Source organism: Anguilla rostrata, chromosome 2 (assembly GCF_018555375.3).
Source record: "Anguilla rostrata isolate EN2019 chromosome 2, ASM1855537v3, whole genome shotgun sequence".
Lineage (NCBI taxonomy): Eukaryota > Metazoa > Chordata > Actinopteri > Anguilliformes > Anguillidae > Anguilla > Anguilla rostrata.
In genome coordinates, this window is record NC_057934.1 from 43,393,455 (window position 1) to 43,537,633 (window position 144,179).

Sequence of the window (144,179 nt, forward strand, 5' to 3'; positions counted from 1 at the left end):
TTGCTGATAGCCATCAATGTTAACAGAAAATATTTTGGAATCCCAGAACTGGTGGTAACTGAGCTGAAGATACACGAATGCACCAATTTGAAGCACCTTATAGAATACTGAAAAAATGTAATTAGTGAATATATGTTGTAAGCTATGTTTTCTTATTTGTTCTGATGGCTTCCAGGATAGAATCACACCAAAACGTCTATATTTGTTTGTTTCATGTTTTCTCCAAACTCATGAGGGATAGTTCATAAAATTAGAAAAGCGTCTTGGCACTCAATCTTATTGTCATTCTAGTACCTTTCTGGTAACAGAATGACACGTTTTAATTGCTCATTTATTAAGAAACAAAATGAGTAACAAAACTGCTACCACATTGTCAGTGAACCTAAAAATGCCTGTTATTATGAGTGTTAATTATGGTATGGTAGTGGAATTTTTAGTCATTTAAAAAGTGGATTTGAGACCAAACAGTTTTTATATGAATTGAGAATTTACAGAGAAAGGTGCAGCATACATGTTCAACCATCCTTAAGTTCCTTTGCTGGAATATTCTCCACAGACCCATTCATGTTTTTGGACAAAATCCATAGGCCATACTTCAACCCTGTATATAAATATATAAGTACAAAAGTGTTCAAAAAAGGCATGAATTACTTTAAATTCTAAGAATACACGTTTCTGTTTCACACCAATTTAATTCAAAACCATGATTATACAAATTTGGTCATCGCATGGAATTGCCGTAATGCTGGAAAATGTGGTATTACTCCATTAGTGACAATAATTTGAACTATATGGATTCATTCTACAAAAAGGAATATAGGTTATTTGTGTTTACCGATATGGAATCAATTCCAAACAAGCTCTTATCCCCAAAAGTATTTGGCAGCTTGTTATCATGTTCAGATAATTAAGAGCGTATCAAGAAACGCAACCTAACCTAACCTTATCAAATGCATTCATTTTTCCCCAGCATGCTTATATTTGGAGCCCTTGGCTCTTCTTATGTATCTATGTAGGAAAGTTCAGTAAGATTCACTGCAAATAGATTATACTATAATGCATCCTTGATTTTTTTTTTTTCACATTTTCTGACATATTTCTGTAAATTTAAGGCACAGTTACTTTTTGTTGAATTCAACAAAGTTCAAAATAAAACAACAAACAAATGTTTGGGCACCTGTCAGTCAGTATTTAGTATCAACTCTGTAGTCAGAAATCACAGCTTCCAAACATTTACAGTACTGTAGCCAGTTAACAGTCTTTCTGTTCTTGCTTTAGGAATTTTCCTAGGAATCCTTTGCTGAACCCTTCTGGTTCATAAATATTCTTCTGTCTTCCTTGCAAAATATGTTTGAGATCTCCCCACAGATTTTCTGTAATATTCAAGTCTGGGGACCGTGAAGGCCATTCCACATTCATCTTTTATTCTTTTAAGTAGTTTATGGTTGATTATGAGGTATGTTTTGGATCATTGTCTGGTTGATATACTGTATTCACCCTCTTTTAAGCTTCTCTCTTATCAATTTCGCTTTTCAATTTTTTTCCTACTGACTCTGAGACATTAGCTTCTAGGATTTGTTGATAATTTGTTGATTTATTTATTTTTTTCTATTTGTTTTTCTCTACCCGCACAATATTTTCTCTGCCACTGGCTGCTGTACAACCCCAAAGAATAATAGATCCACCCCAATGCTTAACAGTTGACAAGGTGTTCTATCGTTCCCCTATTTTTCTCCAAATGTATCTTTGCTGCTTGCGGCTAAAGAGTTCAATTTTTGTTTCATCAGTCCATAGAACTTTGTCCAAAATGTCTTTGGCTTATCTAAGTAGTGTGTTTCAAACTTCAGATGTTGAATTTGTGATGAGATCACAGGAAAGGTTTTATTCTGACAGCTCTTCCCTGAATGTCATTTTTGGAAGCAATGCTAGAGTGTACCAGTGCAGCACTACTCTGGTGTTAACTAAACCTTTCTGCAGGTCCGTTACTGTGATACGTGGGTGTTGCTTTGTATACCTGACCAGTCTACAATCAGTTCTATCAGAGATTTTTCTCAGTCTTCCGAATCTTGCCTCAACTTCAACAGCTCCCCTTAACTTATTTTTCCGAAATTCATGTTTCTGTCACTGACTGAAGTGTTTATACATCTTCGTGTAACCTTCACTTGCATAATATCAGAGAATTATTTTTATTTTCAAGTCCTTGTTCAGCTGCTTAGAGGATCCAGTGGTGTTGAGATGATGCACAACATTCTGAGAGGTTAGAAGGGTCAGAATATTTAAGCTCTGGAATTGTCTTTAATTGACTTGATTTAATACCTAATAAGTCAATCAAGTTTTGAAAACTTAAAAGTATTAATGGATCAACTGGAAGAGTGTCTAAATGTTTGCACATGCCACATTGTATTAGTTTTCATTCATAATGAAATTCAGAATGAAACTGTTAAATTCAGCAATAAATAGCTTTTGTGCATTACAATTTGCAGAAATGTGTCATGTGTACATTTGCACACGGCAGCACTTCTATACAATATACAATTTTACCAAAGGTGCTCCAATGTTTGCATACCACTGTGTACAGAGGTTACTCAATTAATATGCACATTATTAGTGAGAATTAGCTGTTTTTTCAAGCCTAGCAATTGAGTATCATCTTGAAGACCATAAGACACCCGTGTGTTTTAAAGAGCGGAACAAAAAAATAATCATAATTAGATTTTTTTTTCACATACCCTGTAATTGGCAAATGTCTTGGTTTGCTGTTGATGGTTTAATGTTGCCAATAGAATCAACAGAAATGCATGTGCACGTAATAATTAACAAGCAATACTTGTAATAAGAATGCTCTCTGGTACATTTGAGGTACAGGATGGATGGGATACTATAATGGAAGGGAACACCTATTTGACTGATTTAATTCAAGAATGATTTCCCTCATTTTCCCAAAGGACATAAGTCAAACCTTTGGAATATTATTAATTTTGAAAATAATAAGGAATGTCACCTGTGGCAATAAACGTCACTTATAAAACACTTTCATTAAATGAGCATTTTTCAAGGCTAGCAAAAGTGATCTGACAAAAGGTTCCATTTATTCCAGTAGACACACTAGTTACTAAAATATGCATGTGATGTCATTTCCACTTGTGTGAATCGGTAGCACAGTGAACCACAAGACTGTTTCAAAATGGTAGAGTTATTCCAAATACAAGCATGTTTTAATGAATATAATAAAATACATCACTGGTGTATGATGTAAATAATATATACTGTAAATTAGGTTATCAACTGTGGGTTGTATATTATGCACAGCAAGACTCTGTGCCCTCCATCCTGTTTATATGTAGCAGGTATTGCAACTGTAACTTACTGTACTTAATGTTTTATTCAGATAAAACATGGTGATTAAAATCTGTACTTAACCCTTGTATGTCACTGAACTTCCTAGAGGTTCTTCTGTGGCTCTGCAATTTGGTCATAATCTATTGGCTGTTTGAAATGCAGTATGCACTTGGCATTTTGGTAATGTTTTGAACATTGTGTGTTAGTGAAATAGGTACATTTTTTCTTTCATTCCTTTTCATTTCTTTTTAGGTGGTACTGGGATCAGCTTAATCAAAATCAAATGTTTCTTTACAATTCATTAACTGTCTACTAACTCCAAACCTATAAATAAGGATACCAAAAATAAACTGGGAAAAGGCAAAGAAAATCAGGTTCTCATCATGTTACATACAAATGGTCTGTAAGATTCAAGTAATTAAAAAAAAATTGTGCTCAAGCAAATGATCACTAAATGCATGAGGAGATTCAATGGAACCAGATTTGTGTGATTTTCTTTTGGCCTTGGTCTTAAGGAATAACATCTGTATTTTGGCTCCAATGTGTTAGAGTTGTGCTAAAATATACACAATAGAATGCTCTTGCAAGTCAGGCACAACAAAGCCTGTGTGTAGCTCAGTCCGGTTAGGCCAGTCCCCTGGAAAGCATTCAGAGTTTTGATCTCGCTCGACAATGGCATACAGAGAATCTGGCTTTCCTTCATGAAAGCCCTTGCAACAGATCCTCAGCTTTGCAAAGTGTGTGTTATACTCCATGTAAAAAAAAACAACAAAAAAAAAACTGTATTTCAGCCATTAGAAAAGCTTCTGTGGGGAAGTTTGAGCCCTTCTTTACCACGGCTTTGTATTGTCCATCACATTAACCCCCGATGAGCCATTACAACTGCCAGAGGAGATACTAGTCGCATTCTCCATGACTGTAGCGAACCTCCCTACTGCGTGCCTGCTGTTTTATCAACTGCTTATTTCCCATCACCACAGCACAGCTTGTCTTGTGTGGAAGATCAGTGTGGCTTAATTACATGAACAGTGCAGACTCCCTCCCTGTCTTGGGTGAATGATCCTTGCATTTCAAAAACGCAGAATACTAATAGGCTTTTTTTTTTTTTTTTAAATACGGCTAAACTCTAATGTTATTTGGTTAATCAGAACCAAAGCAATGTAATGCTGTGTGAAGTCTAATGCTGTTCTGAAATATCTACGAACATAAGTCATAAACAGTGTTGGAGGATTATTGAAAGCTGACTCAAGTCTCCAATTGCTTGTCTGATTCTCTTGATTGACAAGGGTAATCAACAAAATGAATTCAGAAAGTTGAGGAGATCAGATTGTTCTCATTCTGGGCACTACTAAATAAAAGTATGTATGATGATGATGGCCAAGGGGAAATCTTGGGACATAATAAAATGATATGGTCAGCTACATGACACCAAACTAAAAACCTGCCAAGGCAGGTCCAGTCTACAAAATGGAAATTGAATTGTATGTAATTTAACTTTTTTTTAGCAGTTGTATGGCAATATTTTCTCTGACTAGCTCAGCAATTCAGATGCTTGGGACCACAATTTATATTTATGGTTATTTGAAATTGCCTTTGACATTCATACCCTGTTTTAATTTTGAATGCCTCAAAATGTAACATATTTCCATATTTGTATACAAGCTCATTAAATGCTTCTTGACAACCATATCAAATGCTTCTTTTCAATTCATTAACTTTCTACCACCTCCATACAATTAGAAAATATTTTTTATTTAAGCAAGCACTAATGCATTGATACATAAAAGGGGTAAGTTGTTAATCAAAGCTGAAACAGGCAATATGTTCTGCTGCAAATGAATATGTGTCAAGTGCCAAGCTTATAATTGCCTCAGAACACTATATTTTAGCCTCAACAAACAACTGAATATTGATATTTTAATTCTCTCGGATGTTTCGGGTCAATTTTTCTATTTTAATCCGAAAAATTGATTTACCAGAAATCATTATTCCATTTACAAGACTGAATGATTTGTGAGGAATCACATACATTTGATCACAAACTGCGGGTGAAAATGAGATCTAAAACATGCAGCCACAGTAAGCAGGTGTAGCACAGGTGTGAAATGGAGATCATATATGGGGGGGTGAAATAAACACCACCTGAACACGTGTATTTATAATTCTGCTTTAAGTGGTATTGCGATATATGTGGCATTGGTTAGGATATCTTATCATGACATACATGTCCTTTTAATTGCAAAACATTTAATGGGTTCGGTTTTTAATGTAGTGTAGTCCACGACCTGAACAAGAAATCCAAGAGCAGTTGGAAAAATAAGTTCATATTATTAAAGGATGCAAATAAAATGTTGTTTTGTGTATGTAATAAATATTTCTGAAGCCCTATAAGTGACTTAAAATAATTGTCTAATGTCCAGTGTTATATGTTTGGTTTTACATACCTGACAATTTGTTTTGAAATATACAATGCATAGCCTAATTAACCCACGTTTGAATATGGAGAAGTGTGATGTTGTTTAATAATAAATTAGCATTAGTACAATCACCAATGAAAGAGAGTAATATTTTTTTTATTTTTTAATAAATAAGAAATACAAAATAATGTTAATTATAATAAATAACAATGGTTAATACTATTCAACTCATCTGAGTACATTTTTTGGATCACAGAATTTCAAAAACAAAGGAGCTTACAAGGTCAAAGCTCATCCACTGTCTATCAATATTAATTACATTTTTGTGTGGAATTATATTTCAGTTATTGTTTCCGAAAGGACCACCAGAGCGCAGGAGAGAGCTTTAGCTGGTCAATGTCAGCAGTAGCCGTATTTCAGAAGAATCACAGCTGCATTGTTTCGGCTATTATACCTGGGACTAATAATAATAATAATAACAACAACAACAATAATAATAATGGCATAGGAGGAGGAGGGAAATGAAGATGCGGCACCGCTGTAAATGATGTTAGTACAATGACGTGCCATTCAGATGTTGTACAATTATTCACATCAAGCACGCTGTCAGAAAATACAGTTTGCGTTTGATTCAGAAATTCTGTGAAATGCTGTAATTACATTTCATTTAAACACGAATACACCCAAGTAATTATGTTTTCTAAATCGTGTCGTTTAAATATTTTTAATAGGCATATAAATGTAGTTATATATAGGCTACCAAAGTAAATGTTCTAATTGTATTTGGGTTACCATTCTGGTTTGAGGGAATGGACCACGCTTCTTTTTCTTCATCGAAACTGCTATGGAATGGAGGCTTATCCGGGGTTTATCCATTTTTTCTTCTTAAATTCTCGAACGGATTGAAGTCCTGCTGTAGTAGACCGTGGGTGCGCTCGGTGTTTTAGTTGATGTGCCGCGAGTGTTCTGATGAGCTCACATTGCTGATGCACACATCGTGTCTACCAATCAACAAAAGGCGTTAGGACAGCAGGCAAGCCTCCCAACTAGTCGAGAGAGTCAATGAATATTAATACAGAGGCAGCTCACTTTCATCCACACAAACTTAGCACATTATCAAAGGAAAGACTGCTGTCAACAGAGCAAGGTCCATGAAAATTTCAACAACATTATTTGGATGTACACTCATCGGATTCGTAATTGTTCATTTTTAAATCGGCGTTTCGCACGGCAGTGGTGGTGAGGAAGGCACAAAAAAGCCGCGAGGGACGTGTAGCAGATGAAGACGTGCCTCGCACACTACTTCCAAGACTTTGGCAATTGCTAGATTTTTTTTCTTTAAAATGTCAAGACTTCCTCCATCACGGTCTGTCCAATGCAAGCAGAGCCGCTCATTTGGAAGGATGCTGGATCGCAGCCTTTCTAATCCAAAGGTCCGGTCCTATAAATTGTGACAAAGGCTGTCACCGTTGAAATAAGTAATCGATATTCCAGAATGCGTGGCGATATTCTTTTAGAATCTTAACGATCATTGCCCCCACTCTTCCTCACTGTGCGTCTAGGGCTTTCTTTTAAGGTGAGTGGTCCAGTATACTTGCAGTTTCAGCAGGAACATTGCTGATAGTGACAGATTATTATTGTTGAGGGTCCATGAGAGACTTTGGGTGAAAACATGTCTAGCCACTTCTCTGTGAGGATCACTGCTATCAGAGATGGCATTTTGGTCCAGCACTTCAGTTTTTACCTCTAAAGTGCCACGGAAGATCCTATTCATGTTTACTCTCTCCATCTCTGTCACCTACCTGTTCTATAGCTTGATGAGCTGCTACAACTCGTTACAGTTCCCCTTGCAAGAGAACTACGTGTATCAAGCGAGACTTGTGACAGAGGAGACAACTTTCGTTGCTTTCAGAGAGAAACTTTATTCCGCCACATCCCAGGGTTATTTTGGCGAGGACCTGGTCGAAAGGACCGTCACCGAGCAGACGGTCGCGGGATATGCCGTCTCTACCCTCGGCCAGCCAGATAATGTGGCTAGCGAACAGAGGGCAACGGAATGGGTCAGAACACAGCTTGCTCCGACTGAAATGATCGCAGGTGCTCAGAATGCAGTTTTTGAGAGAGAGCACCAGGAATCCAGCACCACGGACGACGAGCTCAGCAGAAGGGGGAATAGCACCCCGGATTATGGGGAGAAAAAATTGCCCCAGGCCATCATAATTGGGGTGAAGAAAGGGGGCACCAGGGCTCTTTTGGAGGCTTTAAGGGTTCACCCCGACGTCAGAGCAGTTGGGGTTGAGCCCCATTTTTTTGACAGGAACTACGAGAAAGGACTCGATTGGTACAGGTGCGCTCTCTTTTCCATTTACTTTCAGTCTGCTTCATATGAGTTATAAAATGACATGAATGTGCTATTATTAACAGACATTCGATTTGGAACATGCCACTATGCATGCATTTGATGTAGCCTGTGTTGCGGGATTTTGAGACGGTTAAAACGAACAAGAATAGTCGATAATATACAAGTTAAAAACTAAAAGTTTTTATTGAATTTTAATGGCTGGATGTGCTGCTCAAACTGCTCTTGGGGTCCGTAGAAAATAACATCTCCCAGTGAAAGTTAACGGTGCATGACGCGTTTATTGATTCATTTTATCGTTTTATTTTATTATTTTAATTTACGATGTTCTCATACTGAGATGTAGAAACTGCGTTCTGTGTGTATCAATTGGTTGTAATTAACCTGCAAAATTACAGTTCAAACAGTAAATTATACGATCGTAATTATTGCATATTTTGCTGAAGACACACATGATCATACTGTTGCTTCTAGATATCTTTTTGCGAGTGGTTGTAGGCAACGCGTATCAATTCTGACACGTTATTCACGCATATGAAAAAAGAGGTAAGACACCGAATCAGTCGCACTGGCTCAGGAAAAGGCGGCTATGTTTATGTCTATTTATTGACAGTAGAACATATGAAGATCTGTCTCAACAATGTTATGAATCTTTGGGTTTATATGTGAGTTGTACGTCCTCGGACTAGAAATTATAGGGTACATGTTCGGTATATGGTAAGCAAAGAGCTGCGACGTGCAAGCTTTCAGTCAATGTTTGTGTGACCAAAGACACTGGGAAATAATTGCCCTGATATGCTGTATGGACTCCTCTTTTCTTGAGATGCACCTGTGGATGTTCTCTGACTATTTTAAATGTTGCATGTTTTATGCTGAGAGCGAATACGATGGAAATCGCACCAAACCATCATTAGGTAAAGAAATATGTTCTGCCAGAATTCATTCCGTACATAGTTAGGTGTTCAATTTGTTTAGAAAAAATATTTTCACACCCAGAACATTATATTTAATCAGCGTAGATATTAACAAGTTGTGTAGTTACAGATTAGATGTTCTCTCTGTGTACACTTCATAGTTATAATATACATTAAATAATTCCAAGCCTATTCACCCTTTTTATATAGGCTACTTTTAGTGCGTTCCCATTACTTTATGTCAACTATAAATTGACATTTTATGATATGGCTATTAAAATAAAGGTACAACACTACGCCTAATCTTATTTAACATTCAGTTTGAAGTGATTCTTTGACTATTCTTTTGAAGGTCTTTGGCAATTTTAGGTTGTATACAGACAACATAAAAACCATCATTCATGTTTTAAAATATTTTTAAAATACATAGATTTCAAATAAACAATAAGTCTCCTCATGTCACACCACCAAACCGAGAAGCTAAATTTTGCTATTCACTGTTTTCTCAGGAATGTGGTGTCTGAGTAGGCTATGTGGTAGTATTTAGACATCGATAATAAGAATTTGGTGTATACATCTTGTAGGCCTATTGCAGTCCCTAATCAGCAGTAGACTACTTCTTTAAAAAAAAAAAAAAAAATAATAATGTTTACCTTTATTGAAGGTTTATTTATTGAAATCATATGTTGGTCAATGTTTTGGCTAATGTAGATGTTGATATCTTGACCAATATTGTTAAAATAAAGCAACTGTGGACTGCAACTGTGCACATGAAAATACACTCTCAGAGGAAAGGGTTCCAAAAGGCTCCTCTGTGTCTCGAGAGAGGAGCAGTATAGCCTATAGTTAAAGGGTTCTTTGTTGGACAAAATGGTTAAATGTGGGAGCTTTCACACATTTCATACCTACCATAGCGGGTTCTATAAAGAAATAAACAAGCCAAAGAACCCTTTTTTCTAAGAGATAGATCTTCTCAGTTTTGATGTCTACACACTGAGCTTCATGTATTACAAAAATGTTGGCGTCTGTTATGCTATTCTGTGTACAGCTTGTTATACCTGCTTCCATGAGGAAAAAAACAAAAAACAGAACAAAACATACAGTACCACGATCTTAGTCAGAAAGCCAAAGATACATTTAGTTTTCTCAAGAAACTAAGATACAGAGCACATTGATGCCATGTGTTTGAGAGAGACAAAAATATGAATGTATCTTTTGGAATCGAGTCTTGTAGAGCAGAATGGTGAAGCAGTGCACAAGGTTTAGTTGTTTGTAATGCTATTTAACCACAGATAAGTTTTATTAGCTCCTTTTGTGCAGCTTCCATGGCAAAAAAAGGAATATTTAAAGTTCTGTGTAAAATTGAAAGTGTATTCAACATGAAGACATGTGGAAGACAACATTCTTGCCTAGAGTGGCCTTTTTCATTTAAAGTAACCTCAACACTGGCTAGCTAGTACAATTTTCCACCAATGCAAGACTAGATTTCCTGATATGAATTAAATCTAGTATCAGGACTAGATTTCCTAATACTTCCTGATATGAATTAAATAATGGATTGGAACTAGGAAGTGCTTACAACTTTTTATTCATCATTCTGCTTTTCCAAGTACCATGAGGCCGTTAAAACCAAATTTTGAAGGGAAGTAATGAACAAGCAACCTCATTTGCACTTAAATAGTTATTTTAATTTTAAACTGGTTTGATGTCAAATTTACAGCATTGGCTGTTGTAGCTGTTGATTTGCTATTGTCTGACATTAAAAAGTATTTGGGCTTGGAGCATGCTCCTGAATTTGAATGGAGTCTAGATAGGTGTTTAAGTATATTCTGACACATGCGTCTTTTAAGAAAATGACATTTAACTTTGGTGGTTAGTTTTAGACAGGAAGGATGGGAGGATGTCTTACTTGTTTTGCAAGCTATGCTCTGTGAAGTCTCTGAAATAATCTGAGTCATATTATAAGCAGTCTGGAATGATTTTTTTCAGGGTGGAATAGTACACATCATAAGTTGCCAGATTGCTTTTAACCTTTAAAGATAAATGTAATATTTTAGCATGTGAGCAATCATTCGTCAAACTGATGGTTCAACAGTGAGAGATGCTAAAACAGCTTGTGCCATGGGGCTGGATTCATACCGCCAAATCATTGTCAATAGTACCACTTCCCCCCACTGACTTATAGCTTCTTTCACATCAGCAGAAACTTTATTGCTAAGAAGGCTAAAGAGCCTCACGCGGGACATCCTTCAGCCTAGGGTGAGTTGCATGCATTTTATTCTTTTGAATGAATTTTTGCTTAGAGTTGTTTTTCATTTCAGAGGTGAAGGGTAGAGACTAGTGGTGTGCCAAGTTCTTCGTGGGGGGGAGGTAAAACTGGAAAAAAACTCCTGGAGCATGAGAAGTAAACAAAACTGAAGGTTTGGCATTGAAGTGTAAATTTTAATAAGATATCACCAAGCTCACTTGCCGATCTAGGGTTACAGTTACATTTTTACATTGAAAAGTAAGACTGAACAGCAGAGATGGCACAAAGCAACCAAGAACAGATCATTCCCAGCTATATCAAAGCAATATCTTTTTTGGATAAATATTGATGTTGTGATAATTTAATGACACTACAAAAGGGAATACTTTTTTTTCCTACCTCTATGAATCACAATTTAATTTTAATAAAATTTATGAAAATCAATCATTTGAAGGATGAATGCACAAGTACAACTATATCTATAATGATTTAACCTCTTATCCTCTCAATTATACTGTTTTCACAATAAACTTGCTAACGAGCTAAAATGAATGCTGACACATGCTGTGTCATTATCAAAACAGGTCAGGAGCACTGAGCATTGCTCTCATGTCACCCATCTTTACAAATCTATTTCTGCGATCTTCCATGAAACAAAACATGCTTATAGATTTCTATGTAATCAGTCACTGTCCGTAATACATTTAAGTGACTCACACATCAACTTATTTTAACTTATATCTGTTTTTGTGTTCACAGACATCTTCCAAATTGAAAAATAAACTAATCTAATAATTGAAGATAATGATGTGGGTTTGGTGTTATATAGAACAAATTAATTCTGTTAATTGAATTTTCTGCTTCTCATAAAATACCAGATTTATAGTAATTCATTTTAACAGTGCTGTGTTATTTATGTGTGTAGTGTTTTCTTCATCAATGTAGACTGTTCTTCATTGACTGAGCCCTAATTTTCCCTTGAGTCAGGTATTATATGAGAGGGAGATGTTTAAATGAATAGATCACTTTTTTGATATTTCAGTTTAACTTTTTTTTAACTTTTTTTTTTTTACTACATATACACACATCAATAGTATCACAATTATGAACATTGGATATCCAATTTTATATCATGCAGGTAATTCAGCGATGATTTAGTGATGATTATTACAGCAGTACTAGCAATGTACCTCTGATGTTGATTATCATAATTAAAACCAATATCCAGCAATTTGGACATACCTGTTAATGGCTATGTTTGAAGGTGGACCAATTGACAACAGCTCACAAGAATCTGCTTGCAGCTTGTTTGACCACACCAATCAATATTTTTTCCTACATATATTTTATTATAGTTCAGAATATACTGCATCTTATATAAATGCAATCCAACTTATTATGAAGAAGTCAGTTGTACCATTCTAATTTGCCAATGATGTTTTCAGCCAACACATTCTTGGTAGAAGGCCTTTTACAGCTGATGCACTGCTGAGTAATTTATACCTTATCAAACAGAAATGATGAAAAATTAAGTGTTATAGCTCCTGCACAACCCTATCAGAAATACATTGGTAGAAAATATAGGGATTTTATTACTTTATATTGATTTTAGTATAAAAAGTCAGCCCCGGTGAAAATGATGTGTTACTAAGGAAATGAATACTTCTACTGAATAAAAGGTATTTAAAGTTTCAGGTTCTCCAAAGGGTAGCGAGCAGACAAGCAGCAGTTTAGTGTTTTTTATTTATTTATTGGAGCCCTCCTACTCATGTGACAGGCTCAGTTGAGAAGGGAAATGAACATGTTAAAGTGCTTATCCAACTGGATCCGTCTAACCACAGATGAGCCGCACTGTCTAAAACTCCCCCAAGGGCAGTGGATGAGCAAATACTGTCTTGGTGGGGAGGCATGGATAGCTGTGTTGGTAAACTACCAATTTAAAACATGTCAAAACATATCAGCATTTATCGTCATGCCTGCTATTCTTGTCTGCACTTTCATATGCATATGAGAAGGCATAATCCCTTCCTTTTCACTTGTTTAAATGCTATACCATTAGATATTGAGCTCATCCAGTAAGCCTAGATCTGATCCAGCTCCATTTCGGATTATGCAGAATCAGTTATTTTTAAATATGTACATGCAGATTTATTACACTGCAGGTTTTAAGAGCTATCATATAGAAATCTGAAATCCCAGTATTTGTTTTAAGATTTGTGGATTTACTCAAGTTAAGTAAAGCAATCAAATGCATTTTCTGTTCATAGCCCAGGGTGATCACTGCGGTTACCTCTATGGGAAGGGAAGATGTCCCCAGGGGCCTATTCAGAATGCATAGAGCTGCATCCAGTTTTGACACAGCGTTCCTTGAAGCTGTCAAGGGTGGACTGTGGAGACATGCAAGACCCTGGTCTGAGACAACGATTCAAGGAGAGTTTGAGAGACACAAAGAAAGAAAGAAAAGTCAGAGAAACTATAGACACCACTTCCATCATCAAAGGTGGTACCTAGGGAGATTCTCCTGCCCTCTTGAACAGGTCATCTACCTCTATCAACTGGGGGAACATTGTGTACAGTTATACTGTACTTACCAGGCATTGTTGAAACAGCCTTAGTAGGGTCATTGACTTTGAATGTGAGTGACATTTTTAAATGGAAAAAAAGGGTCATATATTGTCATTCTCAAAATGCTGTAAAATATGCAATTATTAATTCTGAAACATACAAATATCACATGTTTCTGTTATTATTATTTACAGTCAATGACACCTTATTTGTGTGTATCAAGTACTAGAAGATAACCTGCATGCAGGTATGTGCTCTGTTTGTATTCATCAGTCTTGGAAGCTGGTCTAAATTAAACGTTTTTATGATGGTTCCATTAGCCTTCGATTAGGCTGCCAAGATTCACTTTTTTATTATCAGCTGATGGCTTTGCTTTTGAGTGCTTGTGGAGTAAGGTTAAGGTGTCCTTTTTCACAAATTTAATCCATCTTGCTGGCTAATTAAAGGGATTCTTGACAGCTCTTAAAACTTTAAGCATGAACAGTTTTTAGCTGGAAATTAAAAATCGCACAGATCACTGCGCACTGATTATGAGTCAGACAAAATACCAACTGAAATGGAAATTGAAGTTTGCCACCTCAGATTTGACACTAGACAGGTCTCTGCGTGTCCTTTCTTTGTGGAATTTGTCCATTTCTCTAAGACTCTCTGTACCTCTATCCTTGGCCACAGTGCTTGGGGAATTGGGTTATAGCCAAAGAGAACAAGAACCCTTTCCCCAGCCCCATCTTTTCTTTGGTGCTCACCCAGAAAAGCATAGATCCAGGAAGATGGCTGGCAGACTGGGAGTATTGTATTGCAAATGAAATCACTGAAGAAGCGGCAGTCAGGCAAATGTGTGCAGGCTGTTCCAAGAGCCTGGTCCTGCTGTAATATAATCTGGCTGTTTAACTAGGACTGGGGCTTCGGGTTAGGGCAGCACCTGCTACAGCATCTCTCAGTCTAGAGGCATCTGCCCTCTCCATTGGTCATTTTACTCGGTGCTAAAGTAAGCTGCCAGAGGATGCTTTTGATGTGAGGTTCATTATTAAGCAGGGGGATGGCTTAAGTAAATAGCACCAAAGAGTATTTGTGTCTTTTAATGCTGTGGAATGAAATAAATCCCCTAAGAGCAATTTTAGTTATTTAAATAATCACACATTAAATTACGTTAACTTCAACATGACGTACAGCTTGCATAAATAATCATATGGATTAGTGTATGTACATATGGGGGCAGTGTAAAATCCTGTAAATCCCACTTTATCAACAGACGGGAAGTTCATGATAATGCTGCGGGAAATGAACGGCAGAATTAGAAGCTTTGCACCTGGTGTTCTTGACTGGTGAATAGCCAGCGTGGCATCAGCATTATAATGCCTCAGTCAGTAAAAATACACCCTTGATCTTTTGCCTGTGTAAAAAACATAGAAACTGCTCTGCAAATAAGGGACACGCTACTTTGAACAAACATATTTAAAGGAGAATTTTACCCATATGCAATATAAAAATATGTTGTTCTTTGTTAGTACTGCAAGCAAAAATACATATTATATAATAATAATAATAATTATAATAATAATAATAATAGTTGATGAGTTACACGAGAACAGTTACATGTGGTGTTAGAGATAACAGCAACAGTCTCCACCTACTGTTACAGACTGCACAACCTTTAACGAAATATACAAGTTATTACTTAGTTATACTGTATGCATAATAGTTAAATACAAATAATACATCAATATATTCTCCTCATATCCAGCTAAGATGAAAATGCACGTACTAAACAACTAAAATGCCCCATGATGTCCTCCTCTGGTTCACAAGATCATTTGCCTGAGGAGGCTTTTTTGAAATGCATGTGTTGATGACTTTGCATCTCCAGACAAGTATATAAAACATGATAAAACTGCCAGTTTCCTATGGCTGTGTGCAGAAAGCATTGAAGGGAAAGGATGTCGCCAATGTGACTGGCTATAATAAAACCAAATCCTCACTAGACTAGGTAATTTATTCCGGTCAAACCAACCTCTTTTATAACTGCGCTGCAGGTGAACTACAGTCTCTAGTCACAAAATGACCAAGATTGAGTTGGACATGCCTGAATTTGCCGACGCTCCTGAGTTCAGACTGCTAGAGTCTGCCGATTGCACCTTGACTGTGAAAATAAGGCCCCTTTCAAAAGAATTTATTGCACAGCACTGTCATGATTTTAGTCAGAAACAGTATTTGTAAGTCTGTAGAAAGCCTCCATGCAAATCTTTTCTGTAGGCAGCATGGTTTGAAGAGTTTTGAGAATGATTTTTTAGAATAAATTTCACAATTGCTCAGAAATCCCGTCACCTGGAATAATAAACAGCAGTCTCTCTGGCATATATTAGATCACTGTTGGCATTTCTTTTTAATTGTGAAACCTCTGACATAATGCTTGTTAAGTATTTCTGTTTCACATGGCACCAACCTTGTAATACCACTATTTAAAATTATTTTTAAAATGATCATGGTCCAAACATGGGGAGGCACAGTGGTGCAGTGGGTAGCGCTGTCACCTCACAGCAAGAAGGTCCTAGGTTTGAATCCGAAAACTATCCACATTCAATGGATTACTATGGCTAGCCATAGACTTTACACAGTATTAAAATCAAAGTGGATTATTACTGCTACCACCCACCAATATGTCCCTCAACACTGATAAGAAAACTGGCTTATACTGTAGTTAATGAATAGGAACGTTAACATAGACATGCCACTTGCAGTTTAACAGTGTTTTTTTTTTTTTTTTTAATTCAAACTGGAATGTGGCTGAAGACTTTGATGAGGGTACATTAAGGTTACAAGTTAAGCCAAATATTATTTTCTAAAGCATCACTGTCAGCCTTTTAAAAATGTGCATAACTTAGCTAGCTAACAAAGTTAGACAACTTAGCAGTTGTCGCTACAGCGGCATCCATTACATCGTGCACATTGGCCAATCAGAGAAAAAGAAAAAGCTTTGGACTGTGGAAAAAGAGTATTGAGTAGAGAGTATCCTTTCTATTTCTCATCGAGTTCTGTGAATTAGGCCTCTCTTATTATAATGATGTGATCTTATGATGTAAAAAGGAGAGAATGAAAACAGAATGAACACATTCCATTAATAAAACACTTGAAATAATATCAATTAGTCAAAGGAATGTGTGTCACCATTATTATTTGAGTACAATGTGAGAAAATGAAGTGATATGAAAAGGGTGAAAATTTCAAGCAGTAAGCAAGAGGCCAGTTAGCAAGACAGTTGGTCATTGAAAAAGATATGTATCCTTTCAAATACTGACAGACAAAAATGCATTAATGTAATCACAATATCACAATTACCATTGCTAAATTATTGCTTATTACCACAAGCCAAAGGCTATGACTATAAAATAAGGGTAATGGGTAATGGATACAGTAATGTAAGTCTATGGTGTTAATAAAGGATTCAGATTCTGTTCAGTTATTTCAACAATAAGTTCTGAACAACCCCTATTCCCACTTTGTTCATATATCAGTGGTTGCTAATATAAAATGTCATCTGGAGATCTTGTCTGCTTATCTCATTGTTTTGTGTATCTGGCCTTAGGAAGAATATACTTTGCAACTCAGAGACCCGTGTCTGAAGGGATTCTTGGGCTATGTGAAAATTTATTCTTTGTTTGAGCAGTAAATGCCACTTCCATGTCAAGTTACAGCTTCTTGCTTTAAGCATTATTGCTTCCTAGATCTGTAGTCTTGATAGCAACAAGAACAGCTCCAGGTGACATATCAGGCTTTAGAATGTGGATGTTTAGCCTAAAACACAGGTACACGCATGTTTTGTTATCCACTCTCTACTGATGCTTTACAGACAGTGTCAGTTAACCCAGCAGTACATGTGGAAGTGTACTGCATTCTAGACTTCAATTAATACTGGATAAAAATCCAAACATATTAATTGACTATTTTTTTCTTTGATAGGCTTTTACATACTGTTGATATATTGCATTTATGTGTCTCAGAATGGCATACTTTCACTGTTTAATTTTAGAAAAACATTTTCAAACCTGATAAGATTTCCATAATACATATTATTGAAATATTTGAAGTTTGCAGCATTATATGAATTAGAAAAACCAGTATTTTGCAGTTGGGTTAGGGTTAGGGTTAGGGTTAGGGGATTAAGGATTAAGCTGTCAGTATTTAGCATTAGGATACAGTTTTGAATCACACTTTTAAAAAAGTAAAAGTAGCTACCACACTGTAAATTCCTGCCACCAGAGAAAGAGAACACGGGCACTCCAGTGTACCACCCTTACCTAAGTATCTCAGACAAGAAACTGATGGTGAGTACAAGAGAGTAGTGTTACACCATTGTTACAGTTACTGAGCCAATCCTGTTCTGAAGTACTCAGGTTGAGGATTGGAGAACCAATGTTGTTTTCCCATTCTGATGCCACAGTTGTTGCATTTGAAAAATGAGTGGTGTTTAATTTTGTTTGCAACAGGAAATGGGAACATTCCATTATAAATACGCTAATATTACTTGACTTGGATGTATTTGTAGTTGTTTCAAGTGGAGGAGGACACAGGGCATTGGGTGTTAAGCATGGAGTAGCCTGAATGCCCTTATGGTTAGGTTCTGAGATGAGGGGAAAACATATACAGTACTCCTGTTTTAAATTACCAGTTTAAAACCAAGGGCTAAAGTTGCTGATAAGTGGATGTGGTAGTAAATTAGGACAAGGAATATTTGTGTGTCTAAATAAAGATGGTGCACAGCTGAACAAAATGAAATTTTATAATTTCAGAAAACACAATGAAGACAATATACTATAACAGTCTTGAAAACAGTTTTGAAAACATGTCTACACAGTGAAAGGTCCAGTATTAATTCAACTCTAATTAATTTAACCCACTGGGACCAAATGGTGTCAATTCACTGTTAGAGTTGAATTAACACTGGACATTATACTGTGCATTTGTCTTTACTCGTACTGTAGATATTGAACTTTTGAAAAGTGAATTGCCAAATTTACAAGCCCTTTTATTTAAAACCTCACAGGTAACTGGAACATTCCTTTGGCAAACAGCAGAGAACCACAAAAAAAGTCTTTATCCAAATCTTTGGCAGACTCTACTTCCTTTGATTAGAAACAAAGTTAAGGCTTTCTATCTTTCACACATAAAATCTGGTTCACAAGTTTTGGTATTAGATGCAAAATTGGATATTTATTTAATTATTTTCTGCTGGTGTTAGGTGTGTGCATGTGAGTTCCCACTTTTCCTTATTGTTTTTTTTTCTTCCTTTTTGTCATATAAAGGTGTTTAAAAAAACATGCATTTGTATGCATTTGATCTTGTCAGAGAACTGGAGGATGGTGGACTGGGAGGGTGACGCAGAAATTAGTTTTTTGCAAAAACACCAAAAAATACAAAAGCTCTATATATTTCTCCCTGTTGTGCTTTTAAAAAAAGCATTGGTCTCGGCACTGCTTCTTGGTTTGTATCAGCTAATTCTTTTAAACAGTACTAGGTCTTTGAATCGGCCAAAGAAAAATGGTATGGATGCATCTCTACAAGGGAGAATCAAAGAGTCAAACTAAGTTGTGCTGAGGCTCATTTGCATGACACAGCAATAGTCCTCTGCCTCACACCTGTGTGGACAGGCTTGAGGCCCGCGCTGCTCTCCAAATGGAGGACGGGAACTGACCAGATTAGCCCGGAATAAACCAGATCTCGTGAGGGGAGCTTGAGCCCTTTGCAGCTCTGTCACGTTTCTGCCTCTCCCAGTCAGGAGGAATCTGCTTTTGCCAGATAAGACCATGCTTCATGGCGTGCGTGAAGGCACCTCAGGGTACTCTGATGCCAACGCGGCAAGTCGTGGAATTTAGTTTTTAATTAGCACTGAGGCTGCTACTCGCAGCGCTGTGCCGTCTCTCTCTAGGTGCCCGTCAAGAGCATGGCTGGCTGCAGCCAGCATCACTCTACCCCACCTTTCCACTTCATTAAATTCCCAAACACTGAAGAGTAATGAAAAGATTCTCAGTTTCCTAAGAGGCAGCTTAATGTATTCTCCTATTATTTTTTTTTTCCCACTTGCTTGACCGCATGTCACTATGGCTTGCCAGTAAATCAGGCTTGGTAATTGAAAAAGCACCTTGGATAGCTCTTGGATATTGTTCTGTAAGAGATGTAGAAAATGAAAAAGGAAGTTGTCATGATAAATAATCAGCATGTTCTACTGTCTTAATGCCTTCATTATTTCAGTCACTTTACGTGGCCATTCTTTGGGTTTTGAATACGAGCACATGAGCATATGAATTTACCATTTGCAAAGACAGTTAACTTAATGGTAAGAATATTTTGAAAGGTGGAATTTTATTGTGTTTTACAGAACGAAACGTAATCAGGGGTGTACTTGACATTTAAACTCGTTTACAACCTTTTCAGCCTTTTCTCTGACTGTGAAGAGGTTTTCTTTGGTTGAGTCATAAGAACAAAAAAGGGATTGTCTGTGAAGCACTTTGAGTTAAAGGTTTTTGATCTCTAAGGACAGTGACAAGGTAGCTCTACATTTTTAGATTTAAAAATGTAGAGAAGGTAGAAACTTGGATTCTTCTGGAAATGAAAATTTCTTTCCATCTAGCAATGACTTTGAGGAGAGAATGCACAGCAGTTCATCTTTGCACAAGGCAATTTTGCTCCACACTGCTTTCATGAAGAATAAGTGGATCAAAATTATACTTCAAAGTACCTTTTCATATGAGAATAAATAATTGCAAAGGACTGCACAATGTGCAGAGCTGTTACCTCCCAACTGACATGCTGTATGCTGTGTGTGTGTGTGTGTGTGTGTGCAGGTACAGTCAGTGGTGCAAGTGTAAATTCTTGTACGTGGAACTCTTTAGAGCCTTCAACTATTATGGTATCATGTTAGCTAATGGTAGCAACTGAACACTACAAAATACAGAGGTAAAAATAAATCCTTTGAATCCTTTTTTGGAATTCTTAAATTTTTGAAGCCCCATTTTAACGCAGACTATTCTCATTCTGTAGCTACATATTTTAACACACACACACAAACACATGCGCACACATGACACACACACACATATATACTGTATAAGTGCACTTCTTTTTCCAATGTCTTTAAAAGGAATGGAATGAACTGACGTAAGTGTTCCATGCTCATTTTAGATTCCATGCCATAGATGTGTTGCCTGAATCTTATTTTTGTCAACTGAATTATTTATTTTAAACTGAAATAAAGTAGAAGCAGAGAAATCATTTCAGGCTTTAAAGTATTCATATTTTGCAAGGGTTATTTAGCAGCTGTACAATTTTCATGATGTGATTCCAGTCAAGGGGAAGAGTGATTCTATTTCGCACAGTTCTGACTTACATGCATCTCTAAATCTCCTGGAATAAGATTTTGCCTGGGCAAATAAGCATGTCAATCATATTTGTCAGGATTCCAATTTTCCCTGATGTCTCCTTTGACACTTTCTCCTTCAGCTGGTTATCTTTCAAGAACACGGAATGGTACAGTTGTTTGTTTCCAAACAAAACCAAATAAACAAATGCAATAATTCAATCAGAACTGACAGTGGCGGAGGTTGCTAAGGGGAACGAGGGCTCCTGCGCTTCTGAGAATGTTTCAAATTTGCTGTCGGGGGAAAACAGACCTGATGATAGTCACTTGAGTGAGATCCCCTGCTTTGAGCTTGGAATAAGAAATTATTCCTCCACACTTGATTTGTATCAATAATAAAAAAAATATATATATGCTGTATGTACTCAGCAAAAAAGAGGTTCTGTGTGGGAAATTACTTAGGCTTGCAAGCATGCTACCAAGAGGGGAAAGTAGCAATAAATGGTTGGTCATGTTGTGGTGAATCTGAGAAAATAAGTCTTCTCAGATGAGCACACTGAAAAATTATTTTAAAAAGTGAGGTTCCTCTGTCAGTCCAGTTTGTCACATTTAGTTTACCTATAACATTAATATTATACGTAAACTGTACTTATAGCTTGTTGCGTAGGGTGTGAGTTAACACTAGGAATGGTGATTTTCAATTATTTCACAGATCAAGTGAAATCGATTCCTAGCATGGGGAAGAATATATTTTTCGAATGCATCTTGGCTGAGGGGCACCACTCATTGTATAGAAAATGCATGCACACACAACAACGCACATCAGTAAGTTTTTCCATCATTAGAAAGTCTTAATGCTTAGCCTATTGTGTCAGTAAACACAGCCAGTGTGAAATTTTACATGCCCACAAAACCAATATACAGCGGTTTGGCTGAATACTCAATTCTGATTGGCTGGGATGTGTGCTTTTTTCATATACGCCCGGCTATGAAATAACTACTGCACAAGTTCAGTCATCATTCTAAATGAATGCACATCGGTCTAACTCAATGAATAAAGTAAAGAATTTGCGAGAGAAACCAAGCCAACAGTTACAATATCAGACTTGCAACAATGTCAGCTAGATGTCCATGAATGATTGTATAGAGAATAACTAGTCTAGTTATTGCTTGAATACATTTATAGTTTAGCAGCTGTTTTGAATATAATTGGAGCATAATCATGATCCGTGACCATTTTGACTTAAAACTAAACTGAATTTTAATATTAGGTAATCCAGTTGACTTAGGCCTACTAGAAAGACTTGTTTGTTGTTAACTGGTATCAGGTATGGGTTACTTGCTGGAATATTTAAGTAAAGTTCCCATTGCAATGAAATTGCATAAGTTGAAGGAGCACATTTAAACTGCTTAATGCTTAGTCCCTCTGACATTATCCTGCTTATACAATGGCTTACCAACAAAAAGCATAATTGCAATCAAAATATGTTTCAAAATATATATTGTCTTTAATAGCCCCTATTTCAATGCAAGTCTTCTTTTGTTACATACTGTATGATAACTTAATAAATGGAGCCAAGTTCCAACTCACAGTTATGCATGTATAGCCTTTAGGAGAAAATAAAAAAGATTGAGTAGGCATGTATCCAACGAGTGATCGATCAATCCATTAGTTGTACCCATGCCTAGTTAATGCTCTGGTTTTCTTTACGGAGTCACCCTTTTACACACGAAAAACACACATTTGTTTACTTCAAACTGCTTGTTTATCGCGATTATGTCATTGCTTTTGTTGCTACACCTCACTTCATGTTGTTTTGTTTCCTTTAAAAGTCACAACGGGTTATTCTGCTTCAAGGGCATTCCTTATGTCATGGAGCATACAAATGGTTTTAGCACATTGTGAAACTATGTAGGAGCTGGATATTATGTTCTGCACTCAACATGCTTCTACCATAGACATCAAAGAGATGTACTTTACAGCCTTTAGAGTAAGAATCAGGGACATGCTGGGAATAGTCCTCCAGGATTTTCTATGCAATTTAAGAGACAATGGCCCATGGTATACATAATATGTTGGAGCTTTAAGATTTCATCCCTCACTTAGCAGCATATTAATTAGACCACTACAAGAACAGGCTTGCTCTTTGTAATGGTGGAAATTATTTTTATGTTACTGAAACTGCAGAGCATTTGCCATGGTCCTTTGAGACCAGGGCTAAGCCAATGTGATAGGTAGGAAGGCTGTTAGGAGTTATGTTTATTGGTATAGCTGGAGGTGATCATTTTTGCAGGACACTTTGGATTACTGCCATTAATGATGGATTAGGATATGGCTGATGTGCTTTGCCTCTTTGATATTTACAAATCTCAATGAAAAACATACGTTATCCTCTCAGCCCACACCATACTCAAAACTCATGTTCTCTAAATTTAATTTTGGCACATTTGAGCGGGGATATTCCCTATCCTCACAGTACAAGCTCAAGATAACACAGGTGATTGTGCCACAAAAGGGACTGCAGAAAGAAAAAGCACTGTGGCATTGTGAAATCATGCCAAGATGGATGTGAAAATATTTAGCATGTGAGTGCATTTGACGTTTTGTCACACTTGAGGCATCTTTGCTTGCTTATTCAAGCCTTTTTGGTCACTCTTTCAATTGATTTTAAGAATTTGTTTGAAAATTATATCCACTTCCATTGTCATCAGCTTGTTTCTTGTCTAAAAAACAAGTTAAGAAAATCATGAGAATGACTAGATTTCTGAATAAATGTATATATATTTAGAACTTGCAAGACATATTTGCTTTCATGCAGCATGTAAACATTGGTTTCTGTCATGCTGCAAGCAAGCAAAGCATTTTAATTGATCTTTCTGGCAAATAAATGAAGGCAAGAATTGGTGCCGTTGACTGAAGGTCACATTGCAGCCACTGTTCCTATTCAGAGTTGTTCTTTGGGTTGTTTAAAGGGGCCAGTAAACCATGAAGGCGCATCTCAGGAAAGGTGAGAAGGTATAAGTGCTGTGACTAATGGGTTTATTTAATTTCATTTACCGCACCAAGGCTAGATCACAGCAGGCAGGCATGTTTCTGGCCAAAGTAAGATTGAGGCCGCTCTGTGAAATAAAATAATACCAACCCCTTCTCTTGAAACTTCTCTCGACTCTCCTGTCAACCTGGATTTCTCTCATGATATACAGGGGCATATAAATCTGCAGAACTAAATAAATACACCCTTGTGCTGAGTTTTGACTCTCCAGCTTTTTATTTTTTTCCACTGGTGACATAACGTAATGCTGTGGTGTTGCTTACTGAATTGAAAAAAGCTCCTAAATGAAGGTCAAGTAAATCTGGTGGAGGAAACAAAAATAAAAATCCAGGTCTTGACTCGAAAGTGTTTCCTAAAGGGCAAAACTTTTTCCTAAGGTAACAAACATACTTTTATGTCATCACTGCATATGGAAGCATCATGTGGGGGTGATAAAAACAACAGTCTGGCAGTATTATCTGCATGTTTAACATGTCTCTAAGTTGATATAGATTGCATGCTGCATACTTTTTATTCCCTCTTCCACGATGTGTTCATAGCAAAAAATTGAATTTCTGATGCCATCGGTGGAATGCAAATCTAGTATTCCCTGTAGTCCCTAGTGCTGCATTCACAGCTCCACCCAAAGTCTTCTCTTAGGTCTGGTTCACAATAAATGTGCTCTTATAGTCCTAAATGTGTGCTTTTTCTTGGGAGAAAGTTCCATACATGCATTAAGCTGTGCTCAATGCAGAAGTATGAAGGTATGAGAACATGAAAATGTCAATATTTGATAAAGCTGGGAGGACATGCTGCTTCATGCAGTCACATTTATTGCCAGCTGCTCGATCAAATGCCAGCCTTTCCATTCCTGTTACAGGTGGAAAACATACAGTAATTCTCTTGACGAGCAAATTTGTACTGTAAACACTCTGACTCATGTAAACTTAGCAAACACAGACGCAAACCAGTAGCACAAATAATATACCCCATTCAGACAAAAGCAAATATAAGGGGTGTCATCTGAAATGTGAGTTTATTCAGCACAGGTCTTAAGCTGTCACAGACTAAGTGCCACTAGTCAACCAAAATTAGTGATTTGGGTGTTTGCACAACCATTTTGACGAAACCTGAATTGATTTGACTGCAAGATTAAAGGTTTTTAGGCGTCCTGAAAATGTCATTTGTAATTTAAAAAAAAAAAAAATTTTTTGGTTATGGTTTCACTGCAGTCAGTTTGAATCTTGTTCAGTTGGCTGCAGTGTAAAGGAAGTGTTACTTTATCAATATACATAATATTTGGTCTAGCTTGTGAACCCTAGGATTTGCAAATCACGTTTGTTTAGGAGTTTCCTAACTATTAATAGAAAATTGTTCTTTTTTGGCATGCAGTTGCTATGAATTCATATATAAAGGCAAAAAGGAATTGTGGTATAAGCAATAGCCTACATTACTTCCAAGATATATAATTGATTCATAAATATAACCTGAGTAATAAAATTGATTCCCCATAAGGATGTTTTACTACTAAAATTGCATTTAGATTAAGCCTTTCTTTGTTTTGTTTATTTACGTTTTTCTGTCTCAACCTTCCAGTCCAGTTGTAATGTCTGGGAGTCAAAATGTGGGACACACTGTATTTCTGTTGTCAATCGCCACTCTGAAAAGCTCAAAGTGTTTTGTATTGTCTTATTTCACCTTATATTAAATGATTGTTCAAGAACTAAAAACGTTGAGAACGTTGTGTAGCGTTTGGTCCGCCGGAGAAGCGGATTGATCTCGGTCACACAGGCTGGTGGAGAGAGCACACGCACTTGGGTTCCGTTAACTAATCAGCCCAGGTGCTTAAACGTGTGCCACAGTTCGGGGCCGAGACCGGGAGCACGCACCAACTCTGTTTTGAATTTTGTCTGTCCAAGCACGCAAGATGAAGGAAGTTAGATGCAGCTAACTGGAACAAATTATCAAAGCATTGACACAAGCATAAACAATCAAGACTAGCAGTTTCAGCTATATCAGCCAGTCTTAAATCTTTGGCTCTCTCTTGCCAGTACAGGTTTTAGTGTTGGGGAGTTAGGAGAAATAAGTTAGCTAGCTGATGACTTTCAAGATGATAAAGCCAGCTACACAGCCTTATTAGCTACCTTCATGCTAATAAAGCTACATATGAGGCCACTAAATTACCTAACATACCAGTAGCTTGTACATGCGCATGCGCAAAACAATGTACTGATGTACCCAGTCATGTGATAGTGTTATATCCAATAAGGGGTTGATATGTCCAAATGACACCTGTTCTGAAACTGGACCAGAATCGGAAGGATGCAGCGAGTGCAGGCAATGGCGCGTGTGTGTAATGCAAGCGTGAATATGGTCAAATTAAAAGTTGTTCTTAATTGTGGGCTTGTTTCCTGTTGCTATGAACACACTTTCAAGGGTGGCTGCACTTTCGTTTTTAGATGCCACTGTTTTTTTCATTTTGTTCTAACCATTATTCCATTAATTCATGTGGGCTAAATGCTATTATACTGATTTTGTTTAGAATGAAACAAAATAAAAAATATTGTTGTCTAATCCTTGTTAATAAGAATGGATCAGAGAGAAGTAAATCTTCAATCAGATTAGCACTAATCCTGAAAATAAAAACATCCCAGCCTTCAATGTGTAGTTACTCTATGCACAGTGTATGACTAGGGAGAGCATTTGTACAGCATGTCTTACGTTCACAAGTTCCTCAAGATAGATGTGGAAAGGCAAAGGAATGATCAGGAATGTGTCCACAGTGAATAATGCAGTGCCTGTGCCTTCAGAAAATTACATGAACTGGAAGGTCAGCAGGAAGCAGAACTAGCACTCTCATCTCTCCAAGGTTTTTGTAGTGTAGCTTGAAAAGTTATTTGATGCATCATCCCAGCCTAATGATAACAATTAGTGGTGGTCTAAAATTGCTCCATGCCGACTTCTGCGTCATTAAGTATCTCTTTTATGTCTTGTTTCTTGATAATTCTCTGATGATGCAACATAACTGAACCAGCACATCTTTACATTGAAAGTTACAAAGTGTGGAATGATTAATCATCATTTGGTGTAAGCAGGAGGCTTGGCCACTCTCCCAAGTGTATGGAAAGGTGGGTGGTAACAAAGAGAATAATGGATGCTTGGGAACAATGTTGGTGCAAAAGGGCTCACCGGAGAGCTCAGTGCTGACATCAGTGTGCCTCATTCTCTCGCTGTAATAAGACTATGCGGAGCAATATGAGCAAGGGGCTTCCCACTGTGAAACAGTGCACATGATGCAAAATGAATCCATTTGCATTTTTACATGAAGCGGAAACATGAGCACTGACACATTCGTGGTAGCCAACCTCTTAATACTGTCATTATCATCAGACCCCTCACTAAACCTCTTCGTGACCCCCCACTCACGCTCCTTTCAGTGCAACTGCATTTTAGCTGATATTTTTTGAACACTGCGATCCAGCATAGTTTCAAACTGCTGCTCAGATTTATTTATTTTTTTCATTCATGAGTTACCTCACTCATTTACCATTTATTCATGCTGGATTACCACAACAACTTTATTCAGCTTTTCCAACAGTTCTTCAAAACTAGCACGCTGTGCAGTGATTTAGGGTTTCATTTTACACTGGGGTAGAGGTTCTGCCAGCTAGAGGGAAATTCTTGCGGGGCTCTGACAGTAGGGGGCAACATATTTTTTCTCATAAGGGATCATTCTATCATTCTACATTGCACTTGACGTTATGCCGCGTTGCATTTCGGGGTGATTTGCTATCCTTAGATGAATGCTTAGCTCTGTGATTTGGAGGTAACATTTGTAATTGGGAAAAATAAAGCCTCGGCTACTATTGGGCTGGTATCAGAGTAGCTGCCGTTCAAATATTTTTTTAAATGGATCTGGTAACTCTCGTCACATTATAACAGTTTGCAGTGTAAAACCCGAGTAAGACCCTAATAGGGAGGTAAAACCAGTTTTGGCGATTTTTCAGAAAACATATTTTGACAGTTTATTTTTCATAATGCCATAAATGCTACTGTTTCGTCAAATGACAACATATAAATAGCTAACTTCCAAAAATAATGGCTGTTTTCTTTAATACCGTTAAACAAATTAGCCGCTTCCCTCTTTCTGTGTAATCGCTGCTGTTGCAGAGGGAGGTAGCACGTACTGCCCACAATGTAATAACGGGCGTTCCAGCACGAACATAAAACAACATTGGCATCTGGGCTCATTTTAACAGGTAATGTAACACGGAAATTAGAGTCGAGAAAGCTATTGTATGATTTCAAAAGTGTACTGACAGTTCAACAATGTTACTTTTTTACTTTAGAAGTCAGAAATGAATATGCTAATCTGACTTTGTTTACAAGTATTTGTTCCTGCACTTGTTTTACATGTTATTCAATTATTATGTAGTCATACTTCTGTTTATTTAGGTGTCCTGTTAAACTGCCAGGGTCCTGAGGGCAATTTCAGAAGCAAAATGGCACCAACAAAAAATAAATTAATAAAATGGCCCATCCCATTGCCTAACAATACAAGTAAATGTGCACGTATGTTAGTTTTAAGGTACAAATAACACTAAATATTGGTTCATGTTGATTTAGGAAAAAAGATAACCCCACTGTTATCTTTTCACACAAACGATGACGCCTTTCCCTCAATGATTACATGCTGAGGGAACCGCCTAATTTTGAATATCATATTAAAGCAACCAACTGTTATTTTCAGAAAAGTCAGCAATGTATATATTGTTATTTGATTATACTGTAGCAGTTGCAAGGACCTGCCATAGTACTTGCTGAACATCTTAGCAGAGTTTCCTGGCTTCCACTCCTGCATGAGGAAGCCCAGACAATTCTGGGCTGAGCGCATTTAAAGACACTTTTGTTTTTATACCCATGCAAATGTTTTACTGCACTTTTTGGTAATGGCTTTGTCTGTACACCTAAACATAAAATAAACTGACACATATCTAATTTTCCATTCATCTTGTTGAATTTTCAATCCCAGAATTTTAACAAGTTATTCTTTTTTTTTTTTTTAATTAGCCTACATAATGAGCACTACACTAGCCTACATACCCAATTGTCTATATCTCTTCAAGTAATAGATGGCCTAATGTAAGCCTAACACTCTTCATCAATTTCTTTGACAGATTGTCAGATTTATGCCTCCAATTACTCATTTGTGAAACAAAGGGAATCTGCGTCATTTAACATTTGAAAGGCTATGTTTTCCTTACTTCCTGGTGCCATCCAACATTAGGCTACCGCATAGATTTCTGCTCCCACTGCAACCTAATTTCATAAATAATATGAAACCATGTGTGGCAAAACTGTTTTCTTGAAGTATAGTATTGAATCACAATTGAATCAATTCAAACAAAAAGAAGAAATTTGATACTTCCTGTGAAAAATTAATTCACCTGGAAACATAGGGCAAGATAACTTTGAGTCTCAGCACATTGTTGTATAACACTATAGCCCAAAGGTAATTAACCCTGTGATATAAATATACCTCTGGGCCTTGGTCGCATCCTTAAATGACCACTTATTCTGTTGGCGCTGTCTGCAGAGTGTCTGTTCTCTGTAGTGCCTTGATATATAGGTCCAGACCAGAATGAAGTTCCCTCAGAGGTCAGGTATTATGTAGGAAGCAGTATAACACATTTCCTCCTTTACCGGCCTGTTAATAACAGCAAATAAATCTGGCATAAACTAAATTTCTGCTCTGGTATATTAGAGTCAGTCAGGTGTGAAAAGCAGGCGGTTTTATAATAAAAGATAAATGTGGCTTTCATGGAAGTGAGTTAGAAATATGAGTTCTAAGCATGTGGTACCTCTAATAAAAGGCCAATGGAAACTACAATAATGTACAAGCATACAGCACACGATATGTGCATGTCTTTTACTGTTTATTTTTACTGTTTGCTTATTAAATCTCATTAAATTGAGTAATAAAGGGATAAATAATGGGCTGTCCCTATTCTATTTCATTTTGTAAATATTATCATATCTTTTGTAAAATATCAAAGGCAGATTTTCATACCTATTTAACCATTGCATAAATAATTAACGTGTATACAGAATATCATGCCTCAAAGAGAAGGAGGCTGGAAGAGAATCTGTCACCCACAATTTATTTTAAATGCATGTTACAATGATCACACCCACCTCATTTATTTTGGTTCAGGCTTTGGCAGCATCATGAATGCTGTTAAATGCAATGCGGGCTTGGAATACAGTTTATTCTTCAGTTTGTCTCTCAGTCATCTGGTTTTGCCCTGACTATGCCATATGCTGTCAAAGCCAGATCACACCTCTGAGTGAAAATTGTTAAAATATTATCAGCTGCAGTTGCATTAATAGTAATTCTCCTATAGTGTGATTTAACAAGATCAGCAGCTTAAACACAACTGAGAAGGAAATGTCAGTGTGTGCTGTAAATAGTGGCAACAGTCTTGAACTGTTAAGAGTTTGTATTGATTTGTAATCATCCTTGGAATCTGGAAAGACACTATATTAATGATAAATGTCATGGCATTAATTTAACTTTATAATTCATAGCATATAGTTTATTTTTGTGAGTAAGATGTAAACAATTTCTAAGAAACTCCACAGTTTTCCATTCTTTTTGCTAAATGTCTCTATTATTATGATGATAAGTTCTTGTTGTTGTCAATAATAATAATAATAATAATAATAATAATAATAATAATAAAAGCCAGACTCTCTATTCGTCCTGGCTCCTCCCATTTCTGACCCTCAGCTCCTGCTCACATGTACTGTCTGTGCTGGCCCCTCTGTGATTGAATGGATGTCCCATGGTGGTCAGAACAGCAGAAATTGGCCATCTTCCAATACAGACTCAAGTCCGTCCTCTTCAGACTGCAGATTAACTCCTCCACCCTGACCCTAGCACTTTTAACTGGCCCTAACACTAGATTCCATGTGACTTCATTCTTTTTTTCGGAACCGACGGTACTTTGCTCTTCTTGTATAACATAGTCCAATGCTCACATACTCTTATTCTTGTTTGTATAACTTTGTTTAATGTTCAGTAGGGTGGTTGAAAAGTTGTCATCAAGTCTGCACTTCTTGCACTTGTCTCTCGTGGTACAATGCAATCCCTCTCTCAGGAATTACTGCACTTCAGTCCCTGATATTTGCATATGTGTTTGCATAAACACGTCTACAAAATGTCAGGAATGTAGCATAATCTTTACTGTTTAAATGAATTCTGGTTCATATCATCCCTTAAGGGTTTCTAAAAGAGATAGATTGTGAAGTTTCATAAGCAGATAAGGGGGTATTTATCAACTAAAATGAGCACTCTCATCAAATTATTACATTGTAAGTGTTGATGAATCTCAATTGATGTAAAATGCTATGCTCATGGATATGTGAGCTCATCATTTTTGCATGTACATGGGTTAATTTATGCATTTAACGTTATTGCAGTCATCTGAAATTGCCTCCGAGAAATACAATTCTCTGTTTAAAAAAGCCCTAATGAATTTATTTCAATGCAAGCTGGGAATACTATAGTAAAAGGTGCAAAGGTGCAAGAGAAGATATTTTAACTTGGTGTTACTATAATAAAAAAATAAAAAAATAAATTTGTTGCATTGCTCATAGACAAAATTGGCTGATTGTCAAGACTTGCGGAAATATGTACCACTTCAGAAATTGTAAATCATACTACCATGAATAATTTCTTTTATTTTTGTCCCTTTAACAATGTTAATTTTGGTGAACTTCAACTAAAATGTGCTGTGGGAAAATTAAGAACAACAGCATTGACCTGATATATTTAGTGATATAAGTCTGATATCCTGATATTTTTAAGTCAGATAGGTAAGATTTTCTAAGGGTCATTATTGGATGGAGCCTCTAGGAAAGGGATAGCGACCTTTGTGTCAATGTTTTTGAAGCTGACAAGACGTGTTATCCCAGGTCACGTAGTCTAAGCAATGAGTGGAATTTAACAGGCTATGCTCTTTTCCCTTACAGCAGAGAAAAGAATGCCCACCACTCAATATTACTAAAGGAGGCATGCAAGATACTCATTATCACAAGAATAAAACAAAATATTCAAAATACAGTTAGGTCCATAAGTATTTGGACAGGGACACAATTTTCATCATTTCGGCTCTGTACGCCACCACAATGGATTTGAAATGAAACAATCAAGATGTGATTTAAGTGTAGACTTTTAAATTAAAGTGTAGCTTTAATTTAAGGGTTTTGTCAAACCCCCACAATTTTAGGGGCTCAAAAATAATTGGACAAACTAACAGAATCATAAATTAAATTGTCATTTTAAATACTTGGTTGCAAATCCTTTGCAGTCAATGACTGCCTGAAGTCTTGAACCCATACTTATCACAAGACGCTGGGTTTCTTCCCTGGTGTTGCTCTACCAGGCCTCTACTGCAGCTGTCTTCAGTTCCTGCTTGTTCTTGGGGCGTTTGCCTTCAGCAAGTGAAATGCATGCTCAATTGAATTCAGGTCAGGTGACTGACTTGGCCATTGCAGAACATTCCACTTCTTTGCCTTAAAAAAGTCTTGGGTTGCTTTCGCAGTATGCTTTGGGCCATTTTCCATCTGTACCGTGAAGCGCCGTCCAATGAGTTTTGAAGCATTTGGCTGAATCTGAGCAGATAATATAGCCCTATACACTTCAGAATTCATCCTGCTGCTTTTGTCAGCAGTCACATCAATAAATACAAGGGAACCAGTTCCAGTGGCAGCCATACATGCCCACGCCATAACACTACCTCCACCATGCTTCACAGATGAGGTGGTATGCTTTGGACAATGAGCAGTTCCTTCCCTTCTCCATACTCTTCTCTTCTCATCATTCTGGTACAAGTTGACCTTTGTCTCATCTGTCCATAGCATGTTGTTCCAGAACTGTACAGGCTTTTTTAGGTGTTTTTATTTTGGCAAACCCTAATCTGGTCTTCCTGTTTTTGAGGCTTACCAATCATTTACATCTTGTGGTAAACCCTCTGTATTTACTCTGGTGAAGTCTTCTCTTGATTGTTGACTTTGACGCAGATACGCCTACCTCCTGGAGGGTGTTCTTGGTCTGGCCAACTGCTGTGAAGGGGTTTTTCTTCACCAGGGAAAGTATTCTTCTGTCATCTACCACAGTTGTTTTCCGTGATCTTCTGGGTCTTTTGGTGTTCCTGAGCTCACCAGTGCATTCTTTCTTTTTAAGAATGTACCAAATAGTTGATTTGGCCACACCTAGTGTTTTTGCTATCTCTCTGATGGGTTTTTTTTTTCATTTTTTTTTTTTCAGCCTAATGATGGATTGCTTCACTGACAGTGTCAGCTCTTTAGACTTCATATTGAGAACAGCAACAGATTCCAAATGCAAATGCCACACTTAAAATCAATTCTAGACCTGCTTACTTGTAAATTAAATAATGAGGGAATAACACACACCTGGCCATGGAACAGCTGAGCAGCCAATTGCCCAATTACCTTTGGTCCCTTAAAAAGGGGGGGACCACATATAAAAAGTACTTCAATTCCTACACAGTTCACCCAATTTGGTAAATACCTTCAAATTAAAGCAGAAGGTCTGCACTTTGAGCTCATATTCATTATTTAATTTCAACTCCAGTATTATGTGGTAGACAGCTAAAATAACAATAACTTTGTCAATGTCCAAATATTTATGGACCTGACTGTATGCACATTAATTAATCAATCTATTTTATTTAAAAAGGAGGAATGCATTTCTCCTCATTAAGGCCAAGATAAAAGGTTGCTATTAAAGAATAGATACAATATATTTCATGTTGTGGGCTGCCCTTTAAGTTTCCACCACCCCTCACACCAGAAAACTGGTTCATTTCCAGATACTTTTAGTGTGCTGTCACCCATGTGATTTGCCTTTTGTACCAAATTTCTTGTACCAAATGATACTGATCAAGATAACATTTTTAAACAAATAAATAATTTGTATAATTTCTTAATGCATATTGCATGGTTATATTTTTAAACAAAATCATATAATTGTAGCTAGTATAATGATATATAACACGCTAATATTTCAGATGGTAGAGTTAAAATAATGCTTTCACAGAATAACACATAATTCACACATCACATGATGTCCAATATACAAATATTATTCCCAATATTAGCACTAAATATTGTAGGCAGATCAGTTTTGCAAAGACTTATGTGCAAGGTTAAACTGTTGCTAGAAGAGGAACTTGAGATGTCAATTTTAAAGACATTGAAATACTAATAGATAACAGCAGAGGAAAAAAATGCCTGGACGTAAGTGGATGTGCTCACCTTGCACAAAAGGAATATTTTTTGCCTGTACCCATTTTGTTAGTTTGATGATCGGCAGTAAACCCGTTTGAGTCAATGTGGGTTGGGCAGTGCAATAGGGGGTATCAATAAAAAAAACACTGGGTGCACTGCAAGTTTGGTGTTGAAAGATACATTTGCTTTTAATCTAGTCAAACCATGTTTTAAACGCTGGTGCTTTGGTGCTCTTACCAATGTGTGCATATGAATGTTGAACATATGGGGCAGACAGATGAACACACAATTTCATAGATGTTGATAGAGAGAAAGCAACCATTCTACACTTGTCTTTTATATGCATTTGCTGTTGCAGAACCTTTAAAAATTTTGACTGAAATGGTCAAAATTATTTTCCTCTGCTTGGTTTTCTGTTGATAAACAACTTGGGAATTGTTTGTGTGTGTGTTTTCTGTTGCATACATTCGCATAGCGAATATAATGTGTAACCATGCTAGGTGGGTCCAATTTTTGAATACATATTTTTTGATTGCGTCTTGTATTCCACCACAGCTCAGTTCTTTATATCATACACTTTACTTTTCCAAATTGTATCATTTATAAATCGTGCTGATACATACTCCTTTGTCTGATTTTGGTAGCATTTAGGCTTCTTATGATTTGTATTCTTCTTGCCTTTTTGTATGCTTTATATTGGTAAGGCATAATTGTGTATTCTACACTGGGTTACTTATGGGTTTGGTTGACTGGGATTAAAAAAGAAAATAATGAATTAATACAATAGGTTTATATCCAGCTAAGATGAAAAAGCCTCCCTTTTTGCATTCTTGACAACATCATTAGCTCATGGAGGCTTTTTTGAGGTACTATAAATGAACATTTGATGACTCTGCATCATCCAGTATATTTGACATGAAGAAACTTCCAGTTCACTTGTGGCCTTGATGCAGGGACATTAACAGGAATGAAAGTGGTGGCTCTGGTTGGTCAGAATGAAACCAAACCTGCAGCACACCCACTTCAAAACCAGTCTCTTTTACAACTTCCTCACAGCTGCGCTACATTACTGAAATTACTGAAATTGAGTTGGACATGCCTTAATTCACTAGCGCCTTGCGTTAGCACTAGCATTTGACAGTTGCACCTTGCCTGCAAAAATACAGCCTCAAGCCATTTTAAATTTTTGCTTAGTATACAGTATGTACTGTATCATACGATCCTGCAAATGATATTTTAAAAATGTCCCTGTGACATTTAATTTGTTAGTGGCCACATCTTAAAGACAAGCTAAATGATTGAGTTCTGAAGGTCATTTTTTCTTTTCTTTTTTTATTTACGCATTCTCATGCGTACTGTCTTGTGGTGGCAGACTTAAAAATGGCAGCAATAATTTAAAATTTGAAAGACCTTATTAATCAATTTGATTTCTCTTCAAATTAATTCACCTAAAGCAAAATGGAAAGTACGGGGCTTCATTTAGGAATGGTGCGTACGCACAAAAAGATGCATATGCCACTTTCCCCAGCAGATTTGGGATTTAAAAAAATAAAAAAAACTGGTATAAAAACATGCAAACATTTTGGAGACAAAGTCATGAAATGCAGATAAATGTCTGACAGACAGAACCGGTTTTAACCTGCTATGTAAGGGTGGTCTGGTAGAAATAATAGGTGGGCAACTTGGGCGCAGTGGCATCATTAGGGTTGGTGTCACCCAGTGCGGTAGACTGGTGGGGGGAGGGGGGGTGCTGGCGGATGCTGTCGATGGGGGGTGGGTGCTGGCGGATGCTGTCGATGGAGTTTTGGGGGTGGGGGGGTTGGCGGGGGGTGGGTGCTGGCGGGTGTGAGCGTGAAGAATTGCGTATCATGCATTCAAATGACAAAGCGCTTCTCGTCACATTAATACCGCTAATTAAATCAACCGCCAGTACACTTCAGAGAAACTATCTGTTTCAACCCGTCGGAGACGGGCTGTAGGCTGCCCACCCAATCATAAGTTTTTATGCCTACAGACCTATTTCACTTAATTTCGTTCACTTAATTCAAAGTACACAGCCTCTTAATGGTCATATCTCTAGTCCAACATCTAGGCCTAAGAAGTTCATATTTAAGCATCCACATTGTCCGTAAAATGATACTATTGCTGGCGACACCTCCCATATGTTGGCGTATGCCATTATGGAAGTATCCCTTCACATGCTGAATGCAATGTCCAACAATGCAATTTTAATTTAATGCTGAGGGGTTTACTTGGGGAGATATTTAAATGGATGTAATATCAGTATATTTTGTGTGTATGTGTCTGTCTTTCATTTTTGTATCCATGTGAAACTGTGCCGCTTTAAGACACAAGATAAATTTCTGTATAATCAGATAATAAAGTATTCTTGTATCATATTTTGAATAATGTCTCATCACAGGCTGATAAGTGCTGTGACTCATTTAATTATAACAATTATCAATTCCTGGCTATGGTAGTCTAATCATATTTAATTTATCACGGGCATTTACACTTCGCTGCGCACGCAATGCGATTTTGCATCCACTTTAATGTCCGACTACTTCTTTCAAATTTCTGAAATGGTTCAGCTGCTGTGCCACTGATATTATTTTATTGGTAATGCCAAAACTATTTCAGCCAAACAGTCTAGCCCGTCTGGCCTCTTCCTCTGTAACGAGCATCTCATTGTACAGTCTCTTTTTTTGCTTTGCGGTCTGACTTCTCCATTCTCCCTGACAATTCAATGGAATGACGAGATGATTTATATGCATATCAAGTTCACAATGGGTGTTCCATTAAGTATTTATGGGTAATTTTGGGAGTTATTGGGGTGGGATAATAGGCTTATGCACATACGCAATATTTCTAGTTGATTGTGATTTATAAAAAGAAAATCTTGTGCAGTTCAGCATAAATATGGTTTTATAAATCAAGATATTTTTGACCATATCATTTTCTTCTTTTGTGCATATGCAATATTTTACTATGAAATCTCTGCTGTACAAGTTTCATAAATGAAACCTCAGGTATTTGCTTCGAAATTCATTACCCTTTTAACACTGCAAAAAAAGACCACTCTCATATCACTCATCTCACATGTAATGCCACAGCAGTTTTGAAATGCTAGTGAGAACTGTGAAAGTGTTGCAGTTACAGTATCTGCAGTTTGGCTAATTCTGTGATGTAATATTTAACCTTAACAACAGAGGTAAATTGGCCTAAAGAGATAATGCGAATGAAGTACTCTACTTGACTTTCTTGGAGGGTGAGGGTATGAAAACCAGTCATGATTTCAGGTTTGATGTGATTGGTTGATTTTGCCATCATGGACACTACAGGAAGAGATAAATTAGCTTTAGACTATTGGGCTATTTTATTATTATACATTATGTGCACATGTGTGTTTTTTGGTTTTCTTTGGAGACTGGCAACTTGAAGTTGACATGAAAAGATAGTTCAGTGTTGAGGCAGATAACCATTCTTCCAAAGAATCAAAGACAAAAAAGAACACATGAATTAGTCATATGGGCTAAGTAATGATTTCTGATTATGAGCAGCATCAAAGCTAGGGGAAGACTTAAGCGGTATCCCTGGAGAATACGCAATGGTTTTTGCGTGGGAGAAGGAGAACATTTTCAGCTGGTGGGAGAAGCCTGTGCACCTCATGTGTTTTGCACTTCCCTCATGGGTGAGAAGCAACACGTTGGTCTACCCAGCCGAAAAATCAGCATCATTACACATTCTGTTTATCTCCCCTCTCCATTAAAAATTTATTTTCCTGCCAAGTCTACAGAATGTGGTGGCAGACTTGATTTGACTTGATTTTCAGCAGCCAATGAAATGGAAGAGACGGGGTGGGTATTCTTTCAGATGTAAGCACTGTGAATTATGCAGAAGCCAGCTGTTCCAATATTTATGATGTAGCACAACTTGGCTCTGTGTGAATTTTTCTAAAGCATATCAAGAACGATATAATATCTGTTACATGTTATGTTTTGACTCCGGTGCTCAATACACAAGGAAGAAATGAGAGAATAATAATAACTTACTAAATCAATAAAATCCTGCCGTTTGTAATATTGTAAATTCAGTAGCGAGAACATGTTGTTGTAGCTGTTATTTCCTGAATTACCGTGGAAATAAATTGCCGGACATCAGAGAGTATGTGATGGGGCTTCTTGTTTTCACCTTCAGAAAATTATTAACGGGTACATTGTTTATGCGTAAAACCAAGATGCACTGCAGATTTCTGCTCACTAGGCAGTTTGTTTTAATTGGCAACACCAAAGTGAGGACACAGCACACATGCATCAGTTTCAATCAGGCTGGATGTAAATGATGTACAATATAATTTTGCTGTGCAGTGGGGCCCAGCCCCTTTTCCTTTCAATTTCCTACTTTTTGGGTTTAATGCCAAACTTGACTTGAGTGCCGCAGTGTATAACCTCTCACCCCCAAACTTACAGAGATCTGGAATGAAAGTTCAGCATGGTAATTTGTAGGGATGCGAGGTTTGTATCCTCAGCATATGGTGTCCTGATCGACAGTGTGATAATTGGAGCCTTCTGCAACAAAATAAAGAGAAAAGAGAAGTAGTAATGGTAGGAGCTAGATGAAGAGCCTTACTCAATGGTGAGACAATTTCACCTGGGTTTGGTGAAAATCAGGTGTTGCTACCCTAAGGCTCAGAAAAACCTTGGAACTGCGGTGTGATGTGCTTGCTTTCTCAGTGATCCACGTATACTGCTTCACTGACTGATATGCACTGTTGATGATCTGTACTTAAGGCACTGTTTTGCAAGGAGTGCTTCATTCTATTTTTATTAGTTTACTATTTCTGTAGATGATCACCAATTGCATTCATGTGTATTCATTAAAAGATAAAATCCCTACAGATATGCCAAACTTGGGGCATTCAGCACTTATATGCACATTTGCAAGTTCTGGCTGTGGAGATGACAGTCTCTTTCAAAGGCAAAGCTACAGTTCTAAAGGCAGCGCGGCTTTGCTCTTAAAACAAAAGCAGCAGTGTCATTCTTGTGCGGCTTCTAAATAGCTGTCTGTTTCTCACTTCCCTGAGGTGTCCTTGGAAAAAGCCGGCACTAAGCGAACGGGGTAGAAAACATTGTCAAACTGTGGCAGAAAGCGAGGTAGAGCTCTTTCACTAGACACCCAGGGGGGGAGGGGCGGTGTTTACCTAAGAGGCTATTGCAATACCGACATATGCTTTTACTTAAATTTCTAATAAATCATTTAAGGTCTGATGTACATCAGTGAAAACGCTGTGTCAATTTTGTTGCTTGATTAGCATTTCTGTCACTTCGCTTTATGCTTTACACAGCTCCAGCTGCGCTAATCAATTCATCCTCTTCATTGGCGTGACAGTGAAGAATCATTCTTCAATCTGACAGCATGTTGTGACAAGGTGTCTACTAAAGGGGGTCTAACACTGAAATTCCTGCATTTCAAATGTGTGTTTGCTTCTCCCATAGTCCCCCTATCATGTCTGCATTGAAAAGCATTTTGCTTCTTCCATTTTATTACATTGTGCTTGATTAAAACTTGTTTGCAAAGCTATTGGCATCATCTGTAATGCATCCCTAAAAGACTTGGACATTGGAAGCCATATAAAATCTGAATAAATTTGAATATCAATACTGTAACCACATTATCCATCTTACTATTATTAGTTATTTTAGATAATAGCCTTTGTAAAAAAAAAAAAAATCAGCCTATGGAGGTTTCCTTGGGAAATACTGTACCCTCCACTGTCACTGTTTTTTTTAGCAACATTGGACTCATAATTAGCTGCAAAGGTTATCTACCTAGGTATTAAAATAAAAATGGTGTAAGCCTATACGTGTGTGTGAGTGTGCATGACTGTGTGTGTGTGTACGCACTTAACATGTGTATGTCTCTTCTGCATTGCATCGTTTCTGGCATACAATAAGGGTGTTTTATGTGTAGCAGTTTGAAATGAGTTGCTCAAAGTGCAATCTGTCAAAAAATCCAAAGTGCCTTTAAAATGATGATTTAGCTTTTTAACATCTGGGGTAGAAGCAATGAAAGCAACACCAGAGAATAGGTTGTTGTGCCTCTAATTTCTCAACATTATGAGACACTAAAGGCAACCAAATGGAATAAAGAAACCATTACACATTTTGAATATGATGTTCGTTTATTAGTACTAAAACATGGTCACATTGAAATTTATTAGTCTGACAGATCCCATGACACTCTCAGAAGATTTATTTAATAGTTTTTGCGTGCTGGCTGTTAATATAAATAAGAAGTATTGCCCTATTGAGCCTGTGTTCTTGCTAAGTGACCGTGAAGGACAGACAATGCATGTCAAGGTACAGTGAGCATTAGGCTAGCATGGTATACTGTGTGTGTGTGTGTGTGTGTGTGTGTGTGTGTGCATGCGTGTGCACGTATGTTATTTTGCCCTTACAGTGTAAGAGTCTTCATAGAGAGCTGCCAATGCTGTAAAAAATGACAAGTTCACAATAAATTCCAAATTCATACAAAGAAAAAAAAACAAAGTGCTGGCTAAAAATACAATATCCCTCTGTATTTCCATGATGTTAGCAATTTTATTGAGGGGAAAAAAAAAAAAAAAAAAAACTATGCTGACCTTTGGCTTTGATACAGCTTTCCCATTCAGTGACAGCAGATCTGAGACGTGAATGCACAGGGGTGCCCGACCCTCTCTCAGAGACCAATGACCTACATTGTACTGCATATAGAAGATATTCTTTGTGTCTTTTCCTTTTTTCCCTTCTCAGGAGTTCGGGTACAGGAATAAAGATGAAGAAATACACTTAAGGCTTTGAGGGAAAAAACACCCTCTAGGGTACACGGACATGTTGTCATTCTTCCACGGTCTTCACACAATATGATTGTGTCACAGCACCACGATACAAATAAAACACAATTCCAACAAATTCCGAAACCGTATAAGCCTTCACAAAGATAGTGTGAGTGTGTGCGTGTGTGTGCGCGCCTGCGCATGCGTCCGCGCGTGATGCATGATTGTTTTCAGTATTCTTCTCTGAACAGTTTATCAAAGTCTAAATGTACACTGATACTCCAGGGAAAAAAAAAAAGGATAAACTAATTGTCCTCCTGACTTACATATCTGATTTGAGCTTGTTCTTTATTTGTGTCTATATGATATATGTGTGGATCATGTTACATATATAAGTGCCTTATACCAGTTGAAGGATATTTAAATAATTTAACAGCAGATGACAATAAGATCATGGTTTTGCCACTGCATATTTGTAATATCTGTAATATTTTGAAAGCCCTAATGGCCACATACTGTCGATGCATAATTGATTAGAGCAGTATATTGCCACTGATTATGTATTTTGTCCTTGATATAATTTTGGTGGCATCTCAGGGTTTACGGATGGTGGAAAAATTCATGTGCTAACAGTTTTTGCCTGCTATAAAGGCCTGAGATTGAACATGGATCACAGAATCACAAATTAAATTCCATTAAAAGTTGTTTGAGCAGACTAACCTGAGCAGTGACTTTGAACGATTCCACAGCAGACCCTTGTTCATTGACAGTAAGAAGCTGCTGCAGAATACCTAGGGCCATATTTACAAAGCATGGCACAGATTACCGCCAGGTAAATACATAAAGGCAAGAAGTGAACAAATACATTTTAGTGATAATTAATGCATGTACAATTGCTAATACCCCTAATGCAGCTGTTGAATTGAGATTTAAATACAGAAGCATTTGTATTTGACTCCTAATCTGATATGGGGCGGTGTTTGTACTGCTAGCTGTACATATTTGCATTTCACAGCAGCCCTGTCAAAGCCTCTTAGTCCGGGCGGCTATACTTCTAACTGTACCGTTACCAGCTCTGGCTGCTTTAGTGCTGCAGATACATTCCCTAAATGGACAGGGAGTTCACAATGTGAATCCCCGCAGATCTCACCCAGCATTTTCTCAACTTGAGCTCACACCTGCTGCAGCAGCACAATGTAATGCCGTTGCTAAGAAATGACAAAATTAGTCCAGCTGGATAAATCTTTGTGGGGAATATTTGATATTAGGCAATAATTTAATTTTAAAATTTTTATTGAAAAATTTTCATGCATTCAAAAGTAATTAAGATTTTCAGAAGGATGATGTTTGCTGATGCATTCATTTAAACAGAATTCATATTTTACTCAGAAACCCATATATTATATGTGGTACACTTACTGGATGAGAGTGTGTCCCAGGGAAGGCCAGTCTCATTCACGTCCGGTCAACTATTAATTTACAATTATATTAATCCAAAATGTGAAATAACTTCAGTGCTTCCCATAACATTTCAATGCAATCATGCTGCGCATACGTAAGAGATCACAGGTAGCAACAACCTTTGAGTTCTTAATCTAAGTGAAATTGGCACAGTTTCCCACACCCATATTGCAACAGTATATTAAAGGGCAAACCCTTTCTTGTTTCCCTGTTGTTGATCCCCCCACCTCACCCACACACACTAAATAAGTAAATAAATAAATAAGGTTTTTTTTTAGCAAAAAAAACGTTGAATATGTTCCTCTTTATATCTGATAAATTACTGGAAGATGAGATTCCACGAGCAGGTTTAAACCCTAATTGTTTCTCTGGAGGTCAAATATTAAGACTAAGCGAAATTTTAATCCTCTGTAAAGGAATCAGTGAATACCCATTTGAAATTCTCATCTGGGGTGTTGATAAGGGAAATTAGCTCACCTTCATTCATCTGCATTGAATGTGCAGTCTTTCCCTGCACTGAAATGAATGGGATAGTTTTCCAGTCAATCATGTATGTTTTAATGGAATAGAGTATAAAATAACCAGGTGATGATACGCAGAGTTTGCGCTCCCCCCGTGGAGCTGGCCATTCCCTGGAGGTAATGGCCCCGAGACGCTGATTAAAGCCCAGCGAAGCCTTCTCGGGCCTGCCCTGTAATTCTCTCCGCCGTGTGGGTGAATTGCGTTTTTCTCCAAGACTCCCATTTGGTCGCTACTTTAAAAGAATGAAATTAGATACGCTACCTACAAATTACAGCGCTAACATCCTGGAATTAGAGCGGGAAAAGACTGATAATTTTTCTGCCAGCTCTCCTTGCTGCCCGTATTTTATAAAGCTGTCTTCCCCATAAAACGCTCCCCCATCCCCCCCCAAACACGCACACACACACACACACACACTTTTTTGTGTTCTCACAGGCTGTAATAAAATTTATTGCAGCAAGGTTTTTCTTGTTAATATTGCAAATTGAATTATTTATGGGAGTGCCTCGCATCGGTGCAGAAATGAGGGAGGAAAAGCCCTGAACACCCGCTAGAGTTTAAGACACACAATTCCCTCTTCTCTTGTGGGGCAGAACAGAGACACGCGAGGGCATCGGAAGATCTGAGAATAATTATTTCACACAGTATTGTACAGCTAAAGAAGTTTTCAATACTCTCACCTCATTTGCCTGACACAGGGGTGGAGGTTTGTGTAAGTACGCATCAGCACAGTGTGTATTGCGCTGCTGGTTAATTAAATTCACATGCTGGGAATTCGCAGCCGAGCTGAACAAGTAAAAGACCTTGCCTTGTGGATCCCAGCTGCCGTAAGAAGGATCCCTGTATGCAGGTAATTGTGCGGCCAGGCTCTTCACAGCAGTGATTCATTGCAGAGGAGATTGTGGAGGGCCCGATAGTCAGTCTGGTTTTTCATCACCATCTGCAATTGCAGAAGTTGGCATATTGGCAGTATTGGGAAAGTCCCATCAAGACACATCCTTTTGCTTATCAGTCTCCTTGAATTAATTCAATAAATCACAGCAGCCTCCTTATATGAGCTGCATGACTTGAAGCTCTGCGGATGTTAATTAAGGGGAGGGGCTGGCTTTTATAGTCAGAGGAACTAAAGGGGTGAAATGAAAGACAAACAAAAATATTTTGAAAATAAACAGTTTCACATCAAAGCATCGACAACATCTGTATGCTTTCCGGTGCACAACTTAATAAGGTGCTTGCAGCCATACAAGCTGCCCAGGACTGGGAACCAAATTCAGCTGCCTGTGTTGCTTTCACAGGATAAACAGCTGCATGCTTGAAAGAAGCCCAGGCTCAAACAGCTTTGCCTTGGTTTTGCTTTCAAACTCTGTCTACTGTGTGTGCATGTGTGTGTCTGTGTGTATCTGCATGCATTTGTGCGTGTGTACATGTGTTTGTGTGTGCATGTATGTGCGTGTGTGTTCGTGTGTGCATGCATTCTTGTGCGTGTGTGCCTAAGTGTGTGTGCCTGTGTGCATATTTTGTGTTGTACATTTCTGTGACTGACAACTGAGATAATGGTTCATATGTCTTTTTCCACCTATTGAAACTGAGGGAGACAACTGATCACTGGGTTCATTTTCAAAGTGCAGCCCAGAGCCTTAGGTGTCTCCCAAAAGAGACTGTAGTGTGGAACCATAGAATGTGCCTGGGGCTCATTTCAAGAAAGCTGTGACGTGTGAGGGGAGATCTGTGAGAAGCCATAGATTTCTTCTGCTCTTTTTTGAGCATTTTATATGGAATTGGCAATTGCATGCCACGAACGTATATTGCAAAGTGTGTTTGTGTAGCCAATCAGTAAATCACCAATCGTTCTCTTCCGGATGCCTCGTTTTGATTTTGTATTTTACATTTTTGCATTTGTGCACTACATTGTTGCACTTCTCTGCTCTACGTGGACTATCTACGTGGGTATCAGCAGCCAAGGTTTCAAAGGGTGTCTTGGGGGGGGGGGGGGGGGGTTCGGCTTGGGGTCCGATTAAATTGGATCAGATAACATTTTATAGTAACACTGGATACTTGGTGTGGAAACAAACTTTGACTAGTTTATACAAACTAAATGACATAAAATGACACATTTGTGGAGAAAACAAAACTCCACATTGACTTTGGCCACTGCAGCGTGAACTTTCGTGCTGGCCGAACTAGCTAAAATGGGTGAATTTACTTCTTAAAAAGTACGTAAAATATACTTATAATACATTACATATAATAATATTGATTTAAGTTGCCTATACTTAAAAAATATTTTGTCAGTGTGTCAAGTGTGACTGGTAGGGTCATGCTTCTGTTAGTGATTGACCGAAGATCTCTATCAAGAAGATTGCATCAGCGTAATATTTCACGGCATAGAAATTTATATGTTCGATCAACTCATTAATCTTCACATAGTTATTTAAAGGTTGGGCTTGATTACAGAAGATTCTTTCTGGATCCTGCCTCTGTCTCCACACAATCAGAAGTAATGTCATACCTGCCAGAAAAAAAATCAATTGGGAAAGAGGCCTGTAGTTGTCGCAGTTTTATTTGCGATCTGCAAGCAATGCATTTTCGTGAAACGCATTTTGACAAGAAAATGCTCAGAAATCGCTTTTGTGAAACGAGCTCCTGAGCTCTGTCAATGAATATTTTGTGTGGACAATATATTTGTAGTTCCTGGAGAATAAATAATAAAAAGTACTTTTTCTGCCTTTAATCACTTATACAACATCTAAAAAAAAAAGAGTGTGTTCCAAGTGTAAAAGCGGTGCTCATTAACTAATATTTACAGAATTAAGTATTGCTTTCATGACGTTTAATAAACGTGCAATTAATCCAGCCTGAATTCACACTGGGAACATATTCAAATAAGGGAAGACTGTTGACTCTCAAAATTGCAATGTGATCAATTGCTAAATACTGTATTTCTGTGTGCCTAATTAGGAGGTCAATGATCACTCTGCTCCTGCAGGATAGAAACTTTGACATTTCACAGTGTCTTCCTTCCCTTGTTTTGTGCTTTCCAAGCTTTGTTAAAACCAATGGATTCGCTTTCCTTTCAATGCTCTCAATAGCCCAGGCTAATGGCTGAGCCCTGGCACTCTGAGAGCTGGGTGGTGGTGGGGGTGGGGGGGGGAGGGGGTGTTAGTTTTCCTCTGAGGCTTATCTGCGGGGTGATTCATGAGAGCATCGTAGTGCATGCCCTCCTCGCCAGCCACCAGCTCCGACCTTGATGCTCCTAGTACCGGCGCCAGTATTTAGCGCAAGCCCACTCCTTCATCATTGTCAGATGCAGCCCTAATGAGCGCAAGAAGCAAGGAAGGTCAATGACTAAATTGATTTGCCTAATGAGAGGCGCTCACTGTTAGATACTGTGGTTTGGAATGGTAAAACGGACTCTCTCTGCACCGACCGTCCCTGGGCTCACAGCAAGGGGGACGGTGACCGAGTTTCTATTTTACCGCATCTGCGTGCATCAGCCAGGTTGATCTATGGAGCTGATGGACCTGACTTCATCTCGATTCATCTCTGTCTCTCCCCGTGCCCCTGCGACCTCTTCCACATATCGTGGAATGGCAGACCATATGGACAGAGAGCAGACAGTCACAAACTCTGCCTGTAAGGGGTCTGAAGAGTAATCCTACACAAGACTGTCGCAGGAATAGAAAGTGGCATTAATACCTCACAATTTGACAACAAGCTTTGCTTTCTTCTTTCTTCCTCAGCAACCGCGCATTAGGGGGATGCACAAGGCACTTTAATGCATGTGCATTTTTTCATTTGTTCCATCTCTTTTATCATTTGAAATGCCAAAATAAGTGATATGAGACTAAAACGGCTCTGTCATGATTGCACAATGCTATTCAAATAGGTAGTAGATTACTGCTTTCTCACTCATTTACATGTGATTATGCAGTTGGTTCACAAAAGCTGAGAGGATGGCTGTAATTGTCTAACTTTAAGCATGCAATTATACTGCAATTTTCTCAACGTAGTCTTAAATGCTATCGCAAGTACTGGGTGCGAGTATGATTTATGGAGAAAAGCTGTACACTGTCTGAATGCGTGATTCTATCAAAATCCTGTGGTTTTTGTGTGCATCTTCCATCATGTGAATCAAGATTTCGATGAAAATAGAAACACCTAACTGAGGAAATAGGTAAAAAGAATTAAGACACCATTATAAGACCTCTAGTTTCCTTTGTTACTCTTAAGAGGCCAGTTACTGAGCAGTGCATGTGACTTTCACAGAAAGGAACAGTTTAATTATCCTGTACCTTCACAGGCCTGAAAAAGATTTCCCTTGTCTTGGTTCTATGGATTCAAGCATTTTACCAATCAGTGCCTTCCGCAGCTTATCTCTTCTTCCCTTTTTACCATTATACGATGTGATTCGGAGTACTGATGATGTTAGCCTTCTGAAATTAATTATACCTCAGCCATATCAGTGGGCATCAGGATGTCCCATGTTGGGGGGGGGGGGGGCTGCAGAATTTATCTGTGGTTGGTCACAGGCATCCTCATCCACTGGTCGCATGTGCAGCGAAGGACTCCGCTTACTCATTCTTGACAGAGGCGTGATCCCTTTATCCCGGCAATCCTGTCCTTGTCGGGCTCTTAATAGTGCTATTGGCAGCTCTCAAGAAGATTGGCAGCAAGTGCAATCAATCTAGCATTCCAAACACTCCCATTCTCTCTGCCAGGAGGAGAAGGAATAGCCCAGAGGCCGGGCATACATTTTGTAGAACAGCTACTGCTTACCAGGTCTTTCTGTCATCTGATTCCATCCCAGAAAACTGTGGTTTGTAGTTTGACTAAAGGTTTCTTTGTTGTTTTCTCCTTCATTGCTTTCTCAGTATTTCAAGTTCAAAAGACTCAAAATCCATAAAATACCTTTTCTCAGTCTTACTTTGTTGTTCAGTGTTGGAAAGAAATTAGCATTCCATTGGTATTGTAAGTTTGTAGATATGTCCTGGGTATATTTGTTTGCTAACAGTTTCAAATGTGCTAATATGCTAATATGTAAACAAAACAAAAAAACATACCTTAATCTGCAAATGGGAAAATTGGCAGGGAATGTGGTCAATGTATTGCTGCATAAATCATCCTCATCACCATCTTCAAAAAGCACATAACAGTATATGAAACCATTAACACATCTATAAAACACCTACAGTCCCCAGTTAAATTTAACCTTAACTTGAACAATGTGTTTGAGTGATCATTAATTATGCAACATTATGATTGTACAAGTCTAAATTAATGAAAGCTAAATTAATGGTCTTGTTTTGAAAGCCTTACTTTTGATTAAGAGCACAGTACTTTGGGGCTAGTTTGAACACAGGCCACCAATATCTTTCTCTTAAAGTGTGTTTAGTGCACACAAAGCTCTCATGTTTAAAACACTCAACACATGGTGTGACTTTTCCAAGCTACCTTCAACAGAGATGTTGAAAGCAGAACCACTCTGTGGACACACACACTCAGTTTGCCTCATGACAGATGGAGAATTCAAGTCTATGTGTATGCAATCATTGTGACTCGGGGAACCCTGATAAGCCAGCCAGAACATGGCCAGAAATAATAGTGCACCCTTTGCATAATGATTACCAGCTACTGTCACATGAATACTCAATGTAGTACAAAATCTTCACCATTCCCTGAGCAGGTTCATGTTGAAGTTTGTTGTGAGGTTCCACAGATACTAATGGTAGATTATGTCGGGCTCTCTGTGCTGAAATGCAGCAGCCTCAGTGAACAGCCATTGTCAACATGCTGACAGTAATCCTCCCATTAAACCACCCACTGGGGGTTCGGGTGGGCGCAGGTGCACAAATTGTGCCAAAAAAAAAAAAAACCTTTAGAGGTGACATTTATAGTGAATCATGTAGATCCATGGAGCAGTTTCATTAACAGCACTATTCCACAGTGTGTTGATTCCAGCGAGTTACATATGTTCACCCATGGACACTGGGACACTTTGGCAGTTACCTTTATGTTGGGCTGTCAGTGAGTTCCTATTAAAAGACAGGTGATGCAAAACAAAGGCTCGTAACGCTGAATGTGAAACAACAACCAGTTCAGCAGTAATGACGTTCACACAGGAGTCAAAGGCCAACCCTGACTAATGCTTCAATTTAATAAGGGCACCATAATGTTGACATAATTGGGAGGAAGTGTAACCTGCAATATCAGCATAGTGAGCCTGTTTTCTTTGGTTTTCAGTAGGTACAGTAATCAGTCTGTTTGTGAATATTAAGAAGGCAATTATTGGTGTTTGTAAATAGAGGAAGAGCCTTCCCATGTCCCACTGTGCTCATCAGTCTGTTGTTTAGACAGGATGGATGGAGAAAGAGATTAAGTAAAACAACCCCCCTTGTAGTCATGTTAACACTTCCCACACTTGGGATATTAGCAGAAGAAGCACAATTATTTACCTATGGCTTCCCTTTCATGACATAGTGGAGAAGCAACCAGAAAGGGTGTCTTTTCATGATGTAGTAGAAAAACATCCTGCCAGAATTGATCCCAAACAAATATGCATGTCGAAGTTGCAGGAATCAGACTATGGCTGTCAGGTTTTTTTTTTTCTTTTCTCTAATTAATCTGGGATTAAAATGTTTTTTTTTCTCCCATTTTCCTTTTCTTTAGATGCACATAACTATTCTTTTTTTAATGTCCTTTGCAGGTGATACCACAACCCTTAAACATCATCCAGACATCACCCAAACTCTGCTCATTTCATCAGCATTTGGCTTTGGTATTTTAATGTGAAAAAATATGACTAAAATCTCTGACAAAACGACATTGGCATTTGGCACAGGTCAGGATGAAGTCTGAGCATTATTCATCGCTGCCTGAATGGCTATCTCTTTCCCATTCATCCATATTAAAGCCATCTAATGAGAGACAGATCCAGCAACTTGTCTCAGAATACTAATTACAAGCTGTTTCCCCAGCTTTGTGCTTCTTACCTTTCTTAGAACAATCGATAATTACACACAGTGGAAGGCTGAATCCAAATCACCCAATAACCATTAAAATGAAATCTGATCCAGTTAATTAAAAAAAGTCTCTTGAAGAATATTTTCTAATATTAGATGTCAGAGAAAACCCTCTTGTCCTTTTGATCTTTTGTGTGAGGCCTGTATAGAAGGAAGATACGTCCTCAGTCCAGGACAATTAATAAATCATTTTATGTAACACTAGTGCATACAGTTTACATTAGCCTAGGTTCGGTCATACCTCAACATAGGGTTTTTTAACGGTACCACTAACCCCAGATGTAACCTGGTCTGGGGCACATCTAGGTTCCTTCAATTCAATGTGGGCTAGACTGGCTTTGTGGAAGTATTTGTTTGTCCACTGTGATGTTTCAAATTTATGAAGGACTTCTACATTCTGCTGCAGGGTCTGAAGAAGGAAAACTAGCCTAGAGGCACACAACATAGCTAAACACTAAGCGGAGGATGTGCGAATTCTGCATGTTGCCAAAGAAATCTCATTCATTGAAGAATTGAAGCTGCTAATTAAACCCTTGGTTTCCTCAGACGAGCAGACTTTTAACATATTTAAACTGAATTTATAACTACAACTGAATGCTCATGTCATGCAATTTCATTCCATTTTCAATAGATGTACTTGTTTGGTACAATTCATTTCTATGCTAAATCTGAGATGAGATATGCCTTCACACATTCTTTGATTATCAAACACACTCTTTGCACATGTACACACATACGCATACACAGTATTTAGCTTCAAATGGCTATTAACATTATATTCACTGAATCTAATCTGCCCTGCTTATTTTGCCTCTTCACACTTTGAGGTTATGGCTGGACAGTTATAACCTACAGTACGAATGCATGACAGTTGGTGCCTTCAAGACTGCACACAGCCTTCATAAACAACAGATTTTGCTTTCATTCTATTTTAGATGTTGAATTATATGCAATGTTCAAAAAAAAAAAAGAAAGAAAAAAAAGATTAGTCTTTGTACCTGCTGTTCAAAGACTATACACTCACAATGCCCTGTTAATCAAAACCTTTGTTTTATTTCCAAAAAATTGTGGGGATTATAAAACTGATACAATCTTATCTAAAGGTCAGATTTAGATTCTCAATGAAGCCTTGCAACATTCTCACCTTAGGTTGGCATTTAAGATAGCTGCTGCACTTTGTTTGTGGCTTTCTCCACCTTTCTATCCTCCCACACATGGCCCAGTCAGTTGGGACAAGGCCATGTACAATCACACTTGGGAATAGTCCATTCCTTCCAGATACAAAAAACCACACTACACCAAAAAAAGCTAGCACAAGCAAGCATCTGAAGTATCTATTTGATGAAAATACAGCAAAAGCATTCTTAAAGCGATATATTAAATCTGTTCAGTATGCATGTTTAGTAGTATATATGCTGAACCGCTTGATATTAAATAATCTCAAATGGCCAAAGACATTGCACTTTAGTACTCTGTATTAGGTGTTTCTAGATAGCGATCACCCAATTTTACTGCCATTTCCTTTCCCTATATTTTATCCTGTTAAAGTCACAGGTATTGAATTGAATTCTTTTTTTTTTCATTTAATTTGTACTATGGTATCACACACACTGGACATAAATGGTAATATTAAAATATTAAATATAAAATATTAAAATAAAATATTCTCCTAATTAGAGTATAATTATATGCATGCTGCATTCCATAAATACTGTCAAGTATAAGGTGGTGCTTTAGGCAGATAACAGAAATTATAATCTGTGATTTCAATGGATTTGGCATACTGTATTCTCAAAATGCTGCTCTCAGCCATAGAGGGATGGGGACTGGCATCACATTTCTTTACACAGCCCCTCAAACCCCTCAAGGGGCCGATTCAATAAAAATTTAAGGGCATATACAATTCAGTCACACTCTCCAAATTAATCTACCTACATATATAGAAAACAATCAGGGAGAACACATTATTTGATTGTTGCCGAATATGGTTTCTGTATTCGAGACCATCCCTAATATAAATGTCCTAATATAAGTTTCCTTGTGGTGCCATAACCCAGAGCAAATGCTTTATCCAAATGAAAACACACGCCAAGTGGTGTGCTTGCTCTGAGGTACTGTGATGCAAGTGATTTTAACTACAGTAGACGCAGGCTGCAGTACATTTACCATATGTATGATGCCTGTTAAAAATGTGAACTCATTAACCATTATTCAACACATCAGAATACCACCAAAAGCCTTTTGAGTTCCTAGTTTTTTGTATGGAATGCTGAATTCCAATAACATTGCAATGGCTAATTCAAGTTAGCAGTTTAAATAACTTTTACGTGAAAGAACTTGCTTTGGCCGGCCCATTCATGTGTTTGTTTAACTCCCCTTCAATATTGCACGACTTTATAAATGCCAATTCCCAAGATATTAAAGGCCAAACTGGGAAAGAACTACACTGTTTAGCTTTACTGCTAAAATGTTGATGACATTTCTCTATGCACAAAATACATTTTCTAATTAACTTTGTGATTATGGGCTCAATTCAGTCAACATTAATTACATGACTCATGAACAGATGTGGAAATTATACATTTTCTTCTATACTGAGTTTGTCAAGATAGTTTAGGGATTCCTTAACTTGCCAAAGTGCAGTTAGGAAAAAATAAATAAATCTTGCTTTTAATTGTTAGTGAAAGTTAAGGACAAAGGTTGATTGAATCCACCCTATGTTTTTGAAATTGTTTTAAAACAGTGAGGACTGTGAAGTTAGCAAAAATATTCTGTCACACACCAGCATGACACCCCGGAAGGGACATGCAACAGTTGCGGGAAACACTGTTGGTTGAGAGAGAGAGCGAGAGAGCGAGAGCACCCACAAACACAAAATAAAAAAATAAAAAATAAAACTAAAATAACAAAGACAAAACAAAAGCAAAACAGAGCAGCAGCTTTTCAGTTCCCCACTCGTAGCTGGACAGAGTTTCACCTGGCCAGCCCCTCCCACTCTTCAGTGGCAGATTACTTTCTCAGTCTTGGGTGTTCAAACAAAAAAAACTCCAAAATAAAATGATAAGACAGTCAAACCACGGTCTCAGTGTGAGCTTCCAGTCTCAACCTCGAACTGTGGTGCGCAACACACCTTTAAGCACCTGGGCACCTGATTAGTTAACGCAACCCAGGTGCGTGTGCTCTCTCCACCAGCTGGCGTGACTGAGACCAATCCGCTTCTCTGGCGGACCAAATTCCACAGATTCTTTGTAAGGGCTAAGTTCACATGCTCTTAAAAATAAGATCCTGCCTCCAACATTGGCAAAACAATTTTAAAACTACACCTTAACTTTTGTTCAGTTTTAAAGAGCTTTGAGGTTTTCTTTTTCATTCTTCAAGAGAATTTATGAATATTAAACAGTTTTAGCCAAATTTGATTTATTTCATATGCCCTTAAACTCCATAACTGCATTTAATTGAACCTAAGGGAGGGTGTGTCATCGTGTATGAGTGAAAGAAAATGTCATATTGTTCTGATGTACTGTGAACTCCATACTGTTTGGGACAAAGACATATTTTTTTCTTGATTTGACTGTTCTCTGCAATGTTACATTTGTCAAACAATTTACATGTGGTTAAAGTGCAGATTCTCAGATATTATTAAAGGGTATTTTAATACATTTTGGTTTCTGTGTAGAAATTACTGGGCTTTTTAGACATTTCAGAGCGCCAGCTGGCTTCAGATGTGTTTCTGATTAGTCAGGTGTGTTCAATTACTTCCTCAGTGCAGGTATACACAAGCATATGCAGTATCTAGTCTTGATTCTAGCCATTTGATTGCCTTTAGAAACTGTTATTGGTGTTTGTTAACATATGGAACAGAGCAGTACCAAGGAAAGTTTAAGAAGCCATTATGAGTAAGAGAAATAAGAAAACAGTCAGAGACATACACCAAACCTTAGGCTGATCAAAATCAATTGTTTGGAACATCATTAAGGAGAAAGAGAGCACTGGTGAGCTCAGTAACAGCCCTGGCAGGCCAAGGAAAACCTCCACAGTTAATGACCAAAGGATTCTCACTATAATGAAGAAAAACCCCAAACACCTGCCGACAGATCAGAAATACTCTTCAGGAGGCAGGCATGGATGTGTCTGTGACTAGTGTCCACAGCAGACTTTATGAACAGAACTACTGAGGCTACACTGCAAGATGCGAACAACTAGTTAGCTTCAAAAATAGGATGGCCTGGTTACAGTTTGCTAAGAAGAGCCTAAAAGAGTGCCTTGAATAAGCACTTGCCCCAATCCTAATTTCCCGAGCAAGACACCTAACCCCTAACTGTTCTGGTGAATGAGAGGCATCAGTTGTAAAGCGCTTTGGATAAAAGCGCTTTGGATAAAAGCGCTATATAAATGCAGTCCATTTACCATTTTACCATTTACTAACCAAGAGAAACATCAATGCCTGTCTCACATTTGCAAAAAAGCACCTGGATGATTCCCAAACCTTTTGCAATAATGCTCTATGTACAGTTAAGTCAAAAGTGGAACTTTTTGGATGACACAGGTCTCATAATGTTTTGCATAAATCAAATATAGCATGTAACAGTCAAACATGGTGGTGGTAGTGTGATGGTGTGGAGGTGCTTTGCTGCTTCAGGACCTGGATGACTTGCCATTTTTTCCACGTAGGAATTACAGCCCTTTTATACATAGTACCCCCATTTTAGGAGACTAAAAGTGGTTGGCTGCTCAGCTGTTTCTTTGCTGCATGTTGTTGCATCATTAGTTTATATGCAAGAAAGCTAACAAAAGGTTTTTTTTTAAAATCACAGACCCTTTGTTAACACAGTAGGCCCTACAATAGTGTCAACAGACATCTGCATAATTATTCACAAAGTTACTCCGCACACTTATATGCAAGTTTGTGTAGCTGCTGACTAGCCTACTACACTGCAACACAGGCATCAGTTGGTCTGATAATAGGTGACTAAGGTACTGAAATGTGTTGGTTGCTTTACTTGTGACTACACAAGTAGTGACTAAGTGACTACAATACACAATTTATTAGCTCTGAATCTGGAGTGTTAATGGCTAAATTTTATGGTTCTTAGTTACTATATGACACATTTAAAATATTGATAATAATCTCAACAAGTGTGAAACAACCTTTGTTAGTTGCTAATACATGGGTCAAATTAGTCATTTGGGCCTTGTACATATTTTACAAAAAAACGTTGCAGATAATGATTTGGCATGTCACACGCACAAATCACGTACACTTTTTATGGAACCCACTATGAACGAAACCCTTGCACTCCTCTATGGAGGCACAAAGGAGCCTTTTGAAACCCTGTCTGTGTGTGGTGACATGTCATTTATTTTTGTACAGAAGAAGTTCAATGCGACAGGATACATTCATTCTTTGTTGAATGAAACCGCAGTGCATATGTATATGTAGATTCTGGTGCTGATGAACCTATAGATGTACATTGAAATGCATCAGAAAGACTGGCATCATTCCTATTTCAAACAACAGGAGGACACATCGGCTGATGATGCATATAATTTAGTTGACTATTTTAATAGACTACCAGGAGACTTTAATCCCTGTATTAAGTCTTTACTTGCTTATGCTCATCGTTGAATCTATTGACATTCACAGAATCTGGATCAACGGTCTCCAAAATTCAATTGATGTACTCCATTTTCTTTCTAAAATGATGACCATTGACTTTGCCAGTCAATAACATGATAGTTTCTGGAATAGGCAGCACTTAATATCAGGCAAGCATAATGTCAAGTAGACAAAAACAAAAATTACCAAGCAGATAAACATTGTTTCTTTGTTGGTTTTATGACTCTTGTTCACCAATTAAGATAAACATTGACAGCATTAAAGTTGTCGGTTATAATAAAGGCATCTGTGTAATGCACCTTTGGATCTAATATCATCATAAAGACACCTTAATGACTGTAATATCTTTTTGTTTTCTCTTGAATTAGTATATGCGATCAGCAGGCAGCAGGATGGGGTTTATATTCTCCCCATGTCCATTTGGGTTTTCCTCAAGTACTCCAGTTTCCTCCCATATTCCAAAGACATGCAGGGAAGGTTAATCTGAGAGTCCAAATGGCCCCTAGGTATGAGTCTGTGAGTGAATATTGTGTGTGCCCTGCAATGGACTGGCAAACTGTCCAGGTCTATTCCTGCCACACGCCCAACGCATGCTGGGATAGGATAGGCTCCACTGACCCTGACCAGGAATAAATGGGTATAGATAATGGATGGAATGAATGGATATTCAACCAGTACTTTACAGGGAAATGAACTGGACTTATAGAGGAAGAAATAGCAAATGTATTATGCATACTGTATTCCTGCAATATTACCAGGCCTGCTTATTAAAATTAGCCAAAGAAATAGATCTGTCAGTGGCTAAAGTGAATAACTGCAGTATGCTCATTTTTTTCAAAACAAAACAAAACAAAACAATTTATTAGAATCAAGTTCACCAAGCTCTGCTTTGAAACATGTTGAGAATATTTGTGACAGACCTTTCCCGCTCCACAAAATCTACCATTTAGCATGTTTTTCAATTTAATAGGCATCATTATGCTGTTATTGTCTCTGTGTTGGTGGAGACGTTCAATCAACCTGGAACTTGTTGTTTAAAGCTCATCTGCATCCTCCTCCCAAAATCAAATGCACATAACTCAATATATAGCCGCGTTTCCACCGCAGGAACTTTACCCCGGAACTAGGAACCTTTTGAGGAACTCAGTGCGTTTCCACTGCAGGAATCCGGGGGCTTTATTTTACCCCCAAAAAAGTTCCTGCTTGGGGGGGTAGTACTTTTCAAAAGTACAGGAACCTTTTGGGTGGAGCTTGCAGCGCTGAACATTTCTGATTGGTCGAGTACTCGCAGAATTTTTTGTGTGTTTATTTTCAACCGCCATATTGAAGCCGCAAACCAATTTATTTTCATAATAACTTCAAATCAAACTTGTATGTTATGCGGCGCAGTAGCCTAGTTTTGGTTATAGCCTGCCAACGTCTTGGAATTATAACGTGTGCTCTTCTGTTCTTTTCTTGCTTTAGTAGCCTATTCGTTTTATAAAATGCTAAGCATTCGTGCTGGGACAGCATATTACGTACCAAAACATTCAAACGGATTAATTCGGTTGCTGAATATTTTCTTCCGGATTTTCTTTGTTAGCCCGTTGTAATTGACTCAAAACGTTTGATACAGTTATGTGAGGTATGCGGTAGTTCTGCGTAATTTACATTGGTGATACAGTAAAAGCAAACTGGAAATCACCTTCCGCACTTTTTGTCAGGGTAAAATAACAGGTTAATTCTAGTAATCGTACCTTTAGCTTTTTCAGACTGCCGTAATTTTACTCTGCCATTCTTCAATTCCACAAAGACCAGGAAGACTATGGACTAATTTATGGTGCATGGTTCGCATCTGGAGGGCACACTTCGCTGCTCGGCTAGCAGTAACTTCGAAGGAAAGCAAACGGTGGCTAACCACTACTAATTTAAATTTTCACGCTAGTCTGAGTTTTCGTTCTATTCTTGTCATTTTGCGATTAGCCTATATGGAATTGACGATGAGAAAGTAATCAAACAGCAAATTGTTTACAACGTGTGCATGTTTTCTGCTGTTGTTGCCAGTTATACATATAAATGTGAATGCATTCTGTCGCTTCGGATGTCAAGACATGAAAGCGAATGTTCGCATGAAAACATAATGAATGTGTTTGAGAGGATTTATAAAACAGTTACAATCTGACTATTGGCCTGTTATATCCTATTTGATGCATAACAATGGTCCAAGTTCAACTACCAACGACAGTTTTGCTTGACAACGGTAAAATATGCCCAAACGGCTGCAGAAGAATATTTCAATTCTTCCCCCAATCTTCGCGGGACTTTAGACCGCGGTGGAAACGCAGACAACCATGGGCTGAAGGAACCTTTTAGTTCCTTGAAAAGTAGTTCCTGGGACTTCCGGGTACTTTTGGTGGAAACGCGGCTTATGATCTTATATATAGCATCATATATAGGCTTTATGTGCCTTGGCACTTTGATATCTCATTGTCTCACTCTATTGGTATGTGACATTATTTAAATTGTTTATAACATGGTAGACATGCATATATCTATTTTTTAGCTTGTGTGGATTAAAAAAGGACCTAGAGAGGTGGAAGTACCACTTATGTCCTTTCATTGACACAGCCTGCTCTGAGAAATAGAGAAAGAGGGCACAGAGCTGGGCAGCTGTGCTTTAATCTCAAGGCAATGACAAGAATGCTTATCAAAACAATAGGAGGACATAACTCTCTCAAGCCCTCATTAGTACCATTCATCATCCAGAGAAGAATAAAATCCTTTGATCTTCTGAAAGAAGCAGAAACAAACAAAAGAGATACATCAACCACAATTATTCTTTATTGTGTTAAACCAAAAGTATGCCAAGAGACATTTGGACCCCTATATCTTGTAACAGAAAATATATCAGTAATGACTTAATAATAATAATAATAATAATAATAATAATAATAATAATAATAATAATAGCTGTAAGCAGGAATGAAGGGGCCAAGTGCTATGATGGATGAAACATCTGAATAATAAAATTCCATAAAACCTAGTCTGTGCCCCCAAGGCCTCATTGCAAGCATGTGTACCAAGTTTGGTGCCAATGGATGGAAGTGTTAAAGAGATAGGGACACTTATCCTTTATGATGACTTTGCCGCCAAATTCATTGGACATTGGACATTTTTCTAGACCTAGCAACTACCATTTAAAGACTTTAAAGACTCCAAAGGTTATAGTCCCAAGCCCTAATACCCACATTCACAGCTATATTGGGCCACAATTGAAGGACAAGTGAATTAATATGTTTTAGACTAATTCCAAGATGGCTGAAAAACAAAATGCCTGACACCAAGGCTGCATTGCTTGGCAGCTAGTAGCTGGTTTGGTTGAAATATCTGCTGTTTTTCCAGAGTAATTGCCATTTACAACCTTTTTTTCTGGTATAGCGCCCCAATTTGCCAAATTTCATAAACCTGTTGGATGCCACTTTGATCTCCTAGCATAGATGGGTACTGAGTTTGGCATCAATACATCAAAGCATTGCAGAGATACGTCTCACTTCCTATTTAGCACCTCTGCCATTAAATTTATTTACAGAGGCCATATTGCTTACCTACCAGTCTACTCTGAAGATGATACATTCCAAATTGTATGGTTATCTGGTTTAAAATGTGTTTTTTTATAAAATTCTAAATGGTAAAAAATCCAATATTGTGGAAATTTACGAGAATGGGCCTATTGAACTCGCAGGACCTAAAGAATCTCAAGATAAATCTAAACTATAGGCCAAATGGTTCAAATGTTAAGTCCACATTTGGCCTGTTGGTGACGCTTAGAGGTATCAATGTACTGACAGCAAATTAGGTGAGGTGATACATTGGACTTTCCTATCAGTGTGCCAGATTTCACAAAAATCCACCAAGCAGTTCTAGCGGCTGCCATGGACTACCATGACAGAAAGAAAATAAATAAAAATAATTGTAAAAAAAAATAAAAATAATAATCGCCAAGATTGATTGATGAATGAGTGATTACATTTATATAGTGCCTTTATTCTCATGATCTTAAAGCACTTTGTAATGATGCTGGGAAACCTGCTTCAGCCAACACCAATATCACACCCACGTGGAAAGTGAATGTTAACGATTTTGTGGAACAATGTTTTGCACGTTTTTCAGAAAACGTTTTTCAGAATTATTTGGACTCATGGTGATTGCCTTGTTATACCATCTCCAATAAATGGTACCTAAGGGAAATCAAAATTAATTAAAATAATAATAATAATAATAATAATAATAATAATAATAATAATAATAATAATACCTGTAGTGATTCTGTGGTCCAGGTAGGCAGTGCAGCATTCCACTTATTCCATCCAGAATAGATCATGGATTATTTTAACGGCGGCACACTTCTTACACTCAATCCATAGGCTTAATTGAGAGGTAAATATGAAGATCTCCGGGAATCAGATTTTTAAAATAATAAATGGAAATGGGTGAGTTCATCCTTCCAGGATTGGACAAATCGGTAGTCCAGAGGTGCTAGCAGTCCATTTCTTTGTCCCAGACTACCAAATTGTGATATTTAAAGCCTGAGGAATTTACTTACTTGTAAATTCTCTTGGACACTGGATGGATGTGGTTTGCAAAAAATAAAAAATAGTCTGTGCTTACATGTACTTTCTGCATTTCTGTAGGGTCAAGTTCAGTTGTCTCCTTTTATTGGATTGGTTGGTGTAAGTGCCAGACTGCACAAAGCGCTGATTAATATTTTGATGGATGGGAGGGCAGAATTTCTGCATTTTCCCTTCTTTACCAGCTCAATATGCCAGCAGTCTGTGTCTCCATTTGACAATACGGGTAATTATCTAACATTTTAAAAATTCAAATCAAATGTTATTCAGGACTGAAGTTTGCTTTTAATTTCAAGATTTGGTTTCACTTGCACCTTGTTTGGAGTTGAGCAAGTGCTGATTCAATAACATTCATTGAAAACTTGTCTATCATTTCTCTCCGGATTTATTTTTAATTTTTATTTTGAGTACAAATAATGGCACACAGATAATGATTACAGAACCAGTAAAGGAACCAATGAGCCACAGACAAGTTCAGTTGAATGACTGAAGTAAATGGACCTCTTTACATTACATTACAGGCATTTAGCAGACGCTCTTATCCAGAGCGACTTACACAACTTTTTTTTTTTTTTTTTTTACATAGCACTTTACATTGTATCCATGTATACAGCTGGATATATACTGAAGCAATGCAGATTAAGTACCTTGCTCAAGGGTACAACAGCAGTGTCCTTACCCGGGAATCGAACCTGCGAGCTTTCGGTTACAAGCCCAGTTCCTTACCCACTGTGCCACACTCCCGTCTTTAAGTTTTGTTGGAACAACATTAGCTCAGTCTATAGAACTGGACCATTTCTAATGAATGGTTTAAAACGGTACAAATGGTTAGGTCAAAATATTTGTCTTTGTAAAATAAATAATAGAAAATGCATTATCAATAAAAGGTTTAATAGCATCTTTTTGTAAAACAGTTTTAGCATTGAAGGAATGAGGAATGAGCTTGTAATGTCAAATAATTTCTCTGTTAACCCAAAGAGTGATACCCTTGGATGGCAGTTATGCTCTCTGGGACACCTAGCATGTTAGTGGTCTTTGTGCTTTGCAACCATATCAGCTGCTGTGGTTATTGACAAATTTACACATTACATTGCTTTTAAATAGGTTTCAGGAAAATGAAGGTTTCAGGAAGTCATTATAAAATCCACTCTAACAAGCACTACACACACCATTTTCATGAAATGAGTCCTCATGCAGGCTACACATTGCATAACAAAACAACTTTTCCTTTGCTATTTTGGCAAGGAAAATATTTTAGACTTTTAATATAGGTAAATTGGACTTATTGTTCCGGAGAAAACAAAACATGAGCTCATCATGACATTCAACACTGCAGAGTCAAAAGTAAAATCTACATAGGCACTTATGTATATCATTTATAAGTACAGGTGTGTATGATTGCGTGTAGTTTCAGCCCAAAAGATCTGAACTAGCAGATGGATTCCTTCACAATTAAAATGGTTCCATTATAATATTAATATTATTATTATCATTATTATTATTATTATTTTATTATATTATTGATATGATTATTATCTATGTTATTATATTTTATATTATTATTATATAATGTTAAATGACTTGAGAGTGACTGAATTGCAACTAATTGTATCATGCACTGGAAAATAGGTGCAGGAAAATCTCTGTGTTATCGAGATAAGAAGCAGTCAGCTGACAAATCCTCACATAGCTTAAGGTTTGACTGTTTTTCTCTCTCTGGTTACCACTGCTGAGGGAGGCTTCAGCCTTTTTAGAGTGCTTACACTGCAGCAAACCCCCTGTAAAGATTATTATTATGCTGTTACTTCTTTATTCGACCATAAGCTGCAGCATTTGCATTGAGATCCTTGCTGGGTAAAGATAAACAATGGACAGGACATGCTTCCTTGCAGGGAAGAATATTCCACCCTTGTGGCTTTCCCTCCATCTGGAAGCAGTGATAGCTGTATGTTTAAATGAGGAGTGAGCTATCTGAATCTCTGCTAAGCTGTTCCGCTGCCAACCTCGTCCATCACTCTACACACATCCTAAGAAACAAACACTACTGTTATTCCTTTTCTGAGTACTTCCATTTGGTTCTATCCTGTGTGGATACCCTTCACTTATTTGGCTTCCAGCTCTTCCAACTGGGTATACTGCCCATACAGTAAAGCTCAGTAAATCTGTTAAAATGCCTCCTTTTATCCATGGATCTTCTTGTGATATTGGAACATGCTAAAACAATGAAATGAATGGCTCATATCCGTGGGTTTCCCCCCCATGGTTTTCCTCTGAGTACTCTGGTTTTCTCCCACAGTCCAAAGACATGTATGTAGGCTAATTGAAGACTCTAAATTTCCCATAGGTATGTGTATGAGTGAATGGTGTGTGAGCCCTACAATAGATCGGTGGCCTGTCCATGGTGTATTCCTGCCTCTCGCCCAATGGATTGGCTTGAAGCACTACCTGTGACTCTGCCCAGGATAAGTGGGTAGAGATAATGGATGGATGGAGGGTCTCAGAGGGGTGAGATCATGTTCACAATTCTGTATGCTAATACCGTGACTAACATTGCTAGAATGAAGAGATCTCAGTCTCATCTGACAGTGACAGTAAGGGATGGTGGTTGAGATATGTTCAGCAGTGGCTTCCTACCAAACTGGCCGATGTTTCACAAGGAACAGTGGCTAAGGAGATAATGGCATGAAAGTCTGTGGAAAGACTTAATTAACAAATGGCAGCTGTGTCCAGAAGTGAATACTCCTTGACTGTGATTTCTGTTCATTAGTTTGAGAAACAATCAAAACAGACGAGCATTTCTGACTACAAATATCAATTCTGTGTGTGGCCTGGCTGTCCATTGAGAACTATAATGAAAAAGACACTATGGTTGGTGTATCCTTTATTTTTCCAGTTACCTGTATGTTTTAAGTGAGAGTAAGATTTGATAATACAAAAAATGTTGGCATACGCATATTTAGATATCAAGGAATTCTTACGTGACCCATTCCGTGACAGTGATTCCCAGCACACGCTGCTGTACAAATATGATTCTATTATACTTGGCTTTATTTCTGGCAAAAATGTGTATGTCACTTGACTTGGCAGGTCAACGGAGTGGGTATCTGAGGACTGAAACATTTTTTATAATGTTTAAAATATTACCTTCAGAATAATGTATGTTAGCTTGAATTCAGTGAGAACTGAGAAATAAATATCATATTTAACTGAAAAGGTGATTTTGGTTAATTGTGGTTTGAAATAGTCAAGCAGGTCATGTGTCACCAGCAACATAGCTTTGTGGTGCATTCCCAAAAAGGACAGGTTTCATGGTCACAAGCTGGTATCTAACAGTAGCATCACACTACTGCTGTAACAGATTTTCTGTAGTTATGAACAAGAAATTATTGACTACAGGAGAAACTGGTTACACTGTAAAGTTTATATTCAGCAACAGCTATTTGTGGACAGCAGTATAGTATACAGATTTACAACAACAAAAAATAACATTGCAAAGACACAGGCAATCAGGTTCTTAGTTTCCACTGGATTGACACTTCCTTCTCCCAGTAAATGGAAATACCTGAATTAATACATAATACATGTATTCAAGAACAGGGTAACACTAATTACGTATCTCACCCATCACTCTGCAACTACAACTGTAATTGTTTAATGATTCTGTAAAGTTTGGGATGATACCTGCAGTCTGTGCTTTAATGAGTTAATTCAGAACCGTCTGTCAGCTGTTATTTCACTGGCCTTTCTTTTTCACCAAGATTTTGGGATATCCATGTGCCAAGAGCAATTTCAAAAGCGGTTACACATCACTGGGTGTCTTCCTTGTTCTCCGGAAGTCTATCCCTCTTATGGAATCACCTATGATATTAAAGTGCCAGGGCTGCTACTTCACAGATAATTAAAGAGTGGATCAACAGACTTTCACTGGTCTCCTGGGGTTTCATTAACAGCTGTGGTTAGATATTTTCAAATAAGGCTTTAGCATTAACATAATAAAAGGTCAGCTTCTTTCATTCCTTTTTTTCTAGTCTGCTGTTGGCTTTCTGTTTACTGGACACTCTTTAGTTCTGTGTTCTGTGTCTGAGTGTCTCTTCACAGCAAGGTCAGCTATGCAACAAATTAGGATTGGCTGCCAAAACATCACTCATTAAGGCATCTCATTTACACAACAGTAGCATCTCAGTGGGTTCAACAGTATGAAGGATGAAGTGGCTTGCATGTCATGTGTATGACTTTAAATATATAGACATGAATCCTCTTCATACTTAGCATCAAAGCGTACCTGGAATGAGATCATTTGCAAATCTGCCATTAGACAGAAAGCAACATTGTGATTCCCTGACACAAGCTTTCTGTGGTTGACTGTGGCTGTCTAAGCATTCAGCTTAATGATGTTGCTGGTAATGAGGGAAGTTTTGATGAGGTGCTTTTGTTCCAAATTTCATGAAATAACATGCACTGCCATTGTAAAATGGCACTCAGTTCAGTGCTTAAAGAGACATTTGCATGAGGCTAATTACTTTAAGCGCATGGGCGGCTTTTTGTGTTGGCTTTAAGAAATATTAGAATATGGCTATTCATCATCAGTGGTATTAGTAAACTAAATGCTCCCTTGACTTTTTGAGTAATGCCTTTTTGAAATGTGCCATGGTGCTCTTAATAAATGGGAATGGGCTCAAAGTCTGTGATGTTCACTCATCCGCCTTTGAACATTCCAGAGCAAAGGGCTCAGTGAGTACAGGTTATTTTCGCCCTCTAAATGATGCTTAGCAGCTACTATTTACAGATTGCCAGGTGTCACAACTGCTCAGGCATGCAGGATTAGATAATGCATCACGGCTAATTGGGTCCTGCTCCCATAGGCCGATAGAGGAGCAAAGGGCACTGGTAAAATTAAGTGTCAAGAGAATCCCAGAGCAGTCACTGAGGCAGTTGTGGTAGATGTTGGGCTTAGATAATGCCTGAGGATGGCCTGACAGGCAGAATGCTCCTTTAATGCATGAGTGTGTCTGGCCCCTCACTCTGCATGTTCACATTAAAGTGGACTCCCCTTGCATTGGAAAGAGAGACGTGTAAGTAGGCTACTGCACCACCACTCATCCAGTAAAAGAGAATATCTAACATGCTCACTGAATTACACAGATTGCATGGGCTATTTCTCTTTCATTCTGTGCTATGATGTCATACTGTTATAATGATTCATCTGGTGTCACAGACGTCATTTCTCCTTTGGTGATGTTTGTGTTTTTCAGTGTTAAAAGCAAACTATAGAAAAAAAAAGATTAAAAATAAATAAAATCAAATTTCATAATGCCATTGCTGCTTCAGCAAATTAATTAGCTTTCTGTTTACTTTTCTTCCTAACGTCTTTAGGTTACAATATGAGTTATTGTTTGGTGATTTGAATCTCTTTTGGAGATATTTTACCCGAGGAGAATTTTTACTGAATTTGCCCCTGTAGCAGGAGAGCAGTTTCAGCTGTCAAAAATAGTAAAGAAGGGAAGATAGGCTTCTCACGGCTTTAATCTTCTCAACTGACAGCTGAAGCTATTTCTGTGGAGCAAAGCATTTCAGTTTCACAAAACACAGAGGGTCTAGCAAAAAAAAAAAAAAAAGTTAATTAAAATAAAGTCGATCAAACACAACAAAATGGCATATCACTGTCAGGATCCATTTGCACACAGTAGAATGTCATCCCCAGCCTAAGCAAGGACGCTACAGATCTTGCTTCTGCTCTGGCACCCACACTGAGCAATACCTGTCCCCCTGTCCCCTGGACCAGTTTTGAAGAAGTGACTGTGATTGTCATGGCAAACATTGCATGGCTTGCTATCTCTGTAATCACATAATCCTCATCTCCCCAGCAACTCCCACACCGAGACACTCCTCAACAACTTTGAACTTGAAATCCATTTCTTACACAGTACTACCAGAATTCCTTTATGGCCTCACTAAGCACTAACAAGAACCACTTTCCCCTTAATGCATCTTGTGTCTAGCGCTTGGGGAAGAAACTAATGTTTCATCTCAGGAAGTTTTTGGTCATTGAACTTTTAAAATTGAAATACCACAGTGCTCCTCTAACTGAAAAATGCAGCACTTTAGAGTGCCTGTCCTGTATAATTTATGTAAATAAATAAAACAGATTAGGCTCTCAGTATTGGCTAACTGAATACTGTTTTTAATGAATAAAATGCATCATTTGGAGGAAATGTGTGGATGGCCTCTGAGAGATTGAATTTGCGCTTAGGGAACACTACCATCAATTGTGAACACATAAAACAGGCCCTGCTTTTAACTGGATACAGGAGCTTGAACACTGATTTCTGACTGTGACCAAGCTACTGACTGGTGGATAAATGGCTGGGAGTCAGTTGGGTGCAGGCACAGAGAGATGAGTCAGCTCTGTAAGAGCTTGGTTTGGGCAGTTTACAGTCAGTAACCAGTGAAAATCCTGTAACCCTGTGTATATGGACTGCACCGGTAACCATATGTAATTTTTTCCATATGCACATGTTCTGAAGAGATTGAAAAGGACAGTGTGAAAAAAGTGTGTGGTATGTGGTGTGCCTGAAATTCTCAAAATCTTAATGGATCTGTGGTGTTTTGTGAGTATCGTACTCATTAAAAGTCAGATGCTACTCCCGTGACTTTCTATTTTATTGCTTCTGAATATCAGTACGGCCATGGAGCATTTAATCAAGTTAAGAGAGCAATATTAACTCCTCTTTCAGAATTTTAGAAAATATTCCCTGCCTAATATACCCCTGGGATCTCATTTATGACACCTTATTTAGGAATATTGTTTTATACACAATATGTTAAAGATTCATATATTTTCAGGATGTGGTTATCATTTTGAAAAAAAAAAAATATATAAGACTATTTTCACAGTGAAGGCACATGAAACTCAAATAGTAGCATATGGCATTGTATTAGCAAATTAAGGAGTCTATAACAGTTTTGGTCATTTTCTTACTAGAGGTTGTAGAAAATTAGCAGTGCAGCTGTTAAAGAAGTAAGTGTGTTGTTTGTGGGTGTGCTGACGGTTTGGTTTCATTATGGTTAATTGTTGCGGCCGCAGCAGACAGGTCTATCACAGTCAACCAAACCTGTACAAAACCTGTAATAGCATACACAGTTATGCCTTATATCAATATAAAGTTCTGATCCAGCAAGACAATTATGAAACCAATACAAACAATGTAACATTCATAAGAAATCAATAAAAACTAAAACATTAGACAATGGGGGTATGTCTAAGTACTACTCATAAAGAATACAATTTGGAAAAAAAAAAAGTATTCAAAGGAAACATACAGTAAATATTCAAATGTAGTGAAATACAAGATACTCTCAAAAAGCCATAGCTATATTCAAAGAATGAAAAACACACTGTAGACACACTAGAATGTGTGCAACAGAAAAACAAACAAATAAATAATAACCCAGATGCTTATAAACACATAAAATTGAGTAGAGGGAATATGTTTTTACTGTTTCAGGTCTTCTGCAACTGGAGTTTTCAGTGGGGAGGCTGGATGTGCCCGAGGAAAACTTGCAATGGTCAAAACACATTGCCTCTACTCAGTTAAATGTGTTTATATTACACATATGGGTATTATTTTTATCATATTTTTTTTTTTACTTCTGTTGGGCACATTTGAGCATGTCACTGTGTAATCCTGTTAGGCAGCGTGCTTTAAGACTGAACGGTACGACTAAACTCGGTACGGTACGACTTTTGATATAAAGAGACACTAGGGAAAAAAAACCACAGTGGAAACCAAAGAGTATGTTTCGAAAGCATGATGTTGGAAAAACAATACTGATTACAGCTGGTCTTATTTAAATTAGTTTGTGGCTGTATAATGAGAGTAGTGAGGTGGCTGCCTACGCATAGCGAAAGCTTGTGCTGTGTTCATATTGCGGTGTTTCTCATTGCTATTCAGATTGTGTCCTGTTGACAAAACGTTTCCCATGCACCTTGGAGAGAGATTGATGTGGTTGTGTTGCGTCTTCCAAGATACGGAAGCTAGTATTTATTTATTTTTTTGGGTTTTGTTGAATGAACTGAGTTTTTGTCATCTCACAGTTACCTGTTTATAAATGTAGAAAAACTGTTTTGAAAACCTTAATTCCATGAAAAATCATACGGATTCTACTGTACATTCATATTTATATAACAGATGAATATCTCTCTCAACATTCGTCAAAATCTTGTCTGATTACTTATCTGACCCATGTGTTCAGCATTCATATGTGCATATTGGTAAGAACAATGCTCCAGTGTTAGTTTAAAAGTGCTCAGTGTTGGTTAAAATTGCAAATGCATTCAGTATTAAAAAAAAAAACTCATACAGCACCCAATTTTTATTGATGTACCCCTTATTGTGCCACCAATACACATTGATGCAAATGGTTTACTGCAGACATGGATGCACCAAAAAAAAATATTCCATTTGCACAGGACAAAATGAGCAGTTGGACTAGCATCCAACCATGTATGTATTACTGCTGTCGTCAAAATAGGGCCCATAAAGTGGCTAAAAGTACAATTGATTATAATGTTTTTTTATGAGCAAATGGAAATGCTGATTTTTTACTAATAAAACAGGAGCTATGTCTTCATTTGGTTTATAGATGCACTGTTGTGTTCGATTAATTATTCTATGCATTTTTTGCATTTTTTTAAATATTTGAATTAACAAATAATTAATATTAAGCATGCTGAGTCTCTTGCAAAGTCACTTCCAAAGCGTTAAGTTAGGATTCTTGTAGCTGGGGGAATACAAGGAGTGTAGAAGAAGCAACGCATTGCCAACTGGACAGATTTTCTCAGAGCAACTGGGACTAGGAGGGTACAGTTTCAGTTCAAAGCCACTTTCGTACACACTGAGGTACAATGGCATTAATCATGAGAGTTGATTTATTGTTATTATTTCGCTGAATCTGAAGCATTTTCATGGTGTTGGAGAGGGAAATGAAGCGATATTGAGAGAGAACCACCACCTCAGATGTTGCACAATGTTGCTGCAGTGATGATTTATGATTACAACATGCTTTTTATCGGGTGGTTTTATTTTATTCCTCCTACTTTATTTTTAAATGTCCCCTACCCCCCAAGAAAAAGGGTTGCATCTTGTACTTTAAAAGCAGTGCCCATCGCTGTGGAGTGGTGTATTATCACTTTGATTTCACACAAGAAAGCGAGGGCTGTTCTATTGCTTTTTTCATGATACTTCCCCAGGTGTAATGCATTTTGCAGCCTGGAACACACCATTAAAGCGAAACTTTCCATTCTTTCCCTGAGTGCTGTTGTTTCTATTAAGCCTGCACAACTGTTCATGCACATGGCCTGGGGTTTTTTTTCAGTTTGATAAGAGAATCCATTCTTCAGGCTACAGAAAATTCTCCCAACCAAATTTGAACAGTAACCCAGTTATCTACTCCAAACATGGACACTGTTAGATTCAAGTAAGATGGACCACTGCTTGCTCTCTACTTGGAGGTATCTGTTCAGACTTAGGATTAAAGTCACTGCCGTGAGTAGCTTCAATCACTGTCAGTTAATTGTGATAAACGTGAAATAAACTATTGTAAATATCACCCATGTTTGCAATAAAAAAGCATACACTTACTGTGCAATTGAAATTGACAACATGCATAAATGTTTCTCATTTCCCAGAGCCCTCTGATTCAATCCAGCAGAAATATAAAATACATTTTAATTTCTCAGTCTTTTCCCATGTTTCACTGTAATATAATCAACTGAATTCTTGTCTGTAAAGGTTTACATTTTTAAATGTCGAAATAGGATGAGCTCTCCTGAAAGGAATGCACATTTCTGATAGACAACTGCCTTTAGTCATAGGCTATACAAATGAATCTTCATTAGTTTTCAGTAATATGGTGCTCAATTTTTCAAAGTTACAAAGGCCAGTGATAATGGCCTTGATAGCATCAAGAAGTTGGCCAAATTAAATGGAATCAATGTGACCAGCCAACCGTGCATCGATGTCCTCAGCGAACTATGTATCACTGTGCCTGTGCTACTTGCCTAACATAATTAGATTGTAGCATTAATTATTTATTTATATACAATTTATATATATCCATCATGAACCTACATTCATATTCTCAAGTCCACCCTCACTGGGAGGGAAATGTGTTTCAAGAAGGACATGGATTGGATCCCTATGTCTTTTTTCAAACACATTAATCATTTGGTTTATAGAGTACAAATAAGGTTGAAGCCTTGCATAGCACAGTACAAATAAGGATGAAGCATTGCTGTCTACATTGAGCATATGAGAGAAATAATCAAATTCATATTTGACTTTAAGCATAAAATGGCTGGATGCTTTATGTACGGGATTGTCACAATTAGCAGATAAACAATCTCACATAAAAACCTGATTAAGCGTCCAAATATATGTAATTAGTTTTGGATGACAGGCAATATGAGAGTTGTGATTACATGCAAGGTTATAAACGCTTTGCACTGACTGGGGGTGTCAGCTTACTGAACTGTTTGGATTTATATCCTGTGATAAAGGCCTGATTGAACACTTGCTAGTTTGACAAAAACATCACAGAATTTAAGAAAATGAAACACGGTTCTCATGTTGATCGTCATGTCATTTCCAAGTCTTCCTGGACATTATGTTTGAACACAGATGGCATCAATGCTTTTATTGTTTATATATTTGATTAATGAGTCACCAGGGTAATTGGACTTATATTTTGGATTATTCAGTATGAAAGATAATTATTCAATAATTAGTCATTTTGGCAGATATTCATTTGATGCATTCATTGTATTTTCAAAGCGTATGACAAAAGCTATTTGTCTGTAGATCATCTGCGACAGCATTGTCAGGAAAATCTTTTTTTTTTTTTTCCAATGTAATAGGAATAGCTACTTTTTTTGGTTCTACCATGACTACTTAGCTTGTAATGAGTTCATGTTTTTCTCTGGTTTCTGTATTCATGGGAAAAATCAATGTGTGTGTTCAGTGTCGGGCGCCAACTCAGCACAAACTGACAACAGATAAGTAGACGTACTGTGGCTTAATTGGCTAGTGTATTTTTTGCACTACTGAGGAAACGCAACATTGAGGGAGTTTGAGCAACTCTCTTAAAACAATGTAATTGGAGAGGGAAAACTGAGTGATATTTTCTTCCGCACATGACTCATACCATTCATCATTTGGGCTGTTTAGCCTTCAAAATGCATCATGGCTTTGAAGTGGTTGTTAATATGCTCTTTAGGCTTTTGTTTTGCTACCTAGACTATTATCCTATGTTCAGATTACAAGCTGATGTCAGATGATGTTTATGTAATGCATTTTATACAGGTATGTGCATACTAGTTGCTGAAATGTCCACCAAATGGTCAGATGGGTATTGGGTTTATTAGGTGCTTGAAAAGACTATGATTACAAGCACACAAGACAATGGGCCTGTTTTCACAAACAGTTATCGTATTTGTATTAACAGAATTGGATGTATTTAATGGACTCCTCCTGGGATAATACTTATTTTCTCACTTATAATACTTTAACTTATTTTCAGATATGAAATTATTTTTTTTAATTTATTGAAAGGATACTAGACATCTATTGAAGTTAAATTTATTGAATTTAAACAATTTAAGCAATTGCTCTGCTTTTGTGTTCAGTATAGTATAGTATATATAATTAATTATGAATACAGCTTTACCTTTAGATGCTCTGTGGCCTTGTCCCATCACAAGTTCATCTGTGTCCATTCCTTCCATCTCCATGAATCATTGTAAAGCTGTACCTCGTTGACCATTACCTATATTTCCGGATCTGTAAATTTAAGTTTTCTTTTTCTAGTGGTTTGTTTGCTACTTGTGACTGGCTGCACCGTAGCCAAGTCTTAGATGTATTCTGGACATGTAAACATGCCATATTGTTTTTATATATAGACAGTGCTGACCACCAAAACACCAAATAAGGGCATATCTTTTGGAGGAAATGGTGTTCCATCCCTCCAGTGCAGTTCCAGAGACTTGTATAATCTATGCCAAGGCACACCGAAGCTGTTCTGGTGGCTCGTGGTGGCCCCACAGCTTATATTCATTTTTCCTTTAATTTGTCACCCATCTATATACATATGAGATGTGCAAATAATGTTACAGTTTTTTCTTTCTGGTATTGTTATCTCCTTCTGCAGCAACTGACCTTTGCCTTCTGCCGTCGTACAATGAATGTTTGCAAATTATGAACAAGTGAGATTTATCCATCCATCCATTATCTATACCCACTTATTCCTGGTCAGGGGGAGGTGCTAGAGCCTGTCCCAGCATGCATTGAATGAGAGGCAGGAATACACACTGGACAGTTCGCCAGTTCATCACAGGGCTAACACACCATTCAATCTTAGGGGCAATTTAGAGTCTCCTGTTAACCTAACCTGCATGTCTTTAAAATGTGAGAGGAATCCGGAGTACCCGGAGGAAACCCATGCAGACGTGGGGAGAACATGTATATTCCACACAGAAAGGCCCCGGCCGAAATTAGATCCAAGGACCATCTTGCTTTGAGTCAACAGTGCTACCCACCAAATAAATTGCTCCACGCATAGTTGATGAATCAGATATAACTGAAACTTTCAACCATTTCTGATGCACAAATACACAAATAAATGTTTAAAGGAATCTATGAACAAATCTATGATTGTTTGTTAAATAAGGCCCAATGTAATTGTTAGCTCAGAGAGGATGTGAATGTGTCTCATTGCATCAAAATATGCCCCATTCCAATTGTTACTCAGTGGACTATACTGGAAACTGAAACTGAAAAAATAAAGCTGAAATGAATATTTTATACGTCGTTAACAATATAAATTTTTTTATTTCAGTTTTTATTTTATTATTCGCGGCAGCTTCTTCACACTATACTCAAAACAGCAGAACTGTTCTGATTACATACACATATGCATTATGAAATTACAACTCATTCACAACAGGGCATGGAGAGAGCATGTGACCCGTCTGCTCTGTCACAGTTATGCCAGGGGGCACTGAGAATCCTTCTGAGCAAAGCTCTTCCTCCCTGGACTACACTGCAGCCAATTATCCACCCCTGGCCACAGTCAACACTGGCATAGTGAGGATTTGAGTTCAGACACTGCGAATGAGTGCTTTAGCATTGGGGGTTTTCAAATTCTGTCCTGGGGGAACCCTGTGTAATGATTTTCCTTCCAACCACAGATGAAAACCCTGAACTGCACCAAGCTGTTAATTGTTCTGAACTAGACACTTTTAATGTATTGAGGGATGATTTAAGAAGCATTATGTTCGAAACATATTGTCATGGCATGAAGAATGTTCACTTCCCCAGATCTTTAATCAGTCAGACAGACTAATACTTTAATTTTATATTACACACTACATTGCAAAGTGTTCCTTTATAATGGGGTTTTTGCTTGCATTGCTTAAATTATCGACTCACAGGTGAAATAAAATGGGTCCTTATTACTGAAAGAGTCCGCAACTGGTTTTTGACTATGTTTAAATGCATGAGTATTCCAGATAATGTTCATTATCCTGGTTGTGCTCATATTCTAAAAAAAAAAACATTTTACACACACCATAAAGTATGATGGATATTCCTGTCTACATGGTCTACAGAGTATCCTATGTAAGCCGTGTAAAGGACATGCATGAAATTTCCTTTCAACTCTATTGTTTTGGATAGATGCTCTATATTGTATTAAAAATAAACCAATTAATGAACAAATACATAAATAATAAATACTTATTAAACATTACTGTGGTGGTACATTCTTATGTCCAGAAGTTGTATTATATACATATTTTTAATCAGTAGTTGAGAAAATGAGTCTCGCTTTGACTTAAAAATGGTAAACTTTACAAGGCTAATGAATACCAGTCATTCCATACTACCCAGATAAAATTCTTACAGTTGGCACACAACATGTCACTTTATGATGTTGTTTTCATGCATATTTTCCCATCAACAGCGTACATAGGCTACAGTATGAGGATTTTAGAATAACATATGTATCTTTTATTCCCCAATATTCCTCTCACTTTAATAGACCCTTCCGGGTGGCAAATGAAACACAAGTGTGCAGCTTTTTGAAAATGCCATAACTGTTCCTTCTCGTCAATGCTGCGCACATAGTGGTACACTGCATGGGTCGTGCTAACAAGAAATTCGCAAATTGCACCCCCAACTGGTTAAAGCTTGAATGATATACATTTAGGCAAGATAATACTACTTCATTTTTGCACCCATAGTTCTTTTTCATTAAAAACAAGTAGTCCCCCAGGATATCATGCGACAGCCTCATCCGTCCTCTTTGACAATCTATTTGAGAGTATTCATCAAAGGGCATCCAATCGATACATATTGACATTTTCTTGAAAAGGTGAAAGTAATCTCATTTGCTAGTTATATTTTAATTGATGACTGAAAGATAAACAATAGATAATATTTGGTAGAACTACCTTAGGTGCCATTCAAATCAGTGAGTACATCAATAGGAACCCATTATATTTAATCCAGAGACATATCAAGAACAGATATGATTTGTATGTGTTTGTCCACCACCGAAATTTGTAGTTGTGAAAGAAAACATCCTATTCAAGTTAATTTCTCTGACAGAGTATTTTGGATAAACAATAACAAAATGGTTTGCGGTTCAATCCTATGGGTATAGGAAGAGAAGAAATGAAGACATCAGAAACAGTGAGCCATTGCACTACAAGAAATTGACATTAGATACGGTCCTTTCTTCGGTTGATTGTAACACTTAAGTGAGGACAATATAATAGCACCAGAAAGAGTTATATTAGTGTGAAGGAAAATAATTTGAATTGATTTTGAAATGAAAATATCAGTTTGCCCTCTGTACCCATTTGTGGTCAGCCATGGCCATGCTTTATTAAATTACTCTTTTTTTGGCTGAATTTTCTTTTCTTTTTTTGATGTGCAAAATGTTCTGTTATCAGCCACCTTTATTGTTAGCTTTGTTATCATGACAAGAATGTTTTGAGTGACATCTTCCTCACACAGCTCTGGAAGATAGGATGCTTGAAAATCACTTTGTGCATTGTTCTTTTTTAAACATTAGTTGACATCAAGGCCACTTCGAGGAAAATGTCATTGTGAAACTCATGGTTGTTGCTCCTGTTACTATGAAGGACATGTGCTATAGTCCCAAAGCTTTCCATTGCTTTTTATGGATATTTCTGTGGAAGATGTAGGGAGGAATTTAGGCAATTAACCATGTTTCTCTAGCTGCAGTGGACGCAAATTAAGATTTAAAATATTAAAAGAACTATCAAAGGTTTATATGTGGACATGTATATAAATAATTAGTAAACATAAAGGAGAAAACATAAATAAACAAGAAATAAGATTTCATTTTGGGAGATGTTGGCATGAAGATTTCTTGTGCAGTTTGATACGGAAGAAATTGAATGTACAAAAATATTTTTGAGCTGCGTTAGTTTAGACGGCCATATTTAAAATAATTTATGTACTGTTTACATAGAGTGATTTTGTGTGTACCTGCATCATTTTGTGAATGCCTCATTTCATTATAATGAGCTTCAGGCATCAATTTTAGATGCGACAAGGTTACATGTCTCATGAAAAGAACTCGGGCGTCCCAATTATGTTTTTAACGCATGTGCTAATGGCGCCATGAATAAACAGCCGGATATATTCTGCTCAGTGAACCAAATGCCCAATATCTGCGAAAGCTCTCAGATGTATTTTACACCTTCAGCCAATTTTCATTAGCGCGTCTCTTGGTAAAACAGCCATGCTTGTTTGTTATGAGAAATTACCGCGCGGTCACGGATGCGATCCTGTGTGTAGAAAAATAATTTGGCATCTTGTTACAGTTGAACTCGCTTTCTTCTCATCTTCTCTCTGTTTAGTCATCAGAGACGTGCCATCTGAAACCCTGGGTTCCTGCGCTCGACGCAGCGCCTGTAACTGATAGCTACGACCAGATCCATCTCGTGTGACAGACCTCTTACTCTTCATTTGGCATGGGAAATGAAATCAAGCCTCACAGGCTCGGTCCCCGGGGAAAACACAGACCACACCGCAGAGCATTTGACCTGAGGGTGTGTGTCGCGTGACCGTACTGCACATATAGCCCCATGCTTTTTACATATCTGTGATGAAGGCTGTATATTCTGAGCACATATTTAATAAAATTCAGGCTGTGCATTTCCCTCCAAATGCAATCTTTCCTCCCACAAAAAATGTTGGATGTAGAGAATGTCTGAACCGTACATGAAAAAAATGCTTTCTGGAGGAACATTTCTAACACAGTGTGATCACCATGTTTTCCGCTTCGGGTTGTAAAACTGTATGAAATGTTCTGTATAAATAATAATAATAATAATAATAATAATAGGCAGGACGGTGGTGTAAGTGTGTGAATGAATGGTGTGTGTGCCCTACGATAGTTTGAATTTCTTCTTCTTCTGATCATCATTTCATCATTGTGTGTTTGTGTGCATGCTTGTGTTTCGTAAATGGGTCCTCTGTGGGCCACTGAAGGGTTAAATCAGGAGAAGCTCTGATGTGTAGCAGTAGCTTGTAGGTCATTAGTCAGGTCCTGAGCGGAATCTGTCCTCTTGTTCCATCACCTGCTTCAGTATGGTGGCCTCAATGCTCAGCGGATTTGATGGGGTCTTCAGGGTTTGCATCGTCTGTCGTCTACTCGAACACTCCAAAAACAAAGACATAGTGAATCCTGAAATGCCTGTAATGAATCACAACACACACCAATGTGCGTTTCTCACCAGAGTTTTCCCTCTGTCTTTCTTTCCTTTCGTTTTCTCCGTTTTCTGAAGTGTGGAGTCTGCCCCATTTTAAGGCAGACCTATGGAATAAATCAAGCTTACAAAACTAAACTATAAATCAATTTTAGCCTCAGGAAAGAAACTGTATATACAGGGCAGTCTGTAGGTGTTTGGACAGTGACACACTTTTTGTTGTTTGGGCTCTGCACTCCAGCACATTGGGTGTGAAATTAAACAATGAAGGTGAGGTGAAAGTGCAGACTGTCAACTTTAATATGAGGGCCTTTACATCCATATCGTGTGATCTGTGAGCCATTTATATCATAACACAGAAGCATTTGCATGTGAGCATTATTGCCAGTCTTTAGCTTTTGGTCTTCAGTTCAGTTAAAGAAAAGAACTGAACATTTACTTGGTTAAGTGCACTGTTTTAGGAGGGGAAAAGTGAAGCATCAATATTTTATGCTATTGTTTGTTTCTGTCTTATTCTTTTTCTCCAGAGCACCATATTGCTTTTCCCTTGGAATAGTGGAATTAGCCTCAGATCCATGACTAAACGCCTTTTTCATGGTGCAATCTGTCTGATTTTTCCATGTGAGAAACAGGTGCTCTCTTGTCACTTAACAGCATTGGTTTGCTTTAGTTCAGGATGCCTGCAGTATCCGGACAGGTACAGAATCATTAGAAAAGCATTAGTTTCCAAATCAGAGGAACGAAACAGGCTATGTGCTAACCAAGTGTTCATAGTTCAATTCAGGCAACTGTGGGGAGAAATCAGAAAGGTCATCTGTGGCAATATTTTTTTACACCTTATAAAGGATTAGTGTTTGGGGGGCTTGTGTGGGGCAGAGATGAGTAGGAAGGGTGGGGTGCTTTAACTGGAAGATCACCAGGTCAAAGCCCTGTCGTGACACTTGCTTTACCTTCAGGCTGTAGGAATGACCACATTGGGAACACGGATGAACTTGGAGTACTGTAGTTCATGAAAACTGAGCTCCATGAAATTGGTGTGGTATTACAAAATAATGGGCTTTGCTGAACTGAATGTGAGCAACTCACAGCACTATAAGAAACTGTAAAAAAGAAACACCAGTGATTATCCTATAATATTCCAAAAGTATGTGGATACCTGAACATCACAACCATATGTACTTGTTGAACATCTCATTCCAAAACCATGGGTATTAATATGGAGTTGGAGCCCCTTTTGCTGCTGTAACAGCCTCCACTCTTCTGGGAAAGTTTTCCTGTAGATTTTGGAACATGGCTGCGTGGATTTGCTTCCATTCTGCCTCAAGAGCATTAGCGAGCTTGGACACTGATGTTGGGCATAAGGTCTGGCTTGCAGTTGGCATTCCAGTTCATCCCAAACTCAGCAAACCATTTCTTTATGGGCCTTGCTTTGTGCATGAGGGCATTGTCATTCTGAAACAGGAAAGAGCCTTTCCCAAACTATTGCCACAAGAAGTGCATAATTCTCTAGAATGTCATTGTAGCATTAAGATTTCCATTCGCTGGAACAAAGGGATCGAGCCCACACTATGAAAAACAGCCTCACATCATTATTCCTCCTCTACCAAACTTTACAGTTGTCACTATTTGGGCCAGTACATTTGACCCAGATTCGTCCGTTCGACCGCCAGACAGTGATGTGTGATTCATCGCTCCAGAGAACGCATTTCCACTGCTCCAGAATCCAATGGTGGTGTGCTTTACACCACTCCAGCCGATGCTTGGCATTGTGCATGGTGATCTTAGGCTTGTGTATGGCTGCATGGCCATGGAAACCCATTTCATGAAGTTCCTGATGAACAGTTCTTGTGCTGACATTGCTTCCAGAGGCAGTCTGGAAGTGTTGCAACCGAGGACAGACGACTTTTACACGCTACACGTTTCAGCCCACTGCGGTCTCGTTCTGTGAGCTTGTGTGGCTAACCACATTGTGGGTGAGATGTTATTACTCCTATATGTTTCCACGTCACAATAACAGCACTTACAGTTGGCTGGGGCAGCTTTAGCAGGGGAGAAATTTCACAAACAGACTTATTGGAAAGGTGACATCCTATGGCAGTGCCACATTGAAAGTCACTGAGCTCTTCAGTACGACCTATTCTAATGCCAATGTGTGTCAATGGAGACTGCATGGCTGTATGCGTGATTTTATACACCTGGTAACAAGGGATGTGGTTGAAATAGAAGTGACACATATGCATCCTTGCAATATAACTATTTCTTGTTTTTGGCTACATCATGTAGCATTTATGTGGCTACATTAGGCAATCCAAGTCCACTGTAAGTCTTCAAAAACACTCCAAAACATTTTTCTTCTTGTGTTGTAGCGCATGCTGCAGTCATTTGCGAATGGCACCAAGGTTACACTGATAAAAGCAAATCAACAGGTTTCTCTCTCAAGGTACTTCTGATGCAGGGTCATCCATGTGATAGCAATATACTCAGCATTAGGAATGCCTGAGATATGTATTTTTCATTGAAACATCTATACCCTAGTATCCTTCTGACACAAGGCAGTACAAAAAAAATGTGCATATGTATCACTTTTTCTTTCACATGATATTTAAGTCAGCGTCCTTTCTTCCATGAGGGTGTTTGTCATGATACAACAACTCTTCCCATTCACTTCTGACAGGCTTATAGCTGAAAGGCACTTTCCATATTTTCTGATTCCTGGTTCTGTAGCAGAACATATGCCTGCTTTAAAGCACAGAGCAGAAGGCACAAAGGAATAATGGGTGTGAGTTCCTTGCAGTGCCTTCCCTCAGACCCCATCTCACTCTACATGTGAGCCAAAGAGATTTATGTTACAACTAATGATACTGTTTCACTCCTCTGTTGTTATTTCTTAATATGAATGACTGCTTTTTTTTTGCAGGAGGTTTGTGAGAAATGTGCCACTGTGTCATCATCAGGGACAATGACAGGCTTATAGGAGCTGTGTGGGATTCAGGGTGTAGTGATTTTCTTTTATGGGTACAAGTGAAGCTGGAAGCTACGTGTACTGGATTATGATAGGTACAAGTTCTTTAATGACATAAGGTAATGATCCCAGGGTTTCAGGAGTTTTTAAAAATAGAGTTGTGACCTCTGGTTTATTTATCTCCAATCTTAAATGGCAAATTATAGATAATCTATCAAGAAAATAAATTATGATACACATGAAGCTGAGCACAAATGGAAGTATCTGTTTTCATGGCATAAAAGGACCTGAAATTCTCAGTTTTTTTCACAAAGCTTCTAACTGTGACCTTTGGAGACTTGTTAAAATTTAGCTTATTCAAATATTCAAGGTTCTTGGACTCCTACATTTGTCTGACATTTCATTTTGGTCTTTGGTCTGGATTAAATTAGTATTTGAACTTTTGCTCACCCTTAAATGCAAGTGTTATTTTTATTGTCATAAACACAGTTCAGGGATCACCGGAATTAAAACCTGAAAAATCGGGTTTCCATTGACAAAATCTTTTGTGTGGGAAAATATTATGCTAGAACATAACTTAATGCACAATATGACTACCATAGCTATTTCAGGTTTGTACATGTGCAAATCAGTCCTTTACCAGCTCTTTGGGGGAAATATTTCCAAAAAACTGTTTTTGAGCAAGATAAGTAAAGATTTGTTCTGGATGTAATTTTTGGGTATAATGCTTTATGTGTATTTACAAACAATCTAATTAAACATTCAAAATAGTTACTTGTCCTTAAAAAGTTATTAAGATTTTCGGAATGTATTCTAGTGGGAATAGAATGCTAGGTGACCTAAAAAACATGAGGTCTATATAAATGTAACAGCTGTTACAGTTATGCTGCCTCTGAGTTGCTATAACAAACAGTATGTGATTTTGCTATTATATGTTGACAGAATGTCATCTAAAGAGAAAACAAGGGAGTTGCTACCCAGGGAGGTCATGGAGAGGGCTTCAGATTAGGAGATTAGAGACAATAGATAGTTTTGTAATCCATCTACATATAATGTCCTTTTGGTGTCCATTTTATATGGTGTTTGATATTTATTAAAGAAATACATTTTACTCATCAATGTGTTTGACTTTTTAAGTTAGCTCAGTGTTGAATGTTCAGCTAATTTGCTTGCTGCATTGATATTGCTTCATCTTCTGGATGCTCCAGGTTTTTAATGGAAAGAAAAAAACAGCCACCTGGTGCCAGGCATTTATAATAAGCCCATACCAGATAGGTCTCTGTGGTAAACTATTTGCTTTGTATTTGCTTACCTGGGTTTTAAGAAACATACACAAGCAGCTTTCCTCATCGATTTGGACATTACCACAACTCACTTCACGATAAGTTACAAAGTTTCTTGGGCATCAGTGTTTATGCACAGTCTTGCTGGTTTAAGTAAAGGTTTCCTCTGCTGCCAAAGAGTATGATCATGTAGAGGACAACATAATCAATAGTTCACTAACAAGGATTAGTAGCACAATCACAATGCATTTTCCTACAAAAGGGGCTGATTTCCATTAGCTATTTGTCAGACTATAATATCAGCTTGATCTGGCACTGATGAATATTTAATTAATCAATAATCCCTAATAAAAAATAAACAAATTATTTCAGTGACAATGCGCACAATTTATTGACACATTTGAAGTAGTGAATATCCTTATGCATGTATTAAATTCACATAAAATGTAACTATGTAATGTTGCCATGTAACTATACATAGGAATGTTTGTGGCCTCTGGCTTCCTGACCACAGGAATGACCCTCCGCTGAGTCACGTTCCCCATTAACTTTTTCTGGCCAACCAAGCCATAATTAAGTGCCTGTCCCCTTCCTCTTGTGACCCTGCAATAAACTCAGTGCTTGATAGATCAGGCACTAGCTTGGGGCAGGAACACCTCCTTTTACGAGGAAACGGGGAGCCTGATTTAACACGCTTAAACATTAAAGCTTAACGCTGTAATCAAACGTTTATCTATCAGTGTTTGATTGGCAGCTCCAATACCATGAGCCAATCAAATGTTTGTGTGTCCAAAATAATCTGCCAACCAGGTTCCAGAGAACACATGTGGGGTTTCCGTTGCATTTGTGACTGTAAGCATAAAAACTCACCAAAACCACATTGTGGGGCTTAATTTTCACTCCCTCCGCTCTGCTTATCTTTCACGACACTAAAAATCGTCAAATACGTTGAAAGTCTCTGTAGAGCATTGGCAGCTATGTACTGCACACATACTCAAAAGCTGAAAGGCTGAAATTAGATGCAAAATGTTGGTAAACTAAGTGAAATCATGTGATGCCACTTAACCATTAATTTCACTTATCTGTTTTTCATACATAAGAGATTTGCCTAATCCCTGTGACCAGCAAGCTTGCACCAAAATGTAATATTTGTGAAGCAATTCACAATTCAAAGTTAAGGGCAAAACTGCCAAATCTGTTAGATATGCCAGGATGCTTCCTTTGCACTTTCAGAAGACATTCGGTATCCGGGCATCGGTTGCTCTCCTCTTACTGGAGTAAGCCTTTGAAATGATCCCCTGCATGAGTATGAGCTCTTAAGTAGTCTGAATAATCACAAGCTATGTCTGGGTGGTGTGACAGTGTGAGTGCCGGGTAAGTACGCCTCCAGCTGCACATCGTCACTGCGGCTGGGTCTGCTGGGCTGTCTGCCGGCATTTCTTCACTGCTATATTAATAATAAAAGGCAGATCCCACCCTGTGCCAGCACAGCAACTTACTGTCTGTCATCCAGCCCTTAAAAACACCACAAAGGCCGAGTGTCTCCTCTGCATTTATGGGCCTCAAGTTTGCATCTGTAGGCCTTCTCACAGGTTCAAATCAGCACTGGCCTGGAAAAGAATAATTCAGGTTTTAGGGGGAGTAAGGCGAAATTATTTCTGCTCCCTGCTGTGATAGTTATTATATCAACTTGTAGCAATTCAGTATTTAGACTGCCAGGAAGTTGTACATTTTATGCATTGCTAAGTTCTGTTTGTCATATTGTTTTAAAATGTATTCTTTTCTATTCTAGAGCCTTTTAATTTTTTTTCTTCTTATTTTTTTATGAACCAATCAATTATTACTAAGTGAACTATCTTGGTAAATCTTGGTATAGCTTTTTTATCTTTTTTTAAATTTTATTTTTTTAAAGATTGAAATGAAAACACACCAAAATATATTCTTATGTGTTATGATCATGGACATGGAAACACAAGTTTATTTATGACATATCTTGTGCTTTATTCCCAGTCTCAAAATACATTTTAAATACAAATAATGCTTTCTAATAACATGTGAAAGTAATTAAATTGTTTACACCACTGAGTACCTTTAATAATAGGCATTTGATATGATACAGTTTACATGGTAATCTCTGAAAAGAAATGGCACTATAAATATTACATTTATTCCCAGAAGGAGTGTAGATTACTACTTCATTAATTCAGGTATGTTATCAATTTTGAGACCCCAGACAGTCTTTTAGTAGGGATTACTAATATTCTGTTAATATGGATTGTAATTTATAGTTCCATCCTCACTCAAAGGGATGCAGAAATTGGCAATAAGGAAAATTAAGCACCAAATGTATTGGCATATGGCTAGATTAAACTTCACAGTTAACCAATGAGAACATTAATCACTGCCCCTCCCCAACTGCCACCACCCCCAGTGGAGACTGAAGACTTTGTTCTCGTAGCATATGCTCTCCAAATACACTTTCCCCACTGCAGTAGTACCACCACTTTCGTGTCATTATGTCAGCTGTTTGATACCGAAACTGAGCTAAAGATATTACATGCATTTGAAAATACAAATATATAGTAGTTTAGAAGAAATATTAACAGGTATTACATTTGTATGATAAAAAATACAATGTTTTTTCTGTTTTTAATGTCAGATTACAAAAAGATAATTCAGTAAAAAAAATCGCAATTTCATGTTTGAACTACATTAAAGCAGCAGCTGTAATTCAAGGTTATTACAAGAAATAAAATGACTTAATGCTAAACTGAAAAGTATTTTTTCTGGCAGCTAGGCTTTTGGAACAATAAAGGTTGGAAAGTGAAAACGCCAGAGGTACTTCGCATAAGCGAAATCAGATGTTAGAGGTGAACTTAGTGTAGTTAGATTTAAACGCAGACGTACATATAGTTCAGTTTACCGATATAGCATGTCTAATCCAGTGCTAGAAAATTTACTTAACTAATTGGGTTCTCAGCTGAACATCTAGATGGGTTTAACTGATGAGTTGTCACCACAAAAATGTCCACTGTCTTATTTAGTAATGAAAATGTGTGTACTTGTAGTGAATTCTCTCATTGTTGAAAGACTCCAAAATTGAAACACCCTGACTAGATTAAAGACCGTGTGCAGTCAAAATCGTGATTTTAAAATGCTTATATTATGACCAAAGACTATAAGGTTACTTACACATTGATTTTAAAAGTATTTCATACATGTATGTAATGAATTTTTTAAAAATTTCCTAAAAACTATACAATGCTTGACGTTACCGCCTGGCGGAGTATTTGGTATTGGTGGTTTTGAGACCAAATTCATGACGTCGCAAATGTTTCTAGTTGGCATTGACCAATATGCAGTGGCCAAAACTTTCAGTATGAATATTTATGTAGTGTGTGCTCCCAAGTTCAAAGCCGTTTGAAAGGACCGGTGCCGGTAAGCATCCGTTAGGGCTAGTTGACGTTCTGCTATTAAACGAATCAAGCCTACAAACTATAATGTTACCGTTAACCTCATCTCCCCAATTTACTTGCTGTCTGTAAAATGTAAATGTAAGAAAAGGGAGGCTGCACAGGGACTTTAATATTGTATCATACACTACATAAACAAAAGCTTGGTCTTGGTCTGTTTTTCATGGTTTGGGCTAGGCCCCTTTGTTCCAACATACAATGACATTCTGGACTATTCTGTGCTTCAACGACAGTTTTGAAAAGGCCATTTCCTGTATAAGCATGATAATGCCCCCAGGCACATTGTGAGGTCCATATAGAAATGGTCTTGTCCCCTAAACCTAACCTTAACCCCATCCAACACCTTTGGGATCAGTTGGAAAGCCAACTGTGAGCCAGGCCTAATCACCCATTCAGTGCCCAATCTCACTAAAGCTCTTCTAGCTGAATAGAAGAAAATCCCTGCAGGAATGCACCAACATCTAGTATATAAAGCCTTCCCAGAAGATTGGAGGTTGTTTTATCAGAAAAGAGTGGTATTAATGCACATAATTTTTGATGAAATGTTGGATGTCAGGTGTCTACATACTTTTGGCTATGTTGTGTATGTCTTCCTACACCTCTGATTTTGTGGTAATTACAACCCCATTGCCCTTGGTAGGGTTTGTGTTCTGTCGCAACTTCCAGCCAAAGAAAAAGCAAAATGGGGAATTGAATTGAAATTTGAGAATACAGTTTAGTGACAGAAATTAGTTTTTATGGGCACAAACAGTAATAGCTGGGTGTGTTTATTTGCGGGAGGCAGGCCTGAGTGAGCGACTCTGTCAGATACAATGAGGTTCTCCATGTTGGCGGTCGTGGATTATGCAGCTCTGTCGGTGGAGAAGAATCTGAGTCTGATGAAAGCTGGAGGGTGGTTGTTGAGAAATACAGCTCACGGTGGGACGAGTGTTCCTGCAAAATAAGAAACAAATCATCACCAGCACACTTTAGACACGTTCCCGCTGAAACAGTCACTTCTTTTAGCAGAACGACTGCTGATTATTTATCAGGGAAGCACCAGTGCACTGCTGCTCACCGATCAATACAGTTTTATACTCTTGAGTTATGCTGGGTCTCCAAACACAGTGATGTCGTCTGTATACTGATATGAGGCATTGCATTGTGATTAATGGGTGGAGCTCAGAAATGTATGACATACCCCTCCTCAGAAGTGTATCGCACAGAAAATATTTCAGTGTTCAGAATTTCAGAGGAAATGAGATGGTTAAGAGCTTAATGCTAAAGGCAGGGACAACAGCAATAAGATGAAGCTCTGTTGTTATCAGCAGTCATTGCAGTGAATATTAGAATATTAGCGCTTAGTTCCATAATGAAGTTTCAAAACTGGTATGTTATTACATGAGAATAGTTTTTCTAGATTGCTAGGTATTATGGTGAGTTTGCAAGACACAGCAGTTTGCTTAGCACCTATTTGTGTTTGTAGCATACTGATAATGGATAATCAGGATTCTCCTTGCACTGCCACAGTTAAAATTATACCTCAGTATTTTATCATTTTTTTCTGTTTCTGCAAGATAATATTCACAGAACTGTCCAATTATGAACGCTATCTACAACAGAAGTAATTGTCAGCTTAAATTGAAAATAATAGCTCTTTACATAAAGGCATTGTCTGTACAGGCATTTAAATGTGAGAAAAGGGAGAAACAGAGGATTTCTATTTCACAAAAATGCTATTCCAACAGTGAATGACAGCACAGTTTTGCTAATTATTATATTTTCATTATTTATTTTACCTTTTTTTCTTCATGAAAAGAAAAGTTTGAAATAAAGTCAGAAGTCTACTGAATGAATGTCATATCATCTTAGGACTGGGTAGAAAAAGTTTTTGTTTTTTGTTGTTGTTGTTTTTTGTTTGGAAATAATGCATTTATCTTGGATGAAAACGATATGTTGCAGTGACAGTATTTTCAAAGATATTATTTATTTATTTATTTTTTTTTATGTCCCTTGTAGTGTAGGTATTCAGCATAGTAGTATATGGGTCTTGAGATTAAGACCAGAGACCAGAGATTGCTGGATCTCAGTAGGTTATTCATTCTTGACTACATTTTGGAAACTCGCAATTAATTGTTTTCAACTATCCTGTACTCAGACTAGAGGCAAAAGCTATACAAAATTATGGGTATTGACTTTAGCGCACAATTTGGGCAAAATGCTCTGGATATTTACAGTTATATTACATTTCATGTCTCTCTTGCTTTCTCAAACACACACTGTCTCCCATTGATATGCACACACAGGGTGCACAAATACATATCATTCATCTAAATAAATAATACATTTGGTTGGATCTTTGCAGGTTTACATAAAGAAGGACAATGAAACCTGATCCTCTGTCTAAATTAAATCCCCAGAACCTCCTATGCAGTTTGCTATGTCAAATCTCTTGCTCTCAAGCTGATGTTACGAGCTGAGGAAACATTGCATGGAAACCTTTGTCAGTCGACAGTTTCTAGGTCACCACCTCTAAGTAGACCAGTAAAGTAAGGTAAATCCTCCATCAGTTGCCTGGTTCGAACTCCTTCATGCCCCTGTTCTCTGCTAGTGATTCCCGAAGTGTGAATGAAGCAGGAACAAGACCCTTCACCAAAGCACCCAACTTAGCTGACACGATGAGCATGTTTTACATTGTTGATTCACCTCCTAATTAGCCACTATTTCCTCATTAAAAAAATGACTTCAATCACAGTTAAGGGCAAGACAAACATGATACTTTAAATACTGGTCATAGTACAGACTCAGGATGAGTCTAATTAAATGTAGTATTTAATCATCGTGAAAAATAATGATCGTGGTAAATGGTTTCTGATTTTGATTTCTGGGCAGGATGAAAATATGTAATTTGAGAAATATTAATTTTTTTATATAATAATTAATTAAGTGAGACATTTCCCGGGGGAAAGTGACCATTGTTTATAGTCATCCTTGTATTGGATGATTGTAAATGTTGCTTCTGAAAGCAATTGAAAGTCAAAAGCATTCCATTTCAGCCTACTGTATAGTACTGCAGGAATATGACAGCTATATAAACATGGATAAGCACTCTTAAGAGCACTGAATTATTTCATGTAAAGGACTACTGATGCTGAATCATCTGCATTTTGGGCATATAGTAGAGTATGTTCTCTTCTGTTGCCAAAGTATACTTGCCAAGCACATACAATAAGAATGCCAAATGCTCCATGTGAACTACTAACAGATATTGCTAGCTTCATCGTACATTTATGCATTTAAGAAGCAGACCCATTTATATTTTAATGTTTAGTTATTTGCTCCAGGTGTATGGCAGCTTGTTTAGTTTGTAATTCTGGGTTCAGTTTTGTGAGCCAGATTTTTATGTATTTCTTTTGTATTGTGAAAATCCAGTTAATTGCACAGCAGTGTGCTTTTCTGTTAACAGTGATACCTAAATGGGTCATGTTACAGTGGTTTGAGGGTAGAATGTCAAAAATTGACTGATACACAATAGTGGAAAGGGAAATAAATATAGGATTAGATTTAATTTGTCAACATTTATTAATGGTACAGGATTCTCAGTATGGATGATGCCAAAAGCCATAATGCAATTACCATGTAACCACCCTGACACTCTTTCCTGCCCAAATGATTATTTATTTATTGAAATGCTGGCTTACTCAGTGAAGAAAAGTGAACTAATGGGCCATATCTATGGCATAATTTGCATGATAAAAAATTCACTTCCTGAAATCATTTTTGAGAGATAGGCTAATTCTGTTGGTATGACAGAGATGCAGCAGCAGCGCTCTGTGTAATGTAAACACAGGCAGTCGTGCAGCGAGGCTCAGTGGAAGGAGTGGGAAGCACAGCATGCCGTGACTGTTTTCAGAACGCCCACTGACCTAGCCGGCTTTACGATTAGAGCAATAAACCACGGTGCCTCAAGTTATTTCCACACCGGTTCAATATAATTAGAATAAAATGTCTCTAATTAGTAACAAACAGATGCATCAATAGATGAACGCAACTCGGAGGCTACCCATGGCCATATTCAGCCATTTACCAAAAGACTGTATATGCTGTAAAAATGCATAGCTTGGGTACAGGTTAGGTTTTGGACATATAGCAATTCACATCTTAGTTTCACAGCGCCCACATGGGTTACAGAAAGGTTAAAGAATCTCTCTTCTTAGCAATAAATCCAGTAGATAGAAAGTAAAAGGTAGACAGCTCAAAGACAAGCAAGGAGGGAAACAAAACAAAACAAAGGCTGCAAACCTGTCAATGCATTTCTGTGACTGTGAACATAAAAAGCAGATGTGACAGAAAGAGACATAAAGGTCAGGAGAAGGGGAGAACAGGGGGTAAAAAATTACAGGACTGAATATTGCAATGTGACAAGAAAACCTAGATTGGCTAGTAGCACGATTCACAGCTTTCACCTAAGTATTGGAAAACGTTTTAACCAGTTTTACTGAGCAGCGCAAGTGGGTGTTACAGCTGCTGAAACTGCCCCTCAAATTAGCATTGTGCTCTACATTTCATTCTACCTTAAAATTTCCTGAAGCAATAATGAAAGATAATTTGACTCGCCTCAGGAGAGAGAATGGTCAAAAGGTTACAGTGGTGCAAGTGGAAGGTAGCTATACCTCTGGCTTGTCTTACAGCTCTGTTAAAGTGCTTTTGCTTTGCTAAAGGTGTGCAGTGCCTGGGTGGGACTACTTCCACAGCAGGATCCCCACTTATCCTCACAGGTTAGGCCCCTGTTGCCCTGTCGTTCGATGTCATGCCCAGCGCAGTGGAAGCACATGAGTGGAAGAGATCATCCCTGCTCCCCCCAACAAGAGACAGGTTGGGCCTCCCATGGGAGAGCCGTGTATATTTGAATCTGTGCACAGTAAGTTCTGGAGGTGCGTTCCTGTCCTGAGGTGTTCCACTTGGAGAAATGACTTTCGAGGGCTGTTTACATGTGCAAGGTGCTGATGGCAATGTTGCTTAAGAATATAATTTTTCATCCCACTCATCGGCTGCCTAAATTAAGCCTTTTCAAGGTTGAATGTACAGCATGGGACTGAAGAAGGACAGCATCATCCATCAGTGCCTGGAGATATATCTTATTTCCAGGGAGGAAATGCTTCATGATAGCGGAGCACTTTCAATCCGCAAAATCGTGCCTCCGAGCTCTCCCCAGCTGACGCTGCCAAATTCATCCCAGTAATGTTGGGGCTTCTGTCCCTGTGCATGGTGTTCAAATCAGATAGGCCATGTGACTAGCCATGAAAAGATTTTTGAAAAACATTTCTTTTTTATTCTGCAAGAATACGCTTCAGACCCACCCCAAAAAAAGTTTCCTTTCCTTATTTGGAATTCTGTTAAACTGTAAGATGAAGCTGATGCTACCGAAATGGGAAAAAATAAGCCTTGTATGTTAGCGGCAAATCCGATAAGTTAGAACAGATTTACGGAAGCTTCTGTCTTCACTACCACATTTTGTCTATCTCTAACGTTGGTGAAATGTGGCATTAAACGGGTCATTTCAGTTCAGGCTGAAAATATGTGATTTATCCTTCCCTAATGTCTTAACCCCTGGTATGCAGCCATTTTTCACTGAGGTCATTGAGCTCCTTTTCTTTGATGTAAGTGCCTTAGCACCTTTGCTAATGGTGCGATATGGCACTTGCGGTTTCTACACAGAGTAAACGCAGCTGCCATGTATCCACGACTAGAAATGCTGAAAAAATGCAAGGTTGTATGTGCGAGCGGGTGTGTGGAGAATCTAAGAGAACAAGGCAGAGTAATCCCAAGGTGACGGACATGCATTTTGTACACAGAGATAGCCATTGGAAGTGAGGATTACAGGAGGTAATCTGTATATCTGCAATGCTTTATCCTGTATTTGCTACAGTGTTATGGGTTTATTCCAAATTAAGTTGCAGTGACTGACTGCCACCTCTGGGCGGATAAAGGCCATGCAAATATAAGGTCACTTGAAGTGTCCAAACAAAGCAGTTGCATGACAACAAAGTGATCCAGAATTGGCTAGAGCCAGCCATTTAGCTTTTGAAAGAGCATAGCATTTTCACTAAATATTGCATTACTTAAGTCATCACAGCACTTTGCCTGAGGATCTCAGGTAGAAGAAGTCGGACATCCAAGCGCACCGTGTGCTAAATGTATGCACCAACCATAAATGCACATACCATGAGCATCCAAAAACATGCAGCATTCTCTATTCATGATACCTTGTGGGTCACAATCTCAAGTCCAGTGAAATTGGTCCACAAGATCCAGGACTTTGATCCAAAGGGTCACCCAAATCTAAATCTAAATGAAAATACAACCAAAAAGCAGAGCCCGTGTTCAGTGTATCCTGTCCATCATGCAGAGAGCCATTTAATGGAGAGAGAGATGTGGCTCAGCCCTGGGAGAGAACAGTTGGAGCCCATTTTTCTGCTGGGTTGTAGTTTTGACAGAACTGTTAACCTTGCTGCCCTTTTGCCTCGGCTTTTTCCTAAAGCTCCCGCCCCCTGATTTGTACATTTCTGCCACCAGCGGCAGGTACGTTAATGCTCATTCCGTGATACCCAGCAGGCTCACTTTGAATGGCGACTCGCTGTTCTGGATTAAAGATCAAGAAACAATGCCAACAAAGAGAATAACTGCTACACATTTGCTTATATCAGGAAATGTCATGGGGACTTATACCATTCTTTGGTATACTGTAAGCTTTTATGTTCTTTGGTAGGGGTAAAAAGATTCACTCACTGAAGAATACCTGCAGGAAGCACATCTTTCTTAATGTATGGAATGTATAACTGGAGCAAAAATGTTTGCTTTTTCTTTGCCAACTAACCTTTACTGAGAAAGTCAGAGTTTTGAAAAGGAAACCTAACTTAAAGATGCATTATCACTGCCGGCTATAGAAGGAAGAAGTGTTGGAAGTTCTAAGGTGCCCTTTGCACAGACTACATGCAGTGAATAATAGAGTCCTTTGACAATAAAGTGTCTGCGTGCCATTCCAACAAACATCAATGATAGATCACTACGGCACTGCATATCATCTTAATGCTCTGACCTTAAGGAAGCGTAAAGCAGACAGATCAATATTGACACTGTGGGTGGAAAACAAAGTACACAAGTCTAAATACTGTACATTTAGAAGTAAGGTGCATTATCTCAACACATTTTAAGTGCCCTTGGAAGAAGTACATGTGTGAGAGTGAAAGCACTTTCAGATTAGCTTCTACTGTCAGATCGGCTTAGGTCTTAATGTAGCAGCTTATTTTGTCTGTATATGATTATAACATGCTTAGCAGTCTATTCTGTTGTAACCATATGGTTATGAATAAACTGTGGGAGTACTTAAACACCAGAAGTGGTGTCTTTAGTGTATGACAGTTTTGAAGATTGCCATTTATGTGTAATAGAAAGGCATTTTCTTCCACCATACTGGTATATCGCTGTGTCAGAAACCCTGTTAATTATATGACAGAATGAAGCTAATGTATGAGTGAATCGATACGTAGCAAATAGATTTTGCTCTGATGATAATTTACAACCCTTCTAACATTTGTTTACAACAATATTGTCTGAACAAATGATTTTATGACAGGTCACAGATGAAAGCACCAATAGATGCAAAGAGAAATGGAAAATCTTGATCACAGGGTCAGGGAGGTTTGAACATGAACACATTGTGGTTCAAAATATATGCAAATTCAACCAATTTTTATTTTAAAATATAGGAATTTACCATTGCAGTCAAGCCAACATGGTCTCTTTCATTGAAATGCATGATATTTATGGAGCTAGCTGTGTGAGTGTGATTGGTCCTCAATGCATCAGTCTCATACACTTTAGGTGTGTGTATGTGCACTTACATTGTCTCTCTCTCTCTCTCTCTCTCTCTCTCTCTCTCTCTCTCTCTCAGTATACTGAATCTCATATTCATTTTCATTCAAACATCTAATGGGTCTGTTAAATTCAAATACCCTGTCATTTATGTCATGTTGCAATGTTTTGAAATTCGTACATTTACAAAAAAAATGTAGCTGTTACTCCAGCGGTGTCATTTCAGCAAAACTTAACTATGGCAAAGTGATATCACATAAAACGTAGCTGCTAAAAGACATATGAAAATAGATTTTACAGTGGTAGACAATTATTTTGATGAAAAGTGGGGGGGGGGGGGGTGGTAATTGCAAAAGAATGGATTCATGTAGCTTTCATAAACCTACCCAGAATACAAAATGTGCACGAAATAGGCTATTGTATATTTAGGCACCGGATTTGAGTACGTAAACAAAACACGTGTCAGGTGAATGCTGGGGGAAGTGCCAGGGGGAACACTGCTTTCTGATCTGATGCAGGCAACAGCTGTACGAGAGTTAGCCAGCTAGCTACTTACATTCCAAAATGTCTTAGTCCTTCTTTGCGGTCTGCGGTTGAACTTACACATCCCACCGTGGTCAGAACAGCAGAAACCCTAACCTTTTGAGACACAGACTGAAGACCCACCTCTTCAGATTGCCCCATGACTCCTCTGGCCTCTTAACTATACCTTTTCTTGCTTTCTGAATTTCCTTTTGGAATAATGTTGTAGGTGTAAATATAGAGATCGGTATAGTGGTATTTACTTTTATGTACAATAATAATTGTTGATTTGTTTTGTTAACTAGACATACTGATTATAAATCGGCCTTGCGTGACACTACCCTGGAGCGCACCTGTTTTGGTGGTAATGGATGTGAATATGACATTATTCACGTTCATAGGCTGGGCCCAGTTATTCATGAAGGATTCAACCCACTGTGAGATGTTACTGTTTAACCCCATAAGTTTTTTCCATCACATAGTGTTAAATGTTGATGAAAAATCAACAAACAGAATTCTGATGGATGCTGTTCAACAGGAATACTACAGCATTGTCTGTGCCTCACCCTGCCCTATATGCATATTGTAGGGTCTCTATCAGGTGCCACACTCCCTTCAAGAGGTCTGACAGCGCAATTCCCTCCATGAACTTCACAGAGTGATTTATGGACTTTAGTCACCAGTATTCTTAGGGTGGACGTCCATGCAGGTGGGATATAGTGCATTTCTATAGACCACTCGGACATATAATGGCAAATATAGAGCAGCTGTTTCCTGCACTCTTTTAGAACAATGCCTTTGATGCCATCATTTCTTGGTACTTCATGAGTGTTCATTTTTTTGAAGGATTGCAGTACATCATGATCAGTAATTGTGCCTGGATTGCCAGAGCCAAGAGAAAGCTCAAACCTTGCTCAAAAACCGGTGACTTTTGGTGACTTTTTGGCAAAACCCAGTTCATCACCAGTACATATTAGTTTCCTCTTTCCATCTTTACCCATCATAGTATTTTCACCCCTTGCCATGCTTGTCCTAAGTCATTACCTTTCAGTTTGCTTTCAATTTTTAGCCTGTACTCATTTTTGCATGCCTTCATTATTTATTGGATTTTTTGTTGTACAGATTTAACCTGGAGAATGTTTGAAAGCATTTCTATCCACGCTGCTTTAAGATCAATGGGAACCCATGGCTTATTGTTTGGGTAAATTTAATTTTAATACTTTTTTGGCATAAACTCCACACAGAAACTAATGTATTCACTTATCATACTGTTTAATTAATCATTTGAATGAACATGTCCCATTGTATGCACTCAAAACAACATTTTAGACCATCCTCATACCACACTTTTGTAGTTCTCAGCTCATGACCGCAGGTCTTTAGCTTTTGTTTGTAAAGAGGGACAAGATGGAGTGGATTATGATCCAAGTCTCCCAGTGGCAATTTTGGGAAGCTCTTATAGGCCCCATTGATGTTTCCATAACATAGTTCATTAGATTTCTTTCTCCTTGTGAGTTGAACAGTTGACACACTGATGGAAATTCAGAGGTGTCTGTTTGAGCGAACAGCCATTGGAGTCTTCGAGGCTTAGTTTCCGTGCGTCAGAGTTTTACATTTTTACGATGGATTATTGCCCCTGATTTTATTTTATTTTATTTTTTATTTTTTGCTCAGGGGTGGATGCACATGGCAGTTACAAACATTTGACCAAACTCTCTTGAGAGATAGAAAGGTCTTAGTGATCCAGAGTGCAGTTTGATGTTCTCAATGCATGCTGCATGTCTAATTATGAAACTATTGTCTTGTCTTTTGCTCAGTGTATGTATGTATGCGTGGTACTGTTTTAAATTAAAATGGGTAAAGCTAGTGTTAGTGATGGTGATTATACCTCATCATTTATAGGCATATATCTACAGAGACTTTGAGAATCAAATTCAGGTTTGGTATTCAAGTGCTGATATTTTATTGCATTCCTTTTTATCTTTAAATTTTCAATCAAAAATAGCTAATGGGAAATATGTCATTGGACTATTGTTCAAAATCTTGCTTGGGTCCAGCACTATAGGCCTACAAATTGCATTAGATTTGCACCAAAGAGTCATCGTAATCACAGTTGGGTCTGAATTAAAAATAAATAATACCATTAAAACTGTAAAAAGGCACTGAAATCAATTTATTATATGATGTTCCTTAAAGAGAGAGCACAAAAATCCAATTCTTGAAAAACCCACTGTATATGATGGTCTCAGGTAATCCAGAGAAGTAACTGTCACAGCTAAAAGTTAAATATCGTGAAACTCCTGCAGTGTGTTTTGGCCCTTTCCTCACAAATGAGAAATAAATTGAATCTCAGCCCTCTTCAAACACTTTTGGGGGAAACTCCATTTGTTGCTGGGGGGGAGAGAGATAGTCGTGACATTCACTGGTGGGCATGATGTAATCTTCGGCATCAAGTCATACTGTATACACTCATATCGTTACAGGCTACATAATCAAATAGGAATCTCTGGGGATGCATTATGATAGTCTTTATTTCTGGAAATTCAATATAATAAAATTGCATGTCCTGTATGTCATAAGGTAGGAGATGGTATTTATTGACAGACAATGTAGTGAAGGATTGAAAATATATTCAGTGAGGACAACAACAATAAAAGTTAAAAAGGGAAAAAGAAACAAAACATTTTTTTTAACAAAAAATTTTGAACCCGCAACCAAAAAAGAAATTACAATTCTTTGTTAACTCACCAATGTCAACTAACTAAATGGGGTGTTGGCCCACCACATGTGCCCAGTACAGCCTGCACAGTACAGCCTGCACATGCTATGGCATTTTACCAGTGTTCCAGTTCTTCAATAATGAAAATGTTTTTTTTTGTTTGTTTGTTTGTTATTTTAAATTTCTTTTACCATTTCCATTAAAAATAAAATAGTGAACTGGAAGCATTGATTAAAAATATATATCAATTTGATACATTTCAAAGAATAATTTATCTATTAGGTTTATTAAGAACTATGAATACATTTGATTTTGTGATTCTGACTCTGCTAGTGCTCTTTGTTCAGCTGCAGTAAAACAACAACCAAAAAGCACCATTTGGGATTTTTCCAATAAAGTGGAGTTACAAAATTGACAAGACCTATACACTACAATTTGAAGTATCTTGGTGCACAAACAAGAATACAGCATTTATGGTCATGGAATACATACTGTAATCCATCTCTGTATTTTTCTACATTGCATTGATACATTTTGTGAACCATATCTGCTACATACAGCACACATTTTTTTTTCTGGAAGCTCTGTGCTGTCATCAGTGCTGTTGTTTTGTTGCTGATCTGTTCCATTTGCATCATTCTTACTGTGGGGATTGTCGTTTGCCTGTCCATTTTAATTCAGGACATATATTTCAGCGAAGATGGTAATTTCACACACCACTATTATGCTCAGCATTTCTTTTTCAGCGTTCCACATGGTAGTCACTCTTGTTTGCTGCTGCTTAACGGCTGCGTTCTTTCCCTGTCAGCACAGGTGTTGTTGAAAAGTAAATGAGTGTGTTTATGCATGCATATCTGAATTTCAGCTCTCTGGCTTCTCAGCTCTTCAGAACTCGCCTTACAATCAATAGATTCAATGTACTATATGTTTTTCGGAGGAGTATAATTTCATATATGCACTGCATCTGCTGCTCTGCTTTCAGAGACAGCATGTATACCTGGGTGATTTTCAGTAGCAGGGAGGCACGATGTACGTATTCACCAAAACATTATTCTTCATGCCATGCCTTATGAAAAGATGGAACATAAATCATAAGATCATAAATAAATAGATTAAACAAAGTGGTGCTGTTTTCTCTGAAACTATTCTCTGAAGTATTTGGCAGAATGGATCATGTACATGCCTGTACGCACACAAATCATAACTGGATTTCCCTCAAAGCAAAATCCAGGACATCTCTCATACTCTCTCACACAGAAGCAGCTGTTCTTCTTTGTTTTATTTAATAGGTATAGTGGATTTAATAATGTCCTGCCATAGTTTTCCCATTGTCTATCTTTGATCTATACTTTTCATAAGGCCCACACCCCCTGTTTATGCTCACTGCAGTGAAGATGGGGTGATTACGAAGGTCAAAATGGCTTGCTGTACAGTTTTGTTTGGTGATTTGATAGAAAGAAATCAGACTTGTAAATGATGTGATGTGCTTTTTGCCTAATTTCTAGCAATGGAGGAAACTAAAATACATTTCAGGGTTAATGGAATGAAACTACAGTTTAGAGTCACAGAGGTTACATTGATCTAATCTAATTTGTCACACATGCTGATTACAGAATGCATGTGTTTGCTTATCTCAAATGGTATTTATAGCTGAACTTAAAATGCTCAAATCAGACGAATGACAGGTGTTTAAGTGGCTGTATAGCTTGATCGTTTCGGAATGTGAGGTGAGCTTCATGAAGTGAATGTTTGGCAAGCGTTAGCAGAGTGCTTTGTTTGCTTTGCTTCTCATTACGTTTTGCCACTCATTATGTTCCACATTTTTCAAAAAGCTCTCCTGCTAGATTTAAATGGCTTTTTATAAAGTCAATGTCACTGCTGAGTGGTCCTGAATGCATGTAGCACACACCAGCATGTTACATAAATCCACTGTTTGTGTATTTTCAGTTTCTAACAAGGCAAATTAGATGTTGGTCATGTAACTCATTCACGTGTAGAATGTTCCGTAGGTGCCTCTGACTTTGGCTAACCCCAAATGTTGTTTTCCCTCTCGGTTCTGCAGTAAATGCATTTTTGTCCGCATGTTTATATTTAATGGGTGCCTGTGTCACACACACACGGAAGTGTTGGCAAAGCAGTTTTGGCACATTCATGCATGAAAGGGAGCATAAAGCTCCTAAGTGGATGAGTGAGTGCTTTTAGTTGTTTCTTTTTTCCTCACCTATGAAATCTATTGCGTCCAATTTGTCATATTAAACAGATATGCTCTGCTGGATCAGAGCTGCAGGATATCCATGAGGAAATTGTAGCCTTTGTCTCAAATATACTCAGCTGTGCCTTCTTGGAAAAAGTTAAATTTTTATGCTGAAATTTCAGTGCTGAATATGAGGAAAGAGAACAAATTACCTTGAAAAGACAATAGCTGAGGTCATTTTGGATTCCTATTCTGTAATCTGCAAAAAAGGCTTGTTCATCCACATCCCACAGCAGTCTGAATGCCACTGGAAGTTGAACAGTAGTTCAATATTGAATATTGAGGACTTGATTTAATGAAAGCTTAGTATTCTTGCCTCTTCTTCCAAAGTGCAGCAAACAGGGTTGCGCATGAAGTTGAAAAATAAGAGGATGAATTTTTAAACAAATGACAGTTTCATATAGCAGCCCTTTGATCACTAAATCAGACACTGCGCAGTTCAGGGGTAATAAACAATGGTACTGGGGATGGATGCGAGTCCTTCGGCACATAGCTGACTCAGGGAGGTCAATTTCATTGATCTAAACCATAGTGACACACTAGCACTTTGATAACAAGCAGAGAGAATCGGTTCTAATGTTTGTTGAAACCATATATATTTCATCTTTGTTGAAACCATATATATTTAAGTTTTTGTTGCACTTTATCCGAAAGGATAATTGGTCTATCATCATTTATATTCAATACACAGTATCAGTAGCTGCAGGTTCTGATTATTCTGATGTCCTAGGATATCATAAATATTTATTCGAGTTTTACATGTTTTACAGGTAGCGATTTTGTTGAGCTATATCTCTTTTTTTTCACAAATATCATTTTTAATTTTGTTGTCATTTTCCACCAGGAATGTCAACAAAGCTAATCATTGAAGGAGAGATCTGAGACCAACTGTCTGCAGCAGAGGGTAAAACAAAGCTGGGCTCCTCAGGCTTCATAGCACGCTGTACTGATTTCCACTTTTGGAAAAAGAAGAGTCTTTAGGGGATTTGAGAAAGGCTGCAGAAACCCAAGGCTTTGATCAGGGCCAGCTGTCAGCTCTTTCCTTAAATATTCTGTTGATGCAAACATTTCTGCTTGAACATAATTGGCTGATTTACAGCAGTGGGTTTCCATAGTTGCGCTAGAGAGGAAGCCTGAAAGGGATGTGCACATTCAATTAAGCTGTCCCCTCTATATGAGGCTGTCATTTTACAATAATGCCACACTCATTAGAATACAGAGGACTAAGTTGTGTGAGGTGCCAAGGACAGGGTCCACGTTCACTGTCCTGTTGCCATTGTTTGACCCTTTGCTTTGTTTTTGATACCATAGACAATAATTTTCTATTGATCTTGTTTCATACTCATTTACAAGTCTCAAGAAAAGGTCAAGGACAAATTGACAAATTCTGCAAGCTGCCAAGTTAACTGTTATAAACACATGGTAAAGTATAATAATTTGCTTATATTTTAGGATTGCTTAGGTTGGTGCATATTAAAATGTGTTGCAATTCATTCCCTACCTTAAATTAGTGAATGTTTCCTGCAATGAATTATGGAAATATCCTACGAACACACGCAGTAGCATGTTTACCACGTGTACGTGGTTACTATCAGAACAAATACTTACAAAATATGCTATACATATTTATGACATATTGGTAAATATTTCTTTACAAAACAGCTTTTTTGCCATATACTATATTTACCACAATGAATTTAAAAAAAAGATATATTTGCATCAATCACAAGCTTTGTTTGTAGGTGTAGTTTTTTATGTCACACCCTTGAGTGGTTAAAATGCAATGATGCAGCCTAAGTGTGCATGACAAGTTAATTATGAAAACACATGTTAAACAAGTACTTTCTGCACACCCCTTTATCTGGTTGCCATACCTATTAAAACATGTATGCAATATTCATTCCATTGCAAAATTAATAATATGTTTAGCAAAGAGTTTAATGAGAAAATCCTTAAAAATGAATTCTTGTTTAAGCTATTGTACCTGGTATAACTTCTGAAGCAGTGTTTTAGAAATATGCTATATCAACTGCCAAATTGGTGGTACAATACTTTCTTTGACAAAAAGGAAGAGCTAGTTATTACACATGATAATGTTAGCCAAGCACAGGGGTGAGGTGAGCTTTATTACACCTTTGGAGTGTTAAAAGCAATGATGCAGCCTATCTGCAACACTATCGAACACATGTTAAGCAGCTGGAGCCTTGTAGTTGACATGTAAATTAAACAGATAGTATTTCATCCATGCAATATCGTGATGAGTGCCAGCTTTTGTTGACTCTTCCTGACCGACTGCTGTGAGGAGAGTCAGATTAGCAATCCCCTCTGCCAAGAGGACCCAGATCGTGTGATTCGGCAAAAGGAGATGGGAGCAGCCACTATAGCCAACCAAGGGGTGAGAGGAGGCATTAATTAATGCATTTATGCAGAAATATTTTTGTTTGTCATTGGATAAGCCTCTAGGAAGATATTCGATGTTAAAATCAGTACTCATATTTCTGTGTCCCTTTCAAGGACTCTTCAGGCTGACTAAACAAATTTCTGCCAGTGGGAACTACTTGCACAAGTTTCATGTAAATTAATTTTTCACCCAACAGTGCAGCAGCACTGCCGCCAGCCCTGCTGGGACAGTGGATACACTGTCTTTAGGGGAGGGAATATCACACAGCAGGATCTGGATCTGACACTACAGCTGTATATCCATGTATGGCCCTGTCCTTTCTTTTCAGAGATGTGCCAGGATGCAAATATGGAGAAGTTTAATTTGGAGAAGGTCAAGAAAAATGTCTTAAATAATCAGCACAGCATTTTTTTCTCATCCAGCAGATTGTGAGGAGCAGCAATTAGTTACCTTGTAACTTCAAAATACGCAATCTTCTGGATACAGAAAGCAAGTCTCTTTAATTTTACCACAGGCTGAAGTATGGCACTATGTGCTAGGCAAATTACAGTGCTGTTTTCTGCTGCCAAATCCATGGCACATGGTATTTATAAAATATAAAGTTTATTTCAGGATCTCTGTTTTGTTGCTGTCAGAACACACACACACACACACACACACACACACACACACATATATAAAAAAAACAGCTTCAAGTGCTGATTGAATGATACTCTTTGGTTCCTTATGCTTTGTACTTGTGGAGGTATGTTTATTGTGTCTGGTACTCTGATATTCTGTAATGCATTGTTATATCACCCCTACTGCTGCATAGCTTAATTGGATAAGCAGCAACAGATGGGAAGCAGCTCAATTTAAGCGTTGTGCAGAAAATATACCTAGCCCTCACAGCCTGTGTAAAGATGACTAGGCGATGCGGGGGAAATTAGATTTATCCATTAGATTTATCTATTTGCAAGTGTTTACCACAGAACACATTGTTTATGCAAGCCAGTGAAGTGCAAGTCCGGAGGATCACGTGCATACCACTGCAAATGGAACCGTCAAATTCAATCTAGTTTTGTCATTTTTGCTATGCTTCTCCTTCCATCTGACATTTTAGATGTGCCTGGTCCATGACTGATTAATGCAATACAATCAAATAATGAGCTCAGCCTGAATCAAAGAAGAAGAAAAAAATATTGCTAATGCATAATCTATGTGTTTTTGTAATCATGCATGCATAATGAGTTGCATTGATTCTGCCTTCTAGAATGGCTTATAAGGCTTATTTTTATGATTAATACAATCAATAGTTTTAAACCTTGGAGTTGCAAATTAATTCAAATTATGTCATTCATGTATTTTCTGATTTGACAAAGTATGGCTTATTTGACAAAATCCAGAAAGGCATATTGTCCTTGAACAAAGCAAGGGTTATGAAAACTTTATGAGGTGGGGAAGCATAGTTTATAAAGTCTCTTTTGTATCTCTCTTTTTAGAAAATTCAGGCAATCTATTGCACATTTTTCATTGGATGCATCTTCGGGTATTTCTGCAATATAAGAGTATTTAAAGCATCATTTAGTTTCCTGTTATAAATAAGGTAATTACATATTCTGCAAAGGTGTATGATAATGATATTTTGGCCATAGTCTTATGGGATATGTATTTTATTTTGTAGTGAACTTCTTCCTTTTACAAACAAATTTAAGCCCAATTCAAGCTGGTTTAATACTTAAAGCCTCAGTTTTAATTAGAACCAAAATAACCAATAGATAATTTTCTTTTTCTCTGCTCCTCTCTTTCCTTTTGGTGTTAAAGACTAATTCCAGGTCTGGAATGGATTTTACACCTTGCAATACAGCTACAAGTGTCATCCTTAATTTCCTTCACTTTAAAGTTCCCAGAAGCACTGAGAAATTGCTCACCTTTGACATTAAGGGCTCTGTTTTCCAGAATCAATGGCGCGGCATATGGCCATGGCTACTGAATGTTGGTATGCTTGTGACTAGCACCCCAATGCACTGCCAATTCCCATGTAATTTGAGGGATTAGAGATTAGTAGCCTATTTTACCCCCAAAAAGGTGATGCATTTCTTCATCTTTGATGACAGTTAGATCAAGGACAGAAGTAGCTGTTACCCACTGGCACTGAAACATTGGTATGAAATTAGATACAGTATTATAACATGTTCCAGCCCCAATAATTACATTATGCCATTGATAACTAACTAGCTAAGTTGTACAATAAGAGTGAATGCCAGACCAACATGGACTAACACTGTGAAACAAATTCAAGCAAAATATTGCAAATTTGTCCAAAAGAAATGTAGCCACTTCAGCATTGTTTTGATGCATTAGTAAACACACCTCCTTCGTTTGCCATATAGGAGCTACCTAGAAATATGCTATTAGGTTAGAGATACGTTCGTTACCTTATCGATAACTATTCACTTCGCGCAAATGTTGCACATGATATTATGAGCCTAGTTGATGCTGCAGATATAACAGGGACAGGATCCAACCATCTCGATACTTTCCTCCTGTGTCGTCAGGTAATTTGTGTCACAGATTAGCTGAATGTTAATGGAGTGAACTCACTTTCAATTCACATAGGCGAGTGGTTAGGTAGAAAGAGCAAGCAACTGTACACATGTCTACAATCAATGGGACCCAGAACTATGGGAAATCCAGATTTTCTCAGACATCCTTGTTTAGTCCTGAGCTGGCGATTAGGTGATGAAGGAAAAATGTTTTTTTGTACTCACTTGCATGTTGGACTAGACTTGAACAAACTACATGAATAGCCAAACTGACAGCACTCTGGCTCATGCCAGCCACCAAAGTAATGATATGCTGGAATGAACCAGTGGCCACAAAGACAAGGACTGCTGTGACTTTGAGCGCAACTGGGAGCATGCAGAAACCTGTTGTGTTGTTCTCGATGTCAGCTAAAACTACCCCGCAGATCTTCTGCAACACTGCATGGGATAACTGCACCTTTTGCAGCTTTTGCACTCCTCCTCAGTCAGGTTACAGGAGGAATATCAACACTTAAAAATCCTGGTTTTATACCTTCTGCACCTGTTACAAGCAATTATGTACTCCATTATGCCTACAAATTGAAATAAAGAATAGTCATCCAAATAAATGTATGACCAAAGAAATCACAGAAATATAACAGAACTTTTTCCATCTTATCAAACAGGCTAATACTTCTCTTGAGCAATTTGTCAAATCTTCCTTGAATCATCTCCTTAATTTGCAGGAGCGTCATGCACAAATCACTTAATCATAGTCAGTTTGATTTTAGGCCTAATACTGATGCATGTGTAGGTGTAACCAGCCTAATTAGTCAATTTTACGTCTTTTATGAGGGTAAATAAAAAATAAAAAATTCACATGAATGTTCTTATTGGTGCATCATGGTGCACACATTTATTTTAACTACAGACACATAATTAAAATTAAAGGATTTTTTTCAAGTTCAAGTTGCATTTATTTCCATTCTTATCATTACAGACAGTTTTAAGAAAAAGAACGGAATACAGTATGCCGGGGACTGTTTAGTAAGAACAGCCATAAACTATTATAAACAGAAATAAATACAGGAATTAAAATGATAAAAAAGAAGAAAAAACAAAGTATGCATTTTTCCTGCTTGTGGTCTTGCACACATTGCATTGCAAGGGAAAGCAATCTGTATTAGCAATCCTCCTTACACTGGGCTGCGACTTAGACATGGTCTGAACAGGCGGGTGGCAAGGGTGCAAAACTCAGGCCAGAGGGGCTGGAAAATTGTAATGAGCTGCACCAAAATTTCAGTCAGCTTTTCAATCTTGACACACACCCCCAGCAACAACTCTCCTCTCACTTCAGCAGACAGCGAGTCTCGAAATTACCAAATGGCTCGGGAACCTCAAAATCCATGGTGAAAATTCCACCTTGGCAATACAATGACTTGCAACACCCCATGTGCTGGCCGGAAAACAGAGCCCTATCCCTCAAAAGTGTAGATGAAATATCTATGTGATCCATGGCTGGTGTTCAGACTAGGAGGGAACTGAAATGCTTTTATTTACTTATTTATTTATTCATTCATTTGTGAATTTGTTCATTCATTCATTAATTCTGACTCAGTTGTGTGCAGAAAATTTGTCCAGAAACTCATCCTAAGGACAGTGGACATGTTATACGTACTTATATAGCATATAAATGCTAATATAAATGCATTGAAATGGCAAATCACATTGGTAGGTAATTACAGGAGGTTAATCAAAGCCGAAAGCTAATATGTGGATTTAAAAAGACAACTGCAGATGACCTTGACAGTTTGAACATAAGCCTAATTACTGCATAGAAGATGGTGGTGCCCTGATGTTGTGCAATGTAAGCTAATATTCCTTCCAGACATCAAGCGTACCACTGATATGGGATAGGTGTTGTATTACTTTCACATTAGGTATAAGAAGTAGCCCCAGTTCTGAGGAATGTTTAGCCATGCAGGCCCCAACAGAAGGCCATATGAGAAATGCAATACTCTTTGGGAAATTAATTTACAGGACTACTTGTGAGGCTGTGCATGCAAATGGGTATATATTAAGTCACCCTATATTGGGTTTCACACAGCAAACAGAATTCTGTGGAAAGGAGGCTCCTAATTTATTGTTTCCAGCCTGTATTTGATCAATATGGTATTTGCTGTTAGTGCCTGCACGAGCAGCCATAAGACATGGAGTCTCTGTGTGCTGTTGAAACAAACATGTTGGATTTACATTTTTTTTTTAAAGAAATGCTTCATAGATGTTTGGGTTCTTGTGTAAAATACCGATTCAGGCACAAAACCAGTTCTTGTTATGATTAAATCCAGGTTTGTTATGGAAAATAAAAAAATAACAAGTAAATTAGCATATGTATAATTATATGAAATAATGAAAAATCAAGAAATATTCCACACAATATAAAGTTGAATCAATACAAAAAACAAATTGTTTATAATCATTACGTGTATTTATGTATATCTGTTTACTACATTTATTGTGTCTAGCTAATGTTTACTTAACATTTTAGACTGTTTTTCATGCATTAGGTAAGGACAATTAACAGTTTTATTAGTGGTGTAGTAAGGAGAGTGCATGTTATCACTGGTGTTAACTAATCCTCTAACAAATGTTAGAAAAAGAAAATGACCTTGCTTGCTTAGCTTACTGCTGGTAAACAAATATGCTTGCATTAAAAGAACTGAACAAACAATGACAGCTGGAATACAATGCACTCAACATGCTTGATTGTCATGAAATACATAATTTCACATACAGTCAGAATTTATGGAAGGTAAAAAAGGAAAGAAGGCTTGGGAATATAACACCCCATTACCTATAGATCATTTAAGTTGAGTAACGAGCGGATCTGCAGGAGGGTGGAAAACGACACAAAGGCAATCTGTTCCCTTGCCTCATTAGAATTGTGTTGTATAGGTCACCAATTACGTGAGTAAGGGGGAGTGTCTGTTTTACGGTGCTTTTCATGAAATGCTAAATGTAGACTGATGGATTTCCAAAATTTGTGATGTTAAATGAAGAAAAGTTGAACTAAAGACAAAAACAGAAGTTGAAGCCTAATTTGTGCATGCTGCATGCGCAACCCCAGGATATGTTAGCATTTTGTTTATTTTGAACTGGTGCTAAGCAAAGCTATCTGACTTATGGGGGTGTGTGGCTTTCTATAAAAAGTAATAAAATAATACTAATAATAATAACAATTAAGAGAGAAAATAAGACAACAAAAATGTATTTCTTTTTAATTTGCTCTTATATTTGTTCATACAATGTTATACCATTTTTCTATTTCTGTTTTATACCTTTTACTATTTCTCCACTTATTTCAACATTTTATCAATATAATAATTTGTATGACTAGGTACAGAGTGTCAGAACACAACAATTACCTGCTGCCACAGGATTGACTTTCATTTTCTAAAGGAGCAATCTGTCTGTTGAAGACGGTACTCCAGATTAGTCAAACTGAACAATGACAGTTACTCTTTTGGGGAATGTAGTGCAGACGCAAAGCTGAAGTTCCAGGAGAATAGTGCCATTGTCTCATTTACATCCCGATAATACAAATTACACTTGCCTCTACAACAGTTCAGCTCCTCCTTTAGTCCCACAGATGAGTTTTAAAAATAGTGCATGCGGCTCTGACAAAGCGCTTCTTTTGATTACTCGGATAAATCTTTCAAGGGAGGAGGGAGTTTTCTTCAAATGCAAATGATCACAGAAAATATTATAATGAATCAGCCAGTGTATTTTAATGAACACCCCTGCTTTAAAAACAGGGGGAAACGAGATAGAGAGTGCAAGAAAACACATCTATTCCCAATATGAAATGGATGTAATTGTAGAGAAATGCTGCTCAAGTAATGGAGGATAATGGAGCCAGTGGGGAGCATGTGTGGCTCCTAAAGACACAATAAAACCTCAGGCAGCAGAGAATTAATGATATGCAGTGAACTCATTACTGGAATTCCTAAACACTGTTCCTGCAGTTACACAGATGGACTCAGTTAAGCAATGAGCAAACTCCAACTTTCATCATTTAATTTTTTTCTCTTTTATCTCTCGCACACCGCTCCTTGAATGTCAATAGCTTTTTTTCTTCATATTAAATACTGTCCTATGATGATTAACTGTGTTCTCATTTTTCTTTTCAATTAATGCACATAATGTACAAAAGGCCATTGCATAAATCCTGATCTTCAGAAACCCAGGCTGAGAAATAACAGTGAAAATATGAAAATATGGTTACAAGGGATGTCCTAAAATATTGATATATCGAATATTGATTGTCACATTGTTATCAGTTCTTGAGGCATCAATGTTTGAAAATGAGAGTAAAACCAAATATTTTGCGTTGTTTTTCTTTTTTATTTGCATTTGTAATGTAGTGCAATAGGCAACCACACAGAGGTGACAAAACTCTTCTGCCACCAGCATACCCCTTCATCACACCCCTTTTGCCCCACTTTTGTCAGTTTGACATAATTTGACAGCTACAATGTTGTAATGCTGACTACGGCATTGTCTTTAAATCTTCTTTTTTGACTTGTACAACAGAATCCTATAATGTACAGTGGGCCTGATGTAAGTTGTATTTTTGTAGTTTGATTCAAATGTTTTATGTTTCCTTAATCTGCTCCGATGATGTTTATTTCAGAAATTGTGCGGTTGAATACAATAAAGAGGTTGTGTTTGTTTTTTTCTATGCATGAGTAAGTGTAATTTAAAATAGTAAAATAAAATAAACAGAGCACTTGTGGGACAAAATGTAGGGGTAAATGTGGAATTTATTTTGTTTGCGTTACATGGAACTTTGTTGCCATTCTTTTTATTATGATTGAGAGTATTATTATCATTATTATAGACATTATTATTATCATTATAAGTTGATAACAGCCAATATTTCCATTAAAAATTTGCAAATATATATACACTCACTGGCCACTTCATTAGGTACTTGCTTGTACTGGGTGTGGTCTTCTGCTGCTGTAGCCCATCTGCTTCAAGCCCATTATGCTCTTCTGCATAACTCAGTTTTAACGAGTGGTTATTTGAGTTACTGTTGCCTTTCTATCAGCTTGAACCAGTCTGGCCATTCTCCTCTGACCTCTGCCATCAATAAGGCATTTTTGCCCAGAGAACTGCCGCTCACTGGATATTTTCTCTTTTTCGGACCATTCTCTGTAGACCCTAGAGATGGTCGTGCGTGAAAATCCCAGTAGATCAGCAGTTTCTGAAATACTCAAAACAGCCCGTCTGGCACCAACAACCATTCCACGTTCAAAGTCACTTAAATCACATTTCTTCCCCATTCTGATGCTTGGTTTGAACATCAGCAGATTGTCTTGACCATGTCTACATGCCTAAATGCATTAAGTTTCTGCCACGTGATTGGCTGATTATATATTTGCGTTTACAAGCAGTTGAACAGTTTGTACCTAATGAAGTGACCGGTGAGTGGATATCAATAATCATCACAAAACTTTCCCAATTATTGATGCATAAAGAGGCATTGCTGCCAAGCCTAATGGCCACTGAATCTCATATTTTGCATTTTGATTGTTTATCTACTTCTAACATAAGCTCCAACTTGTTTGTTTTCTAAAGGGACCTGATGCCGTCGACACTGGAAGGCCAGATCACCATGGAGAAGACGCCCAGTTACTTTGTGACCCATGATGCCCCCAAACGCATCCACTCCATGGCTAGAGACACCAAACTAATCATTGTGGTCCGCAACCCTGTGACCAGAGCTATTTCTGACTATACTCAGACTCTCTCCAAAAGACCTGAGATACCCACATTTGAGGTGCTGGCCTTCAAGAACAGGACCCTGGGTTTGATAGATGCCTCGTGGAGTGCACTGCGGATCGGGATATATGCGCTGCACCTGGAGAGCTGGATGCAGTATTTCCCTCTTTCACAGATACACTTTGTCAGTGGAGAAAGGCTTATCGTTGATCCAGCAGGAGAGATGGCCAAAGTGCAGGACTTCCTTGGACTCAAGAGGATCGTCACAGATAAACACTTCTATTTCAATAAAACAAAAGGGTTTCCCTGCCTGAAGAAGCCAGAGGACAGCAGTGCCCCGCGGTGCCTTGGGAAGTCCAAAGGCAGAACTCATCCCAAAATAGACCCCGATGTGATACACAGATTACACAAATTTTACAAGCCCTTTAACATGATGTTTTACCAAATGACAGGGCAGAACTTCCAGTGGGAGCAGGAAGAGAAGCAGTGACTCTCACAGTCCTCTCAGGCCTGCCAGACTGCAGCAGTGCACAGTGACATGCTCCGCTTCCTTGTAGCAGAGAGTCCCATCCTGCATCATTACTGTAAGGCTGGACACACCAGTCAGTCACCCCTTTCTTTGCAAACTGTTTCCATCCACAGCAGGAGTTTGCAGATTCTTCTCGATATTAGTAGGGGTGGAGGTGGCAATCACTGTTGTATATATTATATATATAGATATAGTTTTATTTGTAAAAAAAAAAAAAAAAAAAAAAAGAAAGTGAGATGACTTTATTTCTTTTGAAATCAAAGAGGATATACTATACAAATCAAGGCAAACAACCTGCAACAATTCATGCTAAGTGTCCTTAATATGTGATTTGCTTCTTGAATATTGTTGAGTAAAGAATGCATCTTCCTGAGTTTGCTAGTACATTAGGATGACATCGGTGGGGTAAATACTTTAGTTTTGTCTTTATTTCAAACAAACCATTAGTATTTTGTGTCTTTCATATTTGCACTGAAGAACTACTGAAAGAAGCCATCCAGAAAGCTTCTCCCCCATCAGCATTACATTAGGTGGCATTAGTCTTTATCTCTGAATTCTGCACAAAGTGAGACAATCGATATAGCATTTTATTTGTTAATGGCAGCCACGATGATGGCACTTTTTGCGCCTCTGCTCTGCAATGTTTTCTGGCCATACAAGATTGATTTGGCTTGCTGCTGCCATGCATGTCTATCACTCAGGGGATGCCAAGTCAGCCTGCTTGTGCTACGAGTAATCGGATCAATCAAGGTAAGCTCTGCATTGCCCTTGAGAGCCCCCCTGAACGCCAGAAACACAACATTTCACACCCAGGCTGTGCTGCACAGGCTACTATTAGAAGCCTGTGCTGTGAAGTTGCATTCATCCCCTCTAACAAGGCCTCATACGTCACCGTAATTCCACCCTTTCAGCATGGAATTACCTCCGACTGCCGTATTATGGAGCTGGATGACAGGTAAATGTGTATAAAGAGTGCTGTAATTCCTGCACAGATCACCTGAAATTAATGCTGACAGTCTGCACTTTAACCTCATATTCATTATTTCCATTCCAAATCCAATGTGCTGGAGTGAAGAGCTAAAACAGCAGCAATTGTGTCGCTGTCCAAATACTGACAGACTGGACTGTATATATAGGCATGAAAGATATTGATATTTCTTATGAAACCATATTGGGAAATAATTAGCCACAGGCGCTCACAGACCATAAGAAATCTGATCTCATGGACACTCAAGAACATCTCTCCCGAAGCTAAACATGAGAGGTGCATTACTACTCGCACTACAGAAGACCCTGTAATTTCAATGGGGTGAGGGTTCGGTAAATTAACATAATATGTATCCACAACTTTCTTGAGAAATGCACCACATAAAAAGGGAACAGCCTCACTGATTAAGAAATTTGTTGGCAAAATATGAATCATTACAAAAGCTATAGACAGAAGTTGACAGTTAGAATGATTAATTATAAAGATACATACTGACTGGAAAAAAGTTGCACAATACCTAAAAGCATCCCTCCTTTCTTACACAATGGCCAAGTACCCACCGGCTATTCGTTATAGTCAGTAATGAACCTGTTATCTCCTTTTTGTAATTTTACAGTAAAAAGAGCTATTTGGATTTTACTTTTGCAATACAAATTTCATTTTAATATTTTACAGTTATAAGACAGGAGGCAGAGCCTAGCCTGTGGATCAGTGGTCAGCAGTATAGTGAGTTTACGATAAAGATGGACAGGAAAAAAATGAATGAGAGAAAAAAAAACTCCTTTTCTCTTTCAACCCTAAACAAATTAGTACTAAACGAATCCTTCCCAGTCACATCTTTAAAATATGTTAGTTTACCCCACAGTAACTGTTAAAGGGAACATTGGCAATCCGGGACACTTCACTCTGTCTCATGAATTTAATCAGTAACATTGCAGATGCAGAGTGCTTATATGTTTCTCTAATATCGCTGTGACATCTTGTTAAGCATATAACATCTGAAGTGCTACATCAAATTTACAAGCCATCCAGTTAATATGCTTTTCAGACTGTATAGATATTTTTTTCTTTGTTCACAATGGCTCTCATAATTGCTGCAGAATTGCATAATTTCTTGCATATTTATTAATTTTCACATGAAAAGTATTTTATGTGGGAACAAAAATTGATATGTAATGAAATTAACAATACCATATAAAATGTATAATTACCAATGTGATTCTTTCATCTTTAAGTGTTATTTATTTCGAAAGTAAATTTATGAAGTGACTATTTCCATCATGTATTCCAAGAAAATAAGGGTATGGTCTATGTTATGAAAATTGGCCAGTGTTTTCACAACAGTGGAATGTTCAAAATTTACAGGGAAAATTCAAACTCGGCAGACCAAAGGAACTGTGTTTTAATATACAATATATTACATACTCTCTCTCTCTCTCTCTCTCTCTGTCTCTCTCTCTCTCACACACACACACACACACACACACTCAAATAAAATGATAAAAAATCCTGTGTAATTAATTTTGAAGTATTCTTCCCCCTACAACCAATTTATTTCATAACAGGTTATGAAATATCAACATGTTCTTTTATCTCTTTTTCTGCTAGTGCCTATACACTCAGATAGATGATCATTAGAATTAAACACAGCCATATTGAGTTATCAAAGTCATGGTCAATGCTCAAACAATAAAAAATAAAAAAAAGATTTAGTACCCTATTTTGGTGACGCTGCAAACACATCTGTGCACAAGTGGAATTGCAAATATTGTCTACTGCAAATGGAATGGTTTTTTCATGCACCAGGTTTGGTAGTTTCCTGGTCTGCAATAAACCCATTTGCATCAACAAAAATACACAGTGCTGAAAGTTTGGTGTTGAAAAATGTGCTTGCATTTGAACCAATTTATACCAAGTTTTATATACATATACAAGTTTTAATTCAAACACTGGCACATTGTGCTATTTTAGTGGCGTTATGAATGTTAACATAGGAATGCATGAACACTCATGATGAATATTTTGTTTATTTCAATTTGAGTATTTGAAATATAATCTGTGTCCACTGTCAACTATTTAGGCACAAGGAAGGCAGGATACAGGCTCTACAAACATCAGATAGTGTCAGAAACATGTTTGTTAAATGCATTGGTTCTTGTTACATTCATTTTTAAAGTGTAACTGCAGTCAAATGGATGCTATATGCAGCAGCACTACACTTCCTCCAGAAGTTTTCTGAAAAATATTTCCCTGGGGCCTTGGGTGTTATTGACTGCACACGTGCAGTTGCACACACCATTAGATCATGATATAATTTATTTGAATCAGAGCGGGGATTCACTCACACACGTTAATATCCAAGTAGTTTGTAAGGCAAACTGTACAGTGACATATGTATTTGCAAATTATCCAGAGTCTACCCATGACTTTTTTATCTTGCCCAAATGTATCTTTCCAGCAGCATTTGAGGGGGTTGCTCCCCTGGATGGGTGGCTCTTTGCAGACAATGGCTATCCGTTTAAATTATGGCAACCTGCTCCATACGCTGAGCCCAGAACACACCGTCAATTTGCTTTTAATCTTGCATTCGGGAAGGCTACATAAATAGTTGAGCAATCCTTTGGAATGTTAAAGATGCATTTAGGATTTTTTGACCATTTGGGTAATTACCTACCTTGGAAATGGATGAAACATACTGTAGTTTAGGTAATAATTGCTTTCTTAGAAATAATGCTGCCAAACACAAATTGACAGCAAACAAACAAAAACAACTATCGTAAAGTATATAGTAAATGTGCCGTCTTCTTTCCCGTACACTGTTTCACAGGCATGATGCCTGCCAAGTTAAAACAGAAGCAACAACAGAAATGGAAAAACCAACTGGAGGGGGTCTCTGCCAGCTGCCTCCTGCTCCTGCCCAGTCTGGGAATATTCACTCAGCTGAGTTGTTCACGGGAACCATTTATTATACTTTTTAGCACTGGCATATAAATTAAAAATATATTTTGTTTCAGGGAGAAAATTTATTTGAAAATGGAAACTATTCAGTCTCACCTTTATTTTGATGTCATGAGCACTGGTTTTTAGAGAGTCTCGCTATGGGGCCTCTCATAATGTGCTTTCGAAATGCTAAATTCTCCAAGATAAAATTAGCAAATGGCTGTGGTGCTAACCCATTGTTTTTAAATGAAAACAACGTGGGTGATTTGATTGGCAATAATGAAATCAAATCGTCACCCAAATGCAGTTAATTTATTGTTATTAAGCCAGCCTCTTTTACAACTGTGCCACAATTGTGCTAAAGCCTGGAGTCAAAGAATTACTGAAATTGCATTAGACACACCCTAATTCACCAGTGCTTTATGTTAGGGCTAGCCTTTGGCAAAGGCAACATGATAACATAACGTAACGTAACGTAACATAACAACATAATGATGAGAACAGCCCATTCAGCTCAACAATGCTCGCCATTTTCCTACCACTAAAGGGGCATTGTCTGCAGAGTTTCTCTCACACTAGACCTGCTAATGCTAATGTAATTTCTCAGCACAATTTTGTTTCATGTTTTGTAGCACCTATTGCACCATTATTGAAATAATTCTAGTCCTGCTACTAACTGTTGAGTCAAATTTGTTGTGTTCAATTCATGTGCATTGAGAGATTCATGGGTAAAGCTAATTTTTCCTCATCTACATAGCCATGATATTGACTGCAGCTCACAAACAAATTTATTTTCAAGCCTAATTAGCTAAACCTAATTAAAAGTTAGTGATGAAAATTTAAACAGTCACATGGCATTTAGTTGCAATGAATTTGCATGAGACAATTGTGTTCTCCTTACGTTTGAGATGCATATGATAGCGCTCCACTGAGACATTCATAAGCAGGTGAGCCTACTTTTGGAACCACCTCTTGCAGTACTTCCCATGTAAGTGTAAATTAGAACTTAAAACTGAGCACTAAGCTGAGAGACTTGTTGATTGTGGGGGTGTGTATCTGATGTTTTGGGCTCTGTAGTATTCCCTATCTAATTCTGTGAAAAGACTTAAAGGAATGAATCTAGATAAAAGTAACAAATGACCTTTATTTGCTACCCACTGTGGGAAATTTCACATGGTTTATGATTTGGGTTTGTTTATACTGCAGATATGTGATTAGTGCTGAGCTGTTAATAGACACAAAGGGTGTGGGGGACCACCATATGAGCCTCATTCTCTCTGAGTCACTGTTGGTTGACTGTCATATTTTATTTTTCCTGGAATGCTCAGGTTTATGTTTAATATTCTGTATCAACAGAGAGGGAAAGACATGGAAATAAACAAGCAAGAGTGGAATTCTGCAGGTGAAATTTGCAGCCCTGTTCAATAAAACATCCTTGCAGCAGAAGACTTGTGCTTGTCTCTCATCTAAAATAAATGGTCCAGTGGAGAACAAAGCTTCACCATGACAGTGTGAACCAACACAGTCGTTTATCACTCAGAAATAATATAGGTTTGCATTACAGTGCACAACAGGATCTGCTCATCTAATCATTGGCACAATGGTAAGTCTCCGTGGCTGTCCACTCTGCAAATGCAGTCTGCTGCTTTCACCACAGACTTCTGGGTGGGGACTATCTTTAGGTTGCACATTTGACCTGGCATAATTTTCACATATTTTCTTAAGGTGATACATTAATGATCCTTCACACGAGATACATATCAATTGATGTTTCCTGAAATTGCACACATTTTGTTCAATCTATTAAGAACCAGAATACACACACCTGTGAAATAATGAGCTACATTTGCATATGAATGTTTTAGCTGTTAACATATTGAGGGGGATCCACACAAGGATTGTGATGCTTTTACACCTGTTAAATGTTCCTAGTACCATAAAAAAATATGTATGATTCACAAAGCACCCATAGTGGGCAGAACGTGCAACTGCACTGCTAGGGAAATAGCAGCACAGTGCACGTATTGGGGAAAGGCATATTTAAATTCTGTTTTCTTCATAAATTCCAGTGGGAAATAAAAGTCATTTTCATACAAATAGGGCTTAATAAAGGGCGTGTCAGATTCACCAAGATGATCGCAAATTACCAGTAATTAAAATGCCTTTTTAAGACAACCTGAAATCTGGCAGTAATTAGGCAAAGTCAATTTATCAGCCATGCAATGATTATGCTTGCCAAACACCATGACAGCTGTCAGTTGCAATACAATGGCAGTATGACACTGCCAGTGATTTCTTTGTATGAATACAAATGTTTGGACCTATTTTCGGTAATCCTTCTAGCATATTCATTTAATCTTTAAACTTATATATTTTTTAATGGTCTAATAATTCAGTGAATTTAAGATAGCTCTACGGTCTCATTTTTAGTCATTATTTGTCCCCCATTATGTGTCTGCCAAATTAAAATGAATCCATTATAAAATGACAGGTAATTTTCCAGTGAATGTTAGTGAATCAGTGTTTGACATTGTCAAAAATTGGTGTGGATGAATCTATCCCTTTATGATATTTGTGCATTGGGAGAGAACCTAGTGCAGCAGGGCAAGACCATCTTTGAAAAAATTAGGGAGGCTGATTTGACTGCCAAAACATCATGCTTTACAACAAAAAGGTAACATATTACTACACTTGTCGTTTCATTCCTCCTCAAAGACCCATTTGTTGAAAGAGGACAGAGGTCAATGGGTTGTTGCCAAAACAGCAGCAGAGCATATATAGTGGTTGGATTCAGAGAACGGGAGAGTTCTCCTAAACACTGCCTGAAAGCCTGTAGCAATGGAATATTCCAAGGTACTAAATCAGATGCGTGCAACAAACCAAATTAAATAACAATGTTTGCAACATGGTGTAATTTAATTTGCTGACTTTCAGCATGTGACTCAGCGGTGTCACTACCATCCACTCCAACTACTTGTTCTGGTTGAATACTTTGCTGAACAATTTCTTCCAGATTGTGCATTACATTAAATTACATTATCATCAAATCTCTGATCAACTGGAGAACCCTCCACCTGTTCCTGATGCCTGAGTTGAAATGAGGACCAAAGAAATATGGTCTTCATTTCAACTCTGGCATCAGGAACAGGTGGAGGCTTCTCCAGGTACTGTAGATGGTGCAGAGTAGCTCAGCAACACACCAGAGAGGGCCTACCAACCCCATATTTCTGTCCCCAACCTATGAGTGGAAGAATGTATCAGGAATGTATCACCCAACATCATTTACTAACAAGTCAAAACCAACTCTATATGAAAATTAAGATCAAATACACACTGCTCACTGACCTCCACTGGCTGCCTGTTATGGGTCACATCAAATTTAAGACCTTGGTGCTTGCATACCAGGCAGCTAAGGGGTCAGCACCAGGATACATCCAGAGGATCATCAGACCCTACACACCAGCCAGACCTCTCCGTTCTGCCACCTCTGGACGCTTGGCACCTCCCCCTCTTCGTGTCTGTACTTCCCGCTCCCATCTGCTGTCTGTCCTGGCCCCTCGCTGGTGGAATGACCTCCCCGTGGCGGTCAGAACAGCAGAGAATCTGACTACCTTCAAACGCAGACTAAAGACTCATCTCTTCAGGCTGCACCTCTCCCCACCCCTCCCTAGCCTATAGTTTAGCTCAATGTACCTAGTTAGGCTAATACGATCACGTTAGTTTTTATTTGGCAGGATTGTTTTTGTCTGATTCTGATTAGGCAAATGTGATTTCAGTGCTAGTTTGTACTTGGCAGGATTGTTTGTTACCCTACAGGGTTGGAGTCCTGATCTATGTGGTCACTTCTGGCACTACGATCTTTACTTCACTCTAGTGTGTTTCTTTTGCACCTCTGCACCTTGAACTAATGCACTTGTTGTACGTCGCTCTGGATAAGAGCGTCTGCTAAATGCCTGTAATGTAATGTAATGTAAAAAATAGACAACAAGATACTGCAATGAGACAGAAATATATCATATGCATTGACTAGCTACCTATAATTAGCCATTCAACTACAGACTTTGTCAGAGAATTAGCCACTTCTAGGGCTCTATTTTCCAGCCAGCGCATACCATGTTGCAAGCCATCGCACCAATGAAGTGGCATTTTCGTAATAGCGCTACGAACCAAAGTGGGAGGAGAGAGCCACTACTGAGGGTGTATCAGTTAAGATCGAGCAGCACACTGCAATTCTGGCGCAGAACATTGCAATTTTCATGTCAATCAAGTCTGCAATTCGTACCCTCTCCACCCGCCTACTCATTTACGCCTTAAAACATTTCGCTTTCCTGTGCAATGCACACATGATCATAGCCTATTCAAAAGCAAATCCGCAGCTTTTGTGGATTATGTTCTGTCCAGTTTTAGCCTAAATGTTATCGTCAACTTGTAGACTTTCCAATGGTCATCACTGCTCTTAAACATCCTATAAAGCCTAAAACAACAGGACTAAAATACAACAAATGATTAAGCATACTTCATTTGTGATTTTAGACATTACCTTATGAAACAAATGCATTATTACTGTGATTGCATATATTTTATAGCAATAGCAAAAAGCAGTAGTAGGCCATGGAATTTCAGTACAGCAGAGAGCTTTGTGTCCCGCTCTTAAAGGGAATGAAAATGGGTCATTTAATTGGCTTTAAGTGAATCCACCTGCAACACATCAACTGATAATATATTTGGCATAATTCAGCTAATTTTCCACCTGCACCGCATGCATTGAGCTGTGCACTCCTCACCTCTGGTCACGAAAATACCAACACTTAGTAGCCACATCCAGTGTGCCCATACACTCAGCCATTGACTGCACCCATGTGCCGGAACATAGAGCCCCCTAGTGTCAGTGCTATGGAACAAAATAAAATAGAATCATTCTTGCAGACTTTCATGATGATGCCCCCCTGGATGGGTGAGTGCTTGGGGACAATGGCTCCGCACATTGTGCTCGAAACATGTAGGCAACCTGATTTCAACCATAGATTCTGTCTGATTAGGCCAGTGTTAAGCAGAGAGTTTTAATGCTGAAGCTGCATTTCAGATGTTTGGACTGATTGGGTGGTACTGTACAATACATTTCAATGCATACTGCCATGTTGCACTCTACATAACTCTACACAAGCCATATGCTAAGGTTGTCACATTCATGGGATGCATTACAGGACAGTGTGAGACTCTTTTGAAAATTTCTGCTGAGTCAATTGTAAGGATGCTTTTTATGGGCTTGTCAGGATTAGTAATTCATAGACCTTATTTCGCCATAATGGGATGCCACCCTCACCACAATTGCCTGTTATTTATTCACTTAACCCAACAGCTGTTACAACACACTGCTTCCATGAGGGTCACAAAACTTGCAAACTTTCACACCCAAATTTATTACTATCTCCGTTACTGTCCACACTTTACAATACCGTTAAGGTTGTAAAAATAGTACCCTTTTGTGTTGTTCTCCTCAGAAGTTTAATGTACTTCTCCAGGTAAGCAGACAATTCAACAATTCAATATTTAAGTAATTAATATTAAAGTAAAACCAAAATTATTTGTATTTTTATGATGATGATCATAATTGTGATTTTAGATTTAGATCATTATAATGAGGGCAGCACAGTGATGCAGTGTGTAGCGCTGTAAGAAGGTCCTGGGTTCAAATCCGGCGTGGGCTTTTCTGTGTGGAGTTTTCATGTTCTCGTGTCCACGTGGGTTTCCTCTGGGTACTCCGGTTATTTATAGTCGGATAGAGCAATGGTGCACTTTTCAGTTAATCTCTTCCTGTACTTTTCACAGGCTATTATTCATTTATTTATTTGAAATTTGTGACTGACACTGATCTATTTCAACTGTTTATAATCACTCTTTGGCATGCAGAAATTTCCAATACTTGAATGGAATGGATTTTTTAAAAATTACTTGTAAACATGAATTGGTCTACCACAAAAAAAAAAAAAAAAAAAACTTACTGACTTCAAAATAGTGGGTTAAAATACTCTTTCCCCCTGATACCAACATTACCATTCATTATTTCAAGCGGCTGAATATTTTTATATATCACAATAACAAAACCTACATCATAGAACCAATACAATAAAAGCTAGTGAGCCATCTCTAATCAACAAATCAAATCATGCTATTAATGCCTTCAAACTTTAATAATAGCAAACTTGCGATTTCCTACTGCAGGATGAAGCAGTGTCTCTAATTGATGCCCTTAATATTTTATATATATATATATATATATATATATATATATATATATATATATATTATATATGGTGCAATAATGGGATTTCACTGATGAACATGGAAGGCTCTAATATGCTGTGAGGGGTGACCAGTCTGGATTACCGTGAAAGAACTGATAAAAATAGCATGCCTAATCAGTGTACACAGAACCAACTGCACATTTCTTCTTTTACATTTTGTCAGTCTCTTTCAATTTTAACTGCAAATTGACTTTTATTATTACACTCAAGCTTCTAGTAGTAATTACATGACCTTAAATGGACAGTGCATCCTAGTTTAGCATTCACCTAAATTTGTTCGTTATTCTCAAGGAGCACGCTTTCATTCCATGGCTGAGATCACAGAGAATGGCCCCAGTAATTAATTTTTAGTGTGCAGTTAACCAGTTTTTTCTTCCTTTGTTTACTGCTGACAAGCACAAAAGCCTTTGCAGCACAAGGGAAATGTTAGAAAAAAAGCTTTATCTTTAATATTGATTCTTGTTGTGATGACATCACTGTTTTGTGTTATTTGGGTCAAAGGGAAACTTTTCATTCAAGTTTGTGTAGCGACTTGCTGTAACATTTTGCATTCCTGCTCATACAGTAAACTGTATACTATTTGGGACAAAGACATAATGTTTCTTGATTAGGCTCTGTACTCCACAATTGTAGATTTGTAATCAAACAATTAAAGTTAAAGTGCAAATTCTCAGCTTTCGTTAAAGGGTACTTTTATACATGTTCGTTTCACCATTCAGAAATTGCAGCATGTATTGTAGGGGAGAGCGGGGAAATAATGGTTTTCATATTTGGCTCAATTCTGAAAAGTTTACTATATATGATTTATTTGTAATACAAACAACCTACATCCCTTGGCTATGATTACACACCACAATGACATTTCTGGGACATACCATTCACCAGCAATCTGACCAAAAGTACTGAGAGTGAAATGTTAAATTTAACCTCGACGTTGGGGTAAAAACTAACATGGCGCAGGATACATAAAACAGTTGTTAATGGTTTTATTTTTTTATTATTACATTTATATGTTTTTTTTTTTGCCCACCTTTATTGGTGAATATCTATCACAAGACTGTACATTATTCTCTAGGTCCTGTTTAATGTCTGTTCGATCAAAACAGCTGTATCATGTCACAGGTCATCATGTAGCCTAAAGTTAAAGCTGAGTTATATATTTGTATGACGATTCAGTCTGAGTTGAACAAGTCTAATCGATTGGTTTATTAATAGTCTACAGGTGTCTGCTCATGTTAATTCAATAATTGCCCAGTACTCCACATGAGATATATTGGTTAATTTAATAAACACATTTTGTAAACACTCAGTGATTTCCGCCTCTTATTCAGTTTTCCGTGATTTTAACAACTTTGCCAGTGACTTCTCTGTGATATTAGCACATATTTTCTGTGACAAACACCAAGCTTTAGTTACTGCATGGCTGCTTAATCAACCTTTTGATGATTTCTTGCTTGGGGAGTTGAAAGTACACAGTAAAATGTCCAATGTTAATTCAACTCTAACAGAGTAGAGCCTGTAAGAGATCATTTGACACAGGACATTTTAGCATTCTGCAAGTTGAAAAAGGATTATTTGTATTTTTAGATGCTGTTCTGAAGATGTAGAATGTAGCTTGTCCTTCTGCCTAGTTGGCTTTGCAGAGGTTAGGTCAGAATAGTGTTCACTGTGTGAACTAAACTGTGTTCTTGGCTAGAAATAGCTGTATAAAATAAGTATTGTATCTTATTGAACCAGTGTTTTTGTAGTTGTCCATGACCATAAGCGTCTGTCAAATAAATGTAATGTAAACTGTAATGTAAAGATACTGGCATGGAGAAAACAAACCTAAAAAAACTCAACAATGAAGCAGGTACGAAAAAAGCAATCAGTACAGATAGGAATGATGGAAAATACTACGAAAATAAGGGCCTGGTTGTTTTTTTTTGTTTTGTTTTTTTTTGGGGGGGGGGGGGTGGTGCATTGGCATGGATTCTACAAGTCTCTGGAACTATACTGGAGGGATGTAACACCATTCTTCCAAAAGAAATTCCCTCATTTGGTGTTTTAAAGATTGTGGTGGAGAGGACTGTCTAACATGTCGGTCCAAAATCATTCATGAGATCTGGTGACTGCGAAGGCCAAAGCATATGATTCACATCATTTTCACACTCATCAAACCATTCAGTGACCCCTCATTCCCTGTGGATGGGGGCATTGTCATCTTGGAAGAAACCACTCCCACGAGGATATAAATGTTACATCATAGGATAAAGGTGATCACTTACAATAACTTTGTATTGATTTGCAGTGACCATTTCCTTTAAGGGGACAAGTGGACCCGAAGCATGCCAGGAAAATGCCCACACAGCATAACAGAGCCACCAGACTGTCACTGTTCCTATTGAAACACTAGCCAGTTGAGCAGTCTTTGTGATTGAAGCTCCTGCCATCCATGCCCCAATAACAAACCCTTTCTCAATGTCATGTAGATCTTTTCCTCTTGAATTCTTGATCCTAAGGTCAACTGGGCCAGCACAGCATTTTGATACATGCCACATAGCGCGATATGATTTTAATTGCTTAATTGTATCATGCAGTACATCTGTATGGAAGCATCTGCATGCATTATGTTTCTCCACTCATGTATTCAGGTTTTTCCTTAAATTTGTCACCCGTCTGTATGTTAAGTATGATTTCAGCCTGTCCCAGGAATACATTTCCAAAAAAGGATCACTGCGAAGGGAATTAATCTTTATAGTTCTGAACAGTATTTGAATTTACCGAGTGTTGGAAATGTAACTGACTTACATTTGTGTGGCTTTCCCAGAACACACATTAATGATAATATTCTCACTGACTTACCATCTTCCTCAAATATGATATTTGGTTAATACAATATCTGGCTTACCATCATGGTATAGCTCTAAAAATGTATGTTGCATTTCACTGGTCTCATCTGTATCTTGCAGTCGGACACTGCTTTCTTTTGAAAACATGCTAGAAGAAAAAAAAAACTGCTGTGATCACCATGAAGTTCACACTTCATTCCACATTTGTCCTTTGATCTACAGTACAAAAACAGTTTGCCTTTGTGGCAGGTCAAAATGATGGTGTCCTGCTATGTAATGTCACCTGCTGCTTGTTGGTATTATTGGGGATCATTAACCATAACAGAGTCAGTGAATTTATTTTGCTGTTGATCTGTCACAAAGTTAAACTGTGATGTGCTTTGGATTTAGTCCAACTAATAGTTTATAAATATAAATATATATGTTTAAATCTGGATTAAAGGGTAGTTCACATTTTATAACCCAAGAGAGTGCGTCTCCGTGCGTGTTCTTTTACAGGAAGGCCTTTACTCTCTTTAGGCCTGTGCCCTCAGAGACAGTGCCTTGTACACGTCTCTCCTGTTGTGCAGCAAAGAAAGAGAAGCAAAGAGAAAGAGACAGAGATGGTAGGGCTCATTTTATAGGACAGGAAGTGACACATTGCACCCACCATGAGCAGTTTTTCACCATGAGCAGTTTTCCAGCCTTGATCATATGATCAATTTGACCTGCTGATCCAAAATGGTGCCCAGTCCTTAAATCTATAAGTAGGCAAAGACTCAAACAAGCTACATATTCTCAATTCTTATACTGTCTACCTGTTAAACATACAGCTACCCCATACATTTACCAGCAAAGTTAACCAATAAATCTATTATACAGAAATAAGCTTTAATTGAACAGGCAATCTACTACCGTGTGCAGTATTTACGATTACATTTTATTTCTCATCATTTGTACCACAGCACTGTATTATGTACCAATATTCATGTCCTAAGAAGGTAAAAAAATGAATTGCTGAAGTCCTTAAGTAACCATCAGAGTGATGCTGCCATCTCTTAGCAGAACCATTGGACACTAAAATCCATCAACAACTTGGTTTAAGGAGTAAAGGCTGGCAATATGACGAGGTGCAGTTGGTGGTGGGCTGCCTCATTTTCACATGGTGAGCATTACCAAATTCTCTGTGACAGAGAAATTTCGAAAGTCAATATTACAATAACTGCAACATAAACATTGAGCGTGTGGTGCCCAGGCTCTTTGCTTCATCTCCTTTCATATCCTGATTTCATTTGCCTTACAATCAATCTGCAAGTTTCTCGACCGCTTCTCAAGTGGTCACTTAGACATTCATTGATTCTCTCAGCCATGCATGACCTTTTGCGCCAATTAATGTGCTTTGAGAAGTCATATATCTCCAGTAAAGATTACCAGAGGATGTTTTGCACATTGAACTAAGGCGACATGGCCACAGATTGCCAATATCCCCCACTCTCCCCCGACACACACACACATACACACACACAGTATTCGTTGTGGTATTAGGATTGTATTTACCCATACTGCAATTTGTTCTGTTGCCTAAATCACTGCCTGCATCCTCTGTCTGTCTCAAGGGATCCTTTCCCTGAGTGAAAGGCTAATACAAAATCCACATAACGTTACCACTCAAAGGACACCATTTTAATGAGAAGCTGCTGCACTAACTGGGCCTGCTGTTTTGTGTGTAATTGCAGTATATACAGTATATGCTTTTAAAAATAAGGGGAGGAAAAAAACATCTTAATTTTATTTCTGTTATGTTGACGTTAAGTCCTTGTAGGACTGCAAACATTTCTGCAAATAAAAGCTGTCTCATGCCCATTCTTTACAGATTTTATATTTTACTGTATATTATACACATTGTCTCAGACAGAAATGACGGAATTTATCCAAAAGTTCCCCAGATTACAAAGAGAAAGGGGCTTGATGAACATTCAGTATACATCATATTCCCAGCACCTCTTTTGGGTACCAGTACAATCATTTTTATTATGTCAAGCACACTCAGATTTGCATGTAGATGATGCAGTATTTATTGAATTTGCTTATGCAGGTGTGAATAATAATACATCCACTCATTAGTTTTGAATTAAATTAATAAACTGGTAAACTCCTTTATTTCAAATATACATATTTCATATTTCAGTTTTAAAAATTGTAATGAGTATAATAATTAATTTTACTTATTAATTTAATTATTTGATGCTGAGTAACTAGGGGGTTCCTAATGAACACTTCCAGCTTGTTCAATAATTAATTCGTTTTCCTCTTACATGTAGCTTTCAATTATTTATTGTTGGTAAGACTGTGGAGTGCAGAATGCATGAGCCTGTAAAAGATCACAATTTTTGTATGGTTTCTTCCATATCTAGCTGGGTTCAGTTATTACCATGTGCATAAATAAACAGTATCTTGAAACGGGGACTGGCTTGATGAATGAATATATGGTGCAGCAAACTAAACATTTGTTTGGATTCATAAAAAAAAATCATATTGTACTTTATATACATCAGAACATACATGATGGGCCCTTTTTGGACAAATCTTTACTCTATATTTGCGAATTTTCTATTTTCTCCATTGTCTTTGCTAGGATTCTTGTTCTATGCGTGGCAAATTGTGGTCACTCACTCACTCACTAACTCACTCACGCACTCACTCTGTCACTCACTCAGGTGGTGCTTCATTTAGTAGGACACATGCGCAGGTGGTACAGCACGACATTTTTAAGCACAGCTTTATCACCTAACGTTACTTTGGTTAACCCTAACATGTTCGCATTTCGCCTACTTTAGCTAACCTAGTTAGAGCGTACGGATCGCCTACTTTAGTTAACCTAGTTAGCGTGTACGGATGCTATCCTGCACGCATGAGTAGGAGCTAAGGACACACAGCTACAACCACCAATACAGATGTATGGACACACGGAGGACAACAAATAACATTACAGAGGTGAGGACGTGCCATAGCTAGCTAGCTATAGATGCTTTCAACGGTAACAACATAAACAAACGTTACTGTGCATGTGCGTTGTTCTGGCCCTAACTTAACTTCCGGCAGACTTCCGCAAACAATCAATAACAACAGAGTCCCTTAGACTATTTCTGATAACAAGCAAAATAAATAACAAGTAAATTATGTTAGCTAGCTAGTTAAAACGGTTTTTCGAAGAAAAGAACCGTTACTCGGCCAAACTCAAATGCGATAACGTTACACTACCAGAAAAACAAGCGACAGAAACGGATAACTGTTGACAGTATTGCACCTTGCGGAGCATCATACATTCCTTGCATAATCTATAACTATTCTGGTTACATGCACATTCTTGTGTAAAAAGTGCATTCTTTCTATTACATTGCTTAAAAATGATGATTACATAAGACACAAAATGGGGCTAGTGCTGGGCAGCATGTGTAGCCAATGCAATTACTATAGGTATTTATTTGTATAGCATGCATTGATGGAAAAACATTGTAGCTCTAATAGTTTGGGTCATCTTGCTAGGTTAATACCACAACAAAAAATGATCAGGCAATGTAACATTGTCAAGTCATTGGAAACAGGTATCATAACGTTCGTTCAAAACGTAGCTATAGCGTATCAACTACTAGCATTGATCTAATGTTTCTGTTTATAATTTATACAATGTTAGCTACGTTTAGCTAGCTAGCTAGCTACAATCAATTTAGTTAGCTAATTGTTCATAACTATTGAAGGCTTGTTACTGGTCAGCTAGCTATTAGCTATCGCTTATCATGAGTTTGTTAACTGAAACAAAGTCAGTGCTAAAGTGAGAGCATCTATTCGACCACCTTCGTCCGACAGACAGGAAAACGTAAACTGATTTGCAACTATATATGAAATAGGTGAAGTATCGGTAACAACCTGCACCCAGTTAAGTAGGAAAAAATGTCCTTGTTATCCTCCTGTGGTTATTTTTTCAACACTTTCACAATTTTTTTTCTGTGCCGGCAAATAAGTCAGAGGTGGTCCAGCGCTAGCTTTTAGTTGCTAAGGGGACGTGTATCCACAACCCTATATAAATGAATGGAACAACATAAATTTGCTAGCGTACTGTACAAGTGTCCTGTCTTGCGTATTTGAGGTTAATATGAGAAAGGGTGGTCCCTATCAGCAAGTCTAGGAATCCGTACATATTCACTGTTGTAACTCAAGTCGCAGGGGCGACATAGCTCAGGAGGTAAGACCGATTGTCTGGCAGTCGAAGGGTTGCCGGTTCAAACCCCGCCCTGGGCATGTCGAAGTGTCCTTGAGCAAGACACCTAACCCCTAACCCCCAACTGCTCTGGCGAATGAGAGGCATCAATTGTAAAGCACTTTGGATAAAAGCGCTATATAAATGCAGTCCATTTACCATTTACCAGGACACAAAATAGCCGTTGGGAAAGGAGTTTGAAAGTATGAAGCAACGTCTGCGCCATTGGCTTTAATGGGTCACGATGAGATAATTATGAGCGTGTTGCTTGTCTTAAAGTTGATATAGTAAATAAGGCTGTATTAGTATTACTACGGAGGGCAAAACGGAGCTTTAGAATGTCGCCAGCAGTGTATGCGTGTGAGCTTGACAACACATTTCTCATAGAAAAGGTAGTTTGTAGCCTTTTTTTTAGGTCATTACAGTGGTGGTACAAGTGACAAAAAGTGCTACTGTGCTGTTAGTCTTTATTGATCTCCATACAAGGTTCATGTAAAGTAGCACAATCTAAAAGCACTAACACATAAAAATGTATTGTGAATGGTACTTGCTCAATCGAACGGTAGATGTGAAAAACATTCGCTTACAGTCAGCGGCACCAAAATTTTCTGTCACACCCTCAATAAATGGCAAAACTCCCAGTAGAATATTGAATTAAATCTTTTAACGTTATATATTTTCTGAAATGTTATCAAATCCGCTTGGCCACATTGTGTGAAACTAGGCGATCTGAGGCTATAGTTTCTATGTAAATTACGTCAAAAGGATTCAGCCTTGTTTGCTACCTAAACTTCACAGCACAGTCATTGCCGTTATCATGATTGTAGCATGAAGTGTCTATTTTCAACCAACTGCCATATATGAGTGTGTAAAATCAACCAAAAAATATAGTTGGACAAGTTGCGCCGTGGGTCTGGACGGTTTCGTACTTGTTTATTCTTCTATTATTATGGCCATCCCATTCATGTGTATGCACCAAATTTCTTCTAAATGTCTACCTCCTCATTTGTAACAAAAGTTTTAACAAATTTCATAGATAAGAAGTAAAATAAAACATTGCCTGTAGAATGGTTGCCTGAATCAGGAATATTAATTCCTGGACAATATCATGATTCATTGAAACAGTACTGTATGTTTTTTTTTCCATATTCTGTGAGTATAGCAGACCCATAGTTGGAGAACTGGGAAAAACTCAATAAAAAGCCAGCTGCATACACATTTTGCTGGTCCACATTTCATGCACAGCTGGTGCAGAAATCACCAAGGGGAGTCTCTGTTGTAGAAAAATAAAAAAAACCCTGGAGACTGAAATATTCTTCCAAACCCACTCCCTGGCAATGCTATAGCCAAGGCAATTGGGTGTAAATCTGTTGTGGACGTGCAAATTTGATTAAAACATTTTTGCATCAATGATTATCAAAGAAATACATCATCTCTCATTTTTCCAAATTTTCAAATCACAATGTCCATTGAAGCTAAATTGTGTTTGGTATACATCTGGTTTGAATCCACTTATGTATTTTTGTTGTGAAAATCTTTGGTGTATTAGTTAGTGAATCAGATCAGCTTCTACAAAAGCTGGTCACATTTAATTGCATTTTTACATATAAATTCATTCAAGGTGTCCTTTCTTGATTGTAATTTACAATTCCAATTTTATAATTTGGCAGGCACTTTTAGTCAAATCATGGTAACATGTAAACCAACACCAATAGAGCTAGGGAGAGGCAATGCTACAGGCAAGTTGGGGGTGTATGCCTGAAGACTTGCAAAATAAGAGGGAAGGTTTAGTTTTTAATGTAAATAAAAACATTGAAATGTAGTCAGAAAGGTGAGTTTCAGACATTTGCAGAAAGCAGCCAGTGATTCTGCCTTCCTGTCTGATTGGGGAAGGTTGTTCCACCATCAGGGGATGAGAGCAGAGAACTAGGGCTGGGTGCCAGAAGATATGGGAGAGCCAGCTGGCAACTTGATGCTCAACAGAGGGCTCTGGCTGGAGGGTATGGTGTAATCATTGTTTAAAATAAAACAATGAAAATAGGAAGGGACAGTACCAAGAGAGAAGAATGCCAGTGTTTTGAATTGAATGTGGGCTCAATATGATCAGTCTTTAAGTGTGATATTGTTTGCCGGTAAATCACATTATTGAAAAAAAAACAAAGGTCTAAGGGCCAACTCTTGTACTTATTCTCAGTTTTCAGTTAGATTTAGCCATAATCCAAACCATCCATCTCCACAAATAGAATGTGCCTGTAATTTTACTGCACACATATATCTAAAATTACAATTTAATTCAATTATGGTTGTACATGTGTGTCCTTAAACCACAGTCACATTATATTTCATGGATTAAGTGTGTATCTCTCAGCAGTAACCAGCTAGGATGCAGATGGACTACATCATTGCCAAGAATAAAAAAAGTTCTTTAACCAGTTGTTAGCAGGATGAAACGATCTCTTCAGCTGGACTTTTTATAGTGTGCATTCATCTATGAAGAAGTTTCCTATCTTTCTGTTTCATTATTATTTCATGCATGCACTTCTTGGTACTTCACCCTGCTTGACTATATCTTAAGCTTTTTGCTTCCATAAAGGCCCTGAAGCAAGATAATTAGGTTATAAAAACGAAACTGCAGTTTCTATGTAACTATAATGCTATTTCAATTTGTCTACATGGTCTATAAAAACTATTAGATCAACATGAAATGTTGCACAAAAGTAGTTTGCATATGGTAGCAATTGCATGTGCATTAATGTTGCCAAATATATTTTAGCTTGGTTATCAATTTAATGGATTTATTCCTTTTTAGAGCAACGATCAAAGCCATTTAACCTGGATTCTGGTAATACAACTGACATATATTTTCACTCTATATTAATTTACACAAACAAATTAGCTTATGATGATCTTGAAAGGAAAATGGGCAGGCAAATTGAAGTCTAAATGTTATTTGTAAATATTTTAATAATAATTTTGTATTTCTATGTATCTTTGTGCACAGTGTTTTTTTTTTCCACAATTGTTCAAAGTACTTCATACAAATGAGTTGCAATAGCAAGATGAAAAAATACTGGGTAAAAAAAAGTCAAACCAAAGGAAAAATGCAGGATAAAAGAAATGCAAAGATAAGACCAGCAAAACAACATCAATAAAATAAACAAAAATATATCAACTAAAACAAGCTAATAAAAATGGGGTTTTTAAAAGAAACTGGCCTCAGATCTTTGGACAGACCGCCTCAGAGACAAGAGATGCACCCAGAAAAGTTCCTCTCGCCTTTTGTTTTTAAATTAAACTCTGGCATAGAAGAGTCTAGCCTGAGGACGTAAGGCTGCATTTGAGTGAATAGTTGGTTCAAAGTTTAGCTATATGGGGCAAGTCCATTTATTGAAATGAAAGTTATCAATAAAATCTTTAAATAATTTCTAAAGTGACTGGTAGCCATTACAGGAAAGCTAAAACACGTAATACAACTCTTTTTCAGTCGTAGTTAAAAATCTGGCTGGAGTATTCTACACTAGCTTTAGGCACAGCATACACTTTTGGCTAATGCATTGCAGTAGTCCAGTTGTGAAAATACAAAAGTATTAATATTTTTAATGGCATAATGTTTAGGGAACTGTGCTTTTAACTGTGAGGTTATAGGTTTGATTCCCAAGTGGAACACTGCTGATTTACCCTTCAGCAAAGTATGAATAAGAGCATCTACAAAATAAATAAATGTGTGCATAATGTTGTTCAAAATTAAGGTCAGAATGTAAAATAGCCCCCAGATTTCTGGTATCTGGTTTAATAGTATTGAGCATCCTCCGAGGTCATTCAGAATCTGCTTAGTGGTGGGTCAAAACGTACAGAGATTTATTATCATTCAATTTCAGAAGGTTAAGAGACATCCAGCATTTGATATTGGTAAGCCAGTTATGTGAGGTAGCTGGGTTGCTTGGTCACTGGTTCGTGCGGCTATGTATTATCAGCATAGAATTAAAAATGTACGCAGAGGCTGTGGATAAAGTGTCCAAGGGATAACATACAAATTTGGAACATTAGACCCAGGCCTGAGCCCTTAGGGACCCTACTGAACCATTAGGGACTTGGTGAAGATGCTGGAATCACCAATGGAGACAAAATGTCTACCAGATGTATAAGACTGAAACCTATTAAAGGAGTAACATGGTGGTTGAATGTAACAGTTGTCTTTAGGCAATAACAAAACAAATGTGCATAATTATTATTATTATTCTTTCAATTATTCAGTCATTTAAATGTATTTTAAAACATATTTTTCAAAGCCTAAATTTCCCACTATAAAAGTTCACCCGAACTGTCTGGGCGTGGTAATGAGAACAGTCAGTTAGCTATGATTGACAGACCATGCCCTGTTACCATAGCTACCTCCATGATACGCGCTCATCTTGGGAGACTGAATTTTCACAAGCTAGTTAACTTAGTATATCAAGTATGGATAGCTAAGGACGTTGACTTATATCCAATAACAATTTTTGCTAGCTAGCTAGCCAAGTTAAGATAGAACCACAACTATAACGACCTTATGAACGCAAACTAGCCAGCTAACGCTATCGATAACATTACATTATGAAAGCAAACTACATAGAAAGCTAATGTTAGCTAGCTAGCTGTAAATTAATATAACCAACCAGAGATAGTCTAAAAGTCCTTAAAAGGCACTCTAATAAGTGAACCTAATGTTAGTCAAATATTTGCATTTTCAATATCTTGCCTGTAAGCCAGCAGAACAAACTATTTACGAGTTATCCATGGGTCCCCAAATATGATTTAGAATGAGCTATCACAGCAATCTGACTGACAGTAGGGAGGGCAAAATAGAGCTTTAGAATGTCGCCAGCAGCATATGCGTGTGAGCTCGACAATACATTTCTCACAGAAAAGGTTGTTTGTCGCCTTTTTTAGTTCATTATAGTGGTAATAGAAGTGACAATAATTAAATGGTGCTGTGCTGTTAGCCTTCACTGATTGCCACACAAGGTTAATGTGAAGTAGCTAGCATAATCGGACAGCACTAACCCATATAAATGTACTTTGAATGATACTTGCTAAATCAAACGGTAAATCTGAAAAACATTTGATTACAGTCGAAATTTCCTTTCACACCTTCAATAAACGGAAAACGTCCCAGTAGAATATTGCATTAAACCTTTTAAAGTTATCAATTCCGCTTGGCCACAGTGAGTGAAACTAGGCGATCTGAGCGTATAGTTTCTATGTAAATTACGTCAGAAGGATTCAGCCTTGTTGTTTGCTACCTAAACTTCACAGCACACTCTTAGTAGGATGGTGTGTCCGGTCAGATTTCTTTACGGGGCATGGAAAGGGGAGTGGTTATCCTTGTGTGACGCACTATGAGGGAACATTCTCAACCGGCTGAAAATCGGACTATAAATTCAAAACACATATTTCTCCGATAATAATGAACGGGCATATTTAATGCTTTACTCATCGTGTTTTTCAATGCCTCTTGTGCAAATAGCACATAAAACCGAGAAAGTGTGAAAACCACCATGTTAAGATCAGTGCCCGAGACCTCAACCCAGTTATCAAAGTGGTCAGTTAGGATTGCGGATTAAGCACTAAGTTTGAGAAGCACTAATAGACAGCACTCCCCAGTTTCAGCATTCATCAGATGATCATTAGTCACTTTGGGGAGAGCAGTATCAGTATTGTTGTAAGATCAAGAAGATGACTGAAAGCATTACTAAAGTCACAAATGCTATTAGCTGTGTAAAAACTACTTTCTTTAACGTGAGATGGAACCGGATATTTCCAAATTGATCTTTAGTTTTATCCTATAATTTGCATTCTGTAACATGATGTGAAGATATGGAAAGCTACATTGTGGGACACTTCCGAATGGGATTACTTCCGAATTAATTATTCAAATAATTTCCATCCTTGTTAATCAAGAAATCTCATGTTATATATTTTTCTTTCTTCACATTACAAAAACAAATTATAAAACAGAATTAAAATTAAATTTTAAATTTAATTAAATAAATTGAATCATTACAAAGAATAAACGTTTAACCTAAACCTCTCTTTCTGAAATTCATGGCAGCTTTGAATGTAATAAAGTCTAGCAAATTCTAACAAACAAGTCTATCCCTGAATTTCAACATTTGAAAATGAACTTCATTTGCAATTTTAATAATCTGTGGAAGTAAGAAAATGCAACACATTTGAATATGTAAAGAACAATAATGCTATCACAAAATTGTTTTAAACATTTTAAACTATTGGTATTGATTGTTTAGATATGTATTGCTTTATCACTGTATACTGATAATACATTTGCCCCAAAATGCAATCAAACACACTTTAAGGGCATATGCAATCCAATCAAACCAGACCTTTTCAGATTATTTTCAAATTCAGTCAAACCAACCTTATAGCTCAAGGATTTACCTTATTCTTACAATGACTGAAAAACCAGCAAACAGGAATAGTTGTGGCCTGTGGCACATATATCAAAGACATGCATGTTAGGTGCGCTCCTGCAGTTGCCCTTGACCAAGGCACTGGCCTCAGAACTGGAGTTGGTCCCCGGTTGCTGCACTGTGGCTGCCCACTGCTCCTAAGTAACTAGGATGGGACAAATACCCCACAGGGTTCAATAAAAGTATATCTTATCTTATATCTTATCTTATATATCAATTTATGAATCATGTCCCCATAACAAAGACAAATGCCATAGAAGGTATGATGTCCATAATCTTACACTAGTTTGCTCTCTAGCAATACTGGCAACATTATTGTTTAAGTTTCAGACTTATCACTCGGGCTAGTGCCATCTTCCCTTCTGTTAAACATGGTGTTGATATGTTTTTGCACTCTCAACCTCATTTTGGTTGTACTGTATGTGTTAGCTGGATTGTATATATTGATAGTTTCTTATTATATCATACCATTTAAGATTGTATCGTTGCACTGTTTATACATTGCTGAATGCCGTTACTCAAGAATCAAAATTGTATACTATTATGGTGAAGCCTGAAGTTTATAACAACCCCCCCCTTTATGAACCAGTGCCCTCCACAGTGCCAGGATTTGGCTGCTGGTGGAACAATAGAACAACATCTTGGAGATGAATCACACCATGAAAACACACTTTGAATCCTGAATGGAATGTCATGTAATTTTCCAACAATTAAGCAATATAAATATTATGATATCAGCATATTTTCAGTGTATTGATACACAACGCCATACACTGTGCTATGTAGCTACAGGCTGAATTTTTGTTTTACTCACAATTAGATGCAAGAACTATGTGCCCCCTTCATAAACAATTTTGCGAATTCAGAAATCACAAAGCTTAATGAAAGCATTAAATCATTTTTGACTGTTCACTGAGTCCATGACTGTTGTGAGCAGATAGGTGCTGCTGCACCCTGATATTTGTGGGAAAAATAACAGTGATGAATGAAAACACATTTTCACTGGTCATCATTTAACAGGTGTTTGTGCACACCAATAACTTCACCATTCATGTTTTATTGTGCTGACAGCCAATTTGTTTAGCTTTGTGGAAAGATTTAGCAACAACTGTTGCAATGGATAAGTCACTTGTGGCCATTTTGTTCATTGTAAGTGTAGAATAGAACCAATTGTATTTTGGAGCATTCAACAAAATTAAATATTTTATTGTATTATATTAAACCAGGATGCTAGAATGCTGTTTTGAAGTAGCAACAATCTTTAACCATGGTTTGATGTTTTTATGCTAGTCTACCAAGATGTATGCATGAAACAACTTAGCATGCCATAAATCTGCGACCCAAACACATTTAGCATAAAAAGGCAGGTACATTTACAACAACATGACCAATCAGACACAACTCACTGAGTCAATCACTCAATGAAAATGAATTTTCATTGGATAGACCCACTTATTTCCAGCACCATAACAGCATACGGAAACTTTATGGGGATATGGTGCAAATTAATCTTAGGCAGGTAAGTCTGGTTTGATTTGAATTTCATATGCCCTTAAACTGACTAAGTGTGTTTGATTAAATCCACCCCTTAGTTCCCACTAAAAGTAATATGTTTGATTTTTCAAAAACCATGAGCATCTGCATTCATGTTAAGACTCCTTGCAATCATTTGTAATGGTTACATTATACATGAAGAAACAAAGAAAGCAAACGCTGTGATGGTAAGCCAATTTAATTCAGTTGAGCTATTTTACCCTAGAAGATACTGCCCATTACAAGATTATTTAGTATTGGTCATTTGGATACCATTTTTATTGCATAAGTAATCAGCATTTAACATTTTAACATTTCCATTTTAAAAAGTCAGCCATGTGACAATTTCAGTGTTTAATATTACAGTAGTGATACTATTTGTATCTATGATTCCATCTTAACAACCTCTGTTCACAGACAACTTAATTAAAATTAACAGAGGCTGAAACAATAATTTCGTTAAAATCAGATGGCTAACTAGCCAGTATCAAAATCATGTGCCCATTCACAATCACACTATCAATGACAACTGTCTATGGAACCCTTCACATTATGTAATGTGGCACGTGAATAGTACTGAAAGGACACATTTAAAATTACCCATTATGTTAACTTCAACAATGTTTAACAACTTACAATCGAATCCTGGTAAATCCTCTTTGAAGGCACAATAAATTCAAGATTCAAGATTTAGCACAATTTAATTATCTCCTGTATTAAAATTTGAAGTGCACAAAAATGATATGCCTATTTACTTAAGCAACGGTACGGTTGCCTTTGGTGTTTCCCTCTGAGTTATATAAAGGTGACTTGAACTAATATTAAAAGCACAATTCAGAGTACTGATTAGTAAATGCTGGAGGATCATCACTGTAACCTCCTACTGTGCCAACAAGAAATTCACCAAACCTATTTTAATGATTATAACATTGCACTGCAAAGTTGAGAACCATATAAAGAAACCTGGAATAAAAGACAAGAGAAAACACAGAGAGAGTTTTTAAATTACATATGTAACTGGGCCTTACACAGCCCTTATTTTTATGCATTCATATTGAGTACTAAGCTGCCTTGCCTCTCTTTCCATCTGGTGACATAAATGCATCTTGACAATTTAAATAAACATGCTACTATCCACTCTAGCCTGTACTAAACCTATTACATTTGGCAGTAAGTAACACTACAGTGCTCAGCCCTCCTATCAGTTTCAATTGGGTAAATGGCACTTTCAGTATTTATTTTAGATTGCACTAGTATGGAATAGAACTGACTGCATGTAACAGAATGTGACAAGCTCTCTCCTTTTTTAGCTTTTTCCATGTGCTGCATCCTACCTGGTTGACTATAGTTCTATAGAAAACAACAACGAAGAAAATGTCATGGGTCTTTGCCTCTGCTCCCTGTACCGTACTTAGTTAATGTCTCTGGAATACAAAGCTGTGAACAGTGTTTCTAAGAGCTTTTTGCACCAACAAAAGTGAAGCTTCATATTTCTTGAAGGCAATGCTATATACAGTATTTGAATTTCACTTTTGCCTCAAAACTGTACACGTGAAAATGTTTTTCATTAGTCTTCTGGAATGCAACACTAGATATCATGTCAAGAGAGGAGAAGATGCAGAATGAATCTCTCTGACTACCCAATGTGATGCAGAGCTGGCCAACCACTTTGAATGGGGGGTGGATTTCCTACTCATCCTGAGCCAATCAGCAATGAATAATCACATGGATCACAAGGGTCCTAGCACAGGGAAATCAGACTTTTTTTTGTTTTTATTTTCTCTGAAACAAAATTCAGTGAGCATTTTACTTCATCTAGATTTTATAGTGGATTTTTTCACAGTTTATAGAAGTCTTTAGACTTCTTCAGTGCGCAGGCATTCTGTATTTCATTACATACTTCCATTATCATCAAGCGGATGGTTGTGACATTGTGATCCTCTCTTGCTTGGCGCACCAGGAATGCAATGTTTCTCACCATTCACAAGTATCTTCAAACAAAGGAGAATACAGGCTTCATTGATACAGTTTTTGCCTGTAGTATGTGCATGTCTCTCTTGTCATCATCCAGTTTCTTGTTTATCGAATAGGGTAAATAAACAATTATTGAAATTATTGAAATAAAAAAGCATTTTAAAATATTTTGATGTGTAGAAAATAGTTTCTTTTTTTTGAGGCATCTTTGAGAGACCAAAACATATCTGTGCAGGCATGAGACACCAGCAACAACCAAACGAGGAGAAAGTGAAAGCTGAAACCACAATATTTTTAATTAAAAAATTGTTGTTAGATTTTGTATTCAATGGCTTTTCAACCATGTCTTCACATGTGCAATAATTTTAACATGGTAATAAATCACTTAATGTGTCTTTTTGTTTACTTTAAGGTAAACTGACGACCCACCTACGGGTACAAGCGACCCCGAGAAAAGGAGTTGTTCATTTGAAACTATTCTGTTTATATATATATACATACATATATATACATATATATATATACATATATATATATATATATATATGTGTATATATTTATATTAAGAAAAAAAGATTCATTGAAGATGAAAGATAAAGTGCTGAATAGCATAGCTGCAAATTTCCAGCTTGTTTGATTTTTAAGAATTTGAATTTAATAGGAGAGAAGCTTAAATTACACTCCAGCATTTAAGTTTTAACACCTGGCACAGAATGAAATCCAATAATGTTAATATGGTTTAATGAGTAGAAAACTAATGATGATATCTTAACATAATTTGTAGGGAAGACATGTTGCCCTGGAAGTGCTTTATGCAAATGTATTCCACCATTTGAGCTGCTGATGGAATTCTACTGTGAGTAAACAGGCTGGAAGCTTGCAGTGGACAGCTGTACAAGGTTATTTTAGGTATGGGCCTTGCCAAACTAACACAGGCCTTCAGTCATTTGTTTTGCATCACTACAAAACACTTATCCACCACCAATGCGAGACCAAAACATAACTAAACGGGCTATTCTTGAAGGGCACATTTGGCTATTTAACGCACATTCTTGAAATGCATAGACACATTACATTAACAAACTGTCTTCTAAGTTTAAAGGTTAGGGCTTAAACTGTAGGTAGTAAAACATAATGACCAAAACAATCAGGAACTAAAATTTAGGGTTTTTTAGATAAACATTTTGGTCACTGTGTTATCGAGGCTATTGACGTTTACTGAACGTCATTCATTATTGTATCGCATTTGTTTGGGCGAATCTTCTGTTCATAGACCTACAAGTGATAATTTTTGGAAATATAATTTTGATGATTTTCCTATCCTGTCTAACCAAAAAAAAAAAAAATCATTCACACAACGGCAATGAAAAGGGCACAAGAAAAAATGAAACTTTAGAAGTCCAGAGATAAAGGTGCTCCTATCGGAGATCTCAAAGCGTAAACATGTAATTTTCCGAAGTGTTAGCAGTGGAATTAAAGGACCAGTCAAATCAAAAGAATAACAAAAATAACTCATGCAGTAGTCAATGTGTCACCAGAAGGGCACAGCGTGTATGAAATAAAAATTGGACAACAAAAAAACGAAACACCAAAGCCCTAATATCCATGACTGCCATGGGAGAGGGGTAAGGTGAAGACGCCCCAATCACTGAGAATGACAAAGATAATTTGAGCCATAATAGGCAAGGTGGAACTGTCGGGCATTGATGCAGAAGATGTTCCTTTGAACAGCAATTTACATGTACCTGAAGCTGCTGCAGCACATGCGTGTGATGGCATATCATATTATAAAATCCAAAGACTACTTTGTTTTAGTTTGGTCCTATTTACCCTCTACGGTCCCATCCTATCAATAAACTTACTTGTGGCCTACTCTCACTGGAACAAAATCTGGTGACAAACATTTTTCACATAGCCATGGTCTAATGTGCACATGCTTTGCTCACATTTTATTTGACTTAATTTCCCCAATGGTCTTGACCCAATGGAATTTGAAATGAACTTTTAAACAGTTTGTTTCAATACATAAATACTTTTTATTTTAAGAACAAGAGGTCCAAGACAACACATTCCCACTGCCAGAGCCACCTGACATTATTCACTGTCATCCAAGTAGTGTCTGATGCAGTCTTAAAAAAAATCTAGAAGACATTTTAAAATGTATATGAAACTATATGCTCCACATTGAGGAACATTGCTGAGTATGAAAAGCATAAACAAAGTCTGAAAACATCACATAATAAAATATCATATAAAGCCAATAGCAGTCTCCAGTTTGCCAACTGCCAACATCACTTTTCAAACATTTTCAACATGTTAAAGGTGTGCAGTCTGGTCATAACTGTATTTTGATGGGTGGGCCCTTGTGGAGGATCATCTGCCATGTCCTCTGCAGGGGCTGGATTATTTGGGAATGGTACTCCCTCTATAGTTATGTTGTGCAGCACAACATGCAATAATGATATAGCAAGCCTTCTCTGGAGCGTAGAGCAGCTTGCCACCAGCTGTGTCATCGCATAGCCATCTGCCTTTCAGCAGCCTGTGTGCCCCACCACAGTATTGGTGCATGTATGATGGTGGTTGCATGATTTCTCCTGTCTGGTTTGTGGGTTCACCAGGGGTGTCAAGAGCCATGGAGCATAACCCCGATCTGGAGAAAATAGCTTTAGTCACGTTGCAAGCAAAAAGTGTAGAGGTAGCCTATTTAGTAGTTTGAACACTGTGCATGAAAAGCTAAATAAAGTATTATTATTATTATTATTATTATTATTATTATTATTATTATTATTATATAGCTCATAAGTCACTTACCAATGAGCCATCTGTCTCCATGAGCACCATGCTCAGGATGCATTCCCGCTGCATTTCTTTGCAGCACAAAGGAGTCATGCAGTCCCCCCAGCCAGTAAGCGAGGATGTTTGAAAGGTTGTATTTTGCATCTGATATTACTTGGATGTTGATGAAGTGGTACTGCTTTTGGTTGAAGAATGGAAACGGATCTGGCAAGGTGGAATATATTGCTCCAATGATGTTGGGGAGACCAGCAATAGCATGAAAGTCCCTCTTAATGGCCCTCATTTACAAAACGAACGTACAACAGAAAACTGGGTGTACGGTCATTTCCACGCAAAGCTCGGCATTTATCAATTTGGACGTGAGCGGAGGCTACGATCAAATCTCACGTCAAGTCTCAACTCGTGTACGCAAGTTTTCATGTCAGCGTGGACTTGCGGTGCAGCATAGTAAATCTGCCTGAGTCGGAGAATTATTAGACCATATTCTGACTGGCATCTAAGCGTATGCAACCATATTCATCACTTAAACATATGTAGTCTATGGCAAAATTAACGGGGTTAACAGTTTTTTGGTGTAGGCTATGAGATTAATTTCTCTTTCACGCTACTGGTGACATAATTACAAGCAATTAGGTTAGATGCTTATTCAGTCATCTATTTAAACAAGAGCTTTGACAGTCATCAAATCTCGGCAATGGCAGATCTGGCTCTGTTAGAAGACCTCTACACGCCCGTAAGACGAAAACGGAACGAACGAAACGAAAGCATGTTTATAACATCATTAAAACATCATTAAAATGAAGAAATAAATGAACCCTGCAACCGTGCAATTATTTAAATACTAGTAGCCTAGGCTATTAAATTTTTACCATTGTCCGGCTCCTCCGCCACCTGTTATGCCCGAAATGGAAGCAGATCCGATAAGCGCGGACACTCGCTCCTCAGTCTGCGTCAATGCAAGGCTGGAATCTAGCTGGCCTCCTCTAGTCAGCTGGGTGCTGCGCCTATAGGCTGCAACACACTTTTTGGTGGCGAGTTTGAGGTCTGACTATTTTTTCTTCACCTAAATGTAAAGAATTATGATGTAAGCTAATTACTATATTATATATATTATATATATAGGCTATACATATCATAGATGTATAAATTAAATATTCCAACCTCAGCTGAGTTTGATTGTCCAAAGCAACGCTGTTGAACGCAGCAGTGATTTCCTTCCACACTGCATTTTTCTGACTTCCTTCTATGCCACTTTTCAGGCTACCAAATAGAACTAATTGGTTCAGATTCTATTTCTAGGTCGGAGAAATTTCTCTTCTTGGCCGTATTACGCTTCTCCATGTCGTAAACTCTAGGGGCGAGGCCTCTAAACCGAGAATATATAGGGGCATGATATTTAAATGACGATTGTTTTAAGCCGCCACATTTATCAATGCCCGATTATTCTTACGCTGTGATTGGCGAGATACGAACGTTTCATGAATCACACGTGAACCCTGTCGTAAGATGATTTCTGCGCTCGGATCTACGCTGGTTTCTACGTTAGATTGATAAATGAGGGCCAATGTGTGTTGTTGCTCCTATGTGTATGGAAATAGTGTACTGGTGTGTTAATTTGATGAGATTTAATTTGACCTTTCAGCACCGGGTGCAATGCACGACTCACAGAGGACAGAGAAACACTCGATCGGACCCACGTCTCTCTTGAAATGTGTCTGTGGCTAGAATGCCAGTAGTGGTGAGCACCTGGAGACAACACAGGTTTGGATTGCAATTTTCTCATCTTAGCTGAGGTTCCAACATAACAGGTCAAGCATACTTTGTGGCATTATAAACCTGGACAAGTGGCTATTCGTCCATCTCGATAAACAGACCAGCTCTGTCTCTAAACATGCACTCTCTTCCTAGAACCTGGACAGCCAAGGCATCCAAAAGGAGAAGTTAAGCCATGGTTGGTGTTGTGCCTGGACGTACAAGCCATTGCCATAATATACTGTGATGAAGTGAACTTCAGTAAAGTCATTTTGCTTGGTTAGGAATTATATTGTATACCATAGGCTTAAATAATTAAATAATGCAATTTTAGTATTAAAATCACAATAATAAAGGACAAATTAAATATGTTGAGATTATATGGTGTATAATTTGTGAATTCAAAATCATATTTTTGTTGTATCAATATTAGAACAAGTAAGTATAATTTAGCTAAAGCAAATAGCAAGCCATTAATACGGCAGATCGCTACCACTATTAAATTTCCTTAGCTATGAGTAAATCCAAAATAAAATTGTTGAATGGCACATACACACATAAAGAGTGCTTATCTGTGCATGCAAGGCCCTGTTTCTTGCATGAGGCCCAATATCTTAACACAAAGTTAAATGCTGCCATCTCAAGGTGTGTTTCTTCCTTTGTGTCATCCACACCAAGGTATAACATCAATTTTGTAGTTGGGCTTTACATTCTAGTGGGAAACATATGCATTCAGCCTTGCAAAGGTATATGTACGACAGCTGCCAACTTAATATATGATTTTCACAAATGTGAACACATAATATTAGAGGGGAAATTCAGGCTGGGGACAGACCATCATCATCTGTCACTCCTCACATGGCAGAGTTTTTTTCCCAGGCAATTAGTTGCTACTGTACCTTCCCTGCCTACCCCCTAATCTTGCAAAACTGTGAGTCTCCACAGTATGTTTCTATAATTAGTTTGTCAGATAAGATATCCATCCTTGGCTCTTTTAAGAAAATATCTATATGTTTTTATTCCATGGTTCTTTGAATAGCAATACACATCAGTTAAATTATCTTTGTATTTTATTGAGACCATTCAACATGACACGAATGCTTTGCATAACAAATAAGCATTTCTGTTTCAATGATACTTTAAAATAACTCCAATAAAAAAAGCTTTTTGCTGAAGAATGATTCACCTCTAATGGCATGACACTACTGTAGTTCTAAAAAAACACAGCCTCACTAAATTTTCCACTAGGTGAGAGCTTCTGTGTTGTAAAAAGTTAACTTGTCAAGGATGATATGATAACACCATCTGTGTTAAATAGCTAGTTAATGTTAAAATGAACAACCAACTACAGCTAGCAGATGTATCATATCAGCTGTTTGCATTGTACATCATTTTATAGCTGCATTAGAAACTGAAAAATGGAAATCCAAAGCTAACTCACAGGGGATACAGTTTAAAGTATAAAGTATAACTAAACTTTATTTAGATTTAACTCAGAATTGAGTAGAAATATTTTAAAAATAATGAAGCATCTCTGGCTTGCCATTTATTCTTATCGTGATAAAAAAAAGTGCTGCGATGCAACCCTCACCCTGATACATTATTGTACGTCATCAGTGTTTCTCAGTGTCTCGGTTTAATGCACAAAAAAAAAAAAAATTCTCTTTTAATACCATTGTGTTCCAAGCCTTTTTGTGGTTGCTCGAAAATAGAATCCCTTATTTTTATTATCGCCATTAGCCCCTCACCCGCCCTGCAATTAAAGGCTACATTGTGTCAGCATGGTTCAACTTCTACTTTTTAATTTGAAAACATTGACAAACATGTAGCACTCAATTGAATTCACTTTTTTTTTCTAACTCTGCTGCATAGAAAACCTGTTTCACTAACTATAGAGGCCACAACTGAGGATGTTACCACTAATAATGCAGGTAAATTGAAAACACTTTGAAATTATAAATATTACTGTGGAGTGTTTTGTGTACATGGAATGCTGTTACAAGAAAACAGTCTGATTCAGCTGATTTCAAGACATCTTTGTCTGTATTTCTGTTGCTTATGGAATTAGATATTTTTGCACATTAAAATATATACCTTTTCTAAATAATTAGTGAGGTAAAAGTCAAATGAAGAAAACATTTAATTACTATTATATGTGCACTAATTTGAAAAACTTAGGGGTCTTTAAAATGTGATCTCTGTTGTGTATAGTAGTTTGATATGGTGAGGATGGGGGAAATAAAACATATTTAAAACATATTTATTCAATACACCCAATTGCTTATGTTATGTATTGTTTTCATCAGAAGGTACAGCACTGTGGATTGTGGAAGCTCATGTTGTGGAAGCTCATGTTACCTTCACTGCACGTCACCTTCACAGCTAATGTTAGCTAGGAAGAAGCATTGCACATGACTAAACAAATATAACAAGCTTACTGTGTATGAAGTGGATACACAAATTCAAACTTTTTATAGGATACAGCAAGGTGTCTGGTTCAGACAGGAGGTGCCATATCATAAATGCTACCACTGTAGGTCTCAGGTGAGGCTCAGTTATCCGAGACTGGGTATGATTTCCCCTCAGGGTGTGTTGGGTCCATAACCATCTTGCTACAGGCATCCAGTTTATTTAAGCAAGTGGGTGATGTTAATGTGTGCAACATGCCAATCTCTGTGGTCAGTGTTA

The 144,179-nt window shown here is 37.7% G+C and overlaps 1 protein-coding gene across 1 annotated transcript; it reads left to right on the forward strand.

Moving 5' to 3' along the window:
- Positions 1–6,638: 6,638 nt before the first annotated feature.
- Positions 6,639–112,313, forward strand: LOC135248131 (heparan sulfate glucosamine 3-O-sulfotransferase 4-like). The gene is made up of 2 exons (XM_064322407.1): positions 6,639–8,103; positions 108,993–112,313. Exons 1-2 carry the CDS (start codon positions 7,469–7,471, stop codon positions 109,624–109,626), a joined length of 1,269 nt encoding a protein of 422 aa, XP_064178477.1. The 5' UTR covers positions 6,639–7,468; the 3' UTR covers positions 109,627–112,313.
- Positions 112,314–144,179: the final 31,866 nt, after the last annotated feature.

Bases quoted from the DNA above. Each gene is read 5' to 3' on its own strand.
- LOC135248131 (XM_064322407.1), top strand. From the start codon at position 7,469: ATGGCATTTTGGTCCAGCACTTCAGTTTTTACCTCTAAAGTGCCACGG. The intron at 8,104-108,992 runs GTGCGCTCTCTT...TGTTTTCTAAAG, and splicing joins AAAGGACTCGATTGGTACAG to GGACCTGATGCCGTCGACAC.